This window comes from Telopea speciosissima, chromosome 3 (assembly GCF_018873765.1).
Source record: "Telopea speciosissima isolate NSW1024214 ecotype Mountain lineage chromosome 3, Tspe_v1, whole genome shotgun sequence".
In the NCBI taxonomy this organism is placed as follows: Eukaryota; Viridiplantae; Streptophyta; class Magnoliopsida; order Proteales; family Proteaceae; genus Telopea; species Telopea speciosissima.
Genome location: NC_057918.1, coordinates 6,633,781 through 6,745,863, shown reverse-complemented (window position 1 = coordinate 6,745,863; position 112,083 = coordinate 6,633,781). Strand labels below are relative to the sequence as shown.

Below are 112,083 nucleotides of genomic sequence, written 5' to 3'. Positions count from 1 at the left end.
GGGAGAAGCGTGTTGATCGCAAATCACATTCTAAATAGACTACCACATTCAAAACCCTTCTACACCTTATGAACTATGGCATAATCATCCCCTGTAGATATGACACTCTTAAGGTTTGGGGCTGTGTAGCTTATGTTAGGATACAAGACCCTAGGAGACCTAAGGTGGGAACTAGAACAAACACTTGTGTATATCTTGGTTGTGCGAAAGACGATCTTGCAGACGGTTTTTGGATCTATCAACCAATGTGGTGATAGAATCTAGGGATGCTATATTCTTTGAGGATAAATTCCTTAGAGATAAAGGCCCCTTGCCTGGTTTGGTAAGTGGTTCTGAATCACCTTTGGAATCTGAACCAATTGTTTCGACACTACTCCCACAATGCTCCTTGAATCGGAATCTAGAAGAGTATCTACTAGAGATCGAGTACCCAAGAATTTTGGTGAGGATTTTGTGACCTACCATTTAGAGGCTGATCCATCCACCTATAGGGAAGCGATGAGATCTAGGGACTCCCGTTATGGAAAGAAGCCATTGATGAGGAAATGAGCTCTTTAATGCGAATGAGACCTGGCACCTTGTTGATCTGCCTAGAGGGGCCAAGACAATAGGGTGTAAGTGGAGTGCTCAAGAAGAAACTTAATCCGGATGGGTCTATAGCCAGGTATAAAGCACGATTAGTAGCTAAGGGCTATAAACAGTGAGAGGATAGATTATTTTGACATCTACTCTCGATTCCGCCATTTGGCAACAATAAGGATTCTTCTTGCCATAGCATCTATTGAGCACTATGTTGTGCATCAAATGGATGTAAAACGGCTTTCCTTAATGGAGACCTAAGAGAAGAAATCTACATGAACCAACTAAGGGTTTGTCATGGAAGGTTCGAAAAAGAGTTTGTAAATTAAACAAATCTCTCTATGGTCTTAAACAAGCACCTAAATTGTGGCATGAGAAGTTTGACAAGACAAGAAAGAGCTTTGGTTTTCAAACCAAACTCGGATAAGTGCCTTTATTTTTTGTCCGAGTCAAACAAGGTTGCGATTATTTGCTTGTATGTAGACGACATGTTGATTCTAGGTTCGATCTCTCCGTAGTGAGTGACATTAAAGATACCTTGTCCAAAGAATTCAACATGAAAGATCTTGGTGTGGTAGACACCATTCTTGGAATGAGAGTAAGCTTGAGCAAGGGATCACCCTTAATCGGACTCATTACATTGAGAAGCTACTTTCTAGTTGGAGATACAGTGATTGTAAACCGATTGAGACACCCTATGACTACAACAAACGGTTGAAACCTAACACAGTGACACCGTGAATCGGTTAGATTATTCTAAATTGATTGGTAGTCTCATGTATGCAATGAGTTGCACTAGGCCGGACATAGCCTTTACGGTAGGCATGCGAGTCGTTTCACTAGTAATCCTGGAAAAGAGCATTGGGATGCCCTATCGAGGCTGATGAGATACCTTAAGGGTACTCAAGGTTATGCTTTATGTTATAATGGACATCCTCCAACTTTGGAAGGATATTCGATGCATCTTGGTGCTCGATTTGGGAGACAAAGAGATCCACCAGGTTATGTATTTACACTAGGAGGAGCATGTAGCATGGAAATCCAAAAGACAGACTAGTATTGCTCTGTCATCTATGGAATCGAACTTTATGCTCTAGCTTCAGGAGATGAAGCAGTGGATAAAGGATCCGATTATGGATATTCCATTGAGGAGTTTTAAGTTAAACTCTATATCTATATTCTGTGATAATCAAGCAACAAAGACGATTGTGAATAACTCACTCTTTAATGGTAAGAGGAGACACATCGGTAAACAGGCCATGCTGAATTATAGAACAGAACAAGGGATTATCACTTTGATTGATGTGAGATCGAAGGATAATACGGCGGATGCCCTTACAAAGTGATTGAACAAAGATCGAACATTCAAAACTACGGGGAGATGGGGTTAAAGACCATTTAGTCAGTCTTAACCTAACCCGATATTATTTTGAATTATTCAAATCTCATCTAGCCTTGGTAAGCATTCGACAGTTTACATGTTTCGATAACTTAGTTAGGTTACTAAGTATGGGGGTTTGTGAAACCATTCAAAACTTGATGGGGTAGCAAATTTTCATGTGAAGTCTCCTTACTTTGTTATTCCACAAAGGAATATGAAAAATGTCTGATATGTTTCAATGATATTGTGCTAGTCTTTATGTCATTCTAAATTTGATGACATGTCTTTCATAGTATGGTGTACCATTCCAAATTTGATGATACAACATAAATCTATGACTGATATGACGAATACAATATTCCAAATGGAAACATGGTATGGTCCTTATGATAGAGACTATATAGGATTGAGTTCTTGTAAAGAAACTTGATGATGATGCTTATTGTTTTTTTTATTTACCTTCAGCCATATATGAAATGTACTAAGTTCTTATTGTTGAACTAGATACTATTGTGCAAATGATTGAATTCATAATATCTTATGAAATTCATATTTGACAAATTACGAGAATGGCGAAGATGGAGGAGAACGGTTGAATCGGATCTCGATGAGGATGACTTACTTGATGAGTAAAGTCACATGGATTGCAAGGACTTTTTCTTTTGATTATTTCTTTTGGTTTAGCCACTTGCATGTGGAACTTGGATTTATTGTTGGGTTTAGTTTTGATCTAAAACCCTAGTTTTATTTCTTGAAGTCTACTTATTTCTTATTTGATTTATTGGATTATTGATATTCAATTTATATTGATTCAATTACTGATTGAACAATGGTTCCTATACATGTGTAATGGATATATGTAGAACATAGGAGGAGATTGTAAGGGTATTTATGTAATATCCCTTTATATGTTCTCATATAATCCTACTTGTATTAATGCCCAGGCTGTGAGGGGCAATCTAGTAATTAGCCCATCTGACCTAAACCCTAGTTTTCCTATATATACTAGCTGGAGGCAGCAGTCTGGGTATTCCAAACTAGATACTCAGGGTGTAATGCTTTAAGCAACTTTGTGCTTAAACCCTAAACCCTAACAATATTGGCGTGAGATGCGTAAGATGACCACTGTTGAAGTACTTTCCCATACCCGTCTTAACAAGCTCAGGCATGTTAGGACCTCTGAAGTATACATTTCCATCAAAGAATTGTACTCAGTTTGGAGTACTGACCCACGTCGACCTATCAAGGTAGAGATGAAGCAGTGGTTCGAACATGTTACTTTAAATGTTATTACCAAAATGATTGCTGGGAAACGTTTTTATGGGAACATTGGTGATACTGGATTTGAGGTTGAGGCTCAAATGACATATCTAAGTGGGGTGTTTGTTCCATCCGATGCCCTACCCTATTGTGAATGGCTGGACTTGGGAGGATACGTGGGAGCCATGAAATCTGCTTCTAAGGAAGTAGACTCTATAATTGGAAATTGGCTGGATGAACATCGTCATCGCAGGATCCATAAGACGTCGTCGTCGTCTCCTCGAGATGAAGAAGAAGAAGAGCTCGACTTCATTGATGTGATGCTATCCGTCATTCCTGAAGACAATTTGATAATGTCTAGTTATGATCGTGATACTGTTATCAAGGCAACTGTACTGGTATGTATTCAATTTGATTTTGATGATGAATTGGACTTTCATTTGTGGTTCTTGGCTTACATATGTGTGTGTGTGTATATATATATATATATATATATATATATTAGTGAGAATGCACATGCAAATGCACGTCATTTGTACGTGTGACCATACATGGATTCTAAGTAGAGATATTGGAGAGTGGAACTAACGAAATCAGAATTTACTCAATAATATATGCACTTGTATAGTTACGTTGTAAACAGTGATAGAGAGATGTAGAGATAGATAGAGATATATATATAGATAGATATAGTTTTAAATTAAGGCTGTAAATGGATAAACGAAAATTCGAATTCGATCCGCGTTCATTTAGGGGCATCCGTATTCGATTAGAGATATCTGAAAAAAAATCCGAATACTCCGATAAAAATCCGAATCCAAATACTTAATTATAAAAAATTAATTAAATAACGATTTTGAGGGTTTTTAAAGATTCAACAAGTTCTAGAATATGAGGAAAAGAGAATCATGATCTAAAACTATGGATTGAGAGTGAATTGTATCCACTAGGGGGAGGAAGGTTCGGGTTACACAAGGCAGAGGTGTAAACGGATGGTTGAAAATTCGAATTCGATCCGCATCCAAATCCATCCCAATCCGTTTAGAGGTGTCCGTATTCGACCAGGAAATATCCGAATCCGATTACATCCGATCCGTATCCGAGCTGAATCCAATCCTTTTACAAACCTATTTTAAATATATTTTTTCTCCCATTTTTTTTTTCAATTTTGAAACCATGAATTTTAATTAAAAACAAACATAAAAACGAATACTTTTAAACTTAAATAATAATAATATTATTAATTAAAAATAATTATTAATACTAAGGGTACCCAAGATTAAGAAATTATAAAAAAGAATGACCTATAGATTAAGAATAGAAAATTAGAATTTTAGATAAGAATGAAGGGTAAAAGTGGTAATTGAAAGATTTGCTTTAAATAATAATAAATATTATTAATATTAATATTAATTAAAAACAGTAATTAATATTAAGGGTACCTAAGATTATGAAATTATAAGAAAGAATGACATAAAGATTAAGATTTAAAGAATGAAGGGTAGAATAGGTAATTGAAAGATTTGCCACTATTTAAAAACAATAATTAATACTAAGGGTATCTAAGATTATGAAATTATAAAAAGGAATGACCTATAGATTAAGAATAGAAAATTGGAATTTTAGATATGAATGAAGGATAAAAGAAGTAATTGAAAGATTTGCTTTAAATAATAATAAATATTATTAATGTTAATATTAATTAAAAATAGTAATTAATACTAAGGGTACCTAAGATTATGAAATTATAAGAAAGATTGACATAAAGATTAAGATTTGAAAAACGGAATTTTAGATAAGAATGAAAGGTAGAATGGATAACTGAAAGATTTGCCACAACGTGCTTTTATATAATAGTATGATAGTATGATATATGTCTGTCTAAAGTCTAAACCTTAATCTTCTTCCTCCGCATGCACAGCAACTCATCGTAGGTGGGTCCCACACCACCTCCCTCACCCTGACATGGGCATTATCTTTGCTATTGAACAATCCCCAAGTGCTGAAAAGGGCACAGGATGAGCTGGATGTCCATGTTGGTAGAGATAGACAAGTTGAAGAATCAGACATCAAGAACCTGGTGTACCTCCATTCCATTGTAAAGGAAACTTTGAGGCTATACCCTCCTACACCTTTATCACTACCACATGAAGCCATAGAAGATTGTCAAGTGGGGGGGCTATGTTGTCCCCAAGGGCACACGTTTGCTTGTCAACCTATGGAAGTTACATCGGGACCCTCGTGTTTGGTCAGACCCTCATGAATTCAAACCAGAGAGGTTTCTCACTACACATTCACAAGTCGACTTTCTGGGTCAGAACTTTGAGTTCATCCCTTTTGGATCGGGCATACGATCATGCCCAGGTATCGCATTCGCCAGGCACATCTTGCACTTGATTCTTGCTCGTCTCCTACAAGGATTCAATTTTGAGACCCCTTCTTCACAGCAACCTGTAGACATGAGTGAAGGCGTAGGCCTCACCATGCCCAAAGCAACCCCACTACACATCTTTCTCACCCCACGCTTTCCTTCTAAGCTCTATGAAGATTAATAAGGAGGAGTTGTCTGTTATTCTTGTTGTGATTCCAAGTATTGATCAAATTGGGCTTTACAATGTCTTAATTAATGATCGAATAAAAACTTTTTTTTGATTAAAATTAATGAATAAAATTCACGTATGATTCCGTTTGATTGCAAGAGAATTTAAAAGGAAAGAAAATGAAAATTTAAAAGCTAAAGAGGGAAACTTTAGTAATCATTCATTACCTCAAATGATTATATCACTAACTCTAAAGCATTTCATATTTGATATTGAGTTTTATCTTACTTTTGCATAAAAATCTCTTGAATTGAAAAACGTGAAATAAAAATTACTCATAAAAAGTATCATAACTAAATATGGTAAGTAATTTAAGTAGATACAATCATGTTGAATAATGACGATAACAAAAACTTCTTTTTTATTTTTGCCATTCTTCCTTTTTTTTCCCTTGCATCCACGTATAGGGAGCCTATATAATGATTGTTAGTATAACTTTTGGGTAATTAATAAGTCTCCATTATTTGCTTGAAAACGGTGCAAAGATTCTATCAGTAATTAATTTTATGGATTAAAATATTGTATGCATGCAGAACTACAATAAGTTTGCAAATCTTTGATTTCCATAAGAAAGATATAATAGGTGTGGAGAGGGAGAGAGGGAGAGAGGGAGAGAGAGGGGGAGAGGCAGGGGGGATTTTAATCATCTCCAATTTCTAAAAGTGTGCATTGTGGTAGTGCTAGATGGAGATGTTGACATCTGGTAGTTCGAACATTCAACGGTCTGAACTCATTGATTTCTGAATTTTTTTTTTTTTTCAACTGTTAGTTATAATTTGGTTTAGGGAAAAAGAATTCTACTTGGTCTTGTAGGTAGTGTATATTCCACACAGCTAACCTCTTGTTCATCAGATTAGAAACATGCATTAATGACCATTGATGCATTTTAGATATTATAAAAGTATTTGATTTAATTTAATAATGGGTTAATAATATTTTAATCTTATTGAAATCAAGTTTAGATTTACCAAAAGTAAATTGGTTAACAATTATGGTAGAAAATCTCTCTTATTCTCTCTCATAAAATCAAGACAATAAAAAAACACCTCCTTAATTAAATAAGGTAGATATGATCATTCTCTCTCTATCTCTCTTGCTTGCTTGCTGTTTTTTATATTTTTTTTTTCAAAAAGTCCTTTATTCTCAACGATATCTTCCCCCCCCCTCTCTCTCTCTCTTTTGCTTGCTGAATCCACAAAATCTCAAAACGTTTCTTGCTGTTTTTTAATTTTTTTTGCAAAACATCCTTCTAAATTTTCAATGATATTTCTCTCTTTTTTACGGGGGTAAACCTAACCGATCTAGATCAATACAGATTGATTTCGATACCTGGTTGATCTCATATCGATGGGTTGGTATAGACAAAGGTAAAAATGTTTAAAAAAAAAATCTAATTTTTGAACAAAACAAAATCGTTAACCTAATCGATACAGATCGATTCGGATTGGTATTGGCTGAGACCGATATCGATTCTTGACCGATCTTGTATTGATGGGTCAGTATAGACAGAGATAAAAAAATATTAAAAAATATTTTTTTTTGAAGAACATAGGGTAACCTAACCGATGCAGTCTGATACATACCGTCCTAGATTGATATCGGTGGAGATGGAGATCAATACCGATTCCTGAACGATCCCGTATGGGTGGATTGATACGGACAAGGGTAAAAATGTAAAAAAATATATAATTCTCTTAAAGAAAGCAAGGGTAAACCTAACTGATCCCGACCGACATAGATCAGTATTTGTTGAGACTGATACCGATACTAATTCCTGGTTGATCCCGTATTGGTGGATTAGTACGGAAAAGAATAAAAATAAAAATAAAAATAAAAAACTAAATTTTTTGAAGTAAATAGGGTAACCTAACCGATACATACAGTTCCGGATCAGTATCGGTGAAGATGGAGATCGATACCAATTCCTAGTTGATCTCGTATCGTTGGATCTGTACAAGCAAGAGCAAAAATGTTAAAATAATCTATTTTTTTAAAAAGAAAATGGGGGTAAACCAGACTGATCGAGATCGATATGGATCGGTATTGTCTGAGATTGATACTGATTCCTGGTTGATCCCGTATCGATGGATTGGTACGGACAAGGGTAAAAATGTTAAAAAAAATCTAATTTTTTTTAAAAAAAGAAAATAGGGGTAAACCTAACTGATCCATACTGATACAAATTGATATTTGCTGAGACTGATACCGATCTTGTATGGGTGGATTGGTATGGACAAGGGTAAAAATGTAAAAAAAAATCTATTTAAAAAAAAGAGTAAACAGGGGTAAACCTAACCGATCCAAACCAACACGTGTTTTAAAGAAAATAGGGGTAAACCTAACCGATCCAGACCGAACCAATATCGATCTTAGCAGATACCGATCTGTAACGGTCTGGATCGGTTAGGTTTACCCTTGTTTTCTTAAAAAAAGTTAGATTTCTTTTTTACATTTTTACCCCTTGTCCATACTGATCCACCGATATGAGATCTGTCAAGAATTGGTATCGGTCTTAGCCAATACTGATCCATATTGATCCCAATCAATTAGGTTTGCTCCTGTTTTCTTTTAAAAGCTTTAGATTATTTTAGCATTTTTATCCTTGCATGTACAAATCCAATGATACAGGATTGGCTAGGAATCAATATCGATCTCCATCTCCACCGATACCGATCCAGAAGAGTGTAAGGGTCTACATCGGTTATGTTACCCTATTTTCTTCAAAAAAATTAGTTTTTATTTAAATATTTTTACCCTTGTCTGTACTAATCCATCGATACAGGATCGGCCAGGAATCGGTATCGATCTCCATCTTCATCGATACCGGTCCGGAACAATATGTATCGGATTGCATCGGTTAGGTTACCCTATTTTCTTCAAAAAAAAAATAGCTTTTTTTTTAAATAAATTATATCTTTGTTTGTATTGACCCACCAATACGGTATCGACCAGGAATTGCTGTCGGTCTCAATCGATACTGATCCGAATCGATCTGTGTCAGTTAGGTTTACCATTTTTTGTTCAAAAATAAGATTTTTTTTGTACATTTTTCCCCTTATCCGTACCAACCCACTGATACAGGATTGGTTAAGAATTGATATTGTTATCTGCTAGGGAATCGGTATTATCTAACAGATACCGATCTGTATCGGTTCAGATCGTTTAGGTTCACCCTTGTAAGAGAGAGAGAGAGATCGTTGAGAATAAAGAAGGATTTTTTGAAATAAAAGATAAAAAACAGCAAGAAACATTTTGAGATTTTGTGGATTCAGCAAGCAAAAAAGAGAGAGAGAGATCGTTGAAAATAAAGAAGGATTTTTTAAAATAAAAAATATAAAAAGAGCACGAATCAATTTACTTTTGGTAAATCTAAACTTATAATCCATCCAATCAGTATTTCAATGAGATTAAAATATTATTAATTCATTAGACACAATGTTTGCCTTACCCCTACTCGAGCACCTTGCCCAAACAGGGGTAAGGCGGACATTGCGCACAGCGATGTGCCTAACTGCATAGACCATTATGGGCAACGCACTGTAGAGGATCTGTACTTTCCAATGCCGTCTGAACAAGCTCAGGCATGTTAAGACCGCTGAAGTATACAAATCCATCAAACAATTGTACGCAGTTACCTATCAAGGTAGAGATGAAGAAGTGGTTCGAAAATGTTACTTTAAATGGGATCACCAAAATGATTGCTGGGAAACGTTATTATAGGAACATTGGTACTGGATTCGAGGTTGAGGCCCAAACATTCCAGAAAACAATGGCTCAAATTACATATCTAAGTGGGGTGTTTGTTGCATCTGATGCACTACCCTAATCTGAAGGATCCACATCCTCTATTTCCATTGGCTGTACTTCGATCCTACTTCCACGACTTTTTAGCATCCCATCTGTCTTTATGACCATCCAACGGTTGTACTTGAATTAATTCAAACTTTTTTTGAAAATCTGACGAGACCTGTGAACCACCATAAACCCCAAAACAATCCAATTTAACCGGTTCAATCAAACTAAACCCACTTCTAATCGAACCGATGTGGATCCCTAAAACTAAACCCATCTCCATTTCATTTTGAATGAAAAACCCTAAAACTCTGAGTTGTAGAACCTCTCCATCGCTCCACATTTTTTTTTAATTTTTTATGGAAAGAAAAAGTATTTATAACTAAAGGATCACATTTGTACAATCGTCCAGACAATAAGGGGTAAGGGGAGCAGAATTAACAAAACATTTAAACCAAAAAATTAGAAAGGGGTTAGCAAGTTGTTTAAAAAGGACAACACTTGTTTGATCCAAATCTTCAAAAGGTAATGAAGGACTTCAAATGGCCAGGGAGAAAGGGATGGAGTTGGAAGAAGTCCAGGTAGCACCTTATCAGAGCACCAAACTTCTTTCAGCTTCAAACCTCTCAAGGCAGCAGAATCTAGTCCGTTGAGTATGGCAGTCATCTCTAGTTCTAAAAAATGATTGTTTTTACTTCGCCTAGCTGTCAGAAAACGAAGTTTCCCATCTATCAAAAAACTAAAAGCCCATCCAGGTTTACCTATGTCTCTGGAATCGAACCCTGCGCATAACAAAACAGGAAAATCTAATATAGGTAAATCAAACCTAGGATTTGGAGCAATGTTAGTAATATCCGAATGAGGAGAAGATAAAACATCCACTTTATAAAGAGGGGGTGGGGAAATGTTCATATCCATTAACCACTGGTTTATTCTTCTCAGAACCTGGCCAAGGTTAGGACCAACAGAATTAAACATAGAATTGTTTTTAACCTGCCAAATAAAATAGCAAGTAATAATAAAAACAGAAAAAAACCAAATAAGAGAGGCCTTGTCAAGCTGCCAGCCAAGCAACACAGAAGTACAAAAATGTTTGATAGAGGGGAATGAAATTAGTTCAATCCTCAGACCCAAAGGACCAGCTACTTAGATGTGCTTAACCCAGTCACAAGAGAGGAAGATATGCCAGAGGATCTCATTAGAAGTGCCATAGAGAGCACAAGTGAGATCAATTTGAATCCATTTCGAAATATAATCCTTAACCATAATCCCTGCATGTAATACACACCAGAAGAAAAATTTAAACTTCGGATGAAGCTTGAGTTTTCAAAAAAATTTCCACCAAGCTATAGAAGCAAAATCAGTTAAAGAGTTACTTAAAAGAAAAGAAACTACTAATTTTATTTTAAAGCAACCGTCCTTAGTTAACGTGCACCACCAAGAGTCAGGAGAGTCAGAACAAGAGATATTAAGGATATGATGCATTAGGGATGATACAGTATCCCTGAGAAGATTTTCCTTTTACACAAAGTTTGAGAGAAACAAGTCCATTATCTCAGGGTACACCCTTTGAGAGGAGCCCGGTTTAATGGTAAAGGAACTAAGGGAGGGATAGAGGGTACCCATGGGCCGGTCCAAAAGTAAGTGTTGGATCATTACCAATCCTCCTGAAGCAGATGGCCTGGAGGGAAAATCTTCTCAAACTTGTGGATTGACAGTCTAGGATCGAAGTAAAGCCAATACTATATTACGGCTGGATGAGATCCTAGACCAGCTGAATGGAATATAGTGGCTTCGCTGTCAAATCAAAACCTGTTATCTAGCACCACAAAGCTGTTTCTCTTCAATTGACCATTTGTTAGGGTTGCTTCTCTGTTAATAGATGTAAGCTACACTAATGGGGATCCAGATCGTCTATAGAACGCTGTTTATAGCGGCTTGAGCGGCGCAGACATTGAGGCAAACACATTGACTGTCTTACCCCTGCTAGAGCGGGGTAAGGCTAAGGCTGTCATTGCACGCATCCAGTGTCTGAGTCGCTCATGTCGCTAGGGGTAACGCGCTATAGAGGATCTGAATTGCATTAATGGATGCTTCACATGTCTTGAAGCTTACCCACTTCCGGCCACATGGTAGAATTAAGAAATTCCAATATCCAGTTTATACTCTTGTGTCTTGATACGTGAGGTACACTTATGGATGCTTCTGTGGTCACCATTAGAGGCTGGTTCACATTCTCCCACGAAAACCGTCTTCCCAAGGAGGAGTGGATTCCATATGGTTGGCATCCATTGTACCAGAATGTAATCCAATCTCAGTCCCATTCATAGTTTTGAAAACCAGAACGCTACACTGAGCAAAAAGCCCGGTTCCAGTTTTGAATGGTTTCAAAATCCATTTTTATCTACTGTTTGCTGGTTAGAAGTGATCTTTACGTTTTTTTTAAAATTTTTTTTTTTTACTTTGCTTTACTTCCCTTCTAGGATCTGTCAGATTCGATGGATTGTTTGGACCACCCCGATCATTGGCTGAAGCCGCTAGCTAGTTGAACCGAGACCATCGGTTTTTCAGGAAAAAATTAAAAACAAAATCCGTTCATTCTCTCTCTCATGACATAGCTGTAGAGAAGAGGAAGAAGAAGCACGTACAAGCACGTAGCAGAGATAATTGAAAGGGACACGGCGGTTGACGAGTTCAGATACTGGTCACCCTTACAAGATCTCATAATGCTTAGAATTGAATATTCTTTTGCCACCAAGGAAGAAGACCAGATCTCACCAGATCTCAGCCTACTCTAAATGACGATGATACCCCTCACAAGACCGAATCATGTAAGAGTAGTAGTAGAACAATAAAATAAAAAAAAAATGATTCAATGGATAAGGGCATTCTAGTTATTGAATACTACTTCAAAAATCAAAGTGAGAGAAAGAAGAATCTCACAGCCCAAGGCAAATGGATCCCCGGACCACTTAAGTTAGTTTAAGCGAGATTCAAAACTTCGACAGCTAGCTTTTAGCATCTTCAATTAAAGACAAGAGTTAATGTTACCCATTTGACCTCTAAGGTAAATCATCTTTTGAAGCATGAAATCTTCTACATACTTATTTCTTAATTGGAAGATAATCCCCTCAATATTAAGAAGTTTCAAATCTAAAAATTATGGCAGCAGATATATATATATATTCCGTTTTGAGAATTTTTATTTTAAAAGCTCTATTTTAGAAGTGTTTGACATGAAGATGGAACACTTACCATGCTTGCAATGAACTTGGAGTTTTGTGTAAGAACCTTGAAAATTTCATTGTTATAGTCTAGAAGAACAATACTCTGCCATGAAAGGCAACACTTGCATTTATTTATTTTATTCTTCTCTTTTTCTTGTCTTTCATCGATTCTTTGCGTATTTTCTTTGAGTTCACATTTCGTGCTTGCATCACCTTCCTACTAACGTGGCAATTTTTCATTCCACGAAAATAATTAAATGCAGAGTGGAGCAATAGTAGGAGTTGTAGGTTGACTTGGTTCTAGCTAGCTAGAACTAATATATATAGCTCGATCGGGAGAATAGTCTAAGTAGTAGCAGAGGAAGCTTGCTTGGCTTGAATGTGCAATCCATTCTCATTAGATTAGATTAGATTAGATTAGATTACAATGGAGCTTCTTATCCCATCTCAGGTAATAGGAACATTTTTAGCCTTAATCTTGTTGGTGTATTACTTCCTGTGCAGAAACAAAACCGGCAAGGGAAGGGAAGCCCCAACACCTTCTGGTGCCTTGCCAGTCATTGGTCATCTCCATTTGCTTGGAGGAAAAACCTCTGTTCCACGAACGCTTGGAGCTATGGCCGACAAGTATGGGCCGGCCATCATGCTCAGACTCGGCGTACATCGATCGTTGGTTGTGAGCAGTGCAGAGATGATTAAGGACTGCTTCACTACCAACGACAGGGTTTTAGCTACACGCCCTCATTTCGCTGCAGGCAAGCACTTGTTCTTCCACTATGCTATGTTTGCGATCTCACCTTATGGGTCATATTGGCGCGAGATCCGTAAGATGTCCACTGTTGAGCTACTTTCCAATACCCGACTTCACAAGCTCAGGCATGTTAGGATCTCTGAAGTAGACAGATCCATCAAAGAATTGTACTTAGTTTGGGCCAACCACAACAACAGTACTACTGATCGACGACGTGATCCTATCAAAGTGGAGATGAAGCAGTGGTTCCAACACCTTACTTTTAATGTCATCACAAAACTGATGACTGGGAAACGTTTTTATGGGAACAATAATAATATTGGTGGTGGTGGTGCTGGAAATCATGAGGTTAAAGAGGAGGAGGCCCAACGATTCCGGAAAGCAATGTCTCAAATGGCGTACCTAGGTGGGGTGTTTGTTGTATCGGATGCAATACCCTATTGTGAATGGTTGGACTTGGGAGGACATATTAGAGCCATGAAGTCTGCTGCTAAGGAATTAGATTCTATAGTTGGAAATTGGATTGATGAACATCGTACTGGTTGTGGTCCTCGTCACAGCAGGATGATCCATGAAGAAGAAGAAGAAGAAGATCAAGATCAGGTGGACTTCATTGATGTGATGCTATCTGTCATTCCTGAGGACAAATTAATGTATGGTTATGATCGTGATACTGTCATCAAGTCAACTGTACTGGTATGTTAATTAATTTGTTTTGTACCTTAATTTTCAATTTCATTTTGATGTATATATTGATGATAATTAATTACAATATTACAATCATGTCGTCCATATATTTTTCTCTATGCACAGAACCTCGTCGGAGGTGGCTACGAAACAACCTACCTAACCCTGACATGGGCACTTTCTTTGCTACTCAACAATCCCCAAGTACTGAAAAGGGCACAGGAAGAGCTGGACGTCCATGTTGGCAGGGACAGACACGTTGAAGAATCAGATATCAAGAACCTGGTGTACCTCCATTCCATTGTGAAGGAAACTTTGAGGCTATACCCTCCTTTTCCTTTATCAATACCACATGAAGCCATGGAAGACTGTCAAGTAGGGGGCTATGCTGTCCCCAAGGGCACACGTGTGCTTGTCAATATGTGGAAGCTTCATCGGGACCCTCAAGTGTGGGGATCAGATCCTCATGAATTCAAACCAGAGAGGTTTCTCACTACACATTCACTAGTAGACTTTCTGGGTCAGAACTTTGAGTTCATTCCTTTTGGATCCGGAATACGATCATGCCCAGGTATTTCATTTGCCAAGCAAGTCTTGTACTTGATTCTTGCTCGTCTCCTACAAGGTTTCAATTTTGAGACCCCATCACAGCAACCGGTAGACTTGACTGAAGGCTTAGGCCTCACCATGCCCAAAGCAACCCCACTACACATCTTCCTCACCCCACGCCTTCCTTCTAAGCTCTATGAAGATTAATTACAAATAATTAAGGTAAAAAGGAGGAGTTGTCTGTAATTCTTGTTGTGATTGCAAGTTTTTTTTTTTTTGGGTAGAATTTGTGACTGCAAGTCTAACATACTAAATTGAATAAAATCCATATGTGGCTCCGTCTGTAGTTTTTACCTCGTATTAGTATATCACCAACTCTAAAGTATTCCATATTTGATTATTAAATTTTGCCTCACTCTTGCATCCAAACCTCGTATTGTGTATACAATAATGTTCAATAATGATGATTACAAAACCTTCTATATATTTTAGGTTTAAAAACTTTTAAGAATTCTATCTTTAATTTTCCTTACAATCAAACGAAGCATATATAGTGATCGTTAATGTCAATTTTTTGAGTAATTAAGTCTCCATAAAAACGGTGCAAAGATTCTATTTAAAAAGGATCTGTTGCGTCAAGAAATCGTCGAGCGGTCCTGCGAGTGCCGTCACCTGCAAGTGGACCAAAGGGGTCAATCAGAGAGAACCGGTGTGGTTCCGGCCTAGGGCTCTCCCATGCCAAAGTTAGATCTCCTGGCGCAAACAGATGAATAGTGATTATTCAGTATGAGTTTAGATGTCCCCTATGGGGTTGTGTACCTTTGCCTTTTATAGTAGCATATGGCGGTGTGGAGAGTCCCCGTTTGATTGACGATTGTGCCGTTGAGTGGATAGAGGCCCTGGGTAACGGGGCTCTATCCTGATTGGCCATCTCCCCGCGGGAGGGAGTGTCCTGGTGGCATCAGGATCCTTGGTGGATAGATATCCGCGTGTGGTGATAACGTCCTTGGTGCTTGAATCCGTCTGGATGACGTGACCTCTAAGGGTCTAGAGTCCTGGTAGTGACATGAGTCTTAGCTATAGGATCGGGGTCGTAGATGGGTGGCCCCCACCTCAGGTGCCCATGATGCTCCGCTGGGTGAGGCCGCGCCCGTGAGGAGGCCGCGCTGGTGAAGCCGCGCTGGTGAGGCGTGAGGAGGCCGCGCTGGGTGAGGCCGCGCCTAGGTGAGGCCGTGAGGAGGCAGCGCTGGGTGAGGCAGCGCTGGGTGAGGGCGTGAGGAGGCCGCGCCCTGGTGAGGCTGTGAGGAGGCCGCGCCCCTGGTGAGGAGGCCGCGCCTGGGTGAGGCCGCGCCTAGGTGAGGCCGTGAGGAGGCCGCGCCTGGGTGAGGCCGCACCTGGGTGAGGCTGTGAGGAGGCCGCGCCTGGGTGAGACCGCGCCCCGGATGTGTGGCCGCGCCCGAGTAGTGGCCGCCCCCGAATGGTGCTGGGACTCCGGTTCGTTCCCCTTGGCTATGGGGCGGGTCGTCTATGACACGTGGCGATCGTTGATTAGCCCTGTGAATATTGGATATATCAGAATTCTATCAGCAATTAATTTTATGGAGTAACATGTTGCATAGAACTACAATAAGTTTGCAAATCTTTGATTGCAATCATGAGACAGATATAATAGCTAGGTGTGGTCTTAACAAAAGGCTTTTTCATAGGTAGGCCACTAGCCTATGCCTGGAATCGGAATTTTAAATGTGATTTAAAGGTCTAAAATGTGATTAGAGCACTACAAACAGATATAATATACCATTCCGAACAAATTCGCTAATTACTGCAGTCCAAGAAACCGCATTCTTTTAAATTTCATGAACCCCGCAATTAATAGAGTCAAGGTGGACCTCATTTCCCTCAGGCATTTCATCAAACAACTGACAACCTCCTTCTACATTAATATATCAATCTGATCTGTGATGAGATGCCCTTTGATAAAATGCCCATGAAAGATCTCTCCCTTCCTTCTATCACTGGAAATTTATCCTCTCAGCTAGGCTGGATGAGATCCTAGACCAGCTGAATACAATATAGTAGCTTAGCTGTCAAATCAAAACCTGTTAGCTACTACTACAAAGCTGTTTCTCTCCAATTGGCCATTCAATAGGGTTGCCTCTCAGTTAAGAGATGTGAGGTACACTCATGGATGCTTCACATTTCTTGGAGCCCACCCATTTTCACATGGTATTAATGAAGAAGTTCCAATATCCAGTTTATTCTCTTGAATCTTGATAGGCCCAGTCCCTAGTTCCTTTAATAGGGGAGGTGGTGGACCCTAACTGGACAGAGTGTTCGGACAGGGATAGGGTGATCATTCCAATCCCGTGTTAATTTGATTACAACTATAAACATTCTGAGATATAATTTTGAAACAAATTCTGTGATTCTAAAACGGTGATGGGTAATAGGGAAAGAAGCTTGGTCATGGAGTGAGAGTCTTCGCACACTTTGAGGTTCTTCACAATCCGAATGCTAGCCCCAGTGGATGTATTGAGTAATCCAAGCAGGAATATCAAGCAGCTCTTTAGTTGTATCCTGCAAGGGGTTTTCGTTCGCCATCTGTTGTTTTCTTTCTCTATACTCCTCCCTTTTGTGAATTCAAATCCTTAACTCAGGAATTTCAAGGTAGCTAAAAATTAAGACTCTCTTCCGTTGGAATTTGTAGAGATGGAATGATTTGACATTACCGTCGTATCGCCATCGCTGGAATAATATCCGGCAGCAACAACAAGAGAGAGATGAGTGAGAGAGGATAGGACCGGTAAGGTTTTTTTTTGTTTTTTTTGAAAAAAGGAAAGCTTTATAGGACCGGAAAGGTTTGCCAGCGTGAGAGAGAGAGGAAAGTGGAGATCGGGTTATGACTACAACTTGGATTTCAAAAATCTACCGTTGGATCTTTCTTTGCCATGTGTCGGCATTTTATGGGTGCACTTGGGAGGATAAAAAATCTGGTAATACTCAGGAGCCCTTGATCGATTTGACTTTGGGTTTGCAAGTTGTTATTCCTCATCACTCCCTAATCACTAAATTGGCTGAGCAAACACGCTAGCGCCGATTAAAACCATCCAAACACGGTCGTCATGTTTGGATTATCTTTGACCATTTGAGAATCACCTTGCCGTTAGAGCATCCTAGTGGTGTGAAGGACCATCGAACCACACTTTTAAAATTTTAATCGAAATTTATTTTTATCTCCAGTTTTGCTGGTAGAAGCATCGTTAGTAACAAAACAGAGTCTTACGATACGAGTTTTAAACGATAAAAAATTACAAATGGATGATCAAATAATAAAACGATCAAAAAAATAGAGAACGGTCAAAAACAAAAAATGGACGGTACAGGTTTAAACGTTTATATTTAAAAAAAATGACACTATTCTCATATAAATAGAGGATTTATATTTTAAAATACATGTTTTTATTTTCGGTAACCGTGCATTGACCTTGAGTTGAAGGTGGATATCATGAAAAATGAGCCATTCGAATCATCTTTACGTCGATGAAAGAATCAAGCCAATCAAAGTTCGAGAGAGAGAGAGATATGATCAATTAAGTCCAAGGTCTTAAAAAAGGCCAAAAAAACATGAATGTGTTTTAAACTTATTTTAAATGCGTTTAAAATGAAAATGCTTGCCGTTTACCATTTTTTACCGTATATTTTTTAAAACAGTAAAAAACGGAAACATGTTTAACGCGTTTTTCCTAATAATGGTCAAAAGTGAAGTGAATATTATCTTTAGTTTTGAAAAACATTTCACTTTGCTTCATTTCCCTTCTAAGATCTGTCAGATTAATGGATTGTTTGGACCACCCCGACCATTGGCTGAAGCTGCTACATGAACCGAGACCATTAAAAACAACCCATTAATGTGGGCTTGATAGTAAGAAAATTATTTTTACCAAAAAATAGGTAGCAAGAAAATTATTTACTCTAGTTTCTTGCATGGCCCAATTCCCCAATACCTCTAATAAGGGGGTGGACTCCATTCAAATAAAAAATTCGGACAGAGGTAAAGTGGTGATTTTGCCCCTCCTTATTAGGGGCACTGGGAACTAGGCCGGATATAGCTCATTGATGTGGCTTCATTCTCTCTCATAGCATGGCTGTAAAGAAGAAGAAGAAGAAGAAACAAGCACGTATGAGAGATAATGGAAGGGACACGGTTGTCGAGCTCAGATATTGGTTACCAGTTTACCACCCTTATAAAATGCTTGCACACTGAATAATGAGTATGACTTCTCCTGTATCAAGAATTGAATATTTCTTTTGTCACCAAGGAAGAAGACAGATCCCACAAGTTCTCATCCTACCCTAAATGACGATGATACCCCTCACAAGACCGAATTATGTAATGTGGTTATGTTGTCCACTTGTCCCATAAAAATATCACCAGCCAATACACAACAATAATCACTTCACTTGTCACCATCAAGAGAGTTGACCCCAAAGGTGAAACTGATGAATCAATGGGTTTGTGTGTTTTGGTAAGATGAATCAATGGGTTAGTTATTGATGCTTTCTAATCCCTAAGATGGTGCAAGCAGGTCCGGGTGTAGAGTTTCAGATTGAATTTGATTTCATATAAATGGATAGTCGAAAATTTGAATTCGATTCATATTCAGATCTATTTAGGGTATCTGTAATAAAAAAAACACTATCAAAAAACTAATCGAATATGAATAAGAATATACTAATATTCGACCGGATATTATCCAATTCGTATCCGATTGTAAAATAAATTTAAAGTTTTATAAATTATATTTCCTATTTTATAATGCCAATGCCACTTGGATTTTTTATTAAAAAACGACATATGACAATAGTTTATAGTGGACGTACTAATTTAATTTTAAATTATAAAATAGTGGAGAAACCGAGAAACTAGAGCACAAGCTGACAAAAGTATTCGAATTTTTGTACTTAGATTTTAACTCTTGTTTTTAATTATAAGGCAACACTTACGTTGAAAAGAAAAAAAGACACTCCAAAATAATTAAATGCGTTGAGGTCTTCACTCCTGATGTACGACAGCTTTGCATTTTTTTTTGTTGGAAGATCATGTCGGCCATCTCAACAATTCCTCCTACATTAATTGAAAATTTTCTATTATAAAAAATACGAGTTTACTTATGGAGATACATTTTCATAATTGGAACGGGATTTAAATAGAAATCTTGATTCACAGTTTTCGATTTAAAGTAGTTCTTATTATGGAAATTTGGGATTGGCCATGAAGTAGAAGTTACCTATTTAACGAAGATAAATCATTTTGGAAGCATGAAATCTTCTACAAACTTATTTCCTAATTGGAGGACAATCTATATATGAGAATCTGCTCCGGGAGGGAGAGAGACAGAGAGAGAGAGAAGAACTTCAGAGCTTGCATTTTTGGGGGTTTTTTTGGAAGAATAGAGTGCACTGGAGGAGACGAAGGGGAGGGTGAGGGGATGAGTCCTAACCAGGATTAAGGGTGATGGGTAGTGAATCATCCTTGGTATAGTTAACCAGGGTTAGGGTAGGGGTATAGGTTGATTAACCAGGGTTAGAATAGGGGTTGGGGAAACCAGTGTTAGGATAGAGTTAAATCATTGCATTTAAATTGTGATCGTTAGATCAACTAATGCCACGTGTCACGATTCTAGGGGATACTTACAAGAACTTACAGATGAAGGACCTTAAAAGGACCATCAGCATGTCTATTCCACACTTTTCCAACTCCAATCAAAATCCATTTTTTTTTTTATCTCCTGTTTGCTGGTTAGAAGTGAATATATTATCTTTAGTTTTTAAAAAAATTTCACTCTGCTTCACACTTCCCTTCTAAGATCTGTCTGATCGATGGATTGTTTGGACCACCCCGATCATTAGCTGAAGCCGCTACATGAACCGAGACCATTAAAACAACCCATTAATGTAGGCTTGGTAGCTCCTCCATGTGGATTCATTCTCACTCATGGCATAGCTGTAAAGAAGAAGAAGAAGAAGCAGTACAAGCAGCACAAGCACGTAATGAGAGATAATGAAAGGGACACGGTTGACGAGTTCAGATATTGGTTACCACCCATCAATAATGATATGATTTCTCTAGCAAGAATTGAATATTCTTTTGCCACCAAGGAAGAAGATAGATCTCAAAAGTTCTCATCCTACCCTAAATGACGATGATACCCCTCACAAGACCGAATTATTTAATATGGTTAAGCACGGGTTCAGCTATGGAGATACACTTTCATAATTGGAATGTGATTTTAATGGAAATCTTGGTTCACATAGTTTTCTATTTAAAGTGTTCTTATTATGAAAATTTGGGATTGACCATGAAAGAGAATAAGTTACCTATTTGATGAAGGTAAATCATTTTGGAAGCATGAAGTCTTCTACATACTTATTTCCTAATTGGAGGATAATCTATATTAAGAAGTTCAAATCTGAAAATTATGGTAGCGCGCAGATACATTTTCGATTTTCAGAATTTCTATTTTAAAAGCTCTTTTTTTAACTAGTGTTTGACATGATGAAGGAATACTTACCAAACTTTCAACGAACTTGGAATTCCCTTGCTTGGATCTTAATATGGAAAGCCCACATGGACAACACTAAGTTGGAAGGTTCTATTTTAGAAATCCCTTGATTTTAGGGGTGGGAGACCACTTGGAGCACAAATAGAGAAGCTGCCCAGTATGGACAGCAGTCATAGCCACCCCCTTTCCATGATTTTGAGAAGCACCATCTTGGGACGATTTTGAAGATCACCAGCACTTAGTGGAAGGTTTTGACTAGACCAAGAGTTTGATAATCCAAGCTGACCGAATTCTTACAATCCCATTCCTTAGCTTAGTCTTTGATTATTTTTGGTAATTTTGTGTCAAGGAGGCCTAAGCTAGTTAGGGTTTTTCCTTTATATTTAACTGCTTTTATTTGATGTAATCTCAGCCATAGGATTTAGTAGGCTTAGATATTAGAATTAAATTTTTAGTTTCTTATAAACGTAAGAGTTTTGCTCTTTGAGAGGTAGTTTTTGAATATTGAAAGTTACTCAATAATTGAGTTTTGTCTGAGAACCTTGAAGTGTTCATTGTTGTCTAGAAGAACAACACTTGCATTTATTTTATTTTTTTATTCTTCTATTCTTCTTGTCTTCCATTGATTATTGGCCCATTTTCTTGAAGTTCACAGTTTGGGCTTGCATCACCTTCCTAGTTCATTCCATTAATATAATGAAAATAATTAAATGCAGAGTGGTGACTCGGTTCCAGCTAGCTAGAGCTAATATATAAATATATTGCTCGGGAGAAAAGTCTGCAACTTGCCACAAAAGAAGTAGCAGAGGAAGCTTGCTTGGCCTGAATGTGCAATTCATTCCCATTAGATTAGATCAGATCAGATTAGATTACAATGGAGCTTCTTATCCCATCTCAAGTAATAGGAACATTTGTAGCCTTAATCTTGTTGGTGTATTACTGTGTAGGCAGAAACAAAAGCGGCAAGGGAAGGGAAGCCCCAACACCATCTGGTGCCTTGCCAGTCATTGGTCATCTCCATTTGCTTGGGGGACAAAATCCGCTTCCACGAACGCTTGGAGCTATGGCCGACAAGTATGGCCCGGCCATGTTGATCAGACTCGGCGTACATCGTTCGCTGGTTGTCAACAGTAAAGAGCTGATCAAGGACTGCTTCACTACCAACGACAGGATTTTAGCTACACGCCCTCATTTCGCTGTAGGTAAGTACTTAGGCTTCCACTATGCTGTATTTGGGTTATCACCTTATGGTTCATATTGGCGTGAGATACGTAAGATGTCCACTGTTGAGCTACTCTCCAATACCCGTCTTCACAAGCTCAGGCATGTTAGGATCTTTGAAGTAGACAGATCCATCAAACAATTGTACTCACTTTGGGCGGCCAAGGACAACAACAACAGTACTACTGGCCGACGACCTATCAAGGTGGAGATGAAGCAGTGGTTTGAACACCTTACTTTTAATGTCATCACCAAACTGATGACTGGGAAACGTTTTTATGGGAGCAATAATAATATTGGTGGTGCTGGAAATCATGAAGTTGAAGAGGAGGAGGCCCAACGATTCCGGAAAGCAATGTCTCAAACGGCGTACCTAAGTGGGTTGTTTGTTGTATCGGATGCAATACCCTATTGTGAATGGTTGGACTTGGGAGGACATGTTAGAGCCATGAAGTCTACTGCTAAGGAATTAGATTCTATAATTGGAAATTGGATTGATGAACATCGTATTAATGGTGGTTACAGAAGGATCCATAAAGAAGAAGAAGAAGAAGATCAGCTGGACTTCATTGATGTGATGCTATCCATCATTCCTGAGGACAAATTGATGTATAGTTATGATCGTGACACTGTCATCAAGGCAACTGTAATGGTATGTATGTATGTATATACCCTTCAATTTCAATTTGATTTGATTAATTGATGATGCTTAATTACAACCACACCTACCTTAATATAAGCCTTAATTAATATTCTTCCTCTTAACATTTTAATTACACTGTACGTGCACAGCAACTCATCGGAGGTGGCTACGAAACCACCTCCTCCACCCTGACATGGGCACTTTCTTTGCTATTGAACAATCGCCAAGTGCTGCAAAGGGCCCAGGAAGAGCTGGTCGTCCATGTTGGCACAGACAGACGCGTTGAAGAATCAGACATCAAGAACTTGGTGTACCTCCAGGCAATTGTAAAGGAAACTTTGAGGCTATACCCACCTGTACCTTTATCGGTACCACATGAAGCCATGGAAGACTGTCAAGTAGGAGGCTATGATGTCCCCAAGGGCACACGTGTGCTTGTCAACCTGTGGAAGCTTCATCGGGACGCTCAAGTGTGGTCAGATCCTCATGAATTCAAACCAGAGAGGTTTCTCACTACACATGCACAAGTAGACTTTATGGGTCAGAACTTTGAGTTCGTTCCTTTTGGATCCGGCATACGATCATGCCCGGGTATCGCATTTGCCAAGCAAGTCTTGTACTTGACTCTTGCTCGACTGCTACAAGGATTCAATTTTGAGACACCTTCACAGGAACCAGTAGACATGACTGAGAGCTTAGGCATCACCATGCCCAAAGCAACCCCACTAGACATCTTTCTAACCCCATGCCTTCCTTCTAAGCTCTATGAAGATTAAATGGAAATAATTAAGGAAAAAAGGAGGAGTTGTCTGTAATTCTTGTTGTGACTACAAGTCACGCGAGTGTACTGAATTGAGGGTTACATTAATAATGTCTTATTTGTTGAATATGTGTTCGTCAAATCTGGTTTAATTAATAAAATGTTTATTTTTTTTTTCGTATGGCTTATATTTTATTGGGTTTGTAAGTTGTTCCATGGGTTTTCACCCAAAACGGTTCTCGATTAGGGACAGGACCGGACATCCTGTTCATATGGTCTTCACATTGTATGTTACAAGAAATGAGTTTTCGGTGCATAAATGTGGGTACACATTGTGTGTGTATAGAAAAGAATCTGATAAGAATCTCACATGTGGTATAAAGAAACACTTTTTCATGGGCAGTCCACTAGCCTATGAAGGATATAAGAAGAGGCTGCTGATCTAGATAGATAGATTTCTTCGAGTCAGGAATATTTCGTACATTCAACAACACCCATTACTGTATTACATCCTGCTTGTTTAAGAATCTCATAGTCCGATCGGCTGGATGAGATCCTAGACGTGACCAGCTGAATGCAATATATTAGCTTCGCTGGCAAATCAAAAACTATTAGCTACCACTGCAAAGCTGTTTCTGATCTTCAATTGCCCGTTCGTAAGGGTTGCTTAAGAGATGTGAGGTACACTCACGGATGCTTCACATTTTTGGGTTTTGGAGCTCACCCACTTCCAAATGGTAGAATTAATAAGTTCCAATATTTCAAGCAAGCTCAGTAGCTGAGATGACTAATATCTCTGGTATGAGGAAGATTCTTCCGCATTCCTCTGAGATCGAGTTTGATCTTTGTGGTTTCTCCATTAATTCCATGGAAGGTGCTGCAATCTCTAAAATTTATGAATTTGGATAGTTTATGGCGCAAGTCCAGATCCTCTATTTCCGCCTGCCCCTACTTCCTGTGCACCCTACACACAACGGGGTGCGCAAAGACCACCTTATCTCTGCCCGAGCGCCTTGCCCGAGCGGGGGTAAGGCGGTCTTTGCACGACTCGTTGTGTGTAGGGCGCACATAGAAGTAGGGGCACGCGGAAGGAGAGGATGTCAATTCTTATGGCGCAGCTGTCCGTCCTGCCTGTGCTGCATAGACAGAGGGCAGCACGCAAAGACCGCCTTATCCTTGCCCGAGTGTCTTACCCTAGTGGAGGTAAGACAGTCTTTATGTGCGACCCTATATCTGCGTAGCACAGGCAGCTGTACCGTAGACGATTTGCATCCAAAATTTATGTTATTGTAGATCGATCGAGGGTTGGACAATCGCTTTGGTATTGCTTCTGTGGTCCCCATTCGAAGATGGTTCACATTCTCAGTACAAGAACCTTCTGCTGGAGTGGATTTCAGTTGGTTGGCATCCAGCGTACCGGAATGTGATCCGATCTCGGTCCCATTCAAAGTTTTGAAAATTAGAACGCTACATTGATCTAAACGCCCGGTTCCAGTTTTGGATGGAATTAAAACAACAATGCACCATCAGCTCATATAGAGTCAAGAGATAGTGAGGCTGTGAGAATGAATCGACAAAAATATAAGAGCGGTACATCGTGAAATGTGTAAATCAACCATGACACGGATTTTTATCGGTTTCAGATTTTCTATGGCCTTGGTTATAGCGGCCATTTTTTCAACCTACGCTTGACACCTGTAAATTGAAAAATCCGATGGTTAGTATTTAAAATTTTAAAAATTTCGATTTCAACACATTGAATGCATTCTCAACCCAAACCGGATCGATCGGGTTTAACAAATCGGCCCTTGAATTCAGATCAATGTACCATTTTAACAAAACAAACCCCATCTTCATCTTCTTGAATTTCAAATTTGAAATCCTCTTTCCCAGTAAATACTAAATTGTTTTCCATGTGTGCAGTGCGAGTGCCTTCGGAAACATTACGATTCTCTACAATCGGGTTTGAAGGATATACAAAGAGGGTGGAGATAGATATCTTCGAGTCAGGAATATTTCCTACGGAGTGTTCAACAACACCCAATTACTATATTACATCCTGCTGGTATAAGGATCTCACAGCTCGATCGACTGGATGAGAACCTAGACCAGCTGGATGCAATATAGTAGCTTCGCTGTCAAATCAAAACCTGTTAGCTAACACCACAAAGCTGTTTCTCTTCAATTGGCCATTCGTTAGGGTTGCCTCTCTCTTAAGAGATGTGAGCTACAATAATGGGGATACTGATTGATTTTCTACGGTGCGTTGTCCGTAGTGGCTTGAGCGGTGCAGATACTAAGGTGCGCACATTGACCGCCTTATCTCTGTCCGAACACCTTGCCCAAATAAAATAAGACAGTCATTGCGGACATCTCAATGTCTGGGCCGCCATGGGAAGCGCATCACAGAGGATCTGAATTGCACTAATAGATGCTTCTCATTTCTTGGAACTCACCCACTTCCGGCCTCATGGTAGACTTAAGAAGTTCCAATATCCAATTTATACTCTTGAGTCTTGATACGTGAGGTTCACTCATGGATACTTCTGTGGTCCCCATTAGAGGCTGGTTCACATTCTCCTACGAGAATCGTCTTCCCAAGGAGGAGTGGATTCCATACGGTTGGCATCCGGCGTACCAGAATGTAATCCAATCTCGATCCCATTCATAGTGTTGAAAACTAGAACGCTACACTGAGCCAAAAGCCAGGTTCCAGTTTTGAATGGTTTCAAAATCCATTTTTATCTCCTGTTTGCTGGTTAGAAGTGATCTTTACTATTCTTCGTATTTTTATTATTTAAATTTTCACTTTGCTTTACTTGTTAGAATTTTAGTTCTAATAAAACTCTATATGGACATAATTAAATCCCTAAATCAGGCTAATTTGGGTTTTGGTTTAATAAAGTGGGGTCATTAAGTTATATTAGAAGTCTAATGTGGACAGGCTTAGTGTGGGCCAGATAGATTCTCATTGGGACTGTGATGAGTCAGACCCTATAAGGATTACTATATAAGGAGAGTTAGGTCCCTCGTTTACCCATCACAACTTATTATTCTCAATTACTATTGAGGAGTGCATTCTTGAAAGAGAGGGAGATATTCAGTGTTCGTCATCCCTACGCATTCGGTATTCTCATCAGGCCAGTTACTTTGGGAATAGAGGGGAAGCACCTAGATCTTTGTTCTTTATTTTCCGCTGCAATCATCATCACTATGGATGCTAAACAAGGTCAGTGGTTCTATCCCTATTTTCTATTATTTATTTGATTGTGTTCTTGAACGCCCTATGGAGATCCTGGCTTTTGGGATTTTGTCCCTATTCGGATCAATTTAATCTAACATTACTTCCCTTCTAAGATCTGTCAGATTCGATGGATTGTTTGGACCACCCCGATCATTGGCTGAGCCGCTACTTGAACAGAGACCATCGATTTTTCAGGAAAAAATTAAAAACAAAACCCATTAATTAATTAATGTGGGCTTGGTAGCTCGCTCCTTGATGTAGCTTCATTCTCTCTCATGACATAGCTGTAGAGAAAAGGAAGAAGAAGAAACACGTACAAGGAAGACGAGTAGAAGACAGATCTCACAAGATCTCATCCTACCCTAAATGACGATGATACCCCTCACAAGACCGAATCATGTAAGAGTAGTAGAACAATAAAAAAAAATGGTTCAATGGATAAGGGCATTTTGATCATTGAATACAACTACAAAACTCAAAGCGAGAGAAAGAAGAATCTCACAGCCCAAGGCAAATGGATCCCCGGACCACTTAAGTTAGTTTAAGCGAGATTCCAAAATCAGAATTCAAAACTTCGAGAGCTGGCTTTTAGCATCTTCAGTTAAAGACAAGAGTTGATGTTACCTATTTGACCTCTAAGGTAAATCATCTTGGAAGCATGAAATCTTCTACATACTTATTTCTTAATTGGAAGATAATCCCCTCAATATTAAGAAGTTTCAAATCTAAAAATTATGGCAGCAGATGTATATATTCCATTTTGAGAATTTTTATTTTAAAAGCTCTATTTTAGAAGTGTTTGACATGAAGATGGAACACTTACCATGCGTCCAATGAACTTGGAGTTTTGTCTAAGAACCTAGAAGAACAAAACCCCTGCCATGAGGAACAACACTTGCATTTATTTTATTCTTTTCTATTTCTTGTCTGCCATTGATTCTTTGCATATTTTCTTTGAGTTCACCTTTCGTGCTTGCATCAGCTTCCTACTAACGTGGTAAATTTTCATTCCATGAAAATAATTAAATGCAGAGTGGAGCAGTAGTAGGAGTTGTAGGTTTACTCGGTTCTAGCTAGGTAGCTCTAATATATATAGCTCCATCAGGAGAATAGTCTGCAACTTGCTACAAAAGAAGTAGCAGAGGAAGCTTGCTTGGCTTGAATGTGCAATTCATTCCCATTAGATTAGATTAGATTAGAATGGAGCTTCTTATACCATCTCAGGTAATAGGAACATTTGAGGCTTTAATCTTGTTGGTATATTACTGTGTAGGCAGAAACAAAACCGGCAATGGAAGGGAAGCCCCAACACCATCTGGTGCCTTGCCAGTCATTGGTCATCTCCATTTGCTTGGAGGAAAAACACATGTTCAACGAACGCTTGGAGCTATGCCCGACAAGTATGGGTCGGCCATCATGCTCAGACTCGGCGTACATCGATCGCTGGTTGTGAGCAGTGCAGAGATGATCAAGGATTGCTTCACTACCAACGACAAGGTTTTAGCTACACGCGTTCATTTCGCTGCAGGCAAGTACTTAGGCTTCCACTATGCTTGGTTTGGGTTCTCCCCTTATGGGTCATATTGGCGCGAGATGCGTAAGATGAGCACTCTTGAGCTACTTTCCAATACCCGTCTTCACAAGCTCAGGAATGTTAGGATCAAAGAATTGTACTCAGTTTGGGTGGCCAAGGACAACAACAGTACTACTGATCGACGACGACGTGATCCTATCAAAGTGGAGATGAAGGAATGGTTCGAACACCTTACTTTTAATGTCATCACAAAACTGATGACTGGGAAACGTTTTTATGGGAACAATAATATTGGTGTTGCTGCTGGAAATCATGAGGTTGAAGAGGAGGCCCAACGATTCCGGAAAGCAATGGCTCAACTGGCGTACCTAAGTGGGGTGTTTGTTGTATCGGATGCAATACCCTATTCTGAATGGTTGGACTTGGAAGGACATATTAGAGCCATGAAGTCTACTGCTAAGGAATTAGATTCTATAGTTGGAAAATGGATTGATGAACATCGTACTGGTTGTGGTCGTCATAGCAGGATCCATGAAGAAGAAGAAGATCAGCTGGACTTCATTGATGTGATGCTATCCGTCATTCCTGAGGACAACTTGAAGTATAGTTATGATCGTGATACTGTCATCAAGGCAACTGTACTGATATGTATGTATGTATGTATGTATATATGTATGTATTTATATATGTATCTATGTTACCTTTCAATTTCAATTTGATTTGATTAATTGATGATGCTTAATTACAACCACACCTGCCTTATAAGCAGCCTTAATTAACCTTCCTCTTTCCATTTTAATTACACTGTACGTGCACAGCAACTCATCGCAGGTGGCTACGAAACCACCTCCTCCACCCTGACATGGGCACTTTCTTTGCTATTGAACAATCGCCAAGTGCTGTAAAGGGCCCAGGAAGAGCTGGTGGTCCATGTTGGCAAAGACAGACGCGTTGAAGAATCAGACATCAAGATCTTGGTGTACCTCCAGGCAATTGTAAAGGAAACTTTGAGGCTATACCCTCCTGCACCTTTATCAGTACCACATGAAGCCATAGAAGATTGTCAAGTGGGGGGCTATGTTGTCCCCAAGGGCACACGTTTGCTTGTCAACCTATGGAAGCTTCATCGGGACCCTCAAGTGTGGGGATCAAACCCTCATGAATTCAAACCAGAGAGGTTTCTCACTACACATTCACAAGTAGACTTTTTGGGTCAGAACTTTGAGTTCATTCCTTTTGGATCCGGGATACGATCATGCCCAGGTATTTCATTTGCAAAGCAAGTCTTGTACTTGATTCTTGCTCGTCTCCTACAAGGTTTCAATTTTGAGACCCCATCACAGCAACCGGTAGACTTGACTGAAGGCTTAGGCCTCACCATGCCAAAAGCAACCCCACTACACATCTTTCTCACCCCATGCCTTCCTTCTATGCTCTATGAAGATTAAGGAGGAGGAGTTGTCTATTATTCTTGTTGTGATTGCAAGTATTGATCGAATTGGGGTTTACAATGTCTTAATTAATGATCGAATAAAATTTTTTTTTTTTTTTTGGGTTAAAATTAATGAATAAGATTCACATATGGTTCCGTTTGGTTGCAAGGGAAATTAAAAGGAAAGAAAATGAAAATTTCAAAGCTAAAGAGGGAAAGTTTAGTAGTCATTCATTACCACTGAATGATTATATCACCAACTCTAAAGCATTTCATATTTGATATTGAAATTTACCTTACTTTTGCATCAAAATCTCTTGGATTGGGAAAAATAAAATAAAAAAACACATCTAAAATATCTTAACTAAATATGATAAGTAATTTAAGTAGATACAATCATGTTGGATAATATCGATAACAAAAACTTCTTTTTCAAGTTTCAAAATTTTTTCCGTTCTTCCTTTACTTCCCTTCCAACCACGTACAGGGAGCCTTTATAATGATTGTTAGTGTAAATTTTGAGTAATTAATAAGCCTCCATTATTTGCTTGAAAACGGTGCAAAGATTCTATCAGCAATTAATTTTATGGAGTAAAATATTGCATACTGAACTACAATAAGTTTGCAAATCCTTGATTTCCATAAGAAAGATATAATAGGTGTGGTCTAAAGAAAGGCTTTTTGATAAGCAGGCCACTAACCTAAGCCTGGGACAGAAGAAGGAATGAGTTTTAAGGGGGGGGCCGCTTCCAGAAAACAATCCCAAAAGGGGAGAGAGAGAGAGGAGGAGAGGCAGGGGGATTTTAATCTTCTCCAATTTTTAAAAGTGTGCATTGTGATTGTGATTGGTGGAGATGTTGGCTTGGACATTCAACGGTCCAAACTTAGGCTTTCAGAAAACAATCCCAAAAGGAAAGGGAGAGAGAGGGGGAGAGGCCGGGGGGATTTTAATCTTCGCCAATTTTTAAAATTGTGCACTATGGCAGTGCTAGGTGGAGATGTTGGCTCGGACATTCAACGGTCCAAACTTAGGCTTTCGAAAACAATCCCAAAAGGAAAGGGAGAGAGAGGGGAGAGGCCGGGGATTTTAATCCTTGCCAATTTCTAAAATTGTGCACTATGGCATGCTAGGTGGAGATGTTGGCTCGGACATTCAACGGTCCAAACTCATTGGCTTCTGTTTTTTCCCTCTGTTAGTTATAATTTGATTTAGGGAAGAAGAATTCTACTTGGTCTTGTAGGTACGTATTGTATATTAATGACCATTTATGCATTTTAGATATTAAAAAAATACTTGATTTAATTTAATAATAGATTAATAATATTTTAATCTTATTGAAATCAAGTTTGGATTTATCAAAAGTAAATTGGTTAACAATTATGTGAAGAATATCTCTCTTATTCTCTCTCATAATCAAAACAATAAAAAAACACCTTTTTAATTAAATAAGGTAGATATGATCATTCTCTCTCTATCTCTCTTGCTTGCTGTTTTTTATATTTTTTTTTCAAAAAGTCCTTTTTTCTCAACGATAGCGTCCCCTCTTTCTCTTTCTCTCTCTCTTGCTTGTTGAATCCACAAAATCTCAAAACGTTTCTTGGTATTTAAAATTTTTTTTCTTCTTCAAAACATCCTTCTCTATTTTCAATGATATTTCTCTCTCTCTCTCTCTCTCTCTCTCTCTTTCGTTCTTACGGGGGTAAACCTAATCGATCCAAATCAATACAGATTGATTCCTTCCTGATCGATCCCGTATCGATGGGTTGGTACCGACAAGGGTGAAAATGTTAAAAAAAAAATCAAATTTTTGAACAAAACAAAAGCGTAAACCTAATCGATACAGATCGATTCGGATTGGTATCAGCTAAGACAGATACCGATTCCTGATCGATCTTGTATCGGTGGGTCAGTACAGACAGAGGTAAAAATATATTTTTTTGAAGAACATAGGGTAACCTAACCGATTTAGTCTGATACATACCGTCCCAGATCGGTATCGGTGGAGATGGAGATCGATACTGATTCCTGGACGATTCCGTATTGGTGGATCGATACGGATAAGGGTAAAAATGTAAAAAAAAATATATATAATTCTTTTAAAGAAAACAAGGGTAAACCTAACCGATCCCGACCAACATAGATCGGTATCTGCTGAGACCGATACCAATACTGATTCCTGGTCAATCCCGTATTGGTGGATTAGCACGGACAAGGATAAAAATAAAAATAAAAAACTAATTTTTTTGAAGTAAGTAGGGTAACCTAACCAATACATACCGTTCCGGATCGGTATCGGTGAAGATGGAGATCGATACCGATTCCTAGTTGATCCCGTATCGTTGGATCTGTACATGCAAGGGAAAAAATGTTTCAAAATTTTAATTTTTTTTAAAGAAAATAGGGGTAAACCAGACTGGTCGAGATCGATATGGATCGGTATTGGCTGAGATTGATACCAATTCCTGGCTGATCCCGTATCGGTGGATTGGTACGGACAACGGTAAATATGTAAAAAAAAAAAAATCTATTTAAAAAAAAGAAAAGAAAATAAGGGTAAACCTAACCGATCCATACTGATACAAATCGATATATGCTCAGACTGATACTGATCCCGTGTGGGTGGATTGGCATGGACAAGGGTAAAAATATTAAAAAAAAATCTAATTTTTTTAAAAGTAAACAAGGGTAAACCTATCCGATCCAGACCAACAAGTGTTTTAAAGAAAATAGGGGTAAACCTAACCAATCCGGACGACACGGATCGGTTAGGTTTACCCATGTTTTCTTAACAAAAAAAACTAGATTCTTTTTTACATTCTTACCCTTGTCTGTACCAATCCACTGATACGGGATCAGCTAGGAACCGGTATCGATCTTAGCAGATACCGATCTATAACGGTCTGGATTAGTTAGTTTTACTCTTGTTTTCTTTAAAAAAAAAAAAAAAAATAGATTTCTTTTTTACATTTTTACCCTTGTCCGTACTGATCCACCGATATGAGATCGGTCAAGAATCGATATCAGTCTTAGCCAATACCAATCCATATCGATCCCGATTAATTAGGTTTGCTCTTGTTTTCTTTAAAAAACTTTAGATTATTTTAGAATTTTTACCCTTGCATGTACAAATCCAATGATACAGGATTGGTTAGGAATCGGTATCGATCTCCATCTCCACCGATACCGATCCAAAAGAGTGTATTAGTCTGCATCGGCTATGTTACCCTATTTTCTTCAAAAAAATAAGTTTTTATTTAAATATTTTTACCCTTGTCCGTGCTAATCCACCAATACAGGATCGGCCAAGAATTAGTATCGATCTCCATCTTCATCGATACCGGTCCGGAACAATATGTATCGGATTGCATCGGTTAGGTTACCCTATTTTCTTCCCAAAAAAAAAAAAAATTTTAAATATATTTATACCCTTGTTTGTATTGATCCACCGATACGGGATTGACCAGGAATTGCTATCGGTCTCAATCGATACCGATTCGAATCGATCTATGTCAGCTAGATTTACCCTTTTTTGTTCAAAAATTAGATTTTTTGTATATTTTTACCCTTGTTCGTACCAACCCACCGATACAGGATGAGCCAAAAATCGGTATTGGTATCTGCTAAGGAATCGGTATTATTTCAGCAGATACCGATCTATATCGGTTCAGATCGTTTAGGTTCACCCTTGTAAGAGAGAGAGAGAGATCGTTGAGAATAAAGAAGGATTTTTTGAAAATTTTTAAAAAAAACCGTAAGAAACGTTTTGAGATTTTTTTCACTTTGCTTTACTTCCCTTCTAAGATCTGTCAAATTCGATGGATTGTTTGGACCACCTCGATCATTGGCTGAAGCCGCTACTTGAACCGAGAGCATCGGTTTTTCGGGAAAAAATTAAAATTAAAAACAAAACCCATTAATTCATTAATGTGGGCTTGGTAGCTCGCTCCTTGTTGTAGCTTCATTCTCTCTCATGACATAGCTGTAGCGAAGAGGAAGAAGAAGCACGTACAAGCACGTAGCAGAAATAATGAAAGCGACACGGCGGTTGACGATAAAAAATGGTTCAATGGATAAGGGCATTCTGGTCATTGAATACTACTACAAAAATCAAAGTGAGAGAAAGAAGAATCTCACAGCCCAAGGCAAATGGATCCCCGGACCATTTAAGTTAGTTTATGCGAGATTCAAAACTTCGACAGCTAGCTTTTAGCATCTTCAATTAAAGACAAGAGTTGATGTTCCGTTTTGAGAATTTTTATCTTAAAAGTGTTTGACATGAAAGAAGGAACACTTACCAAGCTTGCAATGAACTTGGAGTTCCCTTGCTTGGATCTTACTATGGAAAGCTCAAATGGACAGCACTAAGTTGGAAGCTTCCACTTTAGAAATCCCTTAATTTTAGAGCCAGTAAGAGATCACTTGGAGCACAAAGAGAAGCTTCCCAATATGGACAGCAGTCACAGTCACAGCCACCGCTTTGGACGATTTTGAGAAGCACCATCTTGGGACGATTTTGAAGATCACCAGCACTAATCAGTGGAAGGATTTGACTAGATCAAGGGCTTGATAATCCAAGCTGACCGAATTCTTACAACCCCTTTCTTTAGTTTAGTCTTTGATTATTTTTGGTAGTTTTGTGTCAAGGAGGCCTAAGCTAGTTAGGGTTTTTCTTTTATGTTTAATTATTTTTATTTGATGTAATCTCAAGCCATAAGATTGAGTAGGCTTAAAGATTAGAATTAGTATTTTTTGTTTCTTATAAATGTAAGAGCTTTGCTCATTGGGAGACAGTTTTTGACTATTGAAAATTACTTAATAATTGAATTTTGTCTAAGAACTTAAAGAGTTCATTGTTGTCTAGAAGAACAACACCGTGCTTGGTTACATCACCTTCCTACTAACGTGGCCACTCTTCATTCCATTAATATAATGAAAATAGTTAAATGCAGAGTGGAGCAGTAGTAGAAGTTGTAGGTTGACTCGGTTCTAGCTAGCTAGAGCTTATATAAAGTCTGCAACTTGCAACAAAAGAAGTAGAAAAGGAAGCTTGCTTGGCTTGAATGTGCAATTCATTCCAATTATCCCATCTCAGGTAATAGGAACATTTGTAGCCTTAATCTTGTTGGTGTATTGCTTCCTATTCAGAAACAAAAGCGGCAAGGGAAGGGAAGCCCCAACACCATCTGGTGTCTTGCCAATTATTGGTCATCTCCATATGCTTGGGGGACAAAATTCGCTTCCACGAACGCTTGGAGCTATGGCCGACAAGTATGGCCCGGCCATCATGCTCAGACTCGGCGTACATCGCACACTGGTTGTGAGCAGTGCAGAGCTGATCAAGGAGTGCTTCACTACAAACGATAGAGTTTTAGCTACACGCCCTTGTAGCGCTGCAGGTAAGTACATAGGCATCCATGCACTACGATTTTATTGGGTTCTCACCTTATGGGGCATATTGGCGTGAGATGCGTAAGACGACCACTGTTGAAGTAATTTCCACTACCCGTCTTCACAAGCTCAGGCATGTTAGGATCTTTGAAGTAGACAGATCCATCAAAAAAATTGTACTCAGTTTTTGGCGGCCAAGGACAACAACAACAACAGTACTACTGACCGACGACAACGTGATCCAATCAAAGTGGAGATGAAGGAGTAGTTCGAACACCTTACTTTTAATTTCATCACCAAACTAACTGATTGCTGGGAAACGATTTTATGGTAACATTAATATTATTGGTGGTGTTGGAAATGATGTTGGAGGCCCAACGATTCCGGAAAGCAATGGCACAACTGGCGTACCTAAGTGGGGTGTTTGTTGTATCGGATGCAATACCCTATTGTGAATGGTTGGACTTGGGAGGACATATTAGAGCCATGAAGTCTGCTGCTAAGGAATTAGATTCTATAGTTGGAAATTGGATTGATGAACATCGAATTAATGGTGGTCATAGCAGTATCCATGAAGAAGAAGAAGATGAGCTGGACTTCAATGATGTGGTGCTATCCGTCATTCCTGAGGACAAATTGAAGTATAGTTATGATCGTGATACTGTCATCAAGGCAACTGTACTGGTATGTATGTATGTATGTATGTATGTTACCTTTCAATTTCAATTTGATTTGATTTGATTAATTGATGATGCTAATTAATTACAACAATATATACCAAACAAAGCCTTAATTATTAACCTTCCTCTGTCATCCATATATTGTTCTCCATGCACGTACAGAGCCTCATCGCAGGTGGCTATGAAACCAACTACCTAACCCTTACATGGGCACTTTCTTTGCTATTGAACAATCCCCAAGTGCTACAAAGGGCCTAGGAAGAGCTGGACGTCCATGTTGGAACAGACAGACACGTTGAAGAATCAGACATCAGGAACCTAGTGTACCTACAAGCCATTGTGAAGGAAACTTTGAGGCTATACGACCCTCCTGGACCTTTATCAATACCACATGAAGCCATGGAAGACTGTCAAGTGGAGGGCTATGTTGTCCCAAAGGGCACACGTTTGCTTGTCAACCTATGGAAGCTTCATCGGGACCCTCAAGTGTGGTCAGACCCTCATGAATTCAATCCAGAGAGGTTTCTACCCACACATGCACAAGTAGACTTTATGGGTCAAAACTTTGAGTTCATCCCTTTTGGACCGGGCATACGATCATGCCCGGGTATCGCATTTGCCAAGCACATCTTGCACTTGACTCTTGCTCATCTACTACAAGCCTTCAATTTTGAGACCCCTTCAGAGGAACCAGTACACATGACTGAAGGCTTGGGACTCACCATGCCCAAAGCAACCCCACTACACATCCTTTTCACCCCACGCCTTCCTTCTAAGCTCTATGAAGATTAAATATAAATAATTAAGGTAAAAAGGAGGAGTTATTGTCTGTAATTCTTGTTGTGACTGCACGTCGAGTATACTGGAATTGAGGGTTACATTAATGTCTTAATTGCATATGAATAAAATCCATATATATATGTGGCTCCATTTGGTTGCAAGGGAAATTAAACTTTCAAACCTAAAATTAAAGGGAAACGGTTGATAATTAAATTATACCTCACTTTTGCATCCAAATCTCTTGGACTTGGAAAGTAAAACAAAAATTCTATCTAAAAAATATCAATACAAAATATGGATGATAAGTAATTTAAGTAGTATATATAATTATGTTGGATAATGATGATTACAAAAACTTCTATTTTAACAGTTTCAAAATTTTTAAGAATTCTACATTTAATTTCCATTGCAACCAAACGGAATCTATATAGTGATTGTTAGTGTTAATTTTTTGAGTAATTAAGTCTCCATTATTTGCATGAAAACAGTGCAAACATTCTATTTAAAAAGGATTCTATCAGCAATTAATTTTATGCAGTAATATATTGAATACTGATCTACAATAAGTTTGCAAAACTTTGATTGCCATGAGAAAGATACAATAGGTTTGCTCTAAAGAAAGGCTTTTTCATAGGCAGGCCACTAGCCTAAGCCTTGCAATCTGGCATCCGAAGAAGAAATGAGATTTAAAGGTGTAAAATGTGATTAGAGCACTACAAACAGATAAATCCCATTGCGAACAAAATCGCTAGTTACTGCAGTCCAAGAAATCGCATTCTTCTAAATTTCATGAACCCCCGAAATTAATAGAGTCAAGGTGACCTCATTTCACTCAGGCATTTCATCAAACAACTGACAAGCTCCTTTTAGATTAATATATTGATCTGACGAGATGCCCATGAAAGGTCTCTCCCTTCTATGATTGGAAATTTATCCTCTCATGCAGTGCACCGCACTTAAGAATTCAATCCTTCACCCAATACTTGAGAGGATAAAAAGATGTCACTGCCCATGTTTTTATGATTGGATTCTTTAATGTGATGCACTGGAAAACGCACCGCACTTGAGGATTTTCATCCTTTATCAATCCCCCTTTTCCAATTTTGGAAGACCGTGATCCAGCTTTATATATTAATCTTCAAATGATCAGTAAATACTAACTTGTTTTGCATATGTGCAGTGCATGCGGAAGCATTACGAATATCTACGATCGGGTTTGAAGGCTAAGAGAAGAGGCTGGAGATAGGATTCTTCGAGTCAGGAATCTTTCGTATGTTCAACAACACCAATAATATATTACATCCTGCTGGTTTAAGGATCTCACAGCTCGGCTGGATGAGATCCTAGACCAGCTGAATGCGATGTAATAGCTTCGGTGTAAAATCAAAACCTGTTGCACCACAAAGCTCTTTCCTTTCGTTTGGCAATCGGGAAAATTATCTGTTTCATTTCTTGTCCAGTCTAGTTCCCCAAGGGATCCAGATCTTCTACGGCGATGAACTGCTCGTCCTGCCGTGCTGCACAGATACAAGGTGATGCGTATTGACCATATTACCCCTGCCCAAGTACCTTGCCCAAACAGGGGTGACTGGGTAAGACATTCATTACACGCAGCCCAGTGTCTACACAGTACAGACAGGGCAAGCAAGACAAGACATCGTAAAAGACCTATGTTGGTTTCCCAAGTCCCTCTAATAAAGAAGGGGTGGACCCCACCCATTCGTTAGGGTTGCCTCTCTGTTAAGCGATGTGAGGTACACTCACGGATGCCTCACATTTCTTGGAGCTCACCCATTTCCACATGGCAGAATTAGAAAGTTCCAATATCCAGTTTATACTCTTGATACGTGAGGTACACTCATGGATGCTTCTGTGGTTCCCATTCTAGGCTTGGTGGTGGATTCCATACGGCTGACATCCAGCGTAGCAAAATCTGATCCAATCTTGGTCCCGTTCATAGTTTTGAGAGTCAGAACGCTACTCTGAGCGAAAAGCCTGGTTCCAGTTTTGGATGGTTTTAATCAGTAACTATCATTCAGTGAAATTTATAAAACAAAAAAATAAAGAATAAATAAAAACGGTGAGGCATTAATTAATATCACCACTCCGCATGTCTGAATTGGGTCAAATCAGCTCTATCATGCACCGGAAAATTATCTCCTTCAATTCCTTGTCTTGCCTAGTTTCATAATGATCACCGTATTTCTGTTTGAATATTCTTCTTGAGTGGGGTCTACCAACCCCCTTTATTAGAGGCACTGGGAAATCGGACAGGCAGAGAACTGGAGAGGATAAATATCCATCAAGTGCCTATCCAACTCAAATGCCAATCTGATCTGCGAATAAAAATGAGATGTGACTTGAACAAAGGGTTGCGGATAAATAAGCGGCTCACCACAGAGTTTGATGGGTGGATTGAGAAGAGTTGGACTTGGAGAGGATCATTCCCGTTTACTCAATCCATCTGAAAAACGATTAGGTTCTCTTTTGTTCGCACTCTGAATTTGTCGCATCAACCATTGGAGGTTGTTTTTTTATTTTGTTTTTTTTGATGGGAACCATTGGAGGTTGTTAACTCCATTTAACAGTCATATAACAAAAGGGGTAAATTGCAGATCATCCTGGTTTTCAATCAAAACTCAAATCAACCCTTTACAGTAACAGCAACTGATAGTCAGTTAGTTATTGATGTGAAAGAACTAGTTTACCCTTATATTAAAACATTAGAATTAAATTTATAATATTATCCTTTCTCCGTCTTCAACCTAAAATACCCCTACTCCTTCCTTGCAATTCCGTTGGCAGTACCGCCGCCGCCGCTGCTTCCCAAGCATATTGTCTGCCAAAAGATAGAGGGACGGGACGTGTGGAGGAGCTCACGATGGAAGTCATTAATGGAGGGATCACGGCGATCGAGCATCCTAGATGTCAACCCTTCTACAATGATTTTAACTACCCTGATTCAAACCCCACCTCTGCAACTCATGTTCCAAACAGTGCCTGAGTTCAAGACCTTCTCTCTCATCTCCTCTTCCTTCCGCCTCATTTTCTGGGTATACGTTCTCCATCTGTAGGCATATTTACCCTTTAGGTTTCAGCTTCAAAGAAGATCACTGCTGTAAGAACCGAAACCTGCAACTTTGACTGGTTGAAGTTACTTCCCAGAACTAATTTCAGATCTTTCCTGCTCCTCTTCTGCTAGTTTATTCCAGCCGATTAATTGTGCCTTTGAGAGCCCATGGAGTATGGTTGCTACCCCCTGAATTTTAGACTGGAACACCTTCAGACGAGAGAGATCTCCACAAAAGATTGAAGCCCTATTTCCGTCACTTACTCCCTCCCCAAAAAAAAAAAAAAAAAAACCAGAGGCGATTTTGGCTGTGTGGTGCAAGGATCGCCGGAGATCCAAGTACACCATGTCACCAGCAAGAACTCGATCACTTTGAATTGAACCAGTAGTCTAACTAGAAAGAAAAAGAAAAAAAAAAAAAAAAGATTTCTAAAAGAGAAACAAAATCATGGACTACCTACCTACCTATCATGTCTTGCAACCATTGAAGACTTTGCAGAGTACCTACTGGAAACTGCAGCGGTAGATCCCCAATAAAAAATGCCGGAAAACTGAATCGCCGATGCGAAAACCGATAGCAAATCCACTAAAATGAGCTTAACTTCAAGAAATCTGCATATACTCTTCCTCAGTATTACTCCCAACAGTGTGGAGATCCCAGCTTTAAATCTAGACATTTTATTTTCTCTTTCAATTCTCTCTCTTTCTCTCTCTAACTTTAGCCTCTTTGGGAATATCAAAGCTAGATTCAGCATGAAATGCCCCTTGAGGCAGAACCCCAAGGGTTTTACCCTGTTTTGTCTTTCCATTGATTTGGGGAAGAAGAGGGAATATTCTCGTTTGGTTCCCTCATCCTTATATATTAAAAAAAACATTTGGGATTTTTAAATTCAAGGGTAAAAAAATAATTCTATGGTAGTCAAGGGTAGTTTAGGAATTTAAATTTATCTAACTGGTTGACATCATCCCAACAGCATAAAACTAACGATAGGGACTAATTTATCATATTGGGGTCCAAATCAGGGGATGATTTGTGTTTCGATTGAAAATCAGGGGGTGATCTATAATTAACCCTAACATAAGAGCACTTGTATTTGTATTTTTAAGAGATAAATAGATTTCAAATTTGTTTTACATCTATTATTTTTCATTTTGAAAAGATTTATTAATTTTTCATAGTTGGTTAATAGTCATGTCATGTAAGAATAAAATAAAAACACATTTTCAAATTTGGCCCAAAAATCTGTTTTAATCTTAAACCACGATTAGAAAAATAGGAGGACAGGGGATGCAACTTTCTCTACTTCCTTTTTTTTTTTTTTTTTTTTTTTTTTTTTATTATTGTTTCTATTACTTTTGTTTTTTTGTTTTTTTTTTTTTTTTATGATCGAGTTTCCTTCCACCAACTGTGAATGAGATCCCATACACGGCAGGGCGAGAATAGGTATTGAGAGGATATTTTGGAGCATACAAAAACCCTAGGAGGGGTTGGTATACCCTATGATGATGGGTGAGCCATCTTCTTTTTATTTTATTTTATTTAATATGTTTCTATTGTTTTCTATTCCAACAATTAAGATGTACTTTCTTTTAGAAATTTTTTTTTTGTAAGACTTCCCTTTGGATTCGATGCTATAACTTTGTTTTTATTTTTTTTAGAGGATAATAATTACTTTGATTTCTATTCCTACAATTAAGGTGCACTTTCATCGGTTTTTTACAGTTTTTAAAACAATTAAATTAGATTGGGGCAATTTTAAAAGTTTACTTTTATTTTATTCTAAGGTGGCATGAGTACTAACCACCTTTGGGGATTAAGTAAATCTTTTTAAAATAAAAAATGGTAGATGTAAAATAAATTTGAAACCTACTTATTTTGTAATTTTCGTTCTTATCTAATGGATCCAAGTAATTTTCTTCAAGGTTGCCAAATATAATTCAAATGCATTTTATTCATGAGAAACTTTGAGGCTACCAACTATAAGTCACAATGACGAAATAAAAACAACAATGCATCAACTCATAAAGAGTCTAGAGATAGTGAGGCTGTTACAATGAGAGCCATTGACAAATATTATTCATAGGTCACTATTCCCCGAGGTTCTTTTATACAAGGGGGTTGGATAGGACAATTCTTTTAAAAAAAAAAAATTCTAAACAAGAGAGGTGGAAAGAACAATTATAATATCTCTATGAAAGAGACGAAAATAGTTCACTGATTGTATAAAGGTTTTAGATTTATGAGAGAGTATTCTTGTATTCTTCATTGTTGATAAAAAAAATCAATTATATAAATCAACGATGATGAACCGTTCATGATATTATTCACAGATCACTATTCACTTAAGCTCTTATATACAAGAAAGGTGGCTAGAACAATCCTAAAGAAGAAGAAAGCTTCTCTAATCTCTTATAATATTTCTTTAAAAAAAGTCTCGATGGAAATAGTTCATCGAGTGTATAAGAGTTTCGAGGTTAATAAGAGAGCATTTTTGTATTCTCCATTGTTAATGGTATATAGAATCTTCTTATTGTTTCCATCCACAGATGTAAGCTAAATTCAACTTCTCCACTTGTCAATGTTGGCATTTCCCCTTAAGCAAGGGTGCATGTTTAAACCATTTAACATAAAAAAGATTGAAATGGTAAAACTTAGGAGCCCTTGGTCGATTGACTTTGGGTTTGCAAGTTGTTATTCCCCATCATTCCCTAATCCCTAAATTTGGCTGAGCAAACACGCTAGCACGATTAAAACCATCCAAACACGGTCGTCAGGTTTGGATTGTCATTGACCATTTGAGAATCACTTTGCAATTAAAGTATCCCAGTGGTCCTGAAGGACCATCAGACACGTCTGTTCCTCACTTTTCCAACTCCAATCAAAATCCATTTTTATCTCCTGTTAGCTGGTTAGAAGTGATCTTTTTATAGTTTTTAAAAAAATTCACTTTGCTTCACTTCCCTTCTAAGATCCGTCAGATTTGATGGATTGGTTGGACCACCCCGATCATTGGCTGAAGCCGCTACGTAAACCGAGGCCATTGGTTTTTCAGGAAAAAAAAAATTAAAAACAACCCATTACCCTTAATTAATGTGGGTTTGGTAGCTTTTTGATGAGATCTTTATCTTCTCCAGTTCCCTCCCCGTCCCCTGTGCCCCTAACAAGGGAAAGGGCACAATAACGACATTAATTAATGGAGTATAGAGAAGCAGAAGAATCACACGCACGAAGGAGAGATAATGAAAGGGACACGACGGTTGACGAGTTCAGATACTGGTTACCCTTCCAATACATTACAATTGAATGTTGTTTTGCCACCCAGGAAGAAGAGTAGAATACTGATCTCATCACAAGATCTCATCCTACCCTAAATGACGATGATACCCCTCACAAGACCGAATCATTTAATGTGGTTTTAAGTTAGTCCACTTGTCCCATAAAAATATCATGAACGTTCACAGCCCACACCAGCCAATACATAACAGTATTAACCACTTGATCTGTGACCATCAAGAGAGTTGACCCCAAAGGTGAACTGATGAATCAATGGGTCAGTCTCAGGTTCTTGATGATTTATACTTTCTAGCTAGTTCCTTAATAAGAGTAGTAGAACAATCAAAAATGGTTCAATGGATAAGGCCATTCTGGTCATTGAATACTACTACAAAAACAAAGTGAGAGAAAGAAGAATCCCACAAGCCCAAGGCAAATGGATCCCCCGGGCCATTTAATATAGTTTAAGGAAGATTCAAGACTTTCGACAGCTAGCTAGCTTTTAGTATCTTCAATTAAAGACAAGAGTTGACAAAATTTCCTAACTTAAACAGACTCAATAATCCCAACCAATACCCACAACCCAGGAAGTCCAACCCACTTTTCATTTCATAGTACGCAAATGAGAAACAGTCAATGAGACTCTGGCAGAAACTCCCAACTCCCCTTTTCTCACTCCCAAAAGCCAACTAACTCTTTAAGCCCAAACTCCAAACCTTAATCGGAGAATCGTAAACGGTTGCCTACCCTGAACCTGAACCCTTCCAGCTATCAAAAGACATACAGATCCCTTTTCGCAATGTTCAGAAAGCTCCCCGCCATTGTCGCAAAATTAATTAATAACGAAACCAACTAAAAATTTCGGCTCCCTTGTCCCTTAATCAACAACCATATATAAATATTCAGCCAAGTAAGGACATGATCTCTCATATCATAAACCTTTCTGCAAAGGAGAGAAATTGTGAAACCAACCAAACTATCCAAATATGGAAATTTCTGGTTCTGGAACAGATGCTGCTCAACAATTCGCTTTACCAGTAGACTCCGAGCACAAGGCAACTGAATTCCGATTATTCTCTATTGCAGCACCCCATATGCGAGCCTTCCACCTTGCATGGATACCTTTTTTCGCTTGCTTTGTGTCTAGTTTCGCAGCCCCTCCACTGGTCCCTATCATACGGGATAACCTTAACCTCACCGCCACCGATATTGGCAATGCAGGGATTGCATCAGTCTCTGGTGCAGTCTTTGCTCGACTTGCCATGGGAACTGCGTGTGACCTTGTTGGTCCTCGCCTTGCTTCTGCATCACTCATCCTCCTTACTGCACCAGCAGTCTACTTCACCTCCTGTGCCAATTCTGCTGTCTCATTCCTCCTTGTCCGCTTCTTCACAGGCTTCTCCCTCGCAACCTTTGTTTCAGGTCAATATTGGATGAGCACTATGTTCTCTGCTCCTATTGTTGGGCTTGCCAATGGTGTTGCTGGAGGTTGGGGAAACCTTGGTGGTGGAGCTACCCAACTCATTATGCCTCTTGTGTTCGACCTAATCCACCACATTGGTGCAACCACTTTCACTGCTTGGCGAATTGCATTCTTCATACCTGCTCTGTTCCAGACTTTAACAGCACTAGCTGTCTTGATCTTCGGTCAAGACTTGCCTGATGGAAACTTCCAGCGGCTACAGAAATCTGGGGATAAGCAGAAAGCAAAGATCTCAAAGGTTCTCTACCATGGGATCACAAATTACAGAGCATGGATCTTGGCATTGTCTTATGGATATAGTTTTGGGGTGGAACTTACAATAGACAATATAATTGCAGAGTACTTCTATGATAGGTTCAATCTGAAACTTCACACTGCTGGAATCATTGCGGCAACCTTCGGGTTAGCAAATATATTTTCTCGACCATCTGGAGGACTGATCTCTGATATTATAGCCAAAAGGTTTGGGATGAGGGGTAGACTATGGGGCTTATGGGTGGTTCAGACTTTAGGTGGAATATTCTGTATTATACTTGGCAGAATGGGATCATTAAGTGCATCCATTGTTGTGATGATCATTTTCTCAATTTTTTGCCAAGCTGCATGTGGACTAACATTTGGAGTAGTTCCATTCGTTTCCAGAAGGTATCTGATCTCTCATCCTGCCTATCATTATTTATAGTTCTTCATTTTGCATATTTTCTTCCTGATTACATTTAATTGAAATTTCTGCAAAGAATTCTCATTTCTCACTTCTTCTATCAACTATTTAAGATCCTGTAATAAATGTCAGTTTCTGTAATCATTTTCCAGGTCACTGGGATTGGTATCTGGAATGACGGGAGGAGGTGGAAATTTAGGTGCAGTTTTGACTCAATTGATTTTCTTCAGAGGATCAAGATATTCAACGCAAACAGGGATAACTCTAATGGGTGTCATGATGATATGCTGCACTCTCCCTCTCTGTTTGATCTACTTCCCACAGTGGGGTGGGATGTTTTGTGGTCCAACTACTAAAGGGAACACCACAGAAGACGAATACTACTCATCTGAATGGAATGAAAAAGAGAAAGAGAAAGGTTTTCATCTTGCAAGCATGAAATTTGCCGACAATAGCAGGAGCGAAAGAGGACGAAGAGTGGCTTCGGCATCCTCACCCCCATATGAATCCAAACCTATACGTGTTTGAATACCAGATATTGCCAATGGATTTTGTCAGACTCCATTAAGAAACCCTAGAAAGCCATGATAGGAAAGTTGTCTCAGAAAAATTCCTGCCTCAGTGTTCAAATGTTAACTGTCAGCATATCACTTATTGATGATTAGACCTGAAAGCTGCAAGACAGTAAGAGTTCTGTGCTCTGTAAGTTTGAATTAGTTGAAGTGCTTTATGGATGTGACCTCTGTAGATCTGCTTAGTTGTTGTATTTTTCTTCTTTTTTTCTTTGGATAAGCAGTTTCCCCATATGTAAGTTTAGTTTCTCAGTTTGTAAAAATGAAAATCTAGCTACTAGACATCCCTGCCTAAAGAAATACTGAGTATCAGGAATAAGGTTAATGGTCCTTTGAAAGATATCAACACCTTCTTCAATATATAGCAAACAAATCCCCCCATGATTCACTACAATTTGTTTCATCTTCTAATGCAATTTTAAGTGTTACTTCAAACTATTTCATAGGGAGGACACATTACTGCAGTAATGTAATTGGGATAACAATTGCTTCTCTTCCTTTCTTTTTCTTCCCTCTATGAGTTCTTACACACTTAGGTCCAGATCAATGCCTTGTATGGCCTTTTTAACTTCATATAAAACATCTAACTTGATTGTTGAATCGATCATTCCAGTAGAAGCCTCAATAGGCTAATGAATTGGCAGATGAGTTAACCGAGCAAGGAGTGATGAGAACTAGAATATTCTGGGAATAGGAGCACTAATATCTCTACAAGAATCTCCTCTCTTGCTTATCATGGATAAAAAAAAGTCTATCATCTCTTATTTAAGAATCTCAATAATTAGATCAAACTGGATGTTTTCAGAGTTTGTATCTACAGCTTTGACCAATGCCAAATAAGGCGAATCTTGATCCAATTACAAAATCGAGATCACTAAATCCAGCCCAGGCTCATGCACCTAACTTAAGCCAGCAGTGCAGAATGCGCAACCAAATTTCACACCTTGTAGATAAACTTCTTTGGGAACAATGGCAATCCAATAGTAAGGAATTAGACTCTATAATTGGAAATTGGTTGGATGAACATCGTCATCGGCGCAGGATCATTAAGACGCCATCATCGTCGTCTCCTCGAGATGAAGGAGAAGAAGAAGAAGATCAGCTGGACTTCATTGATGTGATGCTATCCGTCATTACTGAGGACAATTTGATGTATAGTTATGACCGTAATACTGTCATCAAGGCAACTGTAGTGGTATGTATGTATATATGTATATATGTTTTTCTATTTGATTTTAGAGTTCTTGGCTTACAATTACGCCTTATAGCCTACTTAACACTTAACCTTCCTCTCTGTCGTCGTCCATTTTCACTATATTTGCACAGCAACTCATCGCAGGTGCCTACGAAACCACCTACGTCACCCTGACATGGGCACTTTCTTTGCTGTTGAACAATCGCCAAGTGCTGAAAAGGGCCCAAGAAGAGCTGGACGTCCATGTTGGGAGAGACAGACACGTTGAAGAATCAGACGTCAAGAACTTGGTGTACCTCCAAGCCATTATAAAGGAAACTTTGCGGCTTTACCCTCCACTACCTTTATCAGTACCACATGAAGCCCTGGAAGACTGTCAAGTGGGGGGCTATGTTGTTCCCAAGGGAACACGTGTGCTAGTCAATATGTGGAAGCTTCATCGGGACCCTCAAGTGTGGGGATCAGACCCTCATGAATTCAAACCAGAGAGGTTTCAATTTTTTATGAAACCCCGATTCACAGGCCAACCAGTAGACAATGACTGAACAGGACTGACTGAAGGCATCATCCCATGCCCAAAGCAACCCCACCACACATCCTTCTCACCCCACGCCTTCCTTCTAAGCTTTATATATGAAGATTAAAGAGCTAAAAATAATCAAGGAAGAATGGAGAAGTTGTTTGTTATTATTCTTCTTGTTACTACAAGTCGAGTATACAATGTCATACTTACATATAAATAAAATCCATATATGGTTCTGTTTTTTTTTTTTTTTTTTTTTTTTTTTTTTTTTGAAAATCTAGCTACTGGACATCCCTGCCTAAAGAAATACTGAGTATCAGGAATAAGGTTAATGGTTCTTTGAAAGATATAAACACCTTCTTCAATATATAGCAAACAAATCCCCCATGATTCACTACAATTTGTTTCATCTTCTAATGCAATTTTAAGTGTTACTTCAAACTATTTCATAGGAGGACACATTTCTGCAGTAATGTAATTGGGATAACAATTGCTTCTCTTCCTTGCTTTTTCCCTCTATGAGTTCTTATAACTTTCTAAGAAACACAGATATGTCCAAGTTGAAGACATTAAAAGGATAAGGGGAAGGCCAAAATGACTTGAATTCAAAGTACTAAGAAATGGCAGGAGTGCTTGTGATTGAACAGGGATGGATCCTTAAATTGTCTGGAATGGCAGAACAAGATCCTTACAGCCAACCTGATGCAGAAGCAAACCATGATTAATTTGGCTGTTTGTTGATTTTTCGTTGGAGCCTTTTTATTTGTTTGTTCTTTTTAGCCTAGGGTTAAAACAGTCTTTTTCATGGTTTATCTTCTTAGTTCCCCTCCAGGATTTTAGAGGGATTAGTATTTTATTTTATTTGTTTTAGTTGTTTACACTTATACTCCTATTTAGAGTATAAGTCTATTCTATGTTTTATAATTAGGATTCAGATTAGAAATCCCAACTCCTAATCTGATTAGGATTGCTTTAGATTGATTATTTGTAAGGCCTTTAGGTTTATTATAACCAGCCATCAAAACCCCACCAAAGTCCAGCCGAACCACCCCCTCCCTGCTAGGAAAACTCGACCTAAAGCCCAGCCCCTAAATCTGCTCCTAAACCCTAGTTTCAGCTTAGATCCTAAATCTGAAAACCCAAAACCCTAACCCTAATATTTCTGAATTTCTATTTCTTATTCAAACCTCATTAAAACCTATTCTAATAGACTCCTAAAATTCTGCAAACCATTACCCAATAAAACCCTAACTCAATCTCCCATTCCTAACCCTAATTTTGCCCTAGTTACCCTAAACTGCCCATTCGGCCAACCCTAAAACAGAACCTGGTCCTAAGTGAGATTTATTTCACCTAGGCTACATCACAACCCCAAAGAGTAAGACTCCTAAAATCTCACTTCTTAACACTACCCAAATATGTCCTTTTCCCTAATAACACCCCCAAAAAAATGTTCTTTGCACATTCTCTCCCACCATTTCCATAATCCCTCTGCATACTTTTAATATCTCTACAAGAATCTCCTCTCTTGTTTATTATGGATAAAAAAAGCCTATCATCTCTTATTTGAGAATCTCAATAATTAGATCAAACTAGATGTTTTCAGAGTTTGTATCTAAAGCTTTGACCTATGTCAAATGAGGCAAATCTTGATCCAATTACAAAATCGAGATCACTAAATCCAGCCCAGGCCCATGCACCTAACATAAGCCAACAGTGCAGAATGTGCAACCAAATTTCACACCTTGTAGATAAACTTCTTTGGGAACAATGGCAATCCAACAAAGACCACTTTCATCAATTAGGCAACTGCTTTCCAGCCTAAGGATCACATAGGTCTGGGTTGGGAAACCAGGGGCCCAAATGAACTACAGATATACTCTTATACTCTTAACTAATATTGGCTGTAGGAGTGAAGCTGTAGAAGGATAAAAGATTAGGTCAAGCAGAAAAACATATATGAGTTATTTAGGGTATAATTTCAATAGGATTGAAACAGCTAAAAAAACAAAGGCATTAGCTGAGATTATTTAATAGCGTTTAATACATGTTTGATGGGTAGATGAAACAGTCAAACCATTAAAAGATTCTCAGTGCTCCACATGGGTATATCAATTGATAAGAAGAGGATGGGATTTGGCAGCAAGAGTGAATCAAAGGAAAAAAATGAGCAAGTTTGTACAATTTTTATGGGGTTAGTATGGCAACCCCTTTGAGATTTTTCAAGATAAGTTCAGAAGTCATTTATCAGATAGGTGAAATAGAAACTAGAGTACTAAGGTACAGAAAACATGATTGGGTAATACAGTGAAAGAAGAAAAGTTATCAAGGAAATACTGGAATCAGCACAGAAAGGTCTCAAAACTTCAGTTACCTTCCAAAAAAAGGGGAATTGGAACATGCACCAAATCTAGAAACCAAATCAGAAACTTTGTTCCCTTACCCGTTCCTTGCTTGTGAAATATTGCTTTACAGTAGCAGTTAAGTAAATCTTACATGAACAAAGCATTAGAAGAAGAAGACCTGCAACACATCTCATATACAGTAATTGCTTCTTTTTTTCTTTTTCTTTTTCTTTTTTTTTTTTTTTTGGGGGGGGGGTAGTGTCTAGCAAACATTTATAGAAAAACCACAAAAATATATAAATTAATGCGATAGAATAACAAATAAAGATCATAAGAGAAGAATGAATCAGATAGTGTCATCAGACTATCAGAGTATGGAACATTTGACAGTAAGAGTAAATACCAAATTGAGAGAAGAAGAAAACTAGGAGAATAAAAGGGTGACCTAGGATTTCCAAGGGTTTCACACATCAAACATATTCTGGATTTTCAGAAACTAAAATCAATTTTATTAAAAAAAAAAAAAAACTGCCCAGGAACAAGAGGTACAGCCATACAAAGAAAGAAACCCAAAGGGCCATCCAGTGGTAAGCCTAAGTTTCCAATGGCTCAAGAATGGATCCTACTTGCAGCCTGTAATGTAAAATCATGTACCCTAATCCAAATTGGCAGATCGTAAACTGTAAAAGAGAAATTAAAACCGCGCAGCAGAAATTCAAGGTAAGAGAACTTTTACCTGTTTGAACTTTGAAGTGAAAGAATATCACTGGAACAGCTTCTGAAATCTTAAAACTAGTGGAAGAAACAAGAGAAGCGCTGGTTGCCCATGAACCGTGGGTGGAGGGAAATCGGGCCCTTTTTTCTTTCTCTTATTGAGGGGAAAATTATCTCCTCCAGTTCCCTGCCCGCTCCAATCTTCAGTTCCTCTAATAGGGTTGGAGTCCACCCAGGCAGAGTGTTTGGGCAGGGGTAGGGGGATCATTCCAGCCCCCTTATTAGAGAAACTGGGGAACTAGGCCAGACAAAGAATTGAAGAAGATAAAGATTCCCTATTGAGATGCGTGAACCACGGAAAACTATCTTCTCCAATTCCCTAAAACTGCACAGTGCGGCAGGTGGAGATGCCAACACATGGCAGCTTGACACCCCAACTCCTCATTCCATACATTTTGTATGAATTACGTACACACCTTTCTTCACTTTTAAATGGTGAGCGTGGGATGGTGAGATTACCTTTTTCTCACCGTGTGTGCATTCCCTGTTTAGACACAATGGGGTGAAATGGTCGCTCCACCCCGATGAAAAATGGAAATCCCACCCCATGATGCTCCAATGCAATCTCTCATTGGCTCTCGTACATGCGCAGGGGCTACACTCCCCCCACAGAGAACACTCACCCTCTTTTTTATCACTTCCTTGTACAACGCACATTCTACTTCTCTTTCACAGTTACTCCTGTGAAAGGAAAAAAAAACCTGTTGCTATACCTTCTTTCTGTTTTTCTTGCACAACGGCACGATTTCTAAATCTTTACGCACCATCTCTGATGATGTATCAAACCACACTCTTATACCTCTTGTTGGGACAGATATGCAATTACAAGAAAAAACCAAGCAAACAATTACACACAAACACAAAGATTTAACGTGGTTCAATATAAATCCCTATATCTACAAACTAAAAAAAATATCTACACCACTCTCCACCATGCTATATGTGATCTTGTTTGCTTTTGTTTAGGATTTTTCTCATAGAAACAATATATTAAAAATCCTAATCTTCACATAACTACACTTTTTCCCTATCTAATAGACCCAAAACCCGACCCAAATATATAAAGTTTGTTAATAATTATTATGCCAACCACTCTAGCATACAAGACAAAACCCAACACAGTACATATAGAACTTACCAGGTGGTAAAATAATACTTTAACAATCAAATGAATAAATGAAACTTTATAAAACAAAAAAAAAGGAAAATTTTCATGGACACCCCTGTAAGTATTCAATATGTCACGAACTTCCCAAACTTAGTCAAAATGGCAACCTTTCCCCTGATGTTAAGCACAGTTAATTCCCAAAGGTGAAATATCCATTTTACCCCTTAATTATTTAAATAAAAAAACTGTCATTTCATCTTCCTCCCTCTTCTTCCATATCCTTACCGTTTTGGAGAATTGCTGCAAATCCATTTTGGGCAACCATCACCTCCTGGCTCCGACGACCATTACCATCTTCATCCCCTTTCTTCTTCTTTCTTTCTTTCTTTCTTTGTTCTTTTTCTTCTTCCTAAAACTCCACCCACCCCCTGAACAAGATTAATGTAAATAGCTGATGTTGGTTGCTGTGAAGAGCCTCTCTTTCTGAGGGGGTTGTTTCTGGGAAGATCAAGGAGAGGGAACGAAAAAGCATTACCACAACTTGTATAGACGAAGCAGGATTTCCTGTATGGCTGGTGGAGATCGGCTGAAGATGATGAATCTTTTAACTTGTATAGACGAAGCAGGATTTCCTGTGTGGCTGGTGGAGATCGGCTGAAGATGATGAATCTTTTGTAATTTTTTGCTGTTCTTACATTGTCCAATGTCTGATCCTCTATTGTAAAAATCTGAAGTTCTTATTTTCAATCAATTAATGCAATATATTTTTCTTCTACTTTCCTGTGTATCAGCCCGAGTTTCTTATAAGTCTTTCTGGGCTAAACTCTCTCTTTTTCAAACTTAAATCAATGGATGGAAACTGGGTCTGGTATGTTTCTCTATATATTATTTTCAATTCAACGGTGGAATCATGATTCTTGATAGTGTTGGATTGTGATCTCCACTGTGAGAGAGATTCTAGCGTGAGATCTCTTACCAATCTGAGAAAGAATCCTTTCACTCCTCTGTAAGTGTAGAAGGATCCATGGTCATGGTTGTTGTTTTTGAGACCTCATCGTCTGTGAAGGGTCCATTAATTTAATGGCAGACTGTGATGGAATAGATCGGAGGAGGGCCATAGAAAAAGACCTCATCGAGGATGGATTCGGCAAATAAGATAAGAGTACAATACCTATTGTTCATCATCCATCTACTGTTAGCCCATGGAATGACTTCATTTGAATACCACGGCACAGATCCCAAGTTCAATAAAGTGTTCAACAGCGGAATGTCCAACCACTCCACCATCACCATGAAGAAGATCCTCGACACCTACAAGGGATTCGAGGGACTCACCTCCTTGGTGGACGTCGGCGGCGGAATTGGGATCGAGTGGGGTTGGAAGGGAAAAGATGAACAGTAATTGTTTTTAGATGTAAGGCTATTATAGGGAGTTCATCCTGTGGTAAGGGTAATTTCACCATTATAAAAGAATTAACAGCAACTTAACTGTACAGTGGATTAAGTTGAAATAAAAACATAAAGTAAGAGTAATCCGTAATATTTTTCCAAAGTTTAGTATGACCATAATATTTCATATACTTTCGTGAAATTTTCCCTAAGGCTCCATTTGATTGCAAGGGGAATTAAAGAGAAGGGAAAGAAAATTTTCAAACTTAATAAAGAAACATTTGTAATAATTACCCCCCATGTGACTTTATAAACTACTTAAATTTCTTACCATATCTAGTAATGATATATTTTATATGTAATATTTATTTTATATTTTAAACCAAAGGAAATTGGATGCAAAGTAAAGTGGAATTTAATATCCAAATATGGAATGATTTGAAGTTAGTGATATTGTCACATGGGTTAATGATTACACAAATTTCTTTTTTAAGTAAAAAAATTTCACTTCCCTTCCCTTTAATCCCCCTTGCAACCAAACGGAGCCTAAAAAAAATTCATCATAGAAATATAACTGAAAAATAGTACGCCAGTATGTGGGCGTGTAGTATATGATTTTAAGAGTGTCAATTTGGAACCGAAACCAACCATATAAAACCGTACCAAACCGTACCGTTGCAAAAATGGTATTATCCATGGTACGGTATCGATATTGGGTACAATACAGATGGTATGTACCAAAACCGTACTGATATACCAAATTTATACCAAAACCATACCGTATTGTGGGGTATATTTGTAAAATTTAACTCCTAATAGTCCTAACTCCTAAATCCCTAATTCCTTTCACGCTTTCAGTTCAATCGGCAATGGCAAACCCTGAAACCCTAAGGTCTTCTTCGACATGTCGGTCGGCGGTGCTCCAGCGCTGGTAGAATCGTCATGGAGCTCTACGCCGATGTCATCCCTCGCACTGCGGAGAACTTCCGTGCTCTTTGCACCGGAGAGAAGGGATCTGGCCGGAGCAGCAAGGCCCTGCACTTCAAGGGATCGTCCTTCCACCGCGTGATCCTAGGATGCATGTGTAAGGGTGGTGATTTCACTGCCGAAAATGGTACTGGTGGCGAGTCGATCTACGGATCCAAGTTCGCCGACAAGAACTTCGTCAAGAAACACACTGGAGCTGGTAAATTTGAGAGATTTTGGAACTTCGTCAGGGTGTTTCGATTATAAATAATCGTCTCTTTTACTTGAGAGATTTTGGAACTTCGTCAGGGTGTTTCGATCATAAATAATCGTCTCTTTTCTCTATCTTTGCTTGCGTTTAAACTTGAGGGATTCTGTATTTTTTTCTCTCTATTGTAATGGTCAGTGATGATTAGTGTTGTTGTGGCATCCTTTGGATAGACGACGACGACGGTGGTTTCTGATTCGCAATTTCCCTTCCCAAACTAAAAAAAAAAGAAAAAGAAAAAGAAAAAAAATCTAAAATAAGTATAGACAAACCGTATCGAATTCATACCATTTTTATACTATACCATAACCGTATCATTGTGATACGGTATCGATATTGAAAAATAGCTTCTTAAATGGTATGGTACGATATCGATATTTGATATCTGTTTTTTGTACCATACCAAAATCATACCGTATTACCGAAATCGTATCGATTTACACCCTTACCAAAAAAAATATATGATTTTACATGTTGCAAAATATCTATCTAGGCCATTACCACAAAAAAATATCTATCTAGGATATTTCTTAAATATTCAATAATTAGATTTTTCACATTTGTTGGTCATTCATTCGACTATGCCATGCTAGGAATTTAGGATCCTTCCACGTCTACTTTATACATATAAACAATAAAAATAAAGTCAACTTAGAAGAAAAGAAATCTCCAAAATAATTAAATGCATGATGATCCATCCGACTGAGGTGTCCACTTTTTACCATTATTTTTTAAATAATGGTGGGGCCGGGGTGAGATGCAGGAGAGGAGAGGACTGCATCATGCAGTAAGAAGAGTTGTGGATTGACACGGCTCTAGCTAGAGATTAGATTATATATATAGCTCTCGACAAAATTAAAGTCTGCAACTTGCTACAAAAGAAGTAGCAGAGGATCGAAGAAGCTTGGCTTGAATGTGCAATTCATTCCCATTATTAGATTACAATAATGGAACTGCTTATAATCCCATCTCAGGCAATAGGAACATTTGTAGCCTTAATCTTGGTGATCTATTATTGCCTGTGCAGAAACAAAACCGGCAAGGGAAAGGGCAGGGAAGGGAAACCCCAACACCATCTGGTGCCTTGCCAATTATTGGTCATCTCCATTTACTTGGGGGAGAAAATAATCTTCCACGAAAGCTTGGAGCTATGGCCGAGAAGTATGGCCCAGCCATCATGCTCAAACTCGGCGTACATCGGTCGTTGATTGTGAGCAGTGCAGAGCTGATCAAGGACTGCTTCACTACCAACGACAGGGTTTTAGCTACACGCCCTCATTCCGCTGCAGGCAAATACTTCTTCCACTATGCTGTATTTGCGCTATCACCTTATGGGTCATATTGGCGTGAGATTCGTAAGATGTCCACTCTTGAGCTACTTTCCAAAACTCGACTTGACAAGCTCAGGCATGTTAGGATCTCTGAATTAGATATATCCATCAAAGAATTATACTCAATTTGGGCCCTCAAAGGCAACAACAGTGACCGACCACCTATAAAGGTGGACATGAAGCAATGGTTCGAACACCTTACTTTTAATGTCATCACCAAACTGATTGCTGGGAAACGTATTTATGGCAACAATAATATTGGTGCTACTGGAAATCATGAGGTTGAAGAGGCCGAAAGATTTCGGAAAGCAATGGCTCAAGCGTTGTATATAATTGGGGTGTTTATTGCATCCGATGCAATACCCTATTGCGAATGGTTGGACTTGGGAGGACATTTGAGAACCATGAAGTCTACTATTAAGGAATTAGACTCTATAATTGGAAATTGGGTGGATGAACATCTTCGTCGTCGACGCAGGATCATTAAGACACCATCATCGACGTCATCATCATCGTCGTCTCGAGATGAAGAAGAAGACGAAGGTCAGCTGGACTTCATTGATGTGATGCTATCCGTCATTCCTGAGGAAAATTTGATGTATAGTTATGACCGTGATACTGTCATCAAGGCAACTGTAGTGGTATGTATGTATGTATGTATGTATGTATATATATACTTTTCAATTTGATTTTAGAGTTCTTGATTTACAACTACGCCTTATAGCCTCACTTAACACTTAACCTTCCTCTCTGTCGTCGTCCATTTTCACTATATTTGCACAGCAACTCATCGCAGGTGGCTACGAAACCACCTACCTCACCCTGACATGGGCACTTTCTTTGCTACTCAACAATCGCCAAGTGCTGAAAAGGGCCCAAGAAGAGCTGGACGTCCATGTGGGTAGAGAGAGACACGTTGAAGAATCAGACATCAAGAACCTAGTGTACCTCCAAGCCATTGTAAAAGAAACGTTGCGGCTATACCCACCTTTACCTTTATCAGTACCACACGAAGCCATGGAAGACTGTCAAATGGGGGGCTATGATGTCCCCAAGGGCACACGTGTGCTTGTTAATATGTGGAAGCTTCATCGGGACCCTCAAGTGTGGGGATCAGACCCTCATGAATTCAAACCAGAGAGGTTTCTCACTACACATTCACATGTAGACTTTATGGGTCAGAATTTTGAGTTCATCCCTTTTGGATCGGGCATACGATCATGCCCAGGTATCGCATTTGCCAAGCAAATCTTGCACTTGACTCTTGCTCGCCTGCTTCAAGGATTCAATTTTGAAACCCCTTCACAGGAACCAGTAGACATGACTGAAGGCTTGGGCATCACCATGCCCAAAGCAACCCCACTACACATCCTTCTCACCCCACGCCTTCCATCTAAGCTTTATATATGAAGATTAAAGAGCTAAAAATAATCAAGGAAGAATGGAGAAGTTGTTTGTTATTGGTCTTCTTGTTACTACAAGTCAAGTATACAATGTCATAATTACATATAAATAAAATCCACATATGGTTCTGTTTTTTTTTGTTTTGTTTTGTTTTTTTTGTTTTGGATGAAAGATATATTTACTAAAATTGATAATCATGTGTACAGCCATTAACTTTAGACACACAAAGTCTGTGAAACCAAGGAAGAAATTTAATTAATGTGTCAAACACATGATAAACGAGGTCTTCTTTGTCAAGGCATTTGCAATACCGTTCAGAGCTCATGAAATACAAGAGAAAGAAATTGATGCAAAAGAAACACATTGATGCCTTTTGTCATTGGCTGACGTAAACCAAATCAATGATTTCCTTACAATCAAAATAAACTAGAAGATGTGTGAATATATGGTTCGTTACCCCGCATTATTATATCACCAACTGTAAATCATTCCATATTTGGTTATAAAATTTCAACTTACTTTTGCATCCAAATCCCTTGGACTTGAAAAGTAATTACATCTAAAAGTTATCATTATTGAATATGGTAAGAAATTTAAGCATTTTATACAATTAATCATGTTAGATAATAATGATTACAAAACCTTCTTTTTTAGGTTTTAATAATTTATCATTCTTCCTTTAATTTCCCTTGCAACCAAACATAGCCTATACAATAATTAATTTTTATTGTAAAATTTTTTTAGTAATTAAGCCTCCGTTATTTGGCTGATAAAAATGGTGCAAAGATTCTAAGAAAAAGGATTCTATCAGATATTAATTTTTTGGAGTAACATGTTGTATACAGAAATGCAATAAGTTTGCAAATCCTTGATTCCCATTAGAAAGATAAATTGGGAGTGCTCTGAAGAAAGGCTTTTTCATGGGAGGCAACAAGCCAATGCTTGACAACAGGAAATAAACTAATTATACTAGAGAATAGTACTGCAAATATAAAATTACAATGGGTTTAGAATTGGATAAGGCAATTAATTTCTTTCCCAACCAGGATTATATAGCTGTAGAAAAGAATGTATATGAGGATCGATTGGGTCCAGGGTAAGGTATTCACCTGCTCGAAAGGAAGGTTAAGTCTGCTGATGCCTGATGGTGAATCTCAACTCTTTGCAGGCTTACCCCTTTTCGCTGATGTAGGTAGTAGTTATACGCACTAGCGATCAATTTTGGTCTGCTCGGAAGCTTGGATGGGATCAGGTGGGTGGGGCTGAGGGTGTTTATCAGGGAAGAGGAGGCAGAGGCTAGTGATTGGCCGGGGAGTGGAGTTATACAGGGAAGAGAGATGACTGATGAGGCCGTAGGCATACACGAGCCTTAACCATTCATTTCTATATAAGAATATTCTTCACTAGTTGTTGTCACAAAGTAAATCCTTTATGGCCATTGAAATGTTCTATGTGAAGAAGTTTGAAAGCTTCGATCACCACACAATGTGTCCTCCGTGTCCGCAATCAATCACTTTAACGAATTTGATCACCATTGATCTTGCACAAATTTACACAATCAATACAAACAGAGCATAATCTATTCAATTCACACCATTTATTGTGTCTCCAATGTCAAAATGTAATTGGATATTAACTCTATTTAACAAGCTCCATTAGTTGAGTTTTTCGTATTGGTCAAGTCCTAACATCACCACACAATGTGTCATCCGGATGCCTGCTAATCAATCACTTTAACGAATTTGATCATCATTGATCTTGCACAAATTTACACAATCAATACAAACAGAGCATAATCTATTCAATTCACACCATTTATTGTGTCTGCAATGTCAAAATGTATTGTGATACCAAACTCTACTTGTAAACAACAAGCTCTATACGTTTTGAATTGTACCCAACTCTTCTTTTTCTACCTCCTTAAGTGGGGAAAAATTTGCTACTACATAGGTAGCAGGAATGCTCTTGCTAGGAAATGAAATCTTAAAGGATGTATTTGAAAATACTAAAACCTATGAGGGTATATATAAATTTAAAGAATATCAACGGAGGAGTGAATCATTCTATTTCCCTGGCTGCCACAGGGTTAGTAGGAACATTCCTGCTACGCATGTAGCAACAAAATTTCGTCCGCTAAAGTACACCATACATTACAGTTCCGTTTTGTTGCAAGGGAAATGAAAGGGAATGAAAGGGAAGGAAAGGGAAGGAAAGGAAAAATTTTCAAACTTCAAAAAGAAACTTTTGTAATCATTACCCCATGTGATTATATAAACTACTAATATTTCTTACCATATTTAATAATGATACATTTTACATGTAGTATTTATTTTACATTTTAAACCAAAGGTAAATGGATGCAAAGTAAAGTGGAATCTAATAACCAAATATGGAATGATTTAAAGTTAGTGATATTGTCACATGGGATATGATTACAAAAATTTCTTTTTCAAGTATGAAAATTTCACTTTCCTTTCCTTTAATTCCCCTTGCAACCAAACGGAGTCTACATTTTTTTTTCTTTTTTTTCTTGAGGTGCGTGAACCATACACACCCCAACTCTCCTTTGCATCACCCATTTTATTTATTTATTTATTTATTTATTATTCTTTACTCGATCACATTGTTCATACATCCTCTTTTTTTTTTAATGGTGAGATTCACACCCACCCTATATCCACTTGAGAGACCCCAAAGAATTTTTCATTAACTAAAAAAAAATCTACACCAATCTCCACGTCATTATGTAATATTCCTTGCTTTTGTTTAAGATTTTTCCCACAAAGACCATAATAGTTCTCACACAATTTTAATTTTATATATGTACATTTAATAATCCCAAAATCTGACCCAAATATATAGAATCTCAATAATAATTAAGAAAAATTACAAGGTCAGCCACAAATGAGTTTCACTTTATAAAATTGATCACTCAATCTTTACTTCAATAAATGTTATTAAACCAAAGATTCTTATTACAAAAAAGGGTTGTTGTTCTCTGTGCCGCAGCGGAGCCTGCACCCAGGCATATGGGGGTGGGCGCAATGACCACCCTATCCCTCTGCACAAGCTGCCCATGTGCCTGGGCGCAGGCTGCGCTGCGGCACAATGAACATTCTCCCTACAAAAAAATAGCTAAAGCAATACCCCATATGCATTAGCCTTTAAAATTGGACAACTTTACCCCTACAAACACAACTTCATATCCCTCTCACTATGGTTGGACTTGGACATCGCTTTCGATGTTTATGCCCAATTGTCATAGTCGAGAGAGACATTGCAAAAATAAATGAATTCAAGAGATGATCATCTGCATGTAGGGCTGTAAACGGATCAGATTTGGCTCGGATAGTGCTATATCCGCATCTGCATCCGATTAGCTATCGGACGGATTCGGATAGTGTTAAAGGGATACGGACACGGATACGGATCGGATATTTTATCCATTTACATGTAAATATAACTTCTTTCTTTATACTGAATACCTCATTCGGATCAACCAGGTACTGATATCGGCCCCAATACCAACACAATCTGGCCGATTCTATACCGATACCTCATTCCAAGCCTAGACGTGGGGTGTGATCGTGTAATTCAAAGCAACAATAGCAAAACCACCAAATTCTCAGAGTCGGAGGTTCTCCCACCTCAGCGTCAATAGATGTCTTGCAATTCAAGTACATAAATATATCGATCTGATGAGATGCCCATTTTGATTAAATGCCAATGAAAGGTCTCTCCCTTCTATCACTCCCCCTTTTCCGGCTCTACAAAACACACACTCTCTCCCCCTCTCTCTCTCTCAATCTTCTCTGACGGTTTGTTATTGTTCATATATTTAAAGCTGTGGTTGGTATGCATTCTTGGAATTGATTTTAGGGAGATTTCGCATTCTCGAAGGATAAAGTTAACTATTTTTGTCATCCAAAAATGCAAAATCGACTTAGAATGCATGCCAAACACTACCAAAAACTGAGGCAGACTGTTTATTAATTGATTGGTCTGGTTGTCTTGGATCTCGGAGAGTTTTACATTTCTGGTTGAATTATTGTTCATGTCATCGGTTTTATTTTACCTTTTCATTATTTGATCTATATGAACTACCTTGAATGAATTCAATTAGCTTCTAATCGAAAGACAAACTCTGTTCTATTCTGGATTACCAATGACCTTTGATCCAGCTTGTTTTCCATGTTTGGAGTGTGTGCATAAACCATCTTGATCCTCTTCAATCGCGTTTGAAAGATATGAGAAGAGGTTGGAGATGTGATTCTTCGAGCCAGGAATCTTTCATACATTAAGTTGGTCTTCATGAAATTTTCTTTGGGCCATCCACTTGCCAATGAGGGTGGCTAGGATGGTTGCTAAAACTTGTCAAAATCGTCTCCTATAGTTGCGGATTCTTTGGCTTAAAGATATTCCAAAATTAAAGTCTCTTAAATAGGGAAGAACTTAAAACATCGGCTTGTTGATCTTCCTCAATGTTCTTTACTATTAAATAGGAAAGTCTTCATACGCACAAGGGGATGATTCCTTGTAATCCATTAGCTAGCCTTTCTAGAGAAAATCCTTATTGGTGTGATTCCTAGCCGATCGATCTCCTTAGGGATTTGGGGTGTGTACCGCTAGTCTCTATGGTTTTTTCATGTAGCTCGGTTGCATCAATGGTTAAGTCTTTTTCTAATAAACACCTAAATAGTCAATGGTTGTGCTTATTGGAAGACTTGTTTCAGTGACAAACAAACAAGTCTTATGGGAAAAGACATGTTTTTGGGCATATCTTTTGGAGACATTTCTTAGTGGTGTCTCTTCCTCTGCTATATAAAGAGAACAGGTCTTGCACGTTTTCTAACAATTGTTTTTGAAAACAACATCTTTAGAAGCAATTATGTTTTTATCCCCAACGTAATCGGTGAGTGTCGATGAGTTAGTGAATATAGCCTTCGAACGCCCTTTGTAATCACATTTGGAAATGCAACCTATGTGATTAGAAATTTGTTTTATCTTGGGGGTATATGTGCATGGTCAATATGGATTGTAGAATTGAGACTTCTAAAAATCTTAAGGAGAGCATAGTTTGATGTGACTCAACTTTACAATTTACTTTTCAAGTTACACAAGATGACTATGTATCAGTGTATTTCTTTTTACAATGATATTATATTTTAGAGTCATAATACTACTGGCCATACTAATCGGACAAGTCCTTGTTCATTTATTATATTTCGAGTCCTATATTTTCCGACATGGACAAAAAGTGTTTGTCTTCATCTCATATCAATTATGAAGTAATATTATTTAATAAATAAGGAAGAAGATGATTATTTAACCATGACTTACAAAAAGGCAACAAGTTGAGCTGGAAAGGTGATGAAGATGACCAAGATAATACTGTGGTTTGACTTTTTCGTCTTCTTCTCATTTCAATTATGGAGTAATATTAATTAATAAATAAGGAAAAAGATGATTATTTAACCTGACGTACAAAAAGGTAACAGTGACTTTGCATGTTCAACGGTCTAGATTAAGATTAATAAATCAACGTCTTAAATTAGAAGTTCCCAATATAAGTGACCTTTTAGTGATTTAGCCATAAATTGAAGGTGGAGTAAATTACCTTTTATGAATTTTCAAATAATAATATTAATTAAATACAATAGGACGGTAGTAGTTGGGATTTAGATCCTCTACTGTTGTAGTCGCCTTGTTGGTGGACTCTGTTGTAGCTAGAGATTATATAGCTAGCAGTGGAAGCTTGGCTTGAATGTGCAATTCATTCCCATTAGATCAGATTAGATTAGAATGGAGCTTCTTATCCCATCTCAGGTAATAGGAACATTTGTAGCCTTAATCTTGTTGGTGTATTACTGCTTATCCAGAAACAAAACCAGAAAGGGAAGGGAACCCCCAACACCATCTGGTGCCTGGCCAGTTATTGGTCATCTCCATTTGCTTGGAGGAAAAACCCCTGTTCCACGAATCCTTGGAGCTATGGCCGACAAGTATGGGCCGGCCATCATGCTCAGACTCGGCGTACATCGCTCACTAGTTGTGAGCAGTGCAGAGATGATCAAGGACTGCTTCACTACCAACGATAGAGTTTTAGCTACACGTCCTCGTTTAGCTCCAGGGAAGTACTTCTTCCAGTATGCTGTGTTTGTGTTCTCACCTTATGGGTCTTATTGGCGTGAGATCCGTAAGATGTCCAATATTGAATTACTTTCCAAAACCCGTCTTGACAAACTCAGGCATGTTAGGATCTCTGAAGTAGACAGATCCATCAAAGAATTGTACTCACTTTGGGCAGCCAACCACAACGACAACAACACTACTGACCGACGACCTATCAAGGTGGAGATGAAGCAGTGGTTCCAACACCTTACTTATAATGTCATCACCAAACTGATTGCTGGGAAACGTTACTATGGGAACAATATTATTGATGCTTCGGCTGGAAATGAAGTTGATGTGGCACAACGATTCCGGAAAGCTATGGCTAAAGTGTTGTACTTAAGTGGGGTTTTTGTTGTATCGGATGCAATACCCTATTGTGAATGGTTGGACTTGGGAGGACATCTGAGAGCCATGAAATCTACTGCTAAGGAAATAGATTCTATAATTGGAAATTGGATTGATGAACATCGTACTCGTGGTCGTCACAACAGGATACATGAAGAAGAAGATCAAGAAGATCAACTGGACTTCATTGATGTGATGCTATCCGTCATTCCTGAGGACAATTTGATGTATGGTTATGACCGTGATCTTGTCATCAAGGCAACTGCACTGGTATGTTTAAGTAATTTGTTGTACCTTAATTTTCAATTTCATTTTGATATATTGATGATAATTGATTAATTACAATCATGTCCTCCATATATTTTTCTCTATGCACAGAACCTCATCGGAGGTGGCTACGAAACAACCTACCTCACCCTGACATGGGCACTTTCTTTGCTACTCAACAATCCCCAAGTACTGAAAAGGGTACAGAATGAGCTGGACGTCCATGTTGGCAGGGACAGACACGTTGAAGAATCAGATATCAAGAACCTGGTGTACCTCCAAGCCATTGTCAAGGAAACTTTACGTCTATACCCTCCACTACCCTTGTCAATACCACATGAAGCCTTGGAAGACTGTCAAGTAGGGGGCTATGTTGTCCCCAAGGGTACACGTTTGCTTGTAAATCTGTGGAAGCTTCATCGGGACCCTCAAGTGTGGTCAGACCCTAATGATTTCAAACCAGAGAGATTTCTCACTACACATTCACAAGTAGATTTTATGGGTCAAAACTTTGAGCTCATTCCTTTTGGATCCGGCATACGATCTTGCCCGGGTATTTCGTTTGCCAAGCAAGTCTTGCACTTGACTCTTGCTCGTCTACTACAAGGATTCAATTTTGAGACCTCTGAACCAGTAGACATGACTGAAGGCCTAGGACTCTCCATGCCCAAAGCAACCCCACTACACATGCTTTTCACCCCACGCCTTCCTTCTAAGCTTTATGAAGATTAGAGTTATTTTGTTATTCTTGTTCTGATTGGGCCAATGAATTTACTGAAATGAGTGTTATTACAATGTTTTAATTACGTATGAATAAAACCCTTATGGCTCCATTTGGTTGGAAGGAAAATTAAAGGGAATAATGACTAAATAGGAGGAGTCTCTGAATGGTATGCGTATCTCCTCTTTTATATTTATGATTTTAGAATGTTATTGACAAGATCCTTATGTATTCGTGTGTAATAAAAATTTCATTTCACATGATGTATTGCGTGGAATGGATGACGGTGTTGTTTACCAGACAGTTTTGGGGTCTACATATGTGAATTCTAATTGAAATAAAGCTGGAAAAATGATGAAGATCGCTGACCAAGACAATACTATAGGTTTAGGTTGACTTTTGTCGTCTTATCATGTCAATTATGCAGTAAAATTAATTAATAAATAAAAGGGAAGATGGTGATGATGATAACCGTGACGTACAACGTCAGGTAACAGGCTGAGTGACTTTGCATGTTCAACGGTTTAGATTAGAAGTAACCTGTTAGTTTTTTTTTTTTTTTTTAGTAAAACATCAATATTTTACTTGTTGAAAGCATGCAGAAAAAGACTCTCTAAATTAATAATATTAATTAAATGCAGTAGGAATGTAAAAGTTGTCGGTGCTCTATTGCAAGTCTACTATTGGAGAGTTGGTTAATTTGGGGAGACTCCACCAACAGATCTATGTAGTGGGATCGGGATCTATGTAGTGCAGCTTAGATAGCTAATGCTTCACCCATCATGATAGTTTTTTAAACTTCGCCGGAACTGAAACTCCTCGAAATGGCATTTCATGATGATTTAGAAAGATAAAGTTGGAGTGGTCTGAAGAAGAGGATCCAAAACCCTTTTCCTGGCATTTAGATCATCTGCTGTCGCCTGCTCGTGTGACTGGCGTGCAGCCTCACACAAATAGGGGTGCAGATCCCACCTAGGTAGGGTGCTTGGGCAGTGGATAGGGCTATCATTTCCCCCTCCCTATGTGAGACTGCACGGCAGGCCGCACGGGCAACAGCACGAAGAGGATCCAAATCTCTTTTCCTGAGCGTTTCAATGATTCTAAAGTCTGACCAATATTTATGAGACAATATTAACTAACTACTGAATGTTTTACAATAAATAAACTGATTGTACTACACAAAACTGTAAGTATAAAATTACAATGGGTTTAGCATTGGATGGCAATTTGTTTACCAACCAGGATTATATAGTTCTAGAAAAGAATGTATAAGACTTGGGTCCAGGGTAAGGTGAATGATATGTGTACTAGATTAAGAAAAGAGATGAGGCCGGGTAGGGATAGGACGGTGGTTCATAGTTAGCAGAAACAGGAATAGCAAAAAAATAGAGTTTCACGGTAAGGGTTGCAAAAGGTAAAAAAATTATAAACAGGCGATCAAATAAAATAGTCAAAAAAAACAGAGAACAGTAAAAACAGAAAATGGACAATACGGGTTTTAAAAGTTTATATTTAAAAAAAAAATATCACTGTTCTCATATAATTTGATGAATTTATATTCAAAATACATGCTTCTAATTTTGGTGTCCGTGCATTAACCTTGAGTTGAAGGTGATATTATGAGAAATGTAACCCTTTGAGTCATCTTCTCTTCTTCTTTTTTTTTAAATTGGTTTGAGTCATCTTTATTTCAGTGAAAGAATCAGGCTGAACAAAGTGTGGAAGAGAGAGATATGGTTAATTAAGTAAGCCATTATTCACAAGTCTAAAATTTGAAAAAAAGCTTAAAAAATTACAACATATTTTAAATGCGTTTAAAACGGGATTACTTTCCATTTACTGATTTATCCATCTCCTAAAGTGCACTATACACCTACATTTCTTTTTTTTATTTTTTCTTCTTTTTCTCCTTGAGGTGCATGAACTACTGACACCCCCCAACTCCCCGTTCCATACATGTTGCATGGGTTAGAGACTACAGGATCTTTATCCCCTCAATTTACCTGCCCTTAAAGTTCCTCAATTCCATCTAATAAGGAGTGGAAATGACCACCCTACCCCTTACTCAAACACACTGCCCGGGTGGGGTCCACCTCCTCTTAATAGAGGGAACTGAGGAAATTGACGGACAAGCAAATTGAGGTGATAATTTTCCTAGGTTACACGCCCACTTTGTTCTTGTTTTATATCCTTTACTTGATCACAGTATACGTACACATTTACTTCACCCTTTTTCTTCAAATGGTGAGATTCACACCCACCTTCTTGTCATCCTGTGTATGTGCATTTTTTTTTTTGTCTTTCTCCAGGGGTTTCAAGGAAAAAAAATCCTCTACAGTGCCTTAATGTTGCGGGGCTTTTGCAGTTCTAGCCTAAGAGCTTGACATGTGGAATATGCGACATCCAACGGTGGCAAACTTGAGAAATAGAAAAAAAAAATTTGAATCAAACATCTTCCACGTGTCAAGCTCTCAAATCCGAATTGTAGAGGATTTTAATCCGGGTTTCAAACCCACTTTTTTTTTTTTTTCACTTCCTTATATGGATAGTGCACAGCTCTACCTTTCTTACACGGACACGTACACTATAAAAGGAAAATGGATCCGTAAACTCATGTGGAAAAAAATTTTAAAAAACATGCTGCTATAGTTTCTTCGGTTCTCTTTTCACGTCGCCTGTTCCTTAGATCTCCATGCATCACCTACAACAATCTATCAAACTCTGTTCTAATATCACTTGTGTGACGATAGGTAGCTACGAGGATGAAATCAAACAAACAATCAAACATAAATACAAGGTATTAACATGGCTCAGCACGAATATATCTCTATATCCACTTGAGAGAACTAAAGAATTTTTCACTACTAAAAAAAATTTACACCTTACTTGTGATCTTCCTTGGTTTTGTGTAAAAATTAATATATTAAAAATCTTAAAACCCTAATTTCCACACAATTTCAATTTTATGTATGAACGCAAAATAGACCCAAAATCGACCCAAATATATACAATCTTAATAATAATTATGCGAACCACTACATAATACAAGACATAAAACCGAACACAATACAATACATATAGAGGTCACCAAGTGGTAAGATAAACTTTAAAATCAAATGAAAGAATGAAACTTTGATCAAAGGAATGGTTGGTTGAAATATACCAGAAAAGAGAATACACCAATGTATAGATAGTATATGCTTTAATTTTACAGGTTGCAAAAGATCTATCTAAGACTATTTTCTAAATATTCAATATGGTTAGATTAGTCACATTGTCCTTTCACATCTGTTGATCATCCTAAATATTCATGCTTTTTTTCTTAATTTTTCACTCTGTTTATTTTTTTTTTTTTTTTAAATAAGTCAATATTTTAATTGAAAACAGAAAAGGATTCTCTAAAATAATTAAATGCAGACTGGATCATGCAGTAGGAGTTGGGATTCTTTTCCGTAAGATCGAGTTGTAACTAGGTTGATCGGTTCTAGCTACCTAGAGCTTATATATATTATATAGCTCTGGAGATAAGTCTGCAACTGGCTACAAAACAAGTAGCAGAGGAAGCTTGCTTGGCTTGAATGTGCAATTCATTCCCAGTAGATTAGATTAGATTAGAATGGAGCTTCTTATCCCATCTCAGGTATTAGGAACATTTGTAGCCTTAATCTTGTTGGTGCATTACTGTGTAGGCAGAAACAAAACCGGGGAGGGCCGGAAGGGAAGCCCCAACACCATCTGGTGCCTTGCCAGGTCATTGGTCATCTCCATTTGCTTGGAGGTAAAACCCCTGTTCAACGAACGCTTGGAGCTATGGCCGACAAGTATGGGCCGGCCATCATGCTCAGACTCGGCGTACATCGATCGCTGGTTGTGAGCAGTGCAGAGATGATCAAGGACTGCTTCACTACCAACGACAGGGTTTTAGCTACACGCCCTCATTTCGCTGCAGGCAAGTACTTGTTTTTCCACTATGCTATGTTTGGGATCTCACCTTATGGGTCATATTGGCGTGAGATCCGTAAGATGAGCACTCTTGAGCTACTTTCCAATACCCGTCTTCACAAGCTCAGGCATGTTAGGATCTCTGAAGTAGACAGATCCATCAAAGAATTGTACTCAGTTTGGGCGGCCAAGGACAACAACAGTACTACTGATTGACGACGACGTGATCCTATCAAAGTGGAGATGAAGCAGTGGTTCCAACACCTTACTTTTAATGTCATCACAAAACTAATGACTGGGAAACGTTTTTATGGGAACAATAATATTATTGGTGGTGGTGCTGCTGAAAATCATGAGGTTGAAGAGGAGGAGGCCCAGCGATTCCGGAAAGCAATGTCTCAAATGGCGTAAGTACCTAAGTGGGGTGTTTGTTGTATCGGATGCAATACCCTATTCTGAATGGTTGGACTTGGGAGGACATATTAGAGCCATGAAGTCTGCTGCTAAGGAAATAGATTCTATAATTGGAAATTGGATTGATGAACATCGTACTCGTGGTCGTCACAGCAGGATCCATGAAGAAGAAGATCAAGAAGATCAGCTGGACTTCATTGACGTGATGCTATCCGTCATTCCTGACGACAATTTGATTTATGGTTATTTATGATCGTGATACTGTCATCAAATCAACTGTACTGGTATGTTAATTAATTTGTTTTGTACCTTAATTTTCAATTTCATTTTTTGAAACCTTAATTAACCTTCCTCTGTTAACGTCCATATATTTTTATCTATGCACAGAACCTCATCGGAGGTGGCTACGAAACAACCAACCTCACCCTGACATGGGCACTTTCTTTGGTATTGAACAATCCCCAAGTACTGAAAAGGGCCGAAGATGAGTTGGATGTCCATGTTGGCAGGGACAGACACGTTGAAGAATTAGATATTAAGAACCTGGTGTACCTCCAAGCCATTGTCAGGGAAACTTTACGGCTATACCCTCCACTGCCTTTGTCAATACCACATGAACCCTTGGAAGACTGTCAAGTTTGGGGGGATATGTTGTCCCCAAGGGCACACGTTTGCTTGTAAATCTGTGGAAGTTTCATCGGGACCCTCAAGTGGGGTTTCTCACTACACATTCACAAGTAGATTTTATGGGTCAGAACTTCGAGCTCATTCCTTTTGGATCCGGCATACGATCTTGCCCGGGTATTTCGTTTGCCAAGCAAGTCTTGCACTTGACTCTTGCTCATCTACTACAAGGATTCAATTTTGAGACCTCTGAACCGGTAGACATGACTGAAGGCTTAGGACTCTCCATGCCTAAAGCAACCCCACTACACATGCTTCTTACCCCACGCCTTCCTTCTAAGCTTTATGAAGATTAGAGTTGGTTTATTATTTACGTATGAATAAAACCCTTATGGTTCCGTTTGGTTGGAAAGTAAAATTAAAGGGAATAATGACTAGTAGGACTCGTAGGAGTATGGTGAATGGTATGTATATCTCCTCTTTTCTGTTTGTGATTCTAGAATATTATTAACAAAATCCTTATGTATTCGTGTGTAATGGGGATTTCATCTCACATGAGATTCACCTTTATGGTTTCTTCATAATTGTATCCATGGAAGCTGGGGCAATCTCTAAATTTCATGTTACCCCCAAATGATGCCTTCAGTAATGTGAGCTTTGAAGCAGCATGATACAATTTTGAAGGTTTTTGAGCTTACGTTGGCTTGTTTCGAACCAAGAGAGTTCCTCTGTAATCATATTCTGATATCATGATTCATGAATAGGAAGAGAGGCTGGAGTGGTATTGCATGGAATGGGTGGCCGAGTTGTTTACCACTTACCAGAGTTTTGGGGTCTACCATGTCAATTCTAGTTGAAATACAGCTGGAAAGATGATGAAGATCGATGACCAAGATAATACTATAGTTCATCAAAAAAAAAATTTGAGGTTGATTATTTGACTTTTGTCTTCTTATCATTTCAATTATGGAGTAAAATTAATTAATAAATAAGAAAGCAGATGATGAAGATGATAACCGTGACGTACAACAGGTAACAGATTGAGTGACTTTGCATGTTCAACGGTTTAGATTAGAAGTTACGAATATAAGTGACCTTTTAGTTATTTTTAATTAGAAGGTGGAATACAAGTTACCTTTTTTTTTTTCTTTTTTTCTTTTTTTCTTTTTTGGTTAAAACGTCAACATTTTACATGTTGAAAGCATGCAGAAAAAGACGGACTCTCCAAATTAATAATATTAATTAAATGCAGTAGGAATGTAAGAGTTGTCGGTGGACTCTGTTCTAGCTAGCAGAAGTTGCTTGGCATGAATGTGCAATTCATGATCTGACTCGGTGTACATCGCTCGCTGGTTGTGATTGGGCGAATGAGTTTACTGAAATGAGGATTACAATGTTTTAATTACGTATGATTAAAATCCTTATTGGATCCGTTTGGTTGAAAGAAAAATTACAGGGAATAAAGAAGGGATAATTCAGATCCTCTATTACCGAGTTACCCGGCAGGATCGTACTGTCCAGACATGATGAGGCGTGCAATGATCGCCTTACCCCCCCTCGGACAAAGCGCTCGGACAGGGGTAAGATAAACTTTAAAATCAAATGAAAGAATGAAACTTTGATCAAAGGAATGGTTGGTTGAAATATATTGAAAAGAGAATACGCCAATGTATAGATGGAATACGACTTAATTTTACAGGTTGCAAAAGATCTAAGACTATTTTCTAAATATTCAATATGGTTAGTTTTTTCTTAATTTTTCACTTTTTTTTTTTTTTTTTTTTTTTTTTAATGTCAATATTTTAATTGAAAACAGAAAAGGACTCTCAAAAATTATTAAATGCAGAGTGGATCATGCAGTAGCAGTTCGGAATTTTTTCCCTAAGATCGAGTTGTAGCTAGGTTGATCGGTTCTAGCTACCTAGAGCTTATATATATTATATAGCTCTGGAGAATAGTCTGCAACTTGCTACAAAAGAAGTAGCAGAGGAAGCTTGCTTGGCTTGAATGTGCAATTCATTCCCATTAGATTAGATTATATTAGATTAGATTAGATTAGAATAGAATAGAGCTTCTTATCCCATCTCAGGTAATAGGAACATTTGTAGCCTTAATCTTGTTGGTGTATTACTGTCTAAGCAACCCCACTAGACATCCTTCTCACCCCACGCCTTCCTTCTAAGCTTTGTGAAGAAGATTAAAATTAGTTTATTATTCTTCTTGTAACTTACAATATTTGAATTGGGTATCAATAAAATCCTCAGCTCGGTTTTTGGCTGGAAGGAAAATTAAAGAAAATAAAGGAGGTGTAATTTTTCATACCTAAAAAAGACACTAATGGGATGCTCTGTAACACCGTAGAAGAGATTGAAACTATGAGGCTTGATCTATTGAGAAAGAATATTGGACCATTGGGCCTCTCCTTCTGCTATCGCTACTCAATCATTCTTCGTCGTCGTCGTCGTCATCGGCTCCTTTGAATGTGTCCTTATCATGCTCAGAAAAAAAGAACCAGGAAATCGCCACGGAAAACTGCATCAATTGGTTGAATTCTCATCCAGCAAATTTGATTTTGTACATGTCAAAAGGCCACCCTCGTCAGTTCCCTTGTATAAGCCGTAGATAAATGTCAGTGTTCCCTACCCATACAGGCCTGAATTCTTCTGCCATTGTTTGGTGTAGACCCTGCAAGATACTTATGGTCTTTGGTGCCAATACAGGCCCTGGAAAGCCATGGCTCATAGAAACAGAGTAAAACTTTGATTTGTGTAGACACACTGAAGCACATCCACAACAGACATAATTATTTGCTTAAACGCTTAACTAGGAGCATAGCATATTTGGGTCTGAATTTCTTTGACCTTGCCACCTTCCATGCAAGAATCTGAGGTGAACAAAAAACTGTGTAACAAAAGGACAACACTACGCACAGCTTCAGTATTTTCTGGTTATATTGATACAATTTACCCAGCCTTCCACATTACGGTAGATGCATATTAACCGTGAAAAGCTAACATCTTAAATCAGCAAAGAACTAACATATACACAACTAAAAAGGTGATGAACTTGTTGACGCCATGCAGTACAACAATGATAAAACAGGGTCTATCAGAAAATTCATTACATGGTGAGAGACAGTTGTGTAACAGCTAGTACTTTTGTTCAACCTTGGTCCCGTTTCATTTGCCATCATTAGCAGCTGGGTCCAGCAGTTGCTTTCGGTTTGGGATCAAGTCAAATTGCAATATAACCATTTCATTTAGAAATTCTGGACTAGAGCAACTCAATCATGGAAAACCAGCCCTCATAACATCTTGGCCATCTGAAATAGGCTAAAGAGAAAATTTCCCCAGTAGGACTACAAGGATATTGCTACCAACATTTTTAAAGAGAATCTATTGTTCACGTACTGTGACTGAAGGAATGGACCTCATGAGAAAGCTTGAGAGTGACCAGATGCAGATGATACCAAGGAATTGGAGAACATTCAACAGCGTTCCCAAAGAGCTGCTTATGGACAAGTTATGTGAAGTTGCCTCAGCTCCTCTAACTGTGAAGGATAAAGCTGTCACCAGCTGTGCTGCTCTATTCAATTGGTGCAATCTATAAACCTGTAGAGTTCCAACATCAGAGTCTTGCTTTGTAAATGTTTTAACATTAGAAATAAAAGGCGTAAATAGTAACAAATTTTCTATTTACAGCCAGTTTTCAAGGAGGGCGGCATCAAATATGGCACCAACATAAAAGATGCACAGTACTCTGTATGTTGACCACAACTAACAAGCGACAGCGAAACATCTTGGCCACTCATGAAGAATAAAAAGAGCTAGACCATATTTATTGGTCACTGATAAAAATTTCTTTTAACCACAAAAACTGCCAACTATTATTTATCAGACTTCCAAAAATCTTATTTGTTAAGATTCTACACAAACCATATTTACCAGAATATCAAATGATCCTTTTTCTTTTTGGGCACTCGAATTTCAAAGATCTGACTTGAGCAATGACAGCATATTGACAGCATAAGATGCCATTGAGCATCAAAGACAGTTAAAGAGGTAACAGATATTTAACACATTTACTGCTAATGGAATTGGGTAGGTTGGGAGAGAGAGAGGAGCCTATTTAATTCATTATAGCATAACATTTCGTCATGGGTTCAAACCTAGCTAGTACATTAAAAAAAGAATAGAAAGGGCGAAACTCTCAACTCCGCAGGTCGAGAGAACTCAAAACTCATATAATGATTTCACAAATTTAGTTATTTCATTTTGTAAGAACTCAACTCAACAAAGCTTAATCCCAATTAAAGGGGTCAGCTACATGGATCATGTTTACTTATTGCATTTGATAAGTAAAAAATATGATAAGCTTTAATCTAACAAGCGACCAGGGAAATGAACAATCCATGAAGAAAAAAAATTAACCCTGCCATTCTTTTCCAGAACTGCACTAATTCCTTTGTACATTATTACCTGAAAGATAATGGGAATGATGGGCCAAGAAGGTGATTTTCGATACTTCGCATACTGCTCAAATGCAAACTGCACAACAATCCCAACCAAGTATGGAGCAAGAGTAGCTGAAGCTGCTGGTCCTGTCCATGGCCAGACTAATCCCATTGTCACCATAGGGATAATAAGACTCAGTACTAAGACAGTAACCGAGGAGATGCGGTGCCCTAAATGGTTGGTCTCATTTACATAACTCATTGAAGAAGAGACCAGCTCACAAGGCCTCCGTAGATAGTCTATTAGTAGAAGAAAGACCGCAACTCCACTGTAAAATAGAGCTTCTGTGAAGAATAATATAAGAAAATCTGCAGATACAGAGAATGGGATGTTAAGTCTAAAGAGTGCACCAGATGAATATAACCATAATAAGAGGGGAAGATGCAGTAAAAAGGAAGGATTGTAAAAGAAAAAATGTACCAACATTTATATAACTTGTTTAATGGTATTACCATCCATAACTGCAATAACATCTCATAAAGGGGATTCAGACCCTACACTAAATGTGTCTCACCAAGGAGAACTCCTAGTTTAAATATTATTGCAAATGAACAACCATCCGATCCACCAAGTTCTCTTTAAAATTGAAAAACAGACTATTGTAGAAAATAGTCCACATAACTTCAGTAGATCAGATGGTTAGTCAACCATAGAGACCACCTTTTTCTGGGAGACATCCTAGATGCTTGCAGCCCACCAAGTGTTTGTAAAAACCCCATGCATAAGCATCATTTTCCCTGACAATACATTTACAGAAGAGATGTAAACTAGCTCTCTTTTTCTAATAAGCTTTTTTGCTTTTACATATATGCACAGACTACATTACGCTTATTTACACATAGATTACAGTATAAAAGTAAAATAAGGCCACCTACCAGTTAACAGGGAGTCCTCAAATATAGTGGAAAGTATTCTGCGCAAGTAAAGTGATGGGAAAACGAAAGAGGCAACAAGGACAGCAGGACCGACAAACCATAAGAGAGTGTGTTGATTCTTTCTTGGGCCAGATACAGATATCTTTCCTCTTCCTCCATATGGATAATCATAAAATGAGATAAGACCTGGTTTTCCTCCACTTCTCTCAAGGTGGGTCTGTGAAATGCTTTCTGGCATGATATCTTCTGCTTTATGTTCTGTATCTGAAGCATCTAGCTTGAGTTCACCATATGAATCATCAGAAGTAGCAAACCAAATTGATTTCCATCTTTGGGATTTTTCCTTTCCCCTCCATGCCCCATGTATGATCTTTATCGACCTCCCTACTTGCAAATTGCAATAACATAAAGACCAAAAAGCACTTAGTGTGAGCATTCAAAATAGAATTAAAATAAAGCAATAGTCATTACCAACATTAAAAATCTCAGGCAATGAGTCCTCCATGCCTCCTCTATTGCATTTGAATTGGCAAAATCAATTGCACCAATAGAGCAAACCAGAGTGCACTGGCTGGCTCCCAATTCTCCAGGCTCAATGAGTTTCACAGACTTGTGACAGATTATAGGCTGGCCAAGTTGGGTTCCAGCACCAGGAATTTGAACAATGGTAAATGCCAAAAAGATCTTGAAAGATACCATCAAAATGACTAAGCGATTGCAGATCACATTGGTGGCCATTGAACAATCCCCGCAATATATTTGGCTGGACATTGAAGCATGGGAATTACTAGGGCAATGAATAAATAAAAGTAAGGCATTCTAAAGGGAAAGGAAAGGAAAGAAATAACAAAAAAGTTCATGTGTGAAAGAATTCAATAGAACAGCATCAATCCCAATAGATAAGTACTTCAAGATACAGAAACTTAAATAACAGGTCAATCTAAAGAGGATAGAATGACAAACAGTAAGTATAGGGACAATGTCTAATGCATGTAGATCTGATAAAAGCTACATTAGAATTAATTTGTGCAAGGATGCAAATGAAAAAATGATGATATACTCCACAGTCCGTACAATGTCAAAAGTTATGAACCAGTAAGTTACTGATCTCAAAAAGGCTACCAGCACACAATGAAATCATCAAAATGGAATCCATAAAACCCCAATAGCATGGAATTAGAACCCTTGATACTAGTCTTCTATAGAAGTTCAACTACAACCAAAGCACCCGGACCTAGTAATCATACTTGCAAGGACAGCCCCACAATAGGAAGTAAAGATAACATTGATCAAACTTGACTGATCTAGTTTTAACATTGAAACCTCATTTTCAAAATTTATCCCTGCTGGAAAACCTATTTTTGTGTCAGATACTGACACCACTTCTATAAATAGAAAAAACATTTTTGCTACCATATCTGCATCACTTTTCCTATCTCTCTCTTAAAGCCCAAGAGTAACTTCTCTCTTGTGTTCGAATATAAATTACAACCAATGCTGTTGAAGAGGAAAGAAAAAGAATGGTTAATTGAGTATAGAAAAGCACCCAAAAAAAAACAAGATGAAACTGGAGAAACTCCTTAAACCCCCCCCCCCCCCCCCAAAAAAAAAAAAAAGAAACTGAAGAAACTAAATTGACCTAGAGAACGGGAAGAATCACCCCATAAAATATGGAGGGCCTTGAACAACCTTGTTTGGCAATGAGGCGGCCTACAATGATGACTCGTCTTTAAAGCAATTTTGATTCAAGATTATTGAATACAGTATCTCCCCCAAACAGTCTGCTGCATTTACAGGGAGCACTATGAATGGTTTGTCATCCTTTCTAAGTTCAGAGAATGTATTTACCCACAAGACTCCTAGAGAAGATACATTCTTTTGGAGCAGTTAGAGCGGACAAGATTTCAACTTATGATGACTACCATTGTACGAAATTCCTGTTTCCAAAAGTAAAGAGACATAATAATCAAAGGATCAGTTCTTTTACTCCTTCGGCATTTTTTTGGGTCTTCCGTGACATTGCTTTCATTTTCCTTAATCAGGCTCTTAAAACTGGAATCTTTGCCAGAACACAAAGCCAATGCATGGAGAGGGAATGGAGGAGCAAAGGAAAACATAATATAAATGATTCTTTATGTATTTGAAATTCAAGGGTGTCCACAGATATGGGTATCTGCCTGCTTAACAAATGGGATAGCCCATACACATAGAGAGCACTTGAACATGGCATAACATGTTAGAAACACAGGCCCGTCACAATCACGAACATCTCCAACGCACAGCAGCTATCCCTCACTAAGACATTCACAGGTGTTCAATCAAACATCAAGAAGCGAGACCTAAACTCTAGGAAGGATACGAACAAGATCACATGCCAAACATAACAAAGCTTCCCATGGATTGTAGAATTATAAGCACTGATCACCCCACTTCTATATAAACCTCAATACCAAACATTTTGTCCATTAGCAAGATAAATTCTGATTGTTTAAATGGTTAAATTTGATTAAAACTGCCTTTCCCCATTCAGATTTCAGAAGCAGAGGCACATGATTTTGTCAACTACGGCGCCCGGCTATTTAGAACCCTGAAAGACAAATCTATTTCGGGTGGCAGCAAAAGAAGGGAGAAGCGAACATTCCTACAGTGATAACCTGAATAAAAAGAAGCTTCCCATGGATTGTAGAATTGTAAGCACTGATCACCCCACTTCTATATAAACCTCCATACCAAACATTTTGTCCGTTAGCAAGATAAATTCTGATTGTTTATATGGTTAAATTTGATTAAAACTGCATTTCCCCATTCAGATTTCAGAAGCAGAGGCACATGATTTTGTCAACTACGGCGCCCGGCTATTTAGAACCCTGAAAGACAAATCTATTTCGGGTGGCAGCAAAAGAAGGGAGAAGCGAACATTCCTACAGTGGTAACCTGAATAAAAAGAAGCTAACAAATACCTTAGAGCTTCTCTTTGGCTGAGGAGAAGAAATAGAAGTAGCAACCCAAGAGAGAGAAGACCCACTCGAAATCGCCATTTGCGAAACGCAACCACCACCCTTCAGAGAATCGACAACGACACCACGGTCGATTCTGAGCCCATTTGAGTGGGGAAAAAAATTAAAAGACGACCATTCGAAGAATCTACTCTGAAAATAAGGGCACGGTGAAAAAGATGAGAAAATGAGAACTTAGATGTACCGGTTATCGCATCCGAGACACAAGTTTCGAGTTCGAAGTTCAAACCGATCGAATCACTGGTTCCATAGTCCACACTCCAGAGCTGGTTTCTCTCGCCTCGTACGCGGGCAAATATGCATACTTTATCTGATTAACTAAGCTCGGAAATCAGGTTTACGAATTAACTTTTGTCTGTAAATCTCATAAAATTCTCTTGCAGGTGCAGCTTTCTTCTACTGTGAATATTTCCTTTCGCAATTCGCAACACTGTGCTGTGCCTTTGACGAATCGAACAGTTAACCATCCATCTCCTTGATCAAAGTTTCTACCCAGAATGAACCATTTTACTCATACGGTCAAAGTTGAAGAAAATTGCGTTCGATAACCATGTTTTTTAACCCTTAATGGCCCTAAAACAAATTCACATCAAGATGAAACTTGACTGACTGGGAAAGACATCGAAAAAACAAAAGAAAAGACATCAATACGGATGGGATTTTTTATTTCATCCGATGGGGCGATAATCTGTCGTGCAAGTACTAATGGACTCGGGCTCCACACAACCAAGTAGCATTCTTTTTGCTTGATTGATGGTGGTGCGATACTAAACAACTGTGGAAACCCCTATCAGGGTTTTAGTAATCAGTATCGGTCTCAGCCAATACCAATATAGTAGTTATTCGGATAGGCCTTTATTGGTCTGGATCAAATGGTTTGACCCCTAAAATTCAATAAAATTTATTTTTTTTTATGTTTTTACCCTTGATAAGTACCCTTGGATCAATATCGTATTGATCAGGAATCGATATCAATCTCTATCGATATCGATATGAATCAACCAATACTACAAATCCAATACCAATTCCTTGAACTCTCATCAAAAAAAAAAAAATACCAATTTCTTGAACCATAACCCCCTATAGCATTGACAAAATTTGAAAAATGCTATCGAACTAATTATGAATAGGGAAAAAGAGCACTACCTAGTCACATGCAGCATGCATCTTGACACTGCCCAGCCCTCCTACAAAATTAAAAATCCCTCATGATTGATGCCTTGCTTCCTCTAATTGGATCCTGTGCTGGTGCAGGGGCCACACAATCGGGCAGCGTTCTTCCTTGTTGGATTCTCCTCTCTTAGGTGATTTATTAGCTCTGTTCAATTCTTCAAATTTCTGTTTATTCCATTATTCAATCTATCTTACACCACTTTCTGATCACTCAGTTAGAAAACTTTGGCATCTGAATGAAGCCCAGGTTACTAGAATCAATTGACACGGAGAAAAGTAGAATCTTATGCCAAAATGGAGAGAGTGAAGAAATTTTATTTTCTCGCTTCAACATGAATTATAGGCTTAAAAGTTATTTTGTGAATGCATATCAAGCACAACCTTAAATTGCATCTCTGTCTCCACAACCAAGATCGAATAAAGCATGGATGTGAATGTATTTTATCCTCGATATTCTACATTACATTCATATCCTTTCTCGAAAAGAATATGGGCAACACCTGTCAATATTAGAACTGAATACCTACACGCTAGTTAAATCAAAGAGTTAGTGAAAAGAGTGTTGTTGTCTTCCATCTACTCAAAAAATGTTAAAAGTTTGTTAATTTTTTTTTTTTCACCAAAAAAAAATTATACAATTTTTTTGGTACAAGTATACTAATCATCCATGGGAACTATGAAAACCATAACAGATGATGAACCCAAGGGGGATACCGAAAACCCAAACATTAGTTGTTAGATGGCTCACCCGGACACCCCTCTGGGCGCTGGGCTTGCAGAAGAGGAGCTATCCATCAAAATAACTTTTGATATGGTTGAGGACAGTAGAATTAAAAGGTGTTCAGATCCTATTGAATTCTTTGGAAGCAGTAGAGTACCTACACTCCGATCAGTTTGACGGGTTCTTTCCTGATCTTTCTTTCACCGGAATATAAATTCAATTATTATACACAATTGCTGGAACTAATAAAATTGAATTAAATTCATTGAGATATAAAGGAAGAACACAGCACAAAATCTAATGAACGAACAGATAAACCTACAAAAGAGATCTGACAACCATGAATGCTAATCGGGTGGGTGGCGCATAACCCAGCATATCCCGCACCTGCTTACCTGTTTGAGTTAACCAAGTCACCAGGTTTTGAGGTAGGCAAATCAAGTCGTAAAAACCTGGTTTTGTAATTATGATTTTTCATTAAAACAGAAAAAAAAAAAAAAGAGACTGAATTAAGTGGAAATTTTTATTTTTTAATAGCTATGTTCAAAAAGTCGAAAACACACGTTAGGATGTAAACATAGTACCCGGTCTATCCTACTAGGGACCAACACGGGAAGGGACAGAATGTGCTTTTTTCACCATTGCTCTGTAAAAATGCCAATCACCAATCACCAATCACCATGGGATGTCTTCAAAGGAGGAATAAGCAGAACCCTTTTTCCTTGTGTTTTTGTTATCTTCACTGATTCATCAACACGGCTGCAGACGAACCTTTGAGAACCAGAGAGTTTCCACAGTAAACTGAATATGAGTAAACAGGCTGTTCAAAATCAAATACATCTTAAAAATAAAAAAATCCAACCACATCCGCTACCTTTACCAGCTTTCACCTATGCCTCGCTCAATTTTTACTCCTGGCCCTAAATCACGCTGAACAGACATGTATAATCAGATGAACCAGTCAATAATTGCAATTAACAGACTGACAATGGATAAGTAGAGCAATTAATATACCTGCATGGCATTTGTGATCAAGCCAGTACCCTACCAAACTGTATGAAGAAATGGCTTTGAACAAGAAAACATGGTATGTTTTCACTCTCCAATACCATATCCAGCAGTAACTCGAATGCTATCGTTGCTTCGGGCATAAAAGTTTCCCCCACCACGCCTCGAGTGATTCTGACCCCTCTCACGGTATCTTGAACCCATTACACGGGAACCTTCAGAGGAGTCCTCCGGTTTGTTATTGTGTGATCCAACCGCTTGGTACTCATAATGTGAATTCTGCCTCTTCCTCTCACCATTTCCAGGCACATGATTTTGCTTGCTGCTATCTTGCCTTGCTGGGTTGTGGCCTGCATGAGGTGATTCCTGCACCCGGTTAAAGCAACCATTGTGGTGCACATGCCTGCGGAATCCAGAAGAGAACTGTTGCTCATGTTGGGTATCAATATTTGCAGGACTGATTTCACTGTTGTTAACAGGATCTTGGTTTGGGGAGACTGCATGCTGTTTGAATGAATCTACACCCTTCTTTTCTTTCTTAGCCTCATGGCTGCGTACAGTGGATCCTTCAGAGACATTGGTCTTTGACATCTCTGACTGATGAGGCTGAGGCTGAGGCTGGTCTGGAAAAGGACCATGATCCTTGTTCTTGTTCTGTGATGTGCGGCCATCAGCATGCTGAGTAAACTCCTTTTCAGAATTCCTACTAACATGCGCCGTAAACTTTTGACCACCATTGCCCCTGTTGGCTCTCTGGTTATGTGCAACATGCGGCTGAGATTTTGGTTGCCAGTGAGAAGTTGAATGTTCCCCAACATAGTTTTCTCTCAATGCAACTCCTCCCTCAGGCTGGTTCAGCTCAAGTGCTGAAGTTTGAGCATCAATTTTATCAGTGCCATGAACATGTTTCTGATCAACAAAATTGTGCTCGGTACCTTTGTGTCCCTTAAAAGGATGTCGTTTCCCTCTCCCCGTTAAACTGTTATTCTTCACATCAGTTGTGACAGGATCAGTTGAGACAGGATTATTAGAAGTCCAGTTGTCAGAATATTTTTCTGGCCCCTTCGATGAGTATGTTTCAGTCTTCTGGGGTTGGGGTGGCTCAATGGGTTTATAAGCACTCTTGCTGGTGCCTAAAGAGAGAGCTGATCCCTCCTGCAAGCCTTGCACAGGAGGTGGCTCAGTCAAACCACGTTGGCACCATGATCCATGAGCTTTACCATGCGTATTATGCTTGCTCCCCACATTCTTAGGCACCACGACAGTCCCTGATTTCCCAGTAGCCAAGCCATCAAGGCCTCCACTTTCAGTAATCTCAGAACCAGATTTCACTTTTTGAGGTGCCTTGTCACATATGGATTGATTAATTTTGGGAGATGGACGCTCAGTATTACCCTGCTGCAACATTTCTTTGGCCACAGGCTTTGGGACATATCTCTCCATTTCAGCCCTCTTGCCTCTTGTCATATTGCTCTCCATCCCCTGCCCATTCTTTGTATAGGAAGCATTAGCCTCAGGAGTTGTGCATCGGCTAGCTCCTTCTAATTCCTCATTTTTGTTCTGTGACCTGACAGGAGCCCAAACAACAGCCTCACCAGCATGAAATTTATCTGCTGATCTAGTAGCTTGTTGGTTTTGAGGCATCCGGCGAGGTTGAGGCCTCCATTGGTTGTTTGCTCTACTGTTGGCTACTTCAGTTGACAGCGACCAACCTTGGTCAGCAGATGGAACACTCTGACAATCTTGAACCTCCACAGACTCCCTTGAATTCATGACATGAACTGAGGATACTTCTAACACGACTTCAGAAGCCTTTGCTTTAGCACTTTCTACGCGAACCTTTACAGGCTTTTCTTCAGTGGATGTTGACAAGGGTAGAGTTCCAGATAAAGTTTCATCCAGCTTGTGCTTGCTCCTCCCATTCCTCTGTGTTTTTCTTTTCTGCGGAGGTAAGGGATCATCAACACTACAAGCATTATTGGGCATGCCAGAATCACCACTCGGGGCTTTTACATCTGGAACCACATTAACATGACTTTTTGAGGCCCCATTACTTCCAGTGAGAGTTGGCCTTTCACTTAAATTTTTGTCTGATGGTATATTCAGCTTTTTCCTATGACCCATTGGTCTCTGTCTGCTAGAAATGTTCTCCTGAACTTGTGCAGGTTGAGCAGATTTAGGATTAGCAGCATCCGCATTATTAACATCTTGTTGCAATGGCACAGACAAGTTGTGTAACTCCACGGAGTCCTGGGGCTCACATTTTGAAGCCTCCAAAGGTAGATCCTTGGACAAGTTGCTCGACTCTCCAAGCCTATCAGTGCCCTGGGCAACCGCACTGGAGTTCCCACCATCAGCAGTGTCATGTGCTGGTCTGGAATTGCCATTATCTACATGAGACCTGGGGTCTTCTCGCTTCTGCTGGATAGAGCCACTCGCTGACACACAGTTTTCTAACTTTCGAGATGAGTTCTCTGCTTGTGTCCGCCTGTTCAACTCTTCCTCTACCGTCTGAAGCTGCTTCGCATGTTGGGTTGCTTTTTCTTTCCTCTTAGCACGCTGATTGGGGGAAAAGGAAGTGCAAAAGAATATAAAAAGTTACTCTAAATGTTATCAGATTTTGGAATACATGTACAAATGTAGGGAAATGATATCCTGGGCCAACTTAGAAGAATTGACACCCATAAGCTAATCTTATACTGATTAACACTCCCTTGGTCGAAATGTTCACCAATATAAGTCCAACTCATTTCCAAATTGACCCATGAACCCTTCCCCATTGAAAAATCTACCTGTGCATTATAATTGTTTGGTTCAAAAGAGGATGTTCCATATTCTCCTCCAGTCCTTCCATGAATGGTTGAGTCAGACTTCTCAGAAGCTTCTTGAGGAGCATGGAAGACTTGTACATTTACATCAGAGGTCTCCATATTTGCAGCAGGAATAACAGTCGAAGACTTCGCAACAGGAGGTTTCTTTCTCCATTCCTCACCATCCTGAGTAAACCTTCCCTTAACTTGATTGTCCACTCTAACTTCAGCACCTTGCAATCTCTTATGAAACTGATCATGATTCTTCTGTCCAACTACAGGAGCATTCAACACATTGCCAGCAGAAGCTTGAGATTCACTAACTGGCAAGACAACAGCTGTACCATTGAAAGTTTTCTGTTCAAGGGTCTTGTCTCTTGTATAAGTGCCAGATTCTTGAGAAGACAGAATTGGCCTTCCCATCTTGTACGTTTTCTCAGCAGAGGCAGCACCAGAAAGAGTTTCGTTTTCATTCATGGAATGGTCAACATTAGCACTCACAAACCTTGACCTTTTCATCTTCTCATCTATACTTGAAATAGAGTCACAATCATTCCGGCCATCAGATGTCCGAGCTCTAGTATTTAAGCCCTCTATTTTATCTATCAGAGAGGGATTTCTTTTTGTTGCGGTGAATTGTTTTGGACCTCCTGGAGTAGGTGTAGGTTCACCTTTTTTTACCGAAGTGTCATTAACTGTCTTAGCATTGCTCATACTACCAGAAACAGAAGAACCTTCCCGATCATCTGTGGGTTGTGGAAAAGCTTCTCCACCAAAAGCTTTTTTTGGCAAATCCACAGCTTTATACTTTCTGCAACCTGTTACTGAATCATTCTCCCCGGATGTTCTTGGTTGCTGCCCTCCTTCAAGGGTTGCATTGGTTGATATAGCATGCCCTCTATTCTCTTCTCCATCTTTTTCTTCCCAATCATCCTGTTGCTTCAAAAGAACCTTGTATGGTCCCCGTTGGATATCATGAGAATGAGAATGTTCCACTTGTTCCTTCACCATAGTGGTGCTGGCAGAACCATATCCAGCGGACCTAGCATGGAAATTACCAGTGTCATGATGGAGGTTCTGGTTCGGATATCTGTTATATACACAAGGGCCAGCTGCCATTCCCAAAACAGGAGCATCTCGATCACTGGAATTGCACATAGCCATCTGAGGGGGACCATAATAGCCGTCATAGGGCACCATACCAGGGTAAACACCTGGCCTCATGGGCATCATAGGACGCAAGTAAGATTCAGGAATTTGGGGCCGGTAAGAGTCTGCATTTTTTTGGTGGTGATAACTGCTTGGACCAGATCCAGGTCGTGGAACCGGCTGTGAGTTAGGCAAAGGTCTAGGTGGACCCTGTGGATGATAATAATTAAATGGTTCAAGGGGATAGCTACCAGGAGGGCCTGGGGTTCCATATGGTGGACCACCTGGAGGTCCTCTGAACCAAACTCCATCTGAAGAGAGCCGTACAGGTGTAGCATGCCAAGGCTCAAGATGCTGAGGTGGCATATTAGTATTAGGAAATGGTTGAGGATCCCTATGCCAATTCTCCATGCTAGGTGAGGCCCCATCTACAACATAAGAGGACTTATCACCAGTCCAAGTATTTACAGTTTCCCCCTCTGCATTGGCATCAACGTGCTCATGGTCTGAAATATACAAAACAGCAAGTACACACCCCTTATTAAGAGAGCTAATATTCCACTAATTTAAACTTTGGATAAAGGAGAACAGTAAAGTTGCAAATCTTTTAAAGCACATGCCCACTTACCAGCAGGAGAAGTTCCTGAACTCTCTTTCGAGGTTGAAACTCTACCAGAAGCTGATACAGGACATCCCTGCGAACTGTGACCTGCCATGAAGCATTAACCAAAACAGACCAAACAGAAAAAAATAAATAAATAAATAATAATAAAATCTATATTGGAGAAATATCAGAGCAATGTGTCAACTTCGATGGCATTCTCAGCTAGGTCATAATTAAAACATCACTAAACTACGAAACTGACTGCATTTCCAAAACACCAAAAGTTTACTTTCTTTGGAAATGGAATGTAATCAAACCTTCAAGCCCAATAGTTATATGCATGCAAACAAAATTGCCCTTGAAATACCGAGACAGCATTTTGGGTGGAATAGTGATCTGATAGTACTGGGGAAAACCTTCATTATATGCATACTACTAGCCCATCTTTGCAATCCACATTAAAAATTATTATATCCAGATAAAATGAAGCACATCAATACACATCAATGTTACATATATAGTACAGAGGTTAAAAAATGAGTTCAAAGTTTTGGAGCAGCTTACCTACATGGGCAGTTTGGGAATGGCTTCATACATGAACCCCTCATTTGGCCCACATGGTACTGTTCATTAATGTCCAAAATTTGTGGACAAATAGATGCAGTAACATTATTATGGCTGGACAAGCATGACCAAAACTAGAAACCTAGACTGAGATGATCCAGTATCAAAACTGGCTTTTGGTCCAATGTGGGTAGGAGAAAATATTGTAATATTTTATTTTGTTTTATTCTGTTTATTTTAGAAAGTTGGGTAACAGATGAGATAGTTTCCTATTTTAGTGTTGTTTTCTAGTTGAGTTCTATCTCTGTTTTGAAATGTAAGTGGGAATTTATATTTTTGTATATGCATGTAACCCTACAACTAGAACAATGAATTGAATGAAAAGTTGAGATTGGATTACTGAATAGCAGTGTGGCTGTGTGTGACCAGATTGGTTCAATTGCACTATTATTCTCACTACTCTATTTTCTCTCCCAATTCCTGAGATCAGCAGCCCTAGCAGTTACAAATGAGGATTGTCTCTCATTTCTCTCCCTTTCGTCTTAATATTCTGGGCGTAGGTTGCCTACCTATAGGCGACTCAAACCCTAGAGTCCCACCTCCTAAGACCCATCCAGTGGAGAGAATCGAATCTGCAGTCAAATTATTCCTCAGTTTTTCCGCTAGACCTGATTCCCCTAAACTCCTTTTGAACTCCAATTTGCTGAATCACGCAGTTGTTAGTTGGAGTTGATAGGACTTAGGATCAGCAACCGATCCCTGAAATCTCACATATATCGAACCTGTATTGAATGAGTTCCTTCACTTGAAACCAGCATACATCTAAGCTGGTTCGTTGCTGTTATCGTGGGTTGATGAAGACCATTCCTTCTTATGTTCAAGTCCCTGTCTTCAAAATATTAATCAAAAGTCCCTCAGTTGTCAGTTAGTTTAATTCATTCCCATTCTTATTTTAAAATTCCAGGAAGCCCCTATCATTTCAAATTACATCTGTAGTTGGTCCTACACTGGTTCATTCACACTTAAGGGTCCAAAGTCTAAATATTTACAGAATCGCCATTACCTTTGGATGGGCCATAGTGATCCCAAAGCAGGATCTTGGAACCAGGGTTGCATTACATAGTATTCATATCATCATCTAGTCATGAGTTGATGTTCAGACCAATTTGACTACTCAGGTCAATATGACATATTGTCCACATCATCATCTAGTCATGACTTATGCGTGGATATTCGGATCAATTTGACTATTCATGTGTTAATATACTAATTTAGAAATCGTTTGAAAAAATAATTTTGTTTAGGATTGTCTGTAGGAAAGTAGCCGTTAAAAAACAAGGGAAAAGTCCATACCAGGTTCAAATTTGACAGTTACATAAGGCCTATCTAATGGTCAAAATTCCAAATCATCAGTCCACAAGGTAGAAATGCTGTCTGTCTGGGAATGGAACTGGAATCTGTCCATGCAGGAAACTTCTGTCGTAAAGGTTTACACAATTACAAAACTGCCACTCCACTTTAATCGAACCTAGTCGCATTTCTGTGACTCTTTGTCAATTGAACTCGCTATTGAAGCACATTCCAAACTTGTTTTGAGCTCAAATTCAACCAGTGAGAGGGTAAATTATGGACCTACATAACTTTGCCAAATGGCAAAGCTCTGATGAAGACTTTTCACCAAACTATGTGCAGTAAATTCAAGTCACCCATCATAGCTATGATACTGAAACCCAATTTGAATCTCCAACACTTTCTGAAATCACATGTAATTTAGCAGAAAGAAAGATAATTCAAAACATCCTTATGCTCAGCCAATACGACTCCAGACCTCTTTTACATGTTCAAATCTCAAGAAGAAATTTCACACATGTCAACAATTGATCTGCTCAAAAGTAGAGAACATAATCACCTTGCCGCCCAGGGGACTCGCTGTTCTTGTCAGAGCCAAGAGTGGGAAAATCACCAGAGCTCAGAGTGAAGTTATTAACCTTGGAGGACGTGGCTCCCTGCATGTAAAATAATGAATGAATAAAAGTAAATAAGGCAATCTGGATACAGTGCAACAGTCCATGTATTCAATAGATAATTAATATTTGGGGGATGTATTTGTGGTTTCAAATTAAAAATGAAGAGTTAATTCAAACACAAGAAAAAATACCAATTTTTCAGCAGTTCCCAATGCGCCCCATGCAACTGAATTTTCAGAAAGCTCAGCAAACCGGGATAGCTGAGAGCTACCAGGTCTTGTTTCAGCACTTCGAGGACGCGTTGTCACCATCGATGTCTGATTTGATGACAATACTCCAGATGACGACGATGGCCTAGAATTTGGGCCCCATGCATTAGGTGCAGATTCATAGGATCTATCACTGCCAGCTGTCGATGGTCGAGAGCCACTTCCACCGGATGAAGGGCGGCCATTGAGCCGACTAGGTGAACCAGCAACTCCATCAGAACTAAGAAGTGGTGATGCTGAAGAACCCCATGCATTTGGTGCAGAAGAAGAAGATGAACAGCTGCCCCAGCTTAGTGTGCCCCTACAATTTGCACCAGAATCTGTCATATGGCCATATGAGAGAGAGAGAGAGAGAAGAGAGAGAGAGAATATATGCTTGGGTTATTTTCACCATTTAACCCACACACATCTATACTCTAGATGAATTACTGAAAAAAGAATCAAATCATCTAAACCTAACAAAGATACCCGGGGGGGGGGGGGGGATAAAAGAGTGAGTATTAGAAGTATGAACTCACTTTGGGACAATTTCAACATTTGGGTCCAGACCATGGTTCTCCAACCTTGCAAGAACACAAAGATCAAGGGACAGTTTGAGAAGAAAAGAAATGGAGCATATACAAGCATTACTCTTAACAGAAGTGAATACCTTTGACTGGGTAGATTAACAGGCTTTGGAACAGCAACTTTCCCCAAAACTGTCATACCCCCTCTTCGTGCAGAAACCCACCTACATAAGTATTAACAACAAAGAATGAAAAAGTCTTCCAAATGATATGTGTTGAAATGGGCTACTTTACCCGATAGGGGTAATTTAGTCCTTATTGTTTTAATTATTTTATGTTTTATTTTTTACTTCTTTTCTGTTTTTTCCCTTCTATCCGATCTCTATTTGGGATTCCTAATTGTAGTGGGAATTCCTAATAGGAATAGGACTAGGGGGGATTCATACTTTGATTGTAATTTGAGATTATTATAAATAAGGGGCTGGATGATCGATTTAGATCATTCAAGCATTTATATTCACTGCTGCTTACATGGTATCAGAGCCACCTCTGATCTGAAGAGCAGCCCTCTCGATTTTTCTGGTTTTTCTTCTCCAACTCTCTCGGCTACTAGTTCTCTTCTTCTCCACCACTCTCGGACTCTCTATCTCATTCAGGGTAACTTTGAGGTGAATCCAATGAAGATATAGCTGCTGCCCTCAATGACACCTCACTGAAGATTGAAGACAACTGGTGTGACCTAATTCTGCCGGCAGAATCCCTCCATCTTTAGAGATCAAGCTACTTCTTCAACTACAGTTTGATTTCTGGTTTTTTGGAGATTGGTTCCTGCCATTATTGGTCTACACCATTCCCTGATTGAAGACTGCAGCTTTGGATCAAACCTAATTCAGATTCCAAACCTGCGATTTTTCTGTAAATCAGGTTTTTTCCTAAATTTTGATAAATTTAGGGTTTCTTATTAGCTCATCCGAAGGAGCTAATTTTTGGAGGACTTCTTCCCCACTACTAGAGGAGCACTCGATCTGTTTTTCAGCCTATTCTGACAGCTGAAATTGCTGCAACTTCAGACTCGATTCAGTTTTTTGAAGATCTGTTTTTTTCAAATTTGTGGATCGATTTCTGCCTGGCTGAATTATGGGTGATTCAGAGATGACTACTGCTACTTCTGGAGGGGATGGTCAGACTAGGAATGACTTCCTTCCCTATGCTGCTGCCATAAAGCTTGATGGTACGAATTATTTAATTTGGGCCAGATCACTATCCTTGACCGTGGCTGGTAGGGGACTCACTGGCCATCTTACTCGCACCACCAAACAGCCTACTGAAGAAGGTGCTGACTGTACTAAATGGGCTGCCAACGATGCTATGGTGATGTCATTTGTCTTAAATTCTATGACCACTGATCTTTCCAATCAATATCTCCTCCTTGACACTGCTACTCAGATATGGACTGCTGTCAAGGGAACTTATGATCAATCAGGAAGTGGTGCTCAGGTTTATGAAATCAGGAAGACACTCCAAAATACTACTCAGAAGGAGATGTCTGTCACTAAATACTATGCTGCCCTCAAGTGTTTATGGCAGCAATTGGATCATTATGCTCGGTTTCAACCTACTACTACTGCTGACATTACTGCCTATCATTCTTATGTTGATCAGTTTCGGATCTATGATTTCCTGGCCGGCCTCAATGATGATTATGACCCTATCCGGATGCAAGTCCTTGGTCGGGTTCCTTTCCCCACTTTAGAGGAGACTTTTTCTTATGTTCACAGTGAAGAGACACGAAGGGCTGCCATGATGATTACTCCCAAAATTGAGAGATCAGCCTTACAGACTGCTGGCTCCACCCCTGCTACTTCTTCTGACAGTGTTGCTACTACTACTACTACCAAGGAGCCTGTGAAGTGTGAGCTTGTCACAAACCATATCACACTAAGGCTCAGTGTTGGAAATTACATGGGAAGCCTGCTGATTTTGAGGCCAAACGTGGTCGTGCTAAGTCTAAAAACAAAGCCAATCACACTAGAAGTGTAGCTCCAACTCCCACTGTTGACATCGGTTTCTCCCAGGAAGAACTCCAGGCTCTACATCGTATGTTGAAGACATCCGCTGCCTCTACTATGTCTGCTGCCAATTCAGGTTCCTTCTTTGCCCGTACAGGTATTTCCTTTGCTGGTCATTGTGCATCAGTAGTTTCCACTCCATGGATCATAGACTCCGGTGCTACTGATCACATGACAGGTTCTTCCAGCCTTTTTAATACATATTCTCCTGCTTCTGGCAAGGATAAAGTCAAAATTGCTGATGGGTCCCTCTCCTCCATCTCAGGAAAAGGATCCATTGGTTGTTCTCCTTCCCTTACACTGTCATCTGTGTTGCATATTCCAAAATTTACAACTAACCTTCTTTCCATTAGCAGTATCACCAAATCCCTGAATTGTAAAGTGACTTTTTTTTCCCACTCACTATGTTTTTCAGGAACTGGACTAGGGGAAGACGACTGGATCGGGTAAAATGCATGGCGGATTGTACCTACTTGATGGAGATCCTACACCTACCCAGGCTTTACCTTTTGCATCTTTCTCTTCTGAATTACACAAATGGCACTCTAGGCTAGGCCATCCCCCTTTAGGTACTTTATCAATTTTATTTCCAGCATTAGTTAAAGACTGTACTAAGGAAGATTTTTTTTGTGAGCCTTGTGTCTTGGCTAAACAGACACGTTCAAATTATCCTATTTCTAATAATAGATCCTCTTCCTTATTTCATGTTGTTCATACTGATGTGTGGGGTCCTAGTAGGAAAGCTTCCCTTTCTGGACATCGACGGTATGTCACCTTTATTGACTGCTATTCTAGGTTCACTTGGGTCTACCTTATGCACACACACAAAATGAAGTTTTTTCATGTTTTCAGCACTTTCATCAGTTGGTTATGACCCAATTTAATGCCAATCTTCAAATTTTGAGGAGTGACAATGGGACAGAGTATATGGAACGTCAATTCCAAAAATACCTTGCTCCCCATGGAATTCTCCATCAGACCAGCTGTGTCGACACTCCAGCCCAAAATGGTGTGGCTGAGAGAAAAAACCGCCACCTCTTGGAGGTGGCTAGAGCTCTTCTGTTTGCTCGCAATGTCCCTTCCCTTTATTGGGGGGATGCTGTCCTTATTGCAGCCTATTTAATCAATAGGCTGCCCAATCGGGTTCTTAATTCTAAAGCCCCTATTGAGCTATTACTTGGTTCTTCTTCCTTTATAGTCCCACCTAAGGTATTTGGCTGCGTTTGTTATGCCAGGGATACAAGGTCCCCTGGTAAACTTGAACCCCGTAGTCTCCACTGCATTTTCTTGGGTTACTCTGCTACATAGAAGGGGTACAAATGTTATTACCCTCCATTCCGCCGGACTTTTGTCAGCATGGATGTTGTCTTTCATGAAAGTGTTCTATATTATGTGTCCCCACCTCTTCAGGGGGAGAGTGTTAGTGAAGATGTGCTGACTATTGACTCTCCACCTCCACTTCAGTCTGCTTACCACGAGTCTGAACCAGTTCGGCCTGCCCCTAGTACTTCCACTGAATCAGGGGGAGAGGTTCCTATACAGGGGGAGACTATCTCTATTCAGGGGGAGCAATCTAACCCCGATCCAGACTCCTATCCAGAGGACTATTAGTGAATTTCAGCGGAGGATTGATGATAGTACTGTGAAGACTTATGCAAGGAAACATAAGTAGGTTCAATCAACTGTTGCTCCAGTACCCATCCAATTGCCAAACCCGGATCCAGAACCTGCCACTCCATCTGGTAATGTTCCTTCTCCTAAATTACCTATTGCTCTCCGCAAAGGTGTTAGAACTTGCACTCAGCATCCTATATCTCATGTTTTTTCTTATGACTCCCTTTCCCCATCCTTTCGTGCATTTGTTTCCTCTCTTTCTTCTGTTCGTATTCCTAACAATTGGCAGGAAGCTCTATTAGATGGAAAGTGGAAGGCAGCTATGATGGAAGAAATGGAAGCCTTGAAGAAAAATAACACATGGGAGCCTGTGGTTCTTCCACCTGGGAAGAAAACCGTTAGATGTAAATGGATGTTTGTGGTGAAACAGAAGGTGGATGGTACTGTGGATAGGTATAAGGCACGACTCGTAGCCAAGGGGTTCACTCAGACATACGGCATTGATTACCAGGAAACTTTTGCACCTGTTGCAAAGTTAAATATTGTTCGTGTGTTATTATCTTGTGCAGTCAACCTTGGATGGGATTTGCAGCAGCTAGATATAAAAAATGCCTTCCCAAATGGAGCACTGGATGAGGAGGTGTATATGGACATTCCACCAGGGTTCTCTTGCGACAGAAACCAAGGAAAAGTGTGTAGGCTGAAGCGTGCACTATATGGGCTGAAGCAGTCACCGCGAGCATGGTTTGGCCGGTTCCACAAAGCCATGATTTCTGTGGGCTATAAGCAGAGTAATGCTGATCACACACTCTTTATAAAGAGGGATGGTGAACAACTCGCTGTTCTTATAGTTTACGTTGATGACATAGTGGTTACTGGCAATGATGGTGATGATATCAGACGGTTGAAGACCTTCCTTAGACAAGAATTTGAGATTAAAGATCTAGGGAACCTACGGTCCTTTCTTGGGATCAAAGTGGCCAGATCTGCTAAAGGCATTTTTCTCTCCCAAAGGAAGTATGTCCTAGACTTATTGGCTGAAACTGGGTTGTTAGGCTGCCATCCTTCAGATACTCCTATAGATCCTACTGTTCGACTCAAGGAAAAAGAGGGTGAGCCTGTTGATAAAGGCCGGTACCAAAGACTTGTAGGGAAGCTGATTTATCTCTCACACACTCGTCCTGACATTGCTGTCACCGTGAATACTGTGAGCCAGTTTATGCATGATCCCTATTCTTCACATATGGAGGCTGTACTTCGTATCTTGCACTATTTGAAGTCAGCTCCTGGAAAAGGAATTCTTCTGTCTTCACATGGTCACCTACGGATAGAAGCATACACTGATGCTGATTAGGCTGGTTCTGCGGATCGCAAGTCTATTTCTGGGTATTGCTCCTTTGTAGGTGGAAATCTTGTCACATGGCGTAGCAAGAAGCAAAATGTAGTTGCTCGTTCTAGTGCCAAAGCTGCGTTTCGAGCTATGGCCCAAGGTATTTGTGAGTTACTCTGGCTTAAAGGTTTGCTACAAGATCTTGGTGTTCCTATTCGACTTCCTATGATGTTGTACTGCGACAATAAGGCTGTGAACAGCATAGCACACAACCCAGTACAGCATGATCGCACCAAGCATGTTGAGGTGGATAGGCATTTCATCAAAGAAAAGTTAGAAGATGGGCTGATTTGTATTCCCTTTGTGATATCTGCTGATCAACTTGCTGATATCTTCACCAAAGGATTGTTTGAGAAATTGTTTCATCCCAATCTAGTCAAGTTGGGCATGATCGACATCTTTGCTCCAACTTGAGGGGGAGTGTTGAGATGGGCTACTTTACCTGATAGGGGTAATTTAGTCCTTATTGTTTTAATTATTTAATGTTTTATTTTTTACTTCATTTCTGTTTTTTCCCTTCTATCCGATCTCTATTTGGGATTCCTAATTGTAGTGGGAATTCCTAATAGGAACAGGACTGGGGGGGATTCATACTTTGATTGTAATTTGAGATTATTATAAATAAGGCGTTGGATGATCGATTTAGATCATTCAAGCATTCATATTCACTGCTGCTTACAATATGTACAAGAGAAATATGTAATAATCTCTATTATGAACTTAAGAATGGATCACAAGTCTCAACACAACAAAATGTTGAAGAATGATAAGTTCAACAGAAACACTTCCTGTTCAAGATTGTTAAAACCAACGAAGAACTAAGCGTATTAGTTCAGAATATTCACCTACAGTCAAGAGTGTTAGAAACAAGGAAGAAGTAGGCTCCTTGATGTAGATAAGTCAGCGAAGGGTTTATTTTACTGAAAAGGGTAAATTACACGACAGCCCCTGAAAATCGAACGATACTCAACTCACCCCCTGTTTTTTGAAAATACTCACCCGCCCCCCTGTATTAGAGCCCCATATTACAATTTAGTCCCTACCGTTAGTTTTCTGTGGTTAACTTATGAAGTCAGCAGGTTAATTATATTTAAATTCCTAAACTACCTTTGACCAGTGTAGAGTTACTATTTTACCCTTGAATCTAAAAACCCCCCAAAATAGATCCTCTTCCTCACATGACCTGCAACTCAATCTCAGCATACCTGTCTGATTGATCCGGTCAAAGCACCCACAACAGGTATCATTGAAGCATGAAGAAAAGCTTTAGCATTTCTTTTTTTATTTTTGAGTGAGCTAAACAACCTTTCAGAAGCAGCAAGTTTTGAGTGAGCTAGTTAGTCAAACCTTGTAGAAGCAGCAAATAGATTTAAGTGCATTCCCATTGAATAAAGCTACATACCAAATTGTTGAAAACCTAAAGATAACAGAGATGTTCTTAAACCACAAACCCAAATGTTTTAAGAGATACCAAACATATGACATGAAAATTAAGTTGAAATATACTGATACCCAAAAACAAAACCACCACCGAAGAGCCAAAATAGCTTAACCCAAAATATCATTCAGCAAGAGATAGATCTGCTAGCCAGACCGCTGTTTCAGTTTCTTCCCAAGAAAGACATCTGTAAGAACCGTCTATGATTGCAGGTACGTTGATTCCAAGCTTCTTTTTTTTCTTTTACGTTTTTTCACATAAAGATAGAAAGTTTTGCCTTTCATCTTCTCTTCTTACCATTCTCCAGTTCCAAGTTCTAGCAATTGCGATCTCACCTCCCTCCCCTTCTTTCCCTCTTAACCAAACTTTCTCAAATTTCAGTCCCTACCCCTTACAAGGTTCAATTCCTCTAGTCTGTCTGTCTTCACTAGATTCTTTCAAAACCCTCTGTTTCTTGCATCATAATTATCTCCGCAAATGGAACCAGGAAGAACTGAACTGAGCGTCAACCCATTACCTACTTCCAGAATCGGGAGGAAATTTACAAGGACCCTACTACCAGAATCAGGGGGAAATTTACAAGGAAGAAAAAAAAATCTGAGTTGCAGAAAGAGATATGCCTTCCAAAACCTCCCCACGGAGCATCTATCCGTCGTGTGGATGGCAGCAAACAGAGAGAAGGGTTGGGTCAACGTCGCGATGGGGCCGTCCTCAGGGCTTCAGTCCCAGCCAAGAGATTCGCGACCTCTCCCTCCATTAACCTAACCTTCTCGGCAGCGAGAGAGGAGGGTTGGGTCACCGCTGCGATGGTTGCCGTCTCCGAGAGTTAAAAAACAGAGAGAGAGGAGAGTTAGGTTTGAAACCATAGTTAGGGTTGGGTTGGTATACAAAGGAATGGGTTCAGGTTAAATATGTCATTTCACTTTTTGGTTTGATTTAAGTTAACACCGTTACTGTAGAGGGGGGCGGATGAGTATTTTCAAAAAACAGGATGTGAGTTTAGTATCGTTCGATTTTCAGGGGGTGTCGTGTAACTTACCCTATTGAAAATAAGCTTTGGGTTGGGTTACAAATGTGCTAGGCCTTTGATCCCATAGGTTTATTCTGTAATTGGCCAATTTAATGAGCCTAAAATAGGGGTAGAAAGTAGGAAAACGGGATTTACTTAATTAGTTTAGTTAGAGTCCTATTTTGAGTCTGTTTTCTATATTATTTCACTTTCCTAGTCAATTTAGGTTACCTTATTAGTTAATGATAGGGTTAGGCCTTTCCTTTTTAGTGTCTAAGTCAATTTTTTAAGTCTTCTATATAAGTGTGTAAGGGAGGCCAGCATTGTACACAAATTTGATTAATGAATATTGGCTTGAGACTTTGTGAAAATCCTGAGGGATGGGTGAGATAGCCAAACCCAACCTTCCCCCCATACCCTTCCATCGGTTCTTGATTCCAAAACCCTAGTTTCAGTCAAATCGAGTTCAAGAATGCTACAAGCTTTTGGGATTTCTTTCAACCGATTGTCACATCAATTTCTTGAAGATTACCACATCAAAATCATTGCTGCTTCAACAGGTTATTAATTTGGTGGGATTATTTATTTTGGCTATCTTTTGAGATCTCATCATTCTTCTCCAACAAATTTTGAGATCCCATTGTTCTATTGGGAATCCCATTGCTCTCTTTCTTGTTCTTTGGAGATTTTTTATTTGATCCTGCATGGGATTAGACCTATTCTGGTTCTAGTCTTACATTATTCCTTTATTCTGTTGTGCGTTTGTGTGTGTGTGTGCATGCGCTCGCACATGTGCATGTGGATAAAGAACTTGGCCAATGCATTATTTCACAGAAGTGAAGGACACCTCGTACATAAAATTCAAACAAAAACACTTCCATGCTGAAAGCAGTTATTTTAAATGCAAATATAAATTTTTGGATCAGCTGTCCCAGAGAAAGAAAAACCACAGTATTGCGAACTTGAAAAGTTGAGAAAACACAGCAGGGTAGAATAATAGATGTACCTTCGCTCTCCAGACGACATACTTGAAGCTATAGTTCAGCTCTAGTTGCAAGGTCATCCAACCAAATTGATACGGCCTAAGAACAACATGAGAGTGAGATTCCACAGACTAATCAAAATTGAAGGTAGTTAACATTTACAAATACTAACAAGTTCATTTGAATTCTACAAATCCCACTTGTTCTAACTTCTGAAGTAACATTCAAAGGAAATAAATTTAAATATTTCTTAAGAAAATAAAGATTTCAAAATTAAATTACAATTAAGAATGAGATCTAGCTGCTATGACATCCAACTACATAAACCTAAAATTTTAAAGGAGGTAAGGACGGGCCTCACTAAACACTTAATTAAGTCATTCAGCAAACCACGGGCTACTAATTCATCTATGGCATCTTCATGGCCTATTTGGCCATATTCTCCACCTTGGAGTGGTTTTGACATGGCATCTTCACAACCTACCCGACCATATTCTCCACCTCGGCTTGGTTTTGACAACTCTTCTATAATGCCAAAGACTACCATTCAATGTTTTACATGCAAAGGCTACAGACATGTCGTTGTTCAATGTCCCAACCGTTTGGTAGGTTATATTGATAAGGATTCATTTGTCCCTTGTGTTCCATAAGAACACCTTGGTGTTGAGACAGTTGATTTACCACCAAAGCGTGCACCAGGTGAAGTCAATGACAATGATAGTGATGAGGAGCGACCGGTTTTTGACCACTCACAAAATCACTGAGGATGAAGATTGGCACCTCAGCAGTATCTTTCAGACCCATGTGAAGTGCAACGACCAGTTATGTAGTCTAGCGATTGATGGAGGTAGTTGCACTAATGTCATCTCTGAAGAAGTTGTTCGTAAACTAGGATTGCAAACAGAACCACATCCAACTCCTTACAAAGTTGCATGGGTGAACAACACTAATCTCAAGGTTGCAGATACGTGTTTACTCATGTACTCTATTGAAGAATTTGTGGATACAATCATACAGTACAGTGTGACGTCCTGCCTCTGAAGGTATGTCATATTCTTATTGCTCAACCGTGGTCGTTTGATAAGGCGGCACAACATTGCGGTTATGAGAATACCTACTCCTTCAAGCACAGCAACAAAACCATGAAGTTTCTTCCCGCTAAGGATCTCTCTAACATTAAACTCAAGAAACTAGCGGGATTGTTCCTCCTCCAGCGTGTTGCTTCAGATGGCCTTCTTCGTCCTTTTTCAAACTCGACGGAGTCAAGTTCTTTTCAGAGGAGGAGAATTGATGCAGTATCACTTAGCTGGTTGGACCAATAAGATAAGATTTGGAGACCCAAACCCAAACAGTGTTGGTCCAATGGTTTTTGGTCCAACAAGGGTTTGAATTAGTTATTTCAATGGGTTAGTTATTTCAGTCTTTTATTTGTTTAGGTTGAGTACATAGGAGTTAGAGTTGCAAGTTATTTCAATTTCATAGTCTAACTAGGAGTCATGTTATTTAAGTTATTTCAGCTTCATAGTCTAATTAGGAGTCATGTTATTTTCCCTTTATATACTTGCATGTAACCCAACAATGGGCAGTGAAGTGAATTGAATAGAAGTTTGTTGAGTTTACTCTTTGAGAGTGTGTGTCTGTGTGACTGTGTAATCTCTTTCCCCTTCCCCTGCAACTCTTCCCTTCTCCTACCAGCCCTCCACCAAAGTCCCCACACCTTTTCTTACTACTCTAGTGCAAATCCTTTTGAGCCTTCTCCTAGTCATATTAGAGTTCTCAACTTGCACTTCATCACTCTCCCTGGCACAGTTATTTGCCATGATCACATTTATCAAACCATATTAACTTGACTTTCACTCATTTATTTCTTTCATTAACATAAGAATTACTGCACATGACCAACCATATTTTCATTAGATCAATACTGATCTAAGAGGAAAAAGATAGAGGAACAGTACAACCAAGATTAGGCCAGACAGCCGAGATAAGAAACTGAAAAATACAACCACCCTCCCTTATGTATAAGCAAAAGCCAAGAAACAAAAAGCAAGAAAACCCACCCAAGTAGGATAATGATCAATTTAGGCACTGTACTCACCCCAAATTTTGCTAGTTCTTTGACTATAAAGTTACCCTTGGGGCCTCCAATTGAAATAAATATTTTATGACAGCAGGTTCCAACAGGATGTGCAAGTTAGAAAATGTATCCATCCAAATTCTGCTATTTTCATCCACTATAAATTTACACTTGGTGCCTCTAAGAGAACAAGATATTTGTGGCAGCAACATGCCCACACCTCCCTCCCTTTTCTTGAAGGATAAATTTAACATTCCCTCACCCTCCTAACGTCCTCATGGGACTATGCCATCAGAGTCAGCCATTAATAAGCCTCCGGATCCAAGCGTCAGAACTGATAAGGATTAAATAAATAAATGGCATGACAGAATATAGTCCTGACATCGATTTGTGTGCCATTGGGTGCCTAGGATGGTATCTATTGGTTTTACCTCGATTTGTATGCCATTAGGTGCCTAGGATGGTATCCATTGGTTTTACCTCGACTTGTGTGTCATTAGGTTCCTAGGGTGGTATCTATTGGTTTTATCTCGATTTGTGTGTCATTGGGTGCTTAGGGTGGTATCTATTGATTTTACCTCAATTTGGACGACCTGAATAAAACTAAATCATATTCCCAAGAGAGTTGCAGATAGTACACCCATATCAGATGGCCCGTGTCACAAAAAACATGCAAATGTCCAAACCATCTCAATTTACTTCTGTCCTCCTTGACTATAGATGCAACAAAGGTCAAAGTGAATCTGATCAAGATTCTCCTCACAGAAACCCCTACCCTATAGACAAATGACAACAATAAATATGAGACCCAATAAACATCAATTTAGTTCAACATGGTCATACATGGTCATACGAAGGTCAAAACAGGATCTGAAAAAGACTCTTTAAGCATAAGAAGGATTTTCCGACGTACCAAAGCCCCATCAACCACTAAACCCAAATGCCCTAGGTTTAAGATTTGATCAAAATCATGTTGATCCAACCGGAGCTTCTTGATGTGCTTTACATGACAGTGAGGTCCATACCAATCCAAGGTTTAAAATTATTTCTCACAAATTTTTTTTTGGGGCTGCTTTATCTTTTCTAACTCTTGTATGTCGGTCTCTTGACTGCTTTCTCAACAATCTCATCCACAAGGCATGGCTGGTTACGATCATCTAAGAAAATGTGCACTTCAATTTATTGGAATGCACCAATTAGAGCAGCATTCTCAAACCACCATTTCGAAAGCTCCGCTCAAGTTCAATAAGCAATATCATCTTCAAATGGCCTCCTTTTATGAGACAATCAAAGCAAGAGGAAATCGGCATCATGAATAACTCTGAGATATAAATATTAACCTTTCCATTCCTCTTTAGCATAACTGTACCCCAAATACTGTGTCTTAGTCCAATTTACAGCAGAAACTTCCAATTCAGAAGCATCCTTCCATACTTCTCACTTGGTATTGGAATCCTCAATAATCTCATAAATACAAAAAAAGTTATATCATCAACCAACAAAGTGCACCATCAGACCTCCTATACATTACCTGTCAACTCAATCTTGACTAAAGATCCTTCATCGTCAAACACCATAGGCTTTCACAAAAGCTCGGCTGCTTCAGGATCATGGTTAAGGGGCCTCTGGTGCTTATAATTGGGTGTGATTCCACCTTCCAAAAGTTCACCTGGCAGTGTTTCTCCTTTTGTCAAAGGAATTTGAGTTTTGTACCATGGTTAAACATCTCATTCAATAAACTCCAAGATCAAATGTCTTGGTGGACTAACTCACTAAAGGTATGGGTTAATTGGTTAGTGATTCAAAAATCTTGGCAAAATACCCATTTTTTTATTTCCTCTTGTTAGCTGTTTTGTAATTTATGATGGTGTAGGGATTTTTTTTTATTTTTTTTATTTTTATTTTTTAGTTTTGGGGGGGGGGGGGGTATTGATGAAGCCTGATCTCATTCCAAAAAGTGCTGTGGTGATTCTTTGGTGGGCCGTTTCACCTTCGAATTGCACCAGATTGGCCAAAATATGCATACAACAGCGCCTATAGAGCTCGCCGAGATCTTCGATTTGATATATATTTCGACATATGTTGGTTCAGGTCCAAACCAGACCAGGTGGATCTCTAGGGGCAGTTTTGTACTCTATAGGTTAGGGTTTTCTATAAAATGTTGATATCTCTTTGAGAGATGTGAGTGTGAAAGTTTGTATTTTGCTCCACAGATATAGTGGAATCATTCTATCGCTCAGCCGTGGATGTAGCCTTCCTTCTTGGGGGTGAACCATGTAAATCTTGTCTTGTGTTCTTGTTCTTTTCTCTTCGTTTTTTCTTCTGCAAAAATCGCCAACCCTCTTGTGTAGAACTGTAGATAGTATTTTTTTGAATCTTTCTTATCATAATATACAAGATGAAGATTATTTGTTCTCGACCAATCAAGAGGAAGAAATATCTGTATCCATATACATTAACCCCAGCTAATAGTATTCTAACCAGCGTACTTTCCAAAAAAAAAAAAAAAAAGACACTAGTGAAGGAGGGACCTCACTAAACACTTAATTAAGTAATTCAAACGAATTATTAATCCAAACGCATGAAAAGCAAATACTTTTTCCACAGATACATTTGTCAATAAGGCACCAATGCTCAAGCCTTTTCTTGTATATAGGGTAAAAACTATTTCAATTTAGCAGAAGGAAGCTCCGAATTCACACCCCTACTTACGAAAAGAAAACCTATGGCTATAACATGTGAGACTGTTAGGGGTAAACGAAGCAACATGCTTTCTTCAAACTATGCTGCCCAATATATTTCCTTGCCAAACCCTTGGACAGCTAAAGCATAAAAGTCTATCTTAACCAATCAATCATATAAACATCACATAATTTCTAACAGCAAGCTGGTAATGCAGAAATAGTAAAGCTGAAACTTATATCATAATATATTAATATACAGTCATCCCTATTTTTCCTTGAGGGACACAATATTTGGACAGAATTCGACTCCCAAATAATAAAAAAATAAATGAAAAACTAACAAACACAAAACAACGGGAAAAAATAATCTTAGCATGAGAGGGTAGAAGAAAATAGAGAAACCCATCTGATATAAAACCTGCTGTGAATGGACAAGAAATTTAATAGGAAACCTAAATCGCAGTCCCCAAGCAGATCAATCCAGTGCAAAGCAACTAACCTCTTTAGTTGAGCAAAAATATTAAGGAAAAAGAAATAAATAACCAAGAACCAACGAAATGCAATCTTAAAGCTTCTCCACAACAACTTGCCTGATCACCGACGCCTTTATTCAGAATCACAAAACCCTAGAGGTGTAATCACAACGAACGATTGATCCGGTTCAAAAGAAGCAGACAAAGAGCAACTACCGAACCCTCTCAAGATTCCGACAATCCCACTAGTAATCCAGACAACAGATCCCTCTGTAGGAAGCGAATGAAGAAGGATTTACAAAGAGGCTACGAAAGTTAAAAAGAAATCCAAACGAAATATATACTTCGGCCTCATATGAATTGCACGATATTTATAGCAACGTTTCGACCTCTCGTATCGCGATTCCCGAACATAAAAGCTTCAGGAACCGGAGAAAGAAAGCATGATCGCTTCGTTACTTCTCGTTGCTTAAACGATATATCGCGATTTTCTTTTTTCCCTGGTTCCTACTTCTTACTGAGCAACAATGGCGTGGAGAGGGATAAAGAATTAAAGATGAACCCCAACTGAGATACATACAGGTACTCGAGGGACCATGGTACTTTGATTTAGAGGTGTCTAACGGGAACTCGGAATCGGCCCAAGTTTTACACCAGTCCAGATGTTCCTTTATACCTTTTGGGCCAAGCATTTTTGGGCCCGAGATGGTACACTTTCTTCCAAAAATTTAGCCACAAAATAGTGTGACCCACCCAATCAAGATGTGACAGGTGATAGACTATTTTCAATTTTTAATTTTTTAGGAAAGGATTAGGAGTCCATCAGCGACGCTGATTGAGGGTGTCAATTGGTCTTTTTGGGCTGAATCGGTTTCGGTGTGGTAATAGTGAATCCAAATAGGAATTTTGGCTCGGTTCGGGTTGGTTTCGATTTTGGCTCAGTTTGGTTTGGTTTTTATATATATATGGGACAAAGGTTTTGTACACTCCATCTCAAAAATGAAATTGCACACTCCCTCACATATCATTGGTATGTGAGGGGGTGATATGTCATAAAAGGCCTTGCTCCTTTTGTCAAATTTCAAACAGGGTTTTTTTTGTTTTTTTTGTGGGTTGGGGGAGTGGGGTTAAAGAAAGAGAGTTAATTTATTCACCCAAAACTACACTTAGGCATTTTAGGGAACCCTCTCCCTATATATATATACAAATTATGGGAAAATACATTTATTGAATGAGTATAGGCCCAGTATCGGGTTATATCGATTTGGTTTTTTTATTTCGATCCAATTTCATAGTGGTTTTTGGTTAACTTTGGTTTCATGTGTGCACTACCACAATTCGAAGTTGACCCTATAAGGATCATTCGGTTGGGCTATACCATGTCTTAAAAGTGGAAATATCATAAACTAGCTTTGGATCTTATGTTTTTTCGGGTTACATGGTCGTATTAAAACGAGTTTGCCGATTTAAAGGTGTTGGACCTGGCATCGACAATAAGGACCCCTTTATTGTTGAGAGTATGGGTTGTCGTCAAGGCCAACTTGATCGCCTAGTCTTTGTGGGCGGACCTAAAGAGTACAGCTAAGAACCTGATGTGAGTGCAAAACAGTGAGGTGTCGAAGATAAAGTTAAAACTCAAAATTCTCTTGTCACTCTTGAGTCGGGTCAGGGCTCACGATTGGAGGCCATACAATCAATATATTTACATATGGTGTAATAACATTTGGCTTGATCACATATGGTCTAACTAGACTGGAGCCTGTTAAGGAGAAGCCTACCATGACCGGTGAGGGGAGCCATAATCAGTCCCTTGTAAGGTAATCAAAGCCATAAGCTACTTCGCTGAGTTGACATAGTTCTTGATAGCTATTTTTGTTGTAGCTCCCAAAGTGGCTGACAAGAAGTTTGGATTTGTGAAGAGCTCTTCTCCATCGTCTTCATTGTTGACTAGGAGTATCCTAGCCCCCTAGCTCGCAAATGATGACTTTGCCTTTAACGAGCTTAAACGAGAGCGAGCCATCACTACAATACTCAACCCCTTAGCCACCTACGATCTCTCCTTGAACAAGCGAAGATGGTTTAGTTGGTTTACCTTAATAGAGTGATGCACCGAGTTTCACTATGGTGGGAAGTCCTTCGTCAAGGTAACTCATCACAACAACATTCATGGTCCATGATATAGTGTTGGAACCTGTTGATTCGGAAGGACCTGGATTCCTAGCCAAGCATGAGACGAAGATGCTAATGTGACAATTGCCATGTTGTCGCTATGGTAATGATGAGAGCCACCTCCCAAAAGAGAGACCACGTCTACATCATCAACAACAATTGGGCCTATGATATATATATATATATATATATATATATTAGAGTTTGTACAACCTTGAGTCTAGCACCCCTTGTAAGCAGTTGTAAGCAACGATTCGTGCAATGTATCAAATTTTAAGGTTATTTGGCCTACTGTTGACTCTTGTCAACCTTTCCAAGGGTATTTTGATCATTTTCAAATATTACATCTCTTGATCATTTTTCAGTTGATTTAAAATATTGATTGAGAGTTGCATAATTATACAAACCCCATACATTATCTGAAAAAATTTATTCATCATTGCTATACATGCCCCCAAGGTGATAAAATGAGATGCCTATAATAGAGTGTTTTAACGAGGAGCAAGAGTGTGGGTCCAAGGTGATAAAATGAGATATCTACAATAGGGTGTTGTAACGAGGAGCAAGAGTATGGGGTCCACGGGTGGGATGTACACAAAAATTTGTACACTGACATCGTGACAATCTTTTTTCGCTTCATTAATTTTATGAGTTGAATATTTGGAAAATAAATTCTATGAAATGCCAGATTTGCTCTCTATCTCACACTGCTCACATTGATGTGCTCCTCTATGCCCTTGCTCAAAGAACCTTCTTTCTCTTTAAATTTTTTTTTTTTTGTTAGAAACAATTTTATTGATAAACAGAGCAACAAGAGGAGCACAAGGCATCCTGATTACAACCATCAAGGAACCAAGGAGTGGATAGTGACCATTCTGTCTTATTTGCCTGAGACAGGGTCTTCCTAGCTAGAGCATCGACAACAAGGTTTGCCTCTCCACAAATGTAGGACACATTACATCTGTTAAAAACGAGATAAGACTACTGAATGTTTTCCACCATGTCTCTCTCGTGAATGTGTAGTTACAGATACGTGCTCTGTGGCTAAAACGTAAGAATTATGTAATAGAATGCTGGTGGTTGCTCCATTTTTGGCTTTTTCTTTTTTCCCACCCTTTAGCTGGGAGCTACTGGTAAGTCATAACTTCGGTTGCTCGGTTGGCGGTGGCTTGCAGTTTAAATGGATGTCGACCAGGAGGTAATTGGATCTACTCTCCTCATCACATTGTTGCAGGTGTTCATTTCTTCAATGCTTCGTTTTCCTTCTGCAGGCACCGATTCCATTAATTTGACAAACTAATCATCATTCTGTTGTTCGACTCCATGCTTTGTCTGGAACCCTAGAGCTAATTTGACAAAGATATTGGATGCCTTGTGTCTGGTTGATTCAGAAATATCATTTGGTCCTGGAGATATTTAATGGACATTAGGAGCTGCTCTAATTGAAAGGGAATACTTGTTGCCTAGTCAATAACAGAAACCTTGTTCTGCAATGTTCAGTCTGAAGGTAGAGGTAATTTCTTCCCGCGTTTTTCTACTTTGTACTTTTTTTGTGCTTTCTGTTTTCTGTTTCCGTCAAGTTAGGCAGCCTAAGAACTTGTTACTGCCTATGCAAGCTAGAAGCCAAATGCTGTTGGAGTCTGTTTACCATCTTATGTAAATCAACGAGGACAACAAAGATAGTGCTTGATTGAGCTGTATAAAAGAACTATGAAATATTGCTGTTTTGGTACTTCATACACAGTACCTCTTCAATTAGGATTATTCTCATTCTGGTTTCTATTGAAAGGAAGAATCACTTCTGAGTATGATGACCTCTGTTAATTTATTTGTTATCCTGGCTATGATAATGAATATGAAGTCCATCTCTTTCATATTGTGCACTTGAGATCAGAAAATTGACATGTTTATGATGCTGTAGTTAAGTTGGAAGGAGAGGAATCAATTTAGGGGAAAAATTAGAGTAAATGAATTCCTTTGATGCTCAAATTCCAAGGACATCTTTTGGCTTGATTATTGCATCAGCTGAAATGTCAATTGATTAACTTTTCTGTGAATTCTAAATTTTGTGAAGCTATTGTGATTAGAATATCAATATAGATAACTTCTAGCAAGGTATCAATTTTGTGACTAGAATATCCATTAGAAATTTACAATTATTCTGTTACCAGATTTGATCATGTAAGATTTACTTAATGGATACTCTAATAATTTTTTCACAGATTGAGGAATGAAGTTTATGATTGTTTTCTCGTGGGAGGAGGTTAAGGATCAATGTTTCTGATTTGGGTTCTAGATTTGGTGCATGTCCCAATTCCAGGTGCTGATGTTTTGGGACCTTTCTGTGCTGACTCCAGGATTTCCATGATAACCTTCTCTTCTTTCATTGTATTTATTCAATCAGGTTTTCTGTACATTATAGTTTCTATTTAACCAATCAGGTTTTTCCTTGCTCATTTTTTACCATTGTTTTACTGTTGCTACCAAATTTTATAGTCTTCTTTTCAATCGACTTACCCTTGTGGTGTACTGAAATTCTTTTAATGCTCTGACTGTCTCATCCATCCATCAACCACCTATCAAACCTTCTTGAATAATCTCATCTAAAGCCTCCTTTTCAATCCTATTGAGATCATACCATAAATTACTCATATATGAGTTTCTGGTTGACCTAATCTTATTTTTTCAACAGCTTACTCTATCGCCATTATTATTTAGAGAGAGGCCTTGGTTTCCCAACCTTGACCTACTTGACCTTAGGCAGACAAACAGTTGCCTAATTGATAAAAGTGGTCTTTGTTTGTTCCCCCAAATAGCTGTGGTACCAGTCATGTTGAATTTAAACGAAACCATATCAATTTCATTTTTTGTATTTTTTAATTTCTCTTTATGAGTTTAATTTAATATTCCCGTGAACAATTAGTAACAGGTTTGTTTGGGGAGCACCATTTTTTTCTTTCTTAGCATTGTCCTGTCAAACTAAACTTGGTTGCACATTCTGCACTCTTGGCCCAAGTTTGGTGTGGGCCTTGGGTGGATTTCCCTTAGTTGGCATAGGTCAAAGTTTTTGATACAAACTCTGAAAACATCTAGTTTGATCTATTTATTGAGATTCTCAAATAAGAAAAGATAGACTTTTCTATTCATGATAAGCAAGAGAGGAGAGATTCTGGGGATAGGGATATTAAGAGTGGGGAGGGGGTATGGGAATGGAGGGAGAAAATGTATAAAGAGCTTTATTTATTTATTTATTTTTATTTTTTTTTGGGGGGGGGGGGGGGGGAGGGGGCAGCATGATTAGGGGGAAGGACAAATTTGGGTGGCGCTCAGAAGTGAGATTTTAGAGTGATGGAGGACTTTGAACTCAACCAAGCCTGATCCTTAAGTGTTGGCTATATGAATTTTGGTCTGCCATTCCAGACAATTTAAGGCTGTATCCATTCAATCAAAAGCAGTCTTGTCATTTCTTAGTACTTTAAATTCAAGTAATCTTGGCCTTCCCATTATCCCTTTGATGTCTTCAACTTGCACCATATCTATCACCACTTTGTGGTTATTTTTTAGTGCTGTACATAACAAAACCATTGGAGTTGGATTCCTCTCAGCTGGTCCGCTATTAGTGCTCCCTTAGGTCATGTCAAAGGATTCATTTTTGGTTCTATTCTTTCTAGTCTTGCCACTTATTCATCTGAGCATCAGCAATTCAACCCATTTATGTAAGTGATGTCTCTTGGTTTCACAGCATACTGAAGTAGCAATCAAGGCATAGGTTCACCCATACAAGTTAAAACCACGGGCTGAGCAAACCATGCATGAGGATAGCAAACGAGAAGCTCATAAAGTAACTATTCCCAGAACAAATTCTAGTTCTCATCACTCCTTGCTTGGTTAAGTCATCTGCCAATTCATTAAACCTATATTGAGGCTTCTAATGGAATAATGAACTCAACAATCAAGTTAGATGTTTTATATGAAGTGCAAAATGCTATACAAGGCACTGATCTGGACCCCAGTGTCTAAGAACTCATAGAGGGAAGAAGCAAGGAAGAGAAGCAATTGTTATCCCAATCGCATTATAGGAGTGATGCATCCTCTCTGTGAAATAGTTTGAAGTAACACTTAACATTACATTAGAAGATGAAACAAATAGTGGTGAATCATGGGGTTGTATTTCTTTTGGCAGGGATGTCTGATAGATAAATTTGCATTTTCACAAAGTGAGAAGAAAAACTTCTATGGAAAACAGCCTATCCAAAGGGGGAAAAAAATGAAAATACATATGTAGTAAACAAGCAGACCTACAGAGGTTACACCTTTGAAGCTATTCAGCTTTTTCAAACTTACATGGCAGAGATCTTTCCAGCCCTGCTCTGACAACTTGCTGCTGACAGTTAAACATTTGAATACTGAGGCATGAATTTGTCTGACACAACTTTCTTAGCACGGCCTTGTAGGGGTTCTGGTATTCAAACATGTGTAGGTGTGGATTCATCTGGGGGTGAGGATGCTGAGGCCACTCTACATCCTCTTTCGCTCCTGCTGTTGTCAGCAAATTTCATGCTTGCAAGATGAAAATCTTTCTCTTTCTCTTTTTCATTCCATTCAGATGAGTAGTATTCTTCTTCTGTGGTGTTCCCTTTAGTAGCTGGACCACAAAACATCCCACCCCACTGTGGGAAGTAGATCAAACAGAGAGGGAGAGTGCAGCATATAATCATGACACCCATGAGAGTTATTCCTGTTTGCTTTGAATATCTGGATCCTCTGAAGAAAATCAGTTGAGTCACAACTGCACCTAAACTTCCACCTCCGCCTGTCATACCAGATACCAATCCTAGAGACCTGGAAAATGAAACATTAAACTTTGATCAAACTTTGCAGGATTACAATAGAAAAATAGATGCAGCTTCAATAGAAGTGTGAACACATGCTATATTAGTTTCATTCCATATGACACTAGGAGTGGAATAACAGGAAGCTCCTCCTACATCTGAAGCAAAAGAAACTTTTAAATGTTAGTTCTCTGGGTTTGGGCTGGTTGGATGTCTTAGAGACTGTTTTGGGCAGCACAGCTCCTCTCTCATCCCCTGAGGTCAAAGTTGCACAGAAGAGTCTCATGGGAAATCATTGCTCTTTATTTGCTATAAGTTGGAATTTCATAAAAATATGCCCTTACTGGCCATCTTCTCTTTGCAGAACGAAAGCGGAAAAGATCTGAAACAGATTGGATTTCTCTTGAATTTGGCTAAATCAGGGACATGTATGCTACCGGTAATTTTTTTTCCGTGTGGGAGGTTTGATATTAATGTTTCTCTTGCATGAGAAATTAAACTCACAAAAGCTTTTCTATAGGCATTATACCTTCCATCTACTTGCTTACAGAAACTGGAATTATTACAGGATATTTTATAGTCGATAGACCAAGTGAGATATGATAGTTCATTGTAAGCATTGTGATTGATATTTCTGTATGTAGCAGTTCATACAGAAATATCTTTGAATTTGAAGTTAGGAAAGACAAATCTAAGTAGATTTTAAAGAGAAAAGAACTAGAAACTTCTTGTTGAATATACTAATTGAACAAATTTCAGTTATATGAATCAGGAAAGAAAATCTGCAAAATGAAGAACCATAAATAATGATAGCAGGATGAGATCACTTGCCTTCTGGAAACGAATGGAACTACTCCGAATGTCAGCCCACATGCAGCTTGGCAAAAAATAGAGAAAATGATCATCACGACAATGGATGCATTTAATGATCCCATTCTTCCGAGTATTATACAGAATACTCCACCTAAAGTCTGAACCACCCACAAGCCCCAAAGTCTACCCCTCATCCCGAACCTTTTGGCTATAATATCAGAGATTAGTCCACCAGATGGTCGAGAAAATATATTTGCTAACCCAAAGGTTGCCGCAATGATTCCAGCAGTGTGAAGCTGCAGATTGAACCTATCATAGAAGTACTCTGCAATAATATTATCTATTGTCAGTTCCACCCCAAAACTATAGCCATAAGTCAATGCCAAGATCCATGCTCTGTAATTTCTGATTCCATAGTAGAGAACCTTTGAGACCTTTTCTTTCTTCTTATCCCCAGATTTCTGTAGCCGATGGAAATTTCCATCAGGCAGGTCTTGGCCGAAGAGCAAGACTGCAAGTGCTGTTAAAGTCTGGAACAGAGCAGGTATGAAGAATGCAATTCGCCAGGCAGTGAAGGTGGTTGCACCAATGTGGCAGATGAGGTCAAACACAAGAGGCATGATGAGTTGGGTAGCTCCACCACCAAGGTTGCCCCAGCCTCCTGCAACACCATTGGCAAGCCCAACAATAGGAGCAGAGAACATAGTGCTCATCCAATATTGACATGAAACAAAGGTGGCGAGGGAAAAGCCTGTGAAGAAGCGGACGAGGAGGAACGAGACAGCAGAATTGACACAAGAGGTGAAGTAAACGACAGGTGCAGTGAGGAGGATCAGTGATGCTGAGGCCAAGCGAGGACCAACGAGGTCGCATGTAGTTCCCATGGCAAGTCGAGCAAAGACTGCACCAGAGACTGATGCAATCCCTGCATTGCCAATATCAGTGGCGGTGAGGTTGAGGTTATCCCGTATGATAGGGAGGAGTGGAGGGGCTGCGAAACTGGACACAAAGCAAGCGAAAAAGGATATCCATGCCAGGTGGAAGGCTCGCATATGGGGTGCTGCAACAGAGAATAATCGGAATTCAGTTGCCTTGTGCTCGGAGTCTACTGGTAAAGGGAATTCTTGAGCATCTGTTCCAGAACCAGATATTTCCATAGTTGGATAGTTTGGTTGAACTGGATTGCTTTAATCCTTTCCCTCTTTCTGTCCACTCTAATACATGCTTTCTCTCCTTTGCAGAAAAGAGTATGCTATGAAATCATGTCCTTGGATGAACATATATGGTTAAACTTCTCGTTGTTTTTAAAGGAGATTGGAGAACTTGGGGCTTATTTATCTACCTTTTTGATGGCTGGAAGGTTTCAGACTCTGCAAACGTTTTTTGTTTCTACATCAGAGGTTTGGACTTTGATGTTAAATAGCGGCCTTTTG

General features: G+C 38.9%; 9 protein-coding genes and 4 pseudogenes across 14 annotated transcripts; 10 read left to right on the top strand and 3 right to left on the bottom strand.

The window, feature by feature from the left end:
* The first annotated feature begins 3,069 nt into the window (after positions 1-3,069).
* Positions 3,070-5,772, top strand: LOC122654109 (annotated as a pseudogene).
* A 7,492-nt stretch (positions 5,773-13,264) lies between these two features.
* On the top strand, positions 13,265-15,062 carry LOC122654105 (cytochrome P450 CYP82D47-like). Its single transcript, XM_043848082.1, has 2 exons — positions 13,265-14,286; positions 14,404-15,062. Exons 1-2 carry the CDS (start codon positions 13,267-13,269, stop codon positions 15,031-15,033), a joined length of 1,650 nt encoding a protein of 549 aa, XP_043704017.1. The 5' UTR covers positions 13,265-13,266; the 3' UTR covers positions 15,034-15,062.
* Positions 15,063-22,261: 7,199 nt separating this feature from the next.
* LOC122654104 (xanthotoxin 5-hydroxylase CYP82C4-like) lies at positions 22,262-24,029 on the top strand. The gene is made up of 2 exons (XM_043848081.1): positions 22,262-23,262; positions 23,403-24,029. Exons 1-2 carry the CDS (start codon positions 22,264-22,266, stop codon positions 24,027-24,029), a joined length of 1,626 nt encoding a protein of 541 aa, XP_043704016.1. The 5' UTR covers positions 22,262-22,263.
* A 4,428-nt stretch (positions 24,030-28,457) lies between these two features.
* Positions 28,458-30,242, top strand: LOC122654103 (annotated as a pseudogene).
* Positions 30,243-35,972: 5,730 nt separating this feature from the next.
* On the top strand, positions 35,973-37,106 carry LOC122654102 (annotated as a pseudogene).
* A 7,290-nt stretch (positions 37,107-44,396) lies between these two features.
* Positions 44,397-46,239, top strand: LOC122655609 (high affinity nitrate transporter 2.5-like). The gene is made up of 2 exons (XM_043849847.1): positions 44,397-45,544; positions 45,713-46,239. The coding sequence occupies exons 1-2, from the start codon at positions 44,403-44,405 to the stop codon at positions 46,086-46,088; spliced, it is 1,518 nt and encodes a 505-aa protein (XP_043705782.1). The 5' UTR covers positions 44,397-44,402; the 3' UTR covers positions 46,089-46,239.
* Positions 46,240-47,054: 815 nt separating this feature from the next.
* LOC122654098 (xanthotoxin 5-hydroxylase CYP82C4-like) lies at positions 47,055-47,872 on the top strand. Its single transcript, XM_043848075.1, has 2 exons — positions 47,055-47,327; positions 47,459-47,872. The coding sequence occupies exons 1-2, from the start codon at positions 47,055-47,057 to the stop codon at positions 47,870-47,872; spliced, it is 687 nt and encodes a 228-aa protein (XP_043704010.1).
* A 6,536-nt stretch (positions 47,873-54,408) lies between these two features.
* Positions 54,409-57,441, top strand: LOC122654093 (cytochrome P450 CYP82D47-like). Its single transcript, XM_043848070.1, has 3 exons — positions 54,409-54,652; positions 55,639-56,672; positions 56,815-57,441. The coding sequence occupies exons 1-3, from the start codon at positions 54,409-54,411 to the stop codon at positions 57,439-57,441; spliced, it is 1,905 nt and encodes a 634-aa protein (XP_043704005.1).
* Positions 57,442-63,201: 5,760 nt separating this feature from the next.
* LOC122655608 (cytochrome P450 CYP82D47-like) lies at positions 63,202-64,968 on the top strand. The gene is made up of 2 exons (XM_043849846.1): positions 63,202-64,224; positions 64,333-64,968. The coding sequence occupies exons 1-2, from the start codon at positions 63,238-63,240 to the stop codon at positions 64,951-64,953; spliced, it is 1,608 nt and encodes a 535-aa protein (XP_043705781.1). The 5' UTR covers positions 63,202-63,237; the 3' UTR covers positions 64,954-64,968.
* Positions 64,969-65,218: 250 nt separating this feature from the next.
* LOC122654091 lies at positions 65,219-70,278 on the top strand (annotated as a pseudogene).
* Positions 70,279-72,830: 2,552 nt separating this feature from the next.
* Positions 72,831-78,530, bottom strand: LOC122655610. Of its 3 annotated transcripts, none has more exons than XM_043849848.1 (6): positions 78,513-78,530; positions 78,272-78,404; positions 76,008-76,074; positions 75,312-75,698; positions 74,401-74,744; positions 72,831-73,533 (listed from the first exon to the last, which is right to left on the bottom strand). In XM_043849848.1, exons 2-6 carry the CDS (start codon positions 78,347-78,349, stop codon positions 73,318-73,320), a joined length of 1,092 nt encoding a protein of 363 aa, XP_043705783.1. In that variant the 5' UTR covers positions 78,350-78,404; positions 78,513-78,530; the 3' UTR covers positions 72,831-73,317. The 3 variants fall into 3 exon arrangements, with proteins under 3 accessions (XP_043705783.1, XP_043705785.1, XP_043705784.1); XM_043849850.1 differs by having other exon boundaries at positions 75,498-75,698; XM_043849849.1 differs by having other exon boundaries at positions 75,312-75,695.
* Positions 78,531-80,994: 2,464 nt separating this feature from the next.
* On the bottom strand, positions 80,995-103,347 carry LOC122655607 (protein MODIFIER OF SNC1 1-like). Of its 4 annotated transcripts, none has more exons than XR_006331984.1 (10): positions 102,953-103,347; positions 97,626-97,702; positions 89,243-89,323; positions 89,112-89,156; positions 88,516-88,894; positions 88,267-88,363; positions 85,818-85,898; positions 84,023-85,695; positions 81,237-83,789; positions 80,995-81,152 (listed from the first exon to the last, which is right to left on the bottom strand). XR_006331984.1 is itself a non-coding variant. In XM_043849844.1 (9 exons), the coding sequence occupies exons 2-9, from the start codon at positions 97,643-97,645 to the stop codon at positions 81,318-81,320; spliced, it is 4,848 nt and encodes a 1,615-aa protein (XP_043705779.1). In that variant the 5' UTR covers positions 97,646-97,702; positions 102,953-103,347; the 3' UTR covers positions 80,995-81,317. The 4 variants fall into 4 exon arrangements, 2 of the variants coding, with proteins under 2 accessions (XP_043705779.1, XP_043705780.1); XR_006331983.1 differs by having other exon boundaries at positions 80,995-81,142; XM_043849844.1 differs by having other exon boundaries at positions 80,995-83,789.
* Positions 103,348-109,459: 6,112 nt separating this feature from the next.
* LOC122653843 (high affinity nitrate transporter 2.5-like) lies at positions 109,460-111,829 on the bottom strand. The gene is made up of 2 exons (XM_043847792.1): positions 110,669-111,829; positions 109,460-109,847 (listed from the first exon to the last, which is right to left on the bottom strand). The coding sequence occupies exons 1-2, from the start codon at positions 111,805-111,807 to the stop codon at positions 109,472-109,474; spliced, it is 1,515 nt and encodes a 504-aa protein (XP_043703727.1). The 5' UTR covers positions 111,808-111,829; the 3' UTR covers positions 109,460-109,471.
* Between the last annotated feature and the right edge of the window lie 254 nt (positions 111,830-112,083).

What these genes read in the sequence shown, in the direction of transcription:
- LOC122654105 (XM_043848082.1), top strand. Translation starts at nt 13,267, where the DNA reads ATGGAGCTTCTTATCCCATCTCAGGTAATAGGAACATTTTTAGCCTTA. An exon ending in TCATCAAGTCAACTGTACTG is followed by an intron (nt 14,287 to 14,403) that starts GTATGTTAATTA and finishes CTCTATGCACAG; the next exon opens with AACCTCGTCGGAGGTGGCTA.
- LOC122654104 (XM_043848081.1), top strand. Translation starts at nt 22,264, where the DNA reads ATGGAGCTTCTTATCCCATCTCAAGTAATAGGAACATTTGTAGCCTTA. An exon ending in TCATCAAGGCAACTGTAATG is followed by an intron (nt 23,263 to 23,402) that starts GTATGTATGTAT and finishes GTACGTGCACAG; the next exon opens with CAACTCATCGGAGGTGGCTA.
- LOC122655609 (XM_043849847.1), top strand. Translation starts at nt 44,403, where the DNA reads ATGGAAATTTCTGGTTCTGGAACAGATGCTGCTCAACAATTCGCTTTA. An exon ending in GTTCCATTCGTTTCCAGAAG is followed by an intron (nt 45,545 to 45,712) that starts GTATCTGATCTC and finishes ATCATTTTCCAG; the next exon opens with GTCACTGGGATTGGTATCTG.
- LOC122654098 (XM_043848075.1), top strand. Translation starts at nt 47,055, where the DNA reads ATGCGCAACCAAATTTCACACCTTGTAGATAAACTTCTTTGGGAACAA. An exon ending in TCATCAAGGCAACTGTAGTG is followed by an intron (nt 47,328 to 47,458) that starts GTATGTATGTAT and finishes ATATTTGCACAG; the next exon opens with CAACTCATCGCAGGTGCCTA.
- LOC122654093 (XM_043848070.1), top strand. Translation starts at nt 54,409, where the DNA reads ATGGAGCTCTACGCCGATGTCATCCCTCGCACTGCGGAGAACTTCCGT. An exon ending in CAAGAAACACACTGGAGCTG is followed by an intron (nt 54,653 to 55,638) that starts GTAAATTTGAGA and finishes TCCCATTATTAG; the next exon opens with ATTACAATAATGGAACTGCT. An exon ending in TCATCAAGGCAACTGTAGTG is followed by an intron (nt 56,673 to 56,814) that starts GTATGTATGTAT and finishes ATATTTGCACAG; the next exon opens with CAACTCATCGCAGGTGGCTA.
- LOC122655608 (XM_043849846.1), top strand. Translation starts at nt 63,238, where the DNA reads ATGGAGCTTCTTATCCCATCTCAGGTAATAGGAACATTTGTAGCCTTA. An exon ending in TCATCAAGGCAACTGCACTG is followed by an intron (nt 64,225 to 64,332) that starts GTATGTTTAAGT and finishes CTCTATGCACAG; the next exon opens with AACCTCATCGGAGGTGGCTA.
- LOC122655610 (XM_043849848.1), bottom strand. Translation starts at nt 78,349, where the DNA reads ATGGCGATTTCGAGTGGGTCTTCTCTCTCTTGGGTTGCTACTTCTATT. An exon ending in ATCGCTTAGTCATTTTGATG is followed by an intron (nt 75,699 to 76,007) that starts GTATCTTTCAAG and finishes GCAATTTGCAAG; the next exon opens with TAGGGAGGTCGATAAAGATC. An exon ending in TGAGGACTCCCTGTTAACTG is followed by an intron (nt 74,745 to 75,311) that starts GTAGGTGGCCTT and finishes CTGTATCTGCAG; the next exon opens with ATTTTCTTATATTATTCTTC.
- LOC122655607 (XM_043849844.1), bottom strand. Translation starts at nt 97,645, where the DNA reads ATGTCGTCTGGAGAGCGAAG. An exon ending in AATGTTGAAATTGTCCCAAA is followed by an intron (nt 88,895 to 89,111) that starts GTGAGTTCATAC and finishes TGCAAATTGTAG; the next exon opens with GGGCACACTAAGCTGGGGCA. An exon ending in CAAACAATTATAATGCACAG is followed by an intron (nt 83,790 to 84,022) that starts GTAGATTTTTCA and finishes TCCCCCAATCAG; the next exon opens with CGTGCTAAGAGGAAAGAAAA.
- LOC122653843 (XM_043847792.1), bottom strand. Translation starts at nt 111,807, where the DNA reads ATGGAAATATCTGGTTCTGGAACAGATGCTCAAGAATTCCCTTTACCA. An exon ending in GTTCCATTCGTTTCCAGAAG is followed by an intron (nt 109,848 to 110,668) that starts GCAAGTGATCTC and finishes TTCATTTTCCAG; the next exon opens with GTCTCTAGGATTGGTATCTG.